Source organism: Embiotoca jacksoni, unplaced genomic scaffold (genome assembly GCF_022577435.1).
Source record: "Embiotoca jacksoni isolate LCO1_2020_lvr unplaced genomic scaffold, fEmbJac1.0.p SCAF_25, whole genome shotgun sequence".
In the NCBI taxonomy this organism is placed as follows: domain Eukaryota; kingdom Metazoa; phylum Chordata; class Actinopteri; family Embiotocidae; genus Embiotoca; species Embiotoca jacksoni.
Window position 1 is genome coordinate 4345005 of NW_027185376.1, and position 144179 is coordinate 4489183.

The window sequence follows — 144179 nt, forward strand, 5'->3', positions numbered from 1 at the left end:
AATGTAAAGTTAATAAAATATTTTCCACAAGTTATTTTGGTGTTGTTAGCTAAAGTTACTCCTTATTCGTTTTCTGGCGGTATATCTGAAAATCTTCCAGTCATTAATTAGATATCAGGCCTCAAAAAGATGTGTTTTTGTGGCGTGTCTGTTTGATTGACAGGCCTGTGGTGCAGTCAGGTTTCCACGATAGTTGGGCGGGACACAGCGTCCGCGTCTTTCCATTAAGATTGAGTCAGATCGCTCCTCCCCAACTCATCCATATATTGTCACCTCTGGCTCCAAACTGCTCTGAACTAGCAATAGCCCCGCCCCCCTTCGGAAAGTGCCAAGGAAGATGGAAAAAAAATGCAGTAATCTATCATGAGCGTTAACCAGGACTGCAGTTACCTTGTTTTCACATGGGAGCCCATTGATCATACTAAAATAAATTATCGAGAGAAAAGGTTTTCAGGGCTTTTTAAAAGGTACCGTGGGGAGTTTAAGACCTGTGAATGCACTGTGAAGTACGTTTTGTTTTTATATATATGCACATGCAGTTCCTCTGTTCCAGTGCCAAAATCACCAACAGCATCGTGGACCCAAGGTATGAAAGACTCCTTTCTTCTGATGTTGGACGTAAAACATTTTGAGTTCAAACATCTTGGAAAAATTGGCTTTGCGATTGTTTTATGAGAAAAAAACAGCGTGCTTTCATCATGTTGGTTAAACCCTAAGAATGCACACAATACTTTTAGTGAGTAACAATGAACTCCACAGGGTACCTTTAAAACTTGAAAAAGAAAAAAAAACCTTTTGCCACTCTTTAGCGTGTCTTCATTACTGTTTTTTTTGAGGAAATTTGAGGAAGAGCTACGCGCAAAAATCTGAAGCAGGTAAAGAGATTTTGATACGCATTAAAATCCACTTAGCTCATGTAATGTTAGCCACATGCAAGTTAGTCCCCACAGTCACAGTTGGACCAATTTCATGCTCCTGTGGTTTAACAAAGTAGGGAAATGGTTTATCATCTGCATAAAAAAGAAATAAATAAATAAATAATTTAAAAAAAAACAGTGAGATGTGTGTGATTAGAAAATTCACAGCAATCCAAGTCCCCACCTGTTTTATACCTCCGCTGTACGCTCCAGTAAGAAAAGGGCCGTGACGCAGAAGAACAGTGACGCTGCGTGAAAATAAATTAACTGTCATGTACTTATGTTAATTAATTAGCAAACCGGTACGTGCAGCACGCAGCACAATCAACCTGCCTCAGTCCCACAATGGCGCCGGTCGTGTAGTGGTCAGGAGAGTCCTGCTATGTTGTGATGAAAAGGTCATCCTGTCGCAGCCTCTGCGGGCGCCCGTCACACCGAAATGGAAACGTCTCCGTGCGACGTGACAATTAATCTGACAGCTTTTAGCAAGCTAAATGCATCATATGTTGGCGCGTCCGTTCAGAGGGGCTCTCTCCTCGCCGTCGTCTATCTTCATCCCGATTCCTCCCTTTTTTTTGTGCGCGTTTCACCCGGGACGGAGGTGCGACACTGTTCACCTCACTTTCAAAGCCAATTATTTCGTTCATCAGAATGTAACGAACATGAGCTATTTTATTTATTTATTTTTTTTTAATTTATTTGATTTATTTGGGCTGGCCCCTTGTCACCGACTGAATTAATTCAACGCGGAGGCCAACGTTTTCCTCAAGACTCCTCTTTCACGGAACTTAATTGGAAGCGTAAATGCTTTGTAAGATGGCACGAGAGCACGCTGTCAGGAAACTGTCAGACTCAAGTTCAGCACTCGTGTTCGCGTGCGCGTCTGCGTGTCTGCCCGGTTCGGCTATTTGACTGTCTGCAAGTGTCCGAACCTTTGACCTGCCAATTCATTCTTTTGTTTACCTCTCTTGACAAGACATCAGACTGAGTATTACTCGGAGAGTAAGGAAACACAGTGAGTGAATACAGAATGCCTATAATTGGGTCTTATTTCACCACCAGACAGCCCGGAGGAGAGCGCTTTGGTTTGCATGAGAATTAAAATGACTGTTGACTTTTTTTTATTTATTTTTTTGATGAGAATGACTTTGACTATTCAACTTCAGTCCACATACAGAAAGAGGGCAAATGAACAAAGAGACAAACAACCAAATGCAGTCCCCAGGGGCCTCGCTGAAAGCGTATTGGCTTCCCAAAGAGAATATTAATAAGTGTTTGGGATGACTGTTATTTAAGTCCTGTACAAAGCAGTGAAAAGTGCTTGAATGTAAAGATACATGAATGGAAATATTCTTCTTTTTATATAACCTTACAGAGAAAATACTGGGGGGTTATGTGCGAACAGTCTGGCAGAAAAATGATAAATAATGATAAGCTTTATGTGTTGCATCTTTAATACAAGAAATGCAGCTCAAAGTGCTTTACAGCAAGAAAATGACACGCAGTGTTTCACATAAAAACAAATATAAAGGTATATATGATATATATATAATAAAATGCATAAAATTAAACGGAAGACAACAAATACTCGATATTATACTAGAAATACTAGAAAATGTTATCTTGCTCGTTTAAGTGGACTCCACTGATTTTGTATTGCACTTATAGCACTTTTTAGTCTCACAATAAACAGTTAGGAAATAACACATCCGTCTCACTTGTCAAAACCTACTCAACCAATGTACGCTTGCGCCGGGATTTGAATGGGCTATGCTATGCCAGTTGTGGCTGATGTAGCTTCCAGCTTCCACAATCTGTCAAGCAGAGATGAGGAGAAGGCTAAAGAGGCCTGTTTTTAGCCCCGACCATCAGACTTCCTATTAAGCTACAAAAGACTTCATTACAACGTTTTGTCGCATGCAGTTCTCCCCACAACCTGCATGTAAACTGACTGACGTCAAATATTTAGTACCCTCTATTTTTTTTATTTTTTTTAAAGAGAAAAAGCATAAGCACTTTTATAACGTGTTTTGACACTATGTTTTAGTTATTGCAGATAATAAACTAAGACAAACATACTGTGACCTGATATCTGCTCCAATGCGTGAAGATAAGTAAGCGTACTTGGTTCAGTTGATTTGCAGTTAAACATAGGTGGTATATAAAATACGACCTTCTGAATGTCAGGTTTTAACGCGACATAAAAATGGATCTTGCATTTGCAGTGTAATACAAACGTTAAACTGAAGATATATCCCCCGAGATTTGTATTAATCATCATTATTTAATAGTACCACTGCCAAGTTCCGCATAAAAGGCTTTACTCTATTTACCTGACTTAAGGAAAAGATTATGGATTATGAATTAAGAGCTTATGTTTCCAAATGCTGATATCTCAGTTCGATGGAAGTGTTTCCTGGTGAACAAATGAAACTCAAAAAGTCCAATTTAAACCCTGTAATGGTTCTAACATCTGTTTTATGACGCTCATTTCAATGTATACAGTAAATCAAGCCATAAATGTAAATAAACCTTCCTTTCTTGTTATAAAACGAACATCTTCTTGTTATAATGAGTTGCTTTTATCATGAGACTATAAGCACTGGATCTCATAAGCCCCAGCTGAAGGTTAGACAGAAGAACAAAGATAGTAGAACATGGTGTTCCATAAAGAATAATGCAGCTCTCAAATTTCACTTTGCGTCTCTCTCTGATAGAGTCGACAAAGTCCTTTGTAAAGTCCGCATACTAATGACACTCCCATTAAATATTACACTGCTCTGAGAGGGAGAGCGCAGCTTCTTTGTGTGCAAGCTCTGAAAGGGAGGAAAAACTTTTCTTTTTTTCTTTCTCTTCCTGTTTTGAGCTGTATTTCATTTAAACCTGAATGTGCCTCGCGGAAGTTACCAGATATGTTGGCGGCTTGTCTTGATTGTTCGTTGTAATTTTTGGAATCTCTTAAACTTGACGTGGTTTTTCTGGTGATGACAGAATATTGTACACCAACTTGTTATCGCAGCAAAGCGTGTAATACGCCCGCCGGCCCACTAGAGGATACCGTATCAGTGTCACATTTTTTTGCCTCGCCCAGGCGGGAAAAGGAAGGTGCCTTAAGTTTAGGCAACAAAATGTTGAGGATAGGTAAGGAAAAGATTATGATGTGGGTTAAGATGAGTAATTACAAGTAAGTAACGTTATGTACGTCAGTTAAGTTACGTGAAATACGTACGAACGGGCTGATCCCACAAGCGTGTTCTCTTCCCGCTCAGGCAAAGCAAAACACTGACACGATATCCTCTCATGGACTGACGAGTGTATTACACGCTTTGCCACAATACAATGCTGCGTACAGTCCTTAAGATTTCAGTTTAGCTTAATTTTGGCAATATCCGGGGTTGCCTTGGTAACACCAAGTACGGTTTAATGCCGCAGGAAAAGAACAGCGACTTTGTGAGAAATGTGACATAATAGCAGCTGACGAATCTGTCTGCAGTGTAGCCAAACTGTTGGCTGTGACTTGTTTTCCACATAACATCAGGACACATAGGAGTCAGTTACCTTGCTGGGAACATGAAGAAATTCCCATGTCATTTTTTTTTTTTGTAGACACATTTTCGTTGGACAATTGTTGTCATGGCTCATTATAAAACCTATATTAAATTGTCTTTGACAGTTTCACAATAAAACCACACCACATTTCACCAGTTTTAATGAGGAGCCGTCACAATAGGAAATGTTGGGTTTGCATTGGCAATGATTGAATACAGATCTGACATTGCTGCAGGGGAGTAAACTGTAAACTATGAGGCTCATATTAATAAGAAAGCCAATTGTTGGCTTACATGCATGCACTGTTTCCTGTCAATCCCATGCGTATGTGAAGTCTCTTTGTTTACTATACGGGAATGGCAGAGCCCACCATTAAAAATGAAAACTAGAGACACAATTGTTGAATGTAAATACTCTGAAAGGCTACTGCAGAGGGGAAAAAAAAACTGAGACCATTTCTGTCAGATTTTTATAAAGTAATTTAAAATTATAGCTGTAAGGCAAATAAGACCCATTTCTCTTTATTAAATAAAGTAAACCTTCTACAGTGGGTCTTAAAACTTAAATGGTTTCTCTTAGAGGGCACTAAAGCCAAGTGTAAATGTCCAAGACTCATACATAAGGATTCTCTGCAGGGTGACTGTTATTCATGTCAGTAAGCAAGCCTTTTTGTCCCAATAGGCTCATGTGGGTCAGTCAGCTTGGACAGGGTTCAAACCACTGACAGGGACAAAGGGAAGAATGAAAATGAAGGTGCCACATAAACACACAGGAGATGCATTCAATTGAGTCTGATACCTAAAATGCATTGGTTGACATTTTACTAGGTGACCTGGCCCGCACGAGCACATTTCCAACCTTTAAAATATGCATAATGGTAAAAAAAAGAAAAAAAAAAAAAAAAAAAAAAGGCCTTTCCGGTAACGATTTTATAAACCCATATTCCATTGGTGATATTAGCAGACACAGGCAATGCAAAAAAAGGCTTTCAACTATATTTTCATTTTGAATTATTTGATATAATCCTTCCACCTCAAGCTCTAGATTTGTAAATGTAACCCATTTATTATAATGAGCATTAAATCCCCTTACAGTTATGTGTGCACACTCCATTTATTTTTGATTAAAATATCCCGCACAATTTCTGCGTACTCCTTGACAAAATGGTAATTAAAGAATACAAATCCTCCTATTGCTGTAATAAAGGAAATTAATTCAGGCCAAAGTTTCTTTTTTTTGTTTTGTATTGCCACAGGATCCTGTGATGTGGACCTCCGCTGCGTGTGGGGGGAGGGGATAAGCATCCTACAACTACATAATAGAAAATTCATCCCATTTAACACAAAAGGTCAGAAAGGAAGTAGAAATAAAGTTATATTTTCTTCTTGAATTAGAAGGCATCTTGTAATTTATTACCGAAAGGGGGCTTGCGCACATTGGTCCATAATAATTTCCTATCACAAGAGGCGGCTTTATAACTGACTCGCAAGGAAATTCAAAACTTTCTTGTCAGTGTGGCTGCATGTTGCACACTTCCTATAAATTATGTACAAACACGTATTGATTAATGTATCTCGAGAGGAACCACGGGGCCCAAAAGCCCCAATGTTTTGAGCTCTGTCTCTGATTGGGTGTTCATGGCCAGAGGCGATGTGTGGTCCTCTCACTGTACTATACTAATCGGGGCTTCATTCTAGGCAATAAATTGTGTTTAATTTTTTTTATCTTCATGTCTTATTAATTTATGAAACTAGCGATTGCAAATACTCAGAGATTCTTTTTCTGTCTTCCGCCTTGCTGATGATCCACAAAGAGCCCCATTATGTCCAAAGGTTGATATGATTGACATTTCTTGTTTCAGATATTCATGAAGGTCATTAACCTTGCGTGTCTCTCTCTGATGCAACATCACAGAGCAGAAAACCTGTGCAACACAATAAACACACACAGCATACCCGGTGTATCCGGTCACATGTATAAATCATGTTGACGTACATTCTTTAATTACCTGAATGTTTTCCGCAGGGGGCATTCAAAGTTATGCAGCATTAAACTGGAACAAAGGAGGATCTTAAGCCAAATGACTGTTAATAACATCATGTCAATAACTATGTCATGCATTTGTCATAGTTTATTATAGAGTGTGGTATCGGATTAGAGGGAATTATGCTGGCTGGGGTTTAATTGCATCATTTTCTTTGTCACCTCTCATCTGCCCACGTGTTGGAACCCACATCAAGCTATTTCCAATCCACTTCTTAAATCAGACCTGTGCATCTCTCTGAATCACCTCATTGACAGTGATTTAGGTCATGAGCGCCCTCGGGCATCGATAATTACGGTGGCCACATGTCCTGCGCAGCAACACGCTGGCCGTCACGTTTGTTTTACGTGTGCGGTGACCGATGTGCCGCGACACCGCTGACATATCACACCGAAATTAAATAGAAAAAAAAAAAAAAGTAGCGCAGTACGTCGTGTTGCAGAAGCCACTTAACAAGCTCTGACGGCTCAATGAAAGAAGAGATAAACACACTGAGCGATAAAGGTGCTAGAGTTTGCTTCAAGGGAAAGTTTGATCACTGTTCCTGGACACCCGATGTATTCTTTAGGGACCATGAAGCCTTTTACACTGTGCCTTCCGAAGGCTTGGATGTGATCTGGAAAGTGAATTAAATTAGACAGTGCTTAAGGTGGAAACAGTGCACCAACCGCAGTTATGATGAATGAATGGTGACAGTTGTCTCCAGTGCTGTGTGTTACATGAACCTGTACTGAATTTTGTGTGACAACTGCAGTCAGACACTAATGCATCAATAACACGTTATTACTTTCCTGTCTGGCACAATCAGCAATAACCTACATTTCTCAGGTGTATTTGTTTAAGAAATGAGAGAGAGGGAGGGAGAGTGGGCATTTGCAGGAAATCGTGAATCCAAAATGGCAATAAAGTGTTACCTGTTTGGGCTCTCAGCCTTAAAAAGAGTCAAGAATCAATCCATGCAGTGTCTCCCTCGGTATCCAACCCAAACGATACGCACCAAGCAACCCGAGCACCATGAACGGTCCTGATACGGTTGTTGCAGCTGCAACGCTCAGTTCAGTACCATGGACAGAGACGAGTATCCGAAATCACTCTCAGAAAGAAATCACCCACTCATTCCCCCTCTCTATTTAGTATATACAGCATAAAAGGTTCCCTATAGTTCACCCAGCGCTCATCATTTTGTGTCAGAAATAAAAGGTGGCTAAACAGGAAGTGTAGGTAATAGGGAGGGTTTTAAATAGGGAATGATTTTAGTGATACAGTCTACTTTATATTTGCCATTTCGTTGCCCAAACACAATATCAATGAGGCTCATTATCGGCTATCTTAAATTGTGGACTCAAATTATCCAAATACTTCAGTGCAGAATTGGTGTGCACTATCTAAGAGCTAATTACCATCAGGCAGTTTGCAGATAGAAACCAGGGCGAATAAATAAATAAATTTAAAAAAAAACAACAACTGTGAGATAATGGATGACCTGAGTGTTGTTATATATGTGATTCCAGTTTCAAGGAAACACATAGTTTATGTCTTCTTTTTTTTCAATTATTTGTTGTCTAATCCTTAGATTGGTGCAGTCGTTTCAGGCAGCAGACGTGTGGAAAGCGAAAAGAGAGAGAGCAGGAATGACATGCAGTAAAGGCCCGGCCGTCCAACAATCGATCCGGGGGACCCACCGCATTTGTGTCCAAGTGGTATGTGCCCTAACCACTCTATACTTACCACTTCAATGCTTATTCTTAAATCCATCCACGTAGCTGAATCGTATAGAGACTATGGCAGTTGCAAACAATCTGTTCACTATTCAACAGATCATACTGTATTGTAGATTTTATAGTGTTGTTTGGGATGCCTACTAGGAACTGTTACTCTCTCATATTTATCACACTAAAACTAGCCTGCAAGGCAAAAAAAAAAGAAGAAGCACACAATCCACGGGCTGTAACAGATATATTTAGTTTGTGTTAGTTTTGTAATCTTACAAAATTAACAAGACCAATATTTGCGTTGACAATGGAGTCATTTGTCGTGCTTTACTCCTTTAGTTTCAGCACCATAGCTGTGTGTTGGTAACACTATGACGGTGCTGTTTGTATTTCATTTAGATTCAGAGTTTCAGATCCTTGGACAGTGGCGGTATCTTTGCTTGGCTTCAGTGTTGTACGTTTCCCTTTGTTTCAGCACCATGGACAGTGCTGAGCGCTGTTCTACTGGTGCTACGTTTCCCAGTTTCAGTTACACAGCCAAGACTGGATGATATTAAAAATAGAATTGGGTCTCCGTAACATCATACACAGTAATTGTATAAGGTACTAAACTAATTGTCTTAGTGTGCTGTTTCTCAGTTGGTATCGTATGTTTTACTCCATTGTTTTCCTTTGTGCAGTACATCGAAGGAACATGGTGTTCATCGACAGCCCTTTTAATAATCCAACCTATAGCGTATATCCGTACATAAAACATATAAAAACAGACATTATTAAACATAAACAGTATGTAAATGAAACGCAGCTGCCGTTGTTTGTTCTACACGAGACAATACTGTTTGACTTTGAGCAGCATGGACAGCCCTGGGTGATGCTATTAGTATAATTCTCTTGCTGTCTTGTGTTGTTGCATGTCCTCTATGTACCACATTGTGTTCCGGCACTACGAACGCAGCTGGTCTGTATTCGCCAAGATTTCAGCACCACGGACAGCGCCGCGTGCCATTACGAGTGCGATGCAGTTTTTTTCTCTCTCTCTCTCTCTCTCTCTCTCTCTCTCTCAAACGTGCTCCCCTTTGCACATCCAGTTGACCAACCGCCCCCCCATCCCCCTACCCTTACCCCCCCCATCCCGCCCCAGTGCTGCCAGAACCCGCACGCCTCTCCCTTCATATCCTCAGAAGAGAATAGAGCCATGCTTGTGTACACGAGCGCATGCTTCTCGCGCTGAATGAAACCGAAGCGTGCCCGCGCCGCGCCGCGCCGCGCCGCGCCGCCCGACACCGAGAGAGGAGCGCTGCATCTTTAAAACAGAAAAAAAAGAAAAAGGAAAAAGAAAAACACACAACCAGCTCAGTCATAACTGTGGGGATGATAAGGACTACCTCTTTTTACTTTTTGGAGAGAGCCAAGCCGTTAGGAGAGCATTCAGCATCAGCTGTTCAACACTGGTCTCTCATTGCTGGAAGTCGGGGCTGAATCAGTCACATGACAGAACTGGAGGCAGAGATCTAGAGAAAAGGCACAGCATTTCGGCTCGCACCGCCATACTGTATTTTGAGCCATATCACATTTTTATTGCAACATTTTACTCCCGCTCGGTGAGTACATTTTCAATGGCTTTTTTGTAAGCATTTTTTTGTCTTTTTAATTGCCCCCCTTTTTTTTTTTTTGTTTTTCCTCCTTTTGCTGGTGTTTGAATTGAGCGTTGACATGGTGGTTTTGAGCGTTTTTCACATCCCAGGCTTCAAGTTTTTAGCATGCAGTTATTCTGATCGAGAGTGCCAACGAGGGTAAACGGGTGCGTTATCGGTCTTGAGAAAAATACACCCCCCCCCCCCCGCCCCCCCCCCCGGAAAAAAAAAAAAAAAAAAAAAGCCTTTACTTGCTCGCAGTTTTGTTTCGGGGGTCGAAACCAAAGCAGGTTTTGTCGGTGTTGAGATTTTTCACACATTTATTGGTGGTTTTGAAACATTTTTGTTTTTTTTGTTTCTGTCGACTTTTGCTGTTGCTATGCTTTGGTTTGCATTTTGCAGTGTTGTTTGTTGCCTTCGAGTTTTGTGATTTTGATGTGTCGGTGAATCTCACCGATCGAGCCCCTTGCTTTTACTTTGCTCCTCTTTTCTTTCCCCCAAAAAAAAAAAAAAAAAAAAAAAAAAAAAAAGGGAATCATTTTTAAAGCCCGATGACGTTTTAACGTGCTACTTTTCTTGCAGCCGAGCTCACAGGTTTGTTGTTTTTTTTCTGTTTCTCTCTTTTTCACGATTTCGTTATACTACTTTTGCTGGTGGCAGTGTCAAAGTATTTTTGGATGTTATTTTTTTTTGACTAGATGATGCTGGGTGGACGAGGGGAGTTTTGATTCTTGGGGGAGTTCAATGCGTTTTTGTTTCCGATTTCGACGAGGATGCACAGACATTTTCCCTCTTGCAGGTATATAAATATGAGTGGATAAGTGTTCTGTATGTGCAATAAAGAATGAGGTGACAGAAATATGCACCTGTGGCTGACGTGTTATTTTGTAAGGCTGGCTAAATCGCTCATTAGTGAAGGCTTTTCCTTATCAATGTTACCTGAAGGTTACCTGATGTGATCGATGTGTCCGTATCATGCCTCGTTAAGATCAACAATTCAAGAACGACGATTGGAAATCACACGCAGGTCGTTTGATCACAATTCTTTTTTTTTTTTTTCTTTTTTTTTTTTTTTTTTCTTTTTTTCTTTTCTTCTCTTTGCTTTGAGTTCAACAATCTTCAAGCCGTCCAAGCTGAGGAATAAATGTAAGTAGCTACATTCAGGTTCTCTGGGAAGGATGCACTGTAACGACTGTAATGATCTCCCACCGACAAAGTATCCCCAACTTCATCCATAAATCGACCCGCAGGGGCAGAAATAACAATTTCCTTTCAACTGCATACCGAGCTGGGAAGATAATTAGGTTACAGTTTGTCAGGGGCAAATATCGTAGTACACTTAAGTGCCCTCCTTATTGCTGGACAAACTCGAGTCGGCTTTTCGCAGGCCCTTTGGATGCATAAATACTCTTGGATTTATCAAATCTGATTTTGCAGGAAACCGAACAGAGCGACTGACATCACTGAAAGAGGCTGAGAGACTGAATTAATCCTTCAAGAGGCAGGTTTAAACTACAGATTAGCAGTGATGGGCAAGAAATGCAAACACGAGTAAATAGATATCATGTATAGTCTATGGCCTGCAACCATGTTACTGGAATTTATTAGCTGTGGGTTGTTTTTTTTCCCTGTGGGTTGTTTTTGTTTCCAGCCAACGAAACACTGCTGTCTGTTCACGAACCTTCGTCAACTTTAGTCTTTGTGGAGAGATGAGTAAAAAAAAAAAAAAGTACTCCAGCAGAAATCCACAATCCTACTTGACTTATTCCTGGACTGATCTAAATAATTTCTCTGTTAGCTTAAGTTCTGGCTTTGGTATTCGCTTCCCATTGTAAGAAAGGAGTTCTTGCATGTGCAACCAGATCCCATCAAAGTCTTTCATTTTCAACCATGTGCATTGAACAGATTTTGTCAGCGTAATACTGTCGGGCTATCAAACCCGTGAGAGCGGACCATTGAGTCTGACTGTTAAATCCCAGCGTCATTAAACAGGCTGCCACGTGTAAATCACAGTCAGAACATTTTAATGTGGAGTTATTGATAAATACTGAAAGCAGTGCGTGAGCTCTCATTTTTATTAACTGATTAGAGCAATTAAGACAAAACATTTCATCATGTATTGAAAAGCTGTCACGTATCAGTTTCTACACTCGCTGTAAAAAGCATATATATATATATATATATATAGATGTATGTATATATAGATATAGATATAGATATAGAGAGCCATGGGGAGGGTTTTTAATGGCTTTCAATTTGTGAGACGATTTCGAAACGGTATGAGTCTGGGGGGGGAGGAGGCAGCGTTTGGCTGCATGTGTCAGGCTGCTCCGAGATCTGTCACCGAACAGGTTTAAACCAGAGACTATACGGCTGAGAAATTGACACGGAGTCTTGTCAGTTATCGCTAAAAGGGGATTTACAATTCCAATGCGAGACTCAGATTCCAATCCAAGTAGTCAGCGTTTCATCGATTTGATTCGATTTGATTCTTCAAAAATATCTGCAGATCTAAAAAAATTAAAAAAAATTAAAAAAAAGAAGAAGAAATTTAGAGGTTTTGTCGTGAACGGTGAAACACGTTTGAGTCGCTGACGTCGAAAGCACGGCGTTCGTTTTCAAAAAAAAAAAAAACCCTTTCGTTTTAGCGCTTTTCCGCCCGTCGACATTATATTTGCAGCAACTTCTTCAAAGCGAGACTTTTCCACGTGTTTACCTCTGCGGAACGATACGCAAACATTTGCTAAATTTAAATTCAAGCTTTCCCCCTCCACCCCCCCACCCCCATCACCTTTTTTTTTTTGTTTCTCCTCCTCCTCGCCGCGCTGCGTAAACAGCAGTCGTTTGGCAGCGTTTTCAAAAAAAAGCGACTCCTTCGGCGACGTACCTTCTGGTGCTCGCGTACACTTTCACCCGTTCAAAAATCAATCCACCCGTGATGGCTCTCAAACCTCAAATCACTGCATCGCCGCTCATCCGCGTGTCTTCACGCCCCCTCGTCAAAAAAAAAAAAGAAAAAAAAAGGGGGGGGGGTTCCTGACGCGGCGCGAGCTGCCGGACATCTCTCCCGCTAAGCGTTATGATAGCTTCTGTTACGTCCTGCGGTGTTGTGTCTCTCCTCCGGGCAGGTTTTTTGTTTTTTTTTGTTTTTTTTTGTTCTGTTATCTGGGCCGAGCCAGAGCTCGCGCGGGAGACTCGCGGAGAAGGTACGTTCAAGCTGGTGCGTGGATGTATTTCTCCGCGACCATGAATAAAACATCACGCGGTGCGCCGGTTGTGTGTGTGTGTGCGCGCTAAGCATGTGCTTGTAACTTCCAGGAGGCGTGTGCGTCCGCCAAGCGTGCTTGCAGGTGTGAATGTGACTGTTGTTGTTGTTGTTGTTGTTGTCGCTGCTGCTGCTTTCACTGGTGTTTATCGATTCGACTGCAGTTCGGGTTTCACACGCGGGACAGACGGACGCCTAAGTAATAAGTTGTGAATCGAATCTTCGAAATAGATAACTGTAATTGCGATGGGATGTGTAAGAAGCGCAGATACGGTTCCTGTTATATCTTAAACCAACTTTAGTCTGCCACTTGTGTCCGTTTTACATCCTTTTCAATATAAATAAGACCTATTAAAGCGAACAAAAACATAGAAAAGAACCCAAATTTAGAATTTGTACACGTGTTTCCGGGAATATTTAGTCGTTGTTGTTGTTTTTTTGTTTAATCTCAGTGAAGATGTCGGCGGGTGAGCCTAAAGCTGCTTTTAAATTGTATGAGAAGCAGCGGTGGAGCTTTGACGGGGTTTTCTTCTTCCATACAAGCGCTCGACTTGAAGAAGCGAAAGGCCTCGATGCGAATGCCCTCCCGTGACCTCACGTCAGCTGAATGTTCGGTCGCTGCAAAGTCAACCTAAAGTTGCGAAGGTCTCGATTCATCTCCCGCGGATTTCTATAATCCATCACTCACATGGTCCTCGTGAAGGTTTTTTATAGCTGCTTTTATGCATTTATACGCATTTAAATCATTCCAGAAAATGAGGATGATGAAAATAGTTCTTTTGCTTCGGTAACAATAAATCTGAGAAATAGTTTGTAAATTGCTGCATTGATAACGTGTCAGACCATCTGAAAATCAGGTTAAACATTCTTGGTTAGTAACTGATACTCTGAGTACTCTGTGTTACTTCGTGATGTTCTTTTTAGGGCACTATCAAATAAAAACACGGCTACTCTTTTTTTTTTTAACCCAGAAAACACTGTGAGTAGGTGAGGGGGCTGCCCCAAATAGTGGCTGTATCCCTCCACCGAAGAAGAAAGGACGCTCTTTGTGCCGTCTGAGAAGCAAAATCTAGGCCAAGAAAGTTTGCAAAGCGCCCTTTGCCGCTTCTGAAGCTCCATTTTTTTTTTTCATAAGCGCGGCGTTTATAAAGGCGACTCGCAGGAGCGTTTCGCTATTTTTTTTTTAGAGCTTCTTTCATCTAGCCTCGGACAGCCTTCGCCCTGTATGTATACGACCTGGAGTACCACGCTGGAAGAAAAAAAAAAAAAAACACAGGTGGGTGAGCGGGGGGGAGGAGGGGGGGGGCGTTTACGTCGCGTTTTATTTTCACGTCGATGAGGTATTCTCTTCCTGCGCCCCACTCTTTAACAGATAAACTGCTTACCTTTTTGCACGACTCGTTCTGCTGAAGCGACTGTTAAGTGCTTTACTGTCCTTTTCTGAGCTGTTAATTTGATAAGTGAGGAGATCTCGCAGTTCGTATTCTGGGCAATTAAACCCACATCTGAAGAATAGGGTCAGGCTGAATGACTTTCCAGTGTCTATTATGGGAACCATTTGAGTTATAGTGCGTCACCGACATGAGACTTCTTGCACCGACATGCCGAGACCTGATTGTAATTTTTTTTTGAATCTCAAGAAGAAAGTTTTCGTTATATTTCATTAACGTGTCGTCTTTGGTCGTTGTAACTCAACGAGATGCTAATGAGGACAAGTCAGATGAATGTTCTTTTCTTTGACCTTCGGTTCAGTATAAAAAAAAACAAAAAAACATGACAGACTGAGACTTAGCTCGTGTGCATGTGTTTGTGTAAAAGGAGCGATTCGCAGCAATCAATGCGGTTTAAAAATGGCCGATTAGGCAACAATTACTTCTGTTTTTTCCTTAACGAGAGCAAACTAATTCCCAGAGGAATTACTTTTCCTGTTTCTCGGGGGAAATAAGGTTCATTCAGTCTGATTAGAGGTAACTAACTAAAGAAAATGTCCCAAACTCCACACGTCACTTAACCACTTTCTGCAAGATCTGCTTACAAAAAAAGAAAGAAAAAAAAAAAAGGACAATCTCGACTTTTTTACGACTTCGTCATCTCGGTGTGCAGTTATCGATCCAGCCAACCTGATAGCTTCGGGGCCACATCTGCGTCAGGTGGAGTTAATATATTCAACGCAATCACACTGTCAAATTACATTCAGCGGCAGCATCACAAGGGATCCAAACATTCCAAATTAGTTTCCAGATTCAGCGTTGCTGCTCCTGATATACATTGTTTTTTTTTCCCCGAGTGGAAATAAATCAAAATTCATATCATGCAGTTTTTTTTTTTTTTTCTGCAGCAGCATCTACCCCCCACCTGCACCTACATAATTAAGCTGTAATTTTAGAAAATGGTGACTCTCGTTGTGAGACACAAGCTTGTTTCATCGCGCTGAACTTATTGGCGTATTAAACGCATGCTTTTCACATCCGTCTGCCAAACATCGTCATTAAAGTTTCATCTTCACGGAAGCAAGATTACCGAGCTAAAAGATAATTCGCCTGTTTTTCAGCTGGTGCCTGTCTGTCTTTTTTCTGAAACTGATGGAAAGTCTCGGCTCGGCTTTATATACAGAATTATGGAAATATGGCTGAAATGTCTTGGCAGAATGCGACATATAACATACCCCGAATATGAAAATCACAAATGCACGGACTCTGATAGACAGCAGAAGAAAGAAAACAGCGGGCAATTCAAGCTTTTCTGCAAGCTCGTCCCATTTATGACCTTCAAAACCAGCCTCAATAGTAAGATTCTTCTGTCTCTCTTTTATGACTTGTGTCCATTTATTTCAACTCCACTTAGCATGAAACGTCATCTCCAACACTAATAACCTGCCTCCCCCCCCCCCCCGATAGTACGAGCCATGCCGTGTTAGGATGAGTAGAAGGAAACTAAAGTGATGCCATGTGAAAAGGCGAGCTGATCAAATATTTAGAAAAGCACTGAGCTCCTTCCCTCCAGGATGAAGAACCGTCGTTTCCACAAGTTAAACAGTGTAAAATAAGCATGAAACACAGCAGGGCAAATAATAGGAGGAAACCCCCAACAAACAAAGGGCACCATGAAAGCACTAAAAGCAACATTAACATAGTAATAACAGAGCAGAAGGTTTTACAGGTCAATTTGTAGAGATTAAAATCTGATTGCATAATAAGGGACGGATAGTACTTGGTTGCCAAAGGCAACATGTTAGGCTTACTTAATTAATTTGAAATTAAGATGCAAAAGCGAGCACTCCCAGCAATTTAGAAATGACCGGGGCAAGAAGATAATGAGTGCAGGAACATCATGGAAGGGAAACATGGAAGTGGTGAGATCATTTTTGTTTGCCACTGTTTTAGTAATTCAGCATTTCTCAATGCAATTCATTCAAAGCACTGCTGGTTGTGCAGAGTGTGTTGGTAGGAGTGACAGTCAGAAAGCTGTCTGTACCTGTCTCTCCTCACTGAACCTGAACTCGACGACTTAATTCGTGCTTCTCCGCCACCTATCTGATACGTCTAAGTGGCGATGTGATGTTTGCTGAGTCTGAGAACAAAATTGGAAATAAAAACGGGGCAGAGGAGTGGCGCCAAGCCATCCAAAAAAAAAAAAAAAGCAGGCGTCGGAGGCCTCCAGATGCTGCAGAGACGCAGCGAAGCAGATAATGTCCAGCCTGGATTACCTCAGGGAGCCCGATTACAGTGGAGAGTCCTCATCCGGGCCGGGGTCCAAGCTGGTCCTGCAGGGATCAGCTGTTTCTCGCACTCCTCCCGCTGGCCTCAGCTGTCTCTCACCTGCTTTGCGACCAGTCGTGGATGTATTGACACACCGAACGCCTCTGCATGAAGTCTCTGCGTGCACGATGCAGGATACCGTGGCGCAATCTTGCAAAAACACTTTTAAAAAGTGATGAGGACCTGCCGTGTTTGCAAGCTTTATTGACTGATCTGTATGAAGACACTTTTTTTTTATTATCGTGTAACGTGGCTGAAGAGTACAGGCCCGGGGACCGAGAAGACAGGGTTGATATGTCCATAAAGAGACTCAAAATTACCATATATGTACCAAATATATGTAAATAACCAAAAAAGACAGAAATTGCCACAAAAAAGGACAAATGACTACAAAGTTGTTGTTTTTTTTGTTTTGTTTTTTATATATAAACCCACAAAATCACTGCAATGAGATGCAAAACCACCCCAGAGACACAACACAACCAAAAAAAAAGCAGGCTCAAAATGACAAACAACTGCACTAAGGCGCAAAATAATCATTTTAGAAGGAGATGCAAACCAACTACAAGCAGACACAAAACGGCCAAAAAAAAAAAAGAGACAAAATAAGAAGACATGAAACAACCGCAAAAGGCCCGAACCAGCCACAAAGCAACACAAAAGGGTTGTGCAGCTCCTTCAGTCTGGGTGTCCTCATCCTGTGCTGGAGGGGCTGCGGGGGGGGGGGGGGGGGGGGGGGGGGGCTCTTACATACCCAGGGGCATACTGGCAAGGGAGGGAGGGAGGGAGGGAGTTTGAAACAGGAGGCAGAGGTTTAAAATCTTTGAAGTTTATATCCAGAAATAGAGTCACATCACGTCTGCACACACATTTATGTTTACCAACTAGGACAGCCTGTGATCACTTTATATGAAAAGGGATGCCAAAGGGTGGAGGGAAAGTAAAATCATGTCGGCCTGCTTCGTCCGGACTGAGTGCAGTTTGGACATCAACCGTTACGTTTCAGTTCGCTCCTGTGGCGGCGGAGCTGCATCCGACAGCGGACCCCGACTTCGCCGACAGGTTACATATCGAAGGGGTGTGAGTTTACCGCTGCGGTGCAGTGCGTTTGAGAGGATGTGGTCTGATGAGTCAGCTGTATTTAGACGTCATTGCGCAAAGTTTAACACAGGAAATGAAGGACTTTTCAGACGCTTTCACTTTTTTTTTTTTTGGCGCTTTTATTGAGTTGCTTTGCAAAAGTATTCTACGGGCAACAATACAATTTGAAAAGTGTTTTGCAAGATTATGAAAACAAACAATGACACCTTGCTTCCATAAATAATCAGACCACTTTCTTACGCGCTCTAATCTGATTTCAGGTTCATCCTGTTTAAGTGTTCAAGGCTCTTCTCATCGGTGGAATGTACAGAGACTGACATCAATCCAGATTCTGAATCGTAAACTAAGGCAATACTGCAGTATTAAATCTGCAAAAAAGAGATCTGTACAAAGAGAATCAGATATATACGACAGTTATGCAAAAAAAAAAAAAAAAAAAAAGGGCTGTAAAAGTACTTGGATATGATATCCTTTATATATCCTGTACTCAGTAATGGAGAGGAAGCCTGCAGAAATTCTCCCAAATAGATATTGAGATATAAACTGCAACGGAGAAGAAGAGAAAAAAGAAAACGAGAGATATTTCAACATAGGGGCATCTTTGACTCACAGGCTCGCAGGGATCGCGACCTCAATTTTCAGCGTCCGCCACTAGGAAAGCACAGGTGCACTCAAGGAGAGACGGCTAGCTAGCCAGCTAGCTATGGCCATCGAATTTGTGTACTCCGACGAGGGCAAAAACAAAGTCCACCGAGCAAAACCTTTTTATGTTTCTCTCGACAAGCGGCCCAGTCAGGGGCGGCGGCGGAGGGGGGGGTCGGGGGGGGGGGGATTGCCGATCTGATGGCCGAAATGTATTCCGCTCCACAGTCAAAGTTTGATTGAGGCTGACAGGGAACCCTTAACCGACCGCGGCATGTGCAAAGACTTAGGGCTTCTTTTTTTTTTGTATTTTTTTTTTTGTATTTTTTTGTATTTTTTTTACTCTGAGGGATCCACACAGTTATTTCAGTGTTTCTTTATGCAGAACTTTTTTTTTACAAACTCCAAGAAGCGAAAGGTAGAAAGTAGAGCGGGCGATTTTCTTTTATTCACGACACTGAATTACTGTCTCGGTTCGCGCTTGGTCGGCACGGGACGAGGAACGAGGCCCCGCCTCCGCGCGCCGTTTAATCCCGGCCGTGCGTTTGCGCCCGCGGTTACGCTTTTAGGGTCGAGATTAAGAAACGTCAAACGTCCGTCTGATCACGCTCGCGCTCGAAGGCCCTCTGAGCTAAATCTGAGATAAAAAAATAAATAAATTTTTTTTTTAAAAAAGGACAAAAACATCTGTCTTTTCTAAAAAAAAAACGTAACCGCTGGCTTTAAGGTTAAAAATAGCGCTCCTGTCGTTTAATTCCCCACTTAGCCACAAAAACAACAGCAATCTCCTCCGGCAACATGAATGGCTTGTTGACATCTCGCAGCGAGCCGCAGTCCATCAGGTGGCGTTGTGTAAATAAGGCTTTCATTCTTCATATTGATTTTTTTTTTCCCCTCCAGGTTTTGACATCGGAAGGGAAATCGAGGAGCCGTGTTGCCGTGTGTGTTCTCTGCGACACCTGCAGCTATTATCAACCTTTCGTTTCTGTTTTCATCCGTTCGCTCACATGATAACCACGAGCCCGTAGTCATTATTTTGATTATTGGATTATTTGCCTTGTTGGAAATGGAAGTAAAATCTTCAGACACGTCGCGTATTGCTGGATGTAAATATAACTCAGGAATTCCCTTACGTCCATAAGAATAATGTGGTTCTGGGTTTGTTTATCTCCAGTTTTAAGGTCTCGTTGTTGTTTACAGTGTTGCAGCTTATATATGAAAAAAAAACACAAAAAAAACCGAATAGCACATTTAAAGCACCGGTTTGTGTCCACGTGACCCGTAAACCAGCAGTTTTAGATTCCCGTAACCCGTCGTCGTTACGACTGTAGGTTATAACTAAGTCTTTTGAAAGGTAATTTGGTTTATTTTAATCAAAGTTCGACACTTAAAGTGGTCAAATTATCCAACAATTCCCAATAAAGAAACCAAACACCGAACAATGTCCTCAATTAACGTGTAATTCCGTGCAGCATAATGTCTTTTTCTTGTTCGACTTCAACATTTGGAAACCGCCGACATAAACAACAAAAGTGTCTGTTGATTTATTTATCAGCAGGGCCAGACAAAGCCACACCAGTGAGGGCTGTTATATCTCATTTTCTTTTTTTTCCCCCTCTCCGTCTCTTTCTAATTCCAAACAGGAAAAAAAAAAAAAAAATAGTTTTGGTGTGTACGTGTTTAAAACAAAGCAATAAATTTAATGGAGTTTTGTAGAAAAAAAAAAAAAAAAAAAAAAAAAGAAAGAAAGAGAGAGAGAAAATAGCAGAGCGGGAAAAGAAATAGCCGAGCTTGAGGCTCGCAGTTCCAGCAAGGAAACGCACGGCAGGTAGCGTGAAGGCAGATTGTCTCTGGCAGCCGCCATGCAGCCAGGAAGCAGCGCAGAGGGAAAATAGGGGGTGAAGGTCTCGGGCCCCTGAAGCATGTAGCCTGCTTTGCCCGGTCGGTAATCCAGCCCAGTCCATCAGCATGGGTTTGTGTGTGTGTGTGTGTGTGTGTGTGTGTGTGTGTGTGTGTGTGTGTGTGTGTGTGTGTGTGTGTGTGTGTGTGTGTGTGCGTGTGTGTGCGTGTGTGTGTTTGTGTTTTGAAGGGATAGCTCAACTCCCATATCAGCACTTCTAAAGCATACGTTTGTTTAATTGGTGCAAAATGGGCAAACGGAGATATTGTGTGGTGGATAATCATTTTGTTTTTTTTTAATTGCTAATTATGAGCAGGACTATTTCTTGGCGGGCACGGCGGCTTTATGCTAGGAAACTTATACATTTAAGTGGGAAAGTTACGTTCTCCGAGCGGGAAAATACACCTGAACGCCTCTCAGACTTATCCCACATGGGAAGTCGGACGTTATTGTGAGAGTAAGTTTTGACGTCTCTCGATATAACAGGGAAAGGAAGAAATATACTTGCTCCGAAAATAAGGTGGAGTCGCCAGACTTGGTCAGCTTAGCCCACCCGGCTGCCTAACTGCACGAAAACCGTTCTTATTTGCCAGACTACTATGGATGCATCAGTCTTTTTAAGTTCTGTAAGAGAACCAGTTGAGCTCGTTTTACACTAAAAATCGACAATATGGCCTTTTTTTTTTTTTTTTTTTTTTTTTGCCCTTCTTTCCCACAACTGTTTAAAACTGTTGCGACTGTGCAGATAACTAAAATATAAGAAGAAGCTTTCTGTTTACGTTGTTTCATCTCATTTCCTTTTATCATTCTTTTCGAGCCATTGGGGGGAACTGACTGCAAGGAAAATCCATTTCTGTCAGTCTCCGACGAGTCAGTGGATGACAGTGAAAACGTTTGTCGGGGCTGGATGTGAAGTCTTTGCCTGCCAGGGGAGCTCGAAACAGCTCTGTAATGCAGGTAGAGCCTCGGTCTCTGTATGCAGCGCAACACTCGGAACAAGTTGAATGAACTTGGGACATCTGCTTGGGTTTCTACTTATTTTAGTATACCCTAAAAGACACCTGTCAGTGACATCATCGGGGAATACAAACATAATTAAGTAATCAAGCAGACCCATTACATATGTAAATGACATTAATTGCAGACATGGGTTTGAAATATTCATTCAAATTAGTCACATCATTTAGGCAGGGATCTCTTCCCAGCGAGTGTAATCATTGAACTAATTAGGTCAGTCAATGCAAGTTGAAACAATTTGAAAAGCAATTTCAGTTTCCAATTAATTCTTGACTAAGAGAATGAAAGTAATATAAGATGCGAACGTGTGAGGCGATCGCAGAAGATGGGAGATACGCCCCCCCCCCCCCCCCCCCCCCTTCAAAATATCAGCATCTCGAGCGGACCGACGACGACGACCACCGAAAGACTGGGAAGAATTACAGAGCGAAAGTTGAACCCGGGCTGTTATTATTCTTCAAGGTTTATGGGTCAGGATGCGTGTTTGCCGAGCTGACAGCCTGTATGGATTTTGGAAGTGTCTCCGGAACACTATTCAGTGCTGCAGAGCTGAATGGTGCGAGATGAAAGCCGGGCACTCTTTCACCTTTTCTGATACAAAACAAACCACTTTGGAGAGTTCATAACCAGGGAGAGAGGGTTCATGCCTTGTTCAAAAACCGCACTACGCTCCCACTCAGCTGAACACTTCGGTTCAAACGTCCGAGTTTGGTGCCGTGGTGACATTTGGATTTGACTCTGGAGCAGGACGATTAAGACAGATTTCTATTGCAGAAAACGGACACCATGACCACAGTGGCTGCGTCTAAATTTGAAACGTGTTACGACCTTTAGAGCATCAGGTGACTGTCAGCCGAACTGCTCCTGTCAGACAGCCATGAGGTGGTGACCATAACAAGCCACGGTGAGGCGGCGTACACAGGGCTCTCATTAAAACAACACTTAGTATTTCAAAAGTTTGGAGAGGTTGTCTTGATTGTTGCCTTTTCAAAAACACAGCAGCAAAACTAATAACAGTGTGTTTATTTGCTTTAACATCGACCGCAATCGGTATCAAGTCTCTCTAAATATTTTACCCACCTACAGGAGTAACTTGGTGTTTCTTCTCAACCCAGAAACCATTATGTTACATTGGTGTAGGAGACGAGAGGCTTCTACAGTCGTTTTCAGGGGAAGTTTAAATTCCAGCTACCAAATGAAACCCTTTTTTTTTTTTCCCCCTGTCTTTCCACAGGTACAAAAATCCACCCGGCGTTAATATTGAAACTATCGGAGCAGCCTTTAACCAGTTAGCATTTTACCACCTCATATTGTATGTTGCGCGACAGACAAAAAAAAAATCACAGCTAAGATTGAAGCTGTGAGCAAAAGTCGGTCAGAGCCGGGTTTGGAGAAGGCGTGAATCTCCAACCAGCACCCGTAGTCGTATTTTCAAGTTTTCGCCAGCTGGTGAGGATGCTAACTTGTCGCCAAAAGACACGCAGCCTCTGTCTTTAATGATAATACAGTTGTATCATTTATGCAGCCAGTGTGACTATTTTACCCTTTCACGTTTTTTTTTTTTTTTTTTTTTTTTTTTTTTTTACTTTTAAAAGAAAGCAGCTGTAAAGATTTAAAATTCAGCCGGAGAGAAGCTCCTGAGTCTAACACTAACATATAATTATCCAATTAGCTCCAGCTAAATTTGCTACACAGTCATTTCAGCCATCAAAATTGACAAGAAATGAAAAGCCGGCTCTTGAATTGAATTGAAGATCCATTGTTTCCAACAACACCAGAAATATTCCACCATGACCGTGTGCACATCTGAATTAGAAAGCTTGTCTTTCACTCGACATGATCTCAAAATAAGAATACTGACAACGTCCTTCAGTAAAAATATAAACTACAACTTTAACATATTGTTAAATTTGCCAAACAGATTTTGTGCAGCTTGTATTTGTAATATATTTATATATACATATTTATATATCTATATATATATAGATATATAAATATCCAAACAAAGACGTGACAGGTGATGAGACGATGTGATGGCGACGCGTCCTCGGAGTTCTCCTGCATTTCTTCTTCCCTTTTATTTCCTCACCTTCACACACACACATTATCCTCTCTCTCACTTTCCAACAGCGTTACCTCACTCCTCCATCAGAGATCTCACCAGAAGCCTCCAGAAAGACACATGCTTTGTCCGTTCACTCAGTAATTACATTCCACTGCCAGGTCTTTGCAGGCTGATTATTTAGCTGTCTGTCTCCTTCACTTTATCTACTGCCAGGCCACTTTTTCCCTTTTAGATGCGATTCAAGAGCTCCTCAGATAAGACTCACATCCAGGAACATCATCCCGACTGTGTTGAACAATAACAAGAGTTCAAAGGGATTGACTTTCCAGATTTGAGTTTATTTTAGGTCCCATTCATGAAGGAAAAAAAACACTAATCACTTTATCAGAAATGACAGAAAGAAAAAAAATCCTCCGTGTCTAACTGCATTATACAGAACAAATTTATTACAGGATTTCAATATGGGAAGAATCTAAACCGTAACATATGGAAGCTGCTTTTTGCTGATCTCAGGCCATTAATCAAATTAAATCTCCCGTACAATCACAACACCAATGTTTTTGTTTCTGTTTACTGTGAAAACATAAAGTTAGTTCTCAGAGAAACTGGAACAATCGCCTTTGGTGTCGCTTATCTTTTCCTTACTCCCTATTTTATATCAGAGCATCACCAGCTGTTACGGCAGATGGGCAAAGCAGCAACCAATTTAACTCCATCCATTTCTATACAAGCACACAGGAAACTCTCTCTCTCTCTCTCTCTCTCTCTCTCTCTGTCTCTCTCTGTCTCTCTGTCTCTCTCTGTCCTTCTCTGCCTGTCTCGCTCACTCTCTGGCCTCCGCCGTCTCATCTAAGATGATTTCCCCCCTCTTTTTTTTTTTTTCATTGTGTGGAGGGCGTAGCCTTCGGTTAGATTTTGACACACAAACATCAGCCATGAAACAATAGTGAAATGTAACTGGCTGCATGCACTTCGAATACTCGTACTTTACTTTTCATGCTATGTTATACTTCTCCTTTATGGGGCATTCGTAATCCACTACAATTATTTGAATTGTGAATTGGGCTCTGGTTAGTTGAGATGCAATTTGTTATCATTCTATAATTTTTTTGTTTAGAAACCAAACAACCAATTAATGAGTTAAGAAAATAATGAGCAGATTAATCCATAATAAAGTAATCATTAGTTGCACTCTAAAAATAAATCAACCTCAGTTAAATCCAGTACTTTGGCAATGAGTACCTTTGCTTTTAATACATTTTTAGTACTTACTTTTAATTGTAACAGTATTTCTTCTGTGTTGTTTTGCTTTTACTTAATTAAAAATTCTGAACCCTTCCCCCACTAACTGAGATTGTTAGCAAGCAAAGAGGAAAGCGGAGCAGTGAGTCGCTACAGGAGGCTGAAAGCGGCTGAAGATGCTATTAAACCAAGGTGTTGCGACAAGAGTTAGAAAAGTTGAAGGTTACGCTCTAGTGATTCTCAAATTGCCCACATGAATGTTTAAAGAGCACACTATTGTGCCTCTGAAATCTTTTCTTTTGACTCTTTTATGCATATTCTACCAAAGCAAGTGTGGGTGTTAAACATCCAACTGCACAAGCAACGACTACCAAACAGCTGCATCAGACGGCTAGTGTCTTGTTACTTACCGAAGAAGTCCCCATATACACTCACCGAGCCCTTCATTAGGAGCAGCCACGCTGGGTGGAGCCTCCCAAAACTGCCTCAATTCTTGGTGGCATGGAGTCTAGAAGATGTTGTAAACATTCTTTGAGATTGTGTTCCATATTGACATTAATCACATGATTTTTTTTTTGTGCAAATTTCTCATCCTCACATTCTTACTGTTAATCTCCAATTACACCCATAGACTGTATAAAAAAAAATTTAAAAAGTGGATATAGCTCCCGGGTCTGAAAAATGAGGCCAATGCAGAAGTGCCCGCAATACCACCGAGCGCCACTAGATGTTGGCTCTCAAAAAGCCATCTGAAAATAATCCCGTCATTAATTTATAAAATAAGCTTCAAAAAGATGTGTTTTGGGGGGGGGGGGGGGGGCGTGTCTGTTTGATTGACAGGCCTGTGGTGCAGTTGGGTTACGGCTATCGGTGGACCGTTCAACCAGCGGGTGACGTCACCGCTGGTTGCCGCTTGGTTACACCGCATACCAAAGGAGTTCTATTGGGTCCAGATCTTGGTGACCGGGGAGGGCCACCGAAGTCCCCTCAGCTCATCGTCATGTTTTACAAAACCAGTTTGAGGTGACTTTCACTTTGTGACATGGCGCGTCATCCTGCTGGAAGCAGTCATTAAAAGGATGGTAAATTGCGGCCATAAACGGATGCACGTGGTCCTCGAAAATACTCCATTCATACCATCACATATTGGTATTAAGGGGCGCAAATGGTGCAGAGAAAACATCCCCCACGCCATTACACCAGCAGCAGGCTCCTGTTGTCACAAAGCAGGTTGGATCAAGTCATTCACGTTGCTGAAGCCGATCGAGATTCTCCAACCCAGGTCACTTTTTCTTTTTTTTTTCCAATCTTCAGCTGTCCAGTTTTGATGAGCCTGTGCCCGTTGCAGCGTCAGATCTGCTCCGTTCTGACAGGAGTGCGATCAGAGTTGGCCTTCTGCCGTTGTAGCAGGTTTTAAAGTGAAAATTGATTGATATATGTGTGATAAATGCGCACTTGTAAAAGCCATTCAGGTACTTCATTTATCATTCAGATTCTTATGTGACTGAAATGACCACAAGTCATCTGACAAGTGTCAGATTGGATCTGTCATCAGGGCTGCACTCTGTTTTGGTGCACTCTCAGAGCGCAGACAAAGCGTGGAATTTATGGGATTTGACTTTCTTGCTGAGAGTTGGATGAGAAGATTGATACGGCTTTCATGTCTGTACGCTCCATATGGTATTAAGCTACTGCAACCAGATGTTATCTTAGCTTAGCATAAAGAAGGGGCTTGTAGTTGCCCGACTCCTGCTGCCTTCATATTGAACTCGCGAGCTTGTGGTTATAATATGGGAATTCATGTGGACAATAGGCCCGCCGTTCAGGTGGGTAAATCCTGAGAACATAGTTGCTAGGCAACAGCAACATGGACGCCAAAAAAAACTCCTCAGTGTCGAAAGGGATGACGACAGGAAAAGCCAACATTTTCTTCAGACGTTAAATAACGAACAATTATGCAAAAAAAATAACTTAAGTGGCCGCCAATAGTTAAAAACGTAAGCTAACACTTCATGACTCGTAAACTTGTATAGCTTTGCGAAAATTATGAAGTCCAAAGTTGTGATACTTCAAGAAGGGAGCGTTCAAAGGGACTCTTCGTGTGAACACAGCACAGATGACCCAATTTGAGAAATGTGCTAATTAATGTTAAATGTTATTTTTCACCAGCTTCAACAAAGTCTCACACATTACCTCCCATGAAACCACAATGTTTGGTTGTTACACTTTTGTGCACATTAAAATAAATGGAAAATGGCATGATGTGTTAATTAATGAGCTTTAGAAGTACTGGTTCATTTTGATCTGTCCAAGTTATCTATTTTCCACCGTCTTTATGCGAAGCTAAGCAAACAGTCTCTGGTCATTAGTGGATGAGGGTTTTTTCCTAAAATGTTGAGAGGAAGATGAAAAGGTTTAAAACACAACCTACAGCAGATTAGTTCCAGTAAGAAGTACAAGGTAAAAAAAAACAACACATTTATTTTTGCTGTGACAGGAGTGCAGTGAAGTGAAAAAAAAAATCATAACGCAAATGAGACAGTTAGTGGGGGGAAGGTTGAAAAGAAGGACTCTTTTCACATTTTCTTTTGTGACCAATTCTGATATGATGTGGTCATAAAAAAATCAACTGAAATGGCCCTTAAATCTATGGGTTTTCAGGCTGGAGAGCGCTGTGAAGGTACAATTCAGTTCAACTGGAGGGCAATTAATTTTTTTTTCTGAGTGGCGTGTTGCTACTAAATAGACACTTTCACCCAGGGCGGTGTGATGTTGCCAAGAGCTGGTCCAACATGTGCCAGAGGGGTCGCTGGGATTGGCCTTGACTTCCAGACAACTAGACCTGAACCTCTCAGCCTCAAACATTAAATCAAATATGTATTTGGACCGCTCTGCCATAGCGATCTTTCTTGATAATTTTTTAATTTGTTTGCTTTTTTAAAAGCATTTTTTTATTCCCTTTGAGTTAGTCGAGCTTTAGAGAACTTCAAAATAAAATGTCAAGTAAATACATAAAATATGTTATGGTTATGTTGTGCCGAGAGAATTCACTTTTTGTTTTAAACTTTATTTCTTACACTTGCTGCACAAATATGCAGATTAAATAATTGAAAACTGTGGTGCGCAGCATACTTCAGGAGCTTTTTGTACATTCTTTTGCAGGCTGATGATTCTTTACCAACGTGCGCGGATTTATGGCAGCCAGTGGACAGACGGATCTGGCAGCACAACACCTGAAAACAGCAACCTTTGCAGCAAGATATTGTATGTCACGATTCATAGAATTAAAGAGGAATCCCATTAAAAAAAAGTATAACAATGTACATAGGCTTAAATACATTTTTCAGATCAGGCTGAATTACGGTTAATGTCCTCAGGAATTATGGTTTCCACATCTTGCATTGGTACCTGCTGGAAAAACTGACTGAAAAACCGTCAGCCCTTGACCTCACATATGTAGCGTCGTATGCGCACTCATGCATATGTAGCATCCCCCCTAGCTTCCCAAAAATAGACAAAAATGGGTTTTCATTGTGTACTGATGCATATTTTTTACAGTCCTGATCAGATGTGGCAATCCTGCAGCCCACATTTGTAACCAGTGCAATATCTCACGTCAACAAAACCATCTCCTTAGCGAGGTGGAAAATGCAAAACACTCTCAAGCAGTGCTGAATCACAGCTCTCTCATATGGGAAATCAACACATTAAAAGCAACAGAAATACTCCATGTAAACTCTCAAGATGTTTTTTTTTTTTTTTTTCCATGGCCTTGTTGTGCTTTCAAGTCTCGTCTCCTGCTTTGGATCTTTGCCAGTGTCATAGTAACGTGTCGGGATGTGTCATCGTCTCATCCAGGCGACACTCTTCAGAGGAATATGTTAAAGGATTCCTTTCTTGTACAGGACTGGTGGATGGCTTTGTGGACACACACACACACACACACACACACACACACACACACACACACACACCCCATCAGAAGTCTGTTTATTTTTAGACAGCCCTAGAGCTGATTGTATTTTGACTGATTTAATAAGTATCGAGAAATTTGGAGAAACTTTGTGGGGTGAGAGACATCAACCTGGAAAGGTCAGCAGAAATAAGTGGAGTAGGCGGGAAACTTAACCTTTCCCGCAGTTGACTGACAGAGAGACTGAAGTGGCTTGATTGCAGCCATTGTGTACTCTTGTGTTTGATGATAATTACATATCCTGTTGTTTGCTCATATCCATAAATATTTCATGAGCTCCTATCACAGATTTAGAAAGACAGGAAGGTTTTCGCTGTCCTGCAGTAGAAAATGACTGTAACAGAGCTCCGAGGGGGGTGTTGCTATGGTTATACAATACTAATAGCTTCTTTTTTTAGTGCACGCTTTTCTTTTTTTGAAGCTTTCTGACAATGACACTTTCCTAAACTTGTATAAATGTTGTTGAACGTTCTCTGCTGTACGTCGAGTCAGGTTCAAGTCAGGTTTTAAGTCGGGTTCGGTTTTATTTCATGCTTTAAACCACTGACTTTTCCTCATGTCTGGTTATATGTGATCTGGAGCAGATACAAAAATGGGAGTGTTTTAAAGGAATAAACCACTTTGACAAATAGATCTTTACCACTCTCATGTCTGTGCTTTAAAAAACAATTAAAAGGCAGGGGCCGTTTAGCTTAGCTTAGCTTAGCTCGGCATAAAGCCTTGAGGAGGAGGCAAACAGCTGGCATGAACTGGCCTGCTACTCATATTTCTTTATCGGTTCACAACAAAGATGTGAAAATGACAAGTCTGAAGGAATGAAATGCTGCATTTATTACTCGGTGATCAACAGTCGGATGCAATGACTTCCTGGAGCCATCTTTTGTTTGGCTGCCAAGACTCCTGGAAGACGAAGAAGACCTCCTCATTTAACTCATTCATGAGCAGTGAACACACCGCACACACCGGGGGAAGAAGTTGAGGGCTAGGTGCCATGCTCAAAGGCATTTTAGCCACGGGTTTTTCCTTGCTGGTACAAGGAAACGAGCCGACGACCCTTTGGTCCTAAACTTCACAACCTTCAGGCCACAGATGGTGAAAAAAGTTGCAGTAAAAACCCCAACTTGTCAATTTTACATTTTGGTTTGAGTACAATTGAGAGAAACGAGGTAATTAGTGAGCTTTAAGGGTGCAGGGAGGTGGATTTTGGACAGCCAGATTAGCTGTTTCCCCTCATTCTGGACTTAATGCTAAACTAAAAAGCTAATCAACTTGTGCCTATAGCTCTTGCCTCTAGTGTTGTCAACCCTCTCATGTAAATCAAATGAACTAACATTTTAACGTATTTGTGACACTACCAATGTTGGAAACGCCAATGTCTAAAGACATTTCCTGATGTGAGAACATTTTCAGTCACCCTTTATATACTGATTCCTCGAAGAAGAGAAAGTCTGAAATCTCTGAATTGATAATGTAATCAACGATGTCAAAATGTCACATTTTGGTTGCATGGGGTGTTACGTACTGTAAACAGGGGCGTCGGAGTGAAGGGAAATGTGGCACTGACAACCCAGGGCCCCAATGACGGGAGGGCCCTTGAAAACCCTGGAATGGAAAGTGAAATGTCAAATCAAATATGGTGAGAATTGGGCAGAATGAAGTCACGTGTTATTATTTCTTCTTTGAATGTAGTATTAACAGTTAATGAGTGACTAAAAAAATGTCTAAAGACGTGTCGACATGGATCTAGGGAGGAAGGGGGCCCACAGAGACTGCTTATGTATGGAGCCCGGGAGAATTTTGGGTGCACCCCTGACTATAAACCAACACAACAATTCTTTCATACAAACAGACACGCAGATGCAGCTTTTCATTGACAAAATACCACTACTAGCTACAGCTGTCAATGTTTTCACATCAACAAAACTCTCAATGTTGAGTGTCAGTAAACAAAGTGTGAGAGGGGATTACGCAGTCAAATGTGAAAAACGAATGGAACCGCTTTGCCCTTTGCCCTTTTAAGCAGGCCTCGGCCTCGTTTTCCTTCGCTGTGTTTTCCGATCAACTCGTGAAAAATCTAAACTGTACAAGAATCCATGTTGCAGCCACAGAAAATGACTGCAGTGTAATTTTGCTTTCATCAAGTGTCGTTATGATGTCATTTTCGGTGGCATTATCATGCGTTCCCACAGCGTGTGCCGCTGTACCATTAACACAGGACAATAGTGCCACTTCACTAAAACACTGAACCGCAGACCGGCCGCAGCAGCAGCAGCAGCAGCAGCAGCAGCAGCATCGCTTTCTGCCTCGTCTGCTGTTGTTCAAAGAGAATTCTTTACGCCAGCAACTAGAGATTTGTGTCCGCTATATACACTGCATAGTAAACACGACCCAGCGGCACAAAACCAGCACATTTCAGCACTCGTCATAGTTAGCAGCATAAGGATGAAGAATGTGGCATCTGGAGACACAGTTGGGTGTTGATGAACATATCCCCTTCGGACAATTGCGGAAAAAATTCAGCTGAACATTGAGATTCTCTTAGTTTCTGATGCACTGTACAGAACAATAGATATATATTTTTTATTTTTTTTGTCAAAACACCCCTGTGAAGAAGCGATTTCATCGTAATCCACTTCAAATTAAAACCGCGGGTTCAGTTGTTCGGTATTGTTCACCATCACCCTCACTGGTGTACAGTTTCTCTTTAAAGGAAAACCTGGTGTTTCCAAGTTGCGTATTTACAACAAGCCCCTTAATGAGCCGCGAGCACAAAGAAAAAAAAATTCAGTTTCATACGACGGTAATTATCTCTGCTACAAGGCATGACGTGTGTTTACCGCAAATACTCAAACAAGCCCTGTTCACAGTGTCTTGTTTTGTATTTTTTGTGACGACATTTTTACAATTATTTAGTAATGAACCCATGTATTGTCATAGAAAACTGCATACGGTCTGACATTATGCTTTTGATAATACCATGCTACAGCTCGCATTTGTGTACTTAGGCTTTTAACGCTGCATTATGTATGCTTATGTGCTTACTATATCCCAGATTTGAGCCATCCTGTTCATAAACATGCACTGGACATGTTGTTTGCATGACTACAAACAGTTTAGAGATAGAAGTAAGCGGAGTCTTGACCCTAAGGGGTTAAAAAAAAAAAGCCCACACATGTACAGACCAGCAGGCTCTCACCATCCTGTTTCAGTGCAAGCTGGATGTAATCCAAAGCTTCTGTTACAAGAAGCCATTATGTGCAAATTCAAAAACGAGAACAGAAGCACATAGAAACGCAATTTTTGAAAAGCTTGAGCTGCAAACAAGGTTGACGGGGGGGATCTAAAATATAACTGGATATCACATTAGACCGAAACCACACCTCCTTAATCCCTGTCCCTAATTGGCTGGTGGCTTTTGGCAACATAAAAGGTAAGTAAGAGGCTTTTTGTGGTTTTCAAACCTCTCAACAAGCTGCGGCAATAAGGGCTGCGTGATTTAACAACAGCTTCCTCTGCAGGCTTCCGTTCACTCCAGAGAGAAGTTAAATCTCCGATCAGGACTCGGTGGACCCATTTAGAGTATCAGAAAATCATTTTCTTGGATTACTTTTAAAAACATTTTAGAAAAAGGAAGACAAATTACTTAAGAGGCCATATGCCGTATGTTAGGCCGGAGGGTGAATAGGTGCTACAACAATAGTCTGCTGCTTACAACTCTGTTACAACTCGCACAACTGTCATAAAATCAATACCCTGGCAATTTTCCAGCAGGCCTGCGGGCCCAGTCCGAGGGACCGGGACACGACCAGGAAACGGGACGTCACATGCAGAAAGGAGTGTGAGCGGGTCTCCTTCGTCCAGTTGTGGCCCCTTTGGGGATAAAAACAGACCATTTCCCACCTGACGTCTGAAGAAGCAATTTAGATGAACAGCAAAATGTTTTCTATCTCACATCAGGAAGTCAGGTGAAATGTGTCTTTATGTTATTTTTTTTTGTTACATCTTAACTGTGCCTCAGCCTCTCCTATGACCCTGTGGCGGTGGACAACATGTTGCTCGGCTGACGAGCTCGTACCCCCCCCCCCCTCAAGAAACCTATTGCTGGCGCTCTGTTGCAGCCATTTGAGTAGGCTCCTGTAATCTGCTTGTATGTTTCCAGTGAACACCTTACATATGCCTCAGACAGTCCGGTTTCACTGCCAGTCGTAGGAAAATATTCCAAAACTGTACTTGTGGTGTTAGCCAGGAATTTACAGACGCAAAACCCCCTGTTTTTCTTTCACTTTAGCACCAACACCATGTCAAAACTTGTCCAATCAACCACTAACGACCCAATTTCAGCAAAACGAATCACATTTCCATCAACCTCAGCTGTTTTCAGGGCTAATTAGCAAACGTTAGCAACAACAAGTGCAACTAACATGGAGAACATGTTAACGCTTTACCGGCTAAACGTGGCATTTTCACTGTGAGCACCGCGCGCCGCATTTAGCTCAAAAGTGAAGCTTCATAGAGTCGCTGGAGTTGTCTCCATTGGTGGGACGGTCTCTGCAAAGCTGTGCCGTGTAGTCGAAACCCACAGAATTTTAATGTGAACTTTATTCAAGATCCCAAAGATATCAATATGTCGGGGTGAATTATGGGGAAAATGTGCATAAAAACATGAATATACCTGTATTATCAACCTGTGCAGTCAAAATAACAAATTTTACTCAGCGTAAACAACATATACCTCTAATCGGGTGCTGGAACAAGATGATCCAGATGGTATATTTTGAATTATTTTGGACTCTCCGGGTGTGAAATTCGATGATTCGTCAGCCACCCATGTCGACCTTTAACCTCTCTATTAGTAACACACAGATATAAAGATTTAAGCAAACGGAAAGTTGCAGTATGGACCAGAGTGTCATCAGCGTTAAACACTGTTTTACTGCATTGACCTATTCGAGGTGTTAATTTCACAACATAGCTGCCAGGTATTCTTTCAATGTGAGAAAAATTACCTGCCCAATACAAAGTGGACTAAAGTAAACTATTTACGGTAAAAGAAAAATAGTTTTTTTTTTTAGTTTTTTTTTTACGATTATTCAAGTTATTCTGAAAGTGACATTTAAGTGCTTTTCATCAGGGCCCTTTCTCTTTCATCGCCTGTCTACTACACCCAATATACTTTCATCAATATGCTCCCGGGTGAGTCATTAGTAGGGGGGGGGGGGGCAGTGGGGGAGGGGAGAGGAGGGGAGTTATTGCCTGTCTTCTGCATATTAATGTCGTCTCTGTTATTAAAATGTTCCTACCCGAGATTCACCATTACCGAGCGGGTTCAGCGGGATACTCCGGCAAACTACTTCAGCGAAAAGCACTCGCTGTGTTTGATTTCGCTGCTTCATGAGCAAAAACAGAAACATTTAAATTGATTGAAAGGTTTGTATTATCAGTGAGGGTTGCAGACGTGCAGCCCAAATCGCTGCTCATACCTGACTTTTATTTTTGGAATGACTGGGATGTAATCTGAAGTGACAGTAGAGTCAAAAAGGTGCTTAAACACGTAGATATTATTTTTACAGCAACACGCTCTGGTTTTTGTACCTCCTCGCAATTTGTTTTGGACAGTCTCGGTCTGTGCCTTCACAAACTTTAACCCCACGAAAGCATTTTCCCCAAAGTGCCTGTCATGTTATATCTGTTTTTGTCGCTGTCTTGACAAACCCACTGCCTGTCCACCAGGTAAGCCTGAATCAGACGTTACTGTTGACAAAGTCAGATTTTGCTGCTCTGTGCATCAGAATCTGACGAAGTGCAATCCACGTTCTCATTAGAAAGGATCGTATTTTTGTCACAGGAAAGGAGAAGTCTCTTCTCAGCTGCACTTTCTGCGTGCTGTCACTGTGCTGCTGCTGTCATGAGTGATAGACTTGAAAATGTGTGTCATGTTGCCAAGGACTTCTTATGACGAACTTGGAAGACAGACAGCAACCAAAACCCTTTCCAAGCCAGTGAGCAATGAAAGATGAGCTGTACTTTAAAACTATGGGGCCACATAAACAACCTGAAGCTGTTTTTATTCAATACTTTAACATTATTATTTCCCTACTCCCCACTACTAATTTTGTTTTTTTTTATGTCTTCCAGATTTCCTGTTTTCATTTGACTTGCTGCTGTTCAATTTCATTTCTAGTATGTCTTTAAGGGAGAAAAAAAAAAAAAAAACTCTGATAGACTCATTATGTCACCTGCTGAAGACCAAACAACAGACAGACAAAGCTAGTGACGAGCAGCTAAACATTTAGCCGCTAAAACGCCAGAAATCTCGCTCAGGAGCCGGTGGAGACCAAAATGGGGCTAAAAGCAGATGAAATATTGAACGTAGATTCAGCAAATAACTAGAAACATGACTCCAGATGAATACCAATGCTGCACCATGTGTAGTGGACATATAACAAAGCTACTTTTGCTTTTTGAGTACACCAAAATATTTGCATTTTATTTCTATATTTTTGGCCAAGAAAATAAAGCAGTTAATCCACTTTTAATCTATTTTTTTTCTCCCTGCAATTTAAAGTGTTGACGAGCAGTTGGAATTCATTTAAAAATTGGAAATTTGTATTGTGACGCTCCTCCTTCTGTCTCGGAGGCGGTCCTCGCCTATCGTAGAGGGCAACTGGCTGAAAGCAGGAGGGTCGTCAGCTGATGCACATCACCCGGGCCTATAAAAGCTGCCCATGTGTTCACTCTGTGTATCTCTTCCATCTGTGGGGCATCAACCTTCTTTTTGTGGTTTCACCTTCAACAACCCTCACAGTATGTATGACACGCATCTATTCACTGCTGGCGTCGCAGATATTGCTGACTTCCACGCGCCATTGTTGTTTTGTACTAGTGCATTTTTCAATGAATGGATTCAAGCGAATCACTTGCCTCTTTACTTGTGAAACGTCAGGGAGTAACCTGGTGGCACTGTTCGGTTTAGAGTCGCCTTTGGATGTGGTACTTTCTTCGTACTGCGTGTTTTCCCATCAATAGAGTTTTTCTGAACTGCGGAGCCGGACCATCATTAAAGCCATCGTTTGCGACGGTGCTGTTCGCGTGTTTTCGTCCATCGCGCCGTTAATTTCTTCCGACAAACTTTTCAAATACAATTTAGCTTTATGTTCAGTAGTTTATCATTAAAAAAAAGTATATATACATTAAATGGCCGAGAACAACATCTTGTCAATAACACTGTATGTTGCGTGCTCCCGTCTAAGAGGCGGACCAAAAATGCTGCAGTCAGACGGCGCTGTTAGTATAGATGTAATGTAAGGGAGTGAAGGAGGGGTGCAGTGCAGTCGGTGTCAGTGATTTAGCGTGAGAAGGAGCAGAGGTGATAGAGAGAAAAACATCAGGCCCCGTCTGTGCTGTACTCGGAGCTCCTCGGAGAGATGTGAGGCGGTAAACATTAAGCCGCCTGCAGCTCTGTCATACACATTATTGGGTTAGCTAAGGAAACCCGGGCTTTAATCCTCCTCAACTCTGCAAGGCAAAGCAGGCAATCAGCGCGCTGTGATTATCACATGACGTTGTGTTTATTCAAGTAAATTTCATAACTTTGCAGCCCAGGCAAATAAAAAAAATAATAAAAAAAGCACGTGATGAGTGGGAATCTGATTTTTTTTTTTTTTTTTATTGGGGGGGAGTGTGTGTGTGCGGGGGGGGGGGGGGGGGGGGGGTGATTCATTTTACGCTGATTATACGGCATTGCAAACACTGTGGCAAAAAGAAAGGGAACCACATGAGAGGCCACATTATTGTGTAATACTTGTTGTAACTCCACCAGCACCACAAATTAACAGGATTCACCCTTCCTTGAAAAAGCTGTTTATCTATGTATTCTAAAGTCTCTGGGGGTCGGTGTAGCCGGGGCAGAAAACGTCCCATCTGCCACCCATACACTCCCCCACCCCCTCCTCCCCCCCTTACCTGCCCCCCCCTCCTTCCTCCCCCCTCACTCCCCTCTGCTCTTTGATCATTTCGTGACCTCCCTTCCGCCCTTCCCCACCGCCGCTGTTTATTCACATGACGATTCATCCGGCACTCCGTCTGCATTAATAACACAATCTGACAGATATTGTAGAAGGCTGAGTACGAGGTGTCACTCACAGCAACAAACAAGTGAGGAAATGGATGATGTGATAAGGCGTGAGTGGGAGATGGAGAGAGAGAGAGAGAGAGATGGGGAGAGATAGAGAGAGAGAGAGAGAGAGAGAGAGAGAGGAGGATCAAAGGTTTAGCAGTTCACTTCACCTCAAGTTATTTTAGTATTTGACAGATACAGAGCCACTAATCCACATGGATAAGATTTCATGTGTCACCATTTTTCACCAGTGAGTGATTCTTTTTTTTATTTTTTATTTTTTTAAATTTACTGATATTTTGGGGGAGAAGAATCATTTTAAGTCATTTCTGCTCCCTCTGAAATATGGAGATGGATTTCATTTTCAGAATGACAAATAGTTGTCACGTCGACGGATGACAGTCGTGTCAGCTGAAATTATTATTATTTTTTTATTTTTTTTAAACAGCCCCGGTGGTGTTTCCATTTAAAGGTGGCTCATCGCCCTCAGAGCGACGGTCTCCTCATAAGAACTTATGCCATTTGAGTGTTTGAGTTCATGTGTTGTCTTAAGAGGATGTGAGCGTTCATCCTCAGCTAGCACGTGATTATGTGGTCTGGCTTTTGCGCAGCGCTTTTAAGGCTTACATGTCATCCAGCGTGGTGCTAAAGGATCTGAGGGTTCTCGGTTATTTCAAGTGCTTTAAATCCCTATTTTATATTTAATTAGGATTTGGAAAACACAAACGATACTTTGCTTAGATTAAAAAAAAAAAAAAAAAAAATCTCAGATGTGATTTTTTTTTTTTTTTTTTTTAAAGCCTTTTTTCTTTTTTAGCAACAACTTCCTTTTTCATGACAGCAATCACTCCGAGAAGTGGAGGAGTCCCCCTCCCCTCGCATGATTGATGTCTTATTTTGAAAAGTAACCCTTCACATATGCACATGATAATACCTCTCTCGGATCTGTGCCGCTGAGCTGGTACTTTTTTTTTTTTTTTATATGTCTATTTTTAAACGTTGTTTGTTTTGACTCATGCAAGTGAAGTTTCTGGAGCTTGTCTGCATCAAGCCATGTGGTGCGTATATTTTATCTTATCACTCTTAAGAGGAGAGGCGTTGAGGGCAGCAGACAGACTCCACGAGTCTCTTCCGCGACACAAAAGACGGCATGCGCTGTCAAACTGTCAAAACTTATACTTATACTTCAAGGATCGTGATCGGCTTGTCGTGTGAGGCTCTCCATCGCTTTCATGTCTGCCGTGTTTGCGTACGAGCGTGTAGCGCGTGATTGACCGTATGTGCTCTGTATGAGTGACTGTATGAGTCTCTGTATGCACAATGTTAGTGTATTTCATTTTGAGCATACAGTACATGCATGTCTGTGTGTGTGTGTGTGTGTGTGTGTGTATTCTTTACGTCTCCCTCCTTTTCACAAACCTCACACTGAAGTCGGCGGCTCTTGCACTGCGCATCAGTAGACCTGATAAATGGAAATATGACAGGCCACGGAGAGAAAAGAAACTGCTACACTCCATGAAGCACTACGACGGCTTCATCGCCCAGGGAGGCCCCTCAAAGGTTCCCCCCGGGCTCTGAGTAGCAAATGTCTTAAAAATCTGCACCCGTGCCTTTTAGTTCCTCGTTGGGGGTAATTGAGCTGTGCTTTGTCTGTTTGAGAATAGGTAGAATTAAAGGCAATTACCGGCTTCAGTTGTGTTTGCATTGCCCATTCGGAAGAGACATTAAAAAATAGTCAGCAAGGTATCGGCCCCTTCGTCGAGCTCATCTCATTGTTCTTCTTAATACTGAAATATTTAGACACGAAGTGAACTCCGTAAAGACGACGGCCGTCAGCAAATGTTGAGACTGTTTTAATTGTACTTTATGGTTATTCTACAAACGCTGTGCAATTAAAAGGAAAGGAATTGAGAGGGCGTGAGTTAGTGACTGTCTACAGATGGAAGGGGTGGGAGCCATATTTAATGGAGTCACCACATGCAGCTAGCAATTAAATATGGCTGTTGAAGAGTTCCTTTCCCTCTCTGAGACGTGTAAAAAAAAATGTTTTATCTTAATGAGGTTATGTTTTCGGTGTGGTTGCCTGTTCGCTTTATTCGTTGGCAGGATTACATAAACTACTGGGCTCGATTTTCAGGAAACGTGGTGGAAGGGTGCAGCATTTAGCCAAGGAAGAGCTCAAGGAATTTCCAAAACACGGAGCGTATCCACAAATTGTTTTCCACTTTCATTGTCACTGGAAAATAAGGAATTTGGTCGACTAAAACATCTTAAAATCCAGTAGATGGTTCAATAGTGGAAAAAAAAAAAACATTGGCCATCCCATAAATACGATGAATCCATATCACATTCCACATTCACAGTTACCAGTAATCCTCTGAGATTCACATGTACTGACTCAAACTTAATGCACAGAGCAATTCTGGAAATGGATCCAGACGTATAGAGTGGTTGCAGTTGCAGATTTGCATATAGAAGAGTTGACTATTGGTCTTGGCAGAGGTCTGCACTCCCCAAGTGCCCATAGGTTTTTTTTTTTTTTTTTTTTTATTGTCTTCTGCAAGACGCTGCCCATTCTTTGTATTGAAATCCATAGCATGCATTATTGGGGAGAATATGAAATGTGTCATATTCTCAGTAACGGTGACGTGGCTCTTTTGGGACTCCTGGGCTATTGAGATTCAGCCCTTAAATGCAGGACTTGCCAAGTCTCCTTTGATTTTTTTTTTGGGGGGGGGGAACTGTGCCCTTCACTACAAGAGCCCTTCAGTCCAAAAGGCTACTTTGATATGCACATTTTAAACTGAGAGAGATCAATTGAATTGAACACCTGGCGGGCTAAGCTTTTGTCTGGATTTCCTTTGTGCTCGCAGAGAAATGACAAAGTCATGTTTGATTTACACATTCCTCTATATTTCACCAATTTATAAAACTAAAGAGCAAATTATTGTCTTGTGGAAACCATCAATATACAAACATTTGACTTTCTCTATTAAACATCATCATGTCATCTCTTTCTATGTGGATCATATGTATTTCTTTATAAAGATATATAAAGAAATATGGATGAATGGAGGGCAGGATTGTAACTGGAATGAAAGTTGTACAGGAGGACAATCTTATTGTCTGAGTCTTTGCTCTGATAAAGAACAGTTTCGCCGGAGTGAACAGCAATTTTTTTTTATCTATAATTTCTTTTTTAGATGAAACCACATTTGTGGCCACTTTAAAGTCAGGTTTAGTTTATTTATTTGGTTTCTTACACCCTCAAGTTGGATAAGAAAAAAAACCTTCAGAAAACTCTGTAATGTATTTCCTGCCAGTACTTCCTTCTGTGTACAATAGCTTCATTGGGACCAGTATTAATTTCTGTATGGGATTCACAGGAAAAGTAAGCATACAACCACTGGACTTTAGGTAAAAGACAAATCCTGTGTACATTTCACAAAATGCAGAAGACAACGGGCCTCGTGCAGGAATCACTGGATTTCTTGTTTATATTTGGCATGTATGAGTGATTGAAGAGAATCTGTGGCATTAAACAAATTTCTTCATATTTAGATGCATAAGTGATCGAGTACTGTCATTAAAGTTATGTAATAGTCTGCCTTTATACAAATGGAAAAAAAAACACTTGTATGACTTGACAATAATTTGGGAAATTAAATATAAATTAAAGTATTTTCAAATAAATCAAATGTTAGGACAAATTATGGACTGTATCAGTGTTATGTGTATCATGGCTTGAAATGTTTACTTTGAGGATTGACATTTCTTTCTTTTCTTATTTCTTTTTCGTTCTTATTCCTTTTACTACCCCGATTGTCGCTGCTAAACGTGTTGTTTTTGTCAGCTGATTTCCAACAGCAGGTTCACAAATAGAGCAGAGCAGGAAGCTGTATATTGAATTCAGAGGCATTAGTTATGCCAATATTGAAATCTCGGCAAAGGTTGCTAAATCACAGCTTGCTAAATCTCACTTCAAACGAGCGATCCTCACAGAAAAAAAAGGCAAAAATGGTTTTCGATAAAAATGTGGAAATGTTCCCGTGTCAGGCCAATAGTTTGATGATGACTTATTTATTATAATGTTGTTCTATGCAGTGAATTCTCTCCACCTGTGGTTTGTTTAGTTTAGTTTTCAGCACATGCGGTACTTAAATTGTGTGTTTCATTTAGCTACTCACGCTGTGTTTTCACCCCAAAGGTCAAGTGGAAATCCGGGACGCGTAATAAAGAAATATACTTGCTCTGTCTTCCACTATTGCCAAATTGACCTGTTAGAAATTTTAAGAAATATATCACCACTCACCATTTAGACTGTTACAGAACACATTTTATTATCTGTACTATCAACGACACGCACAGATAAAGCAAAGTGCCGTTAAAAAGTCCTTATAACACCTGAAGTGATTTGCTTGTGAGCTGCTTAAAGGATACATCCAATGTAAGTAAGCAGGGGAAAATATTGATTTACCATATGCAGAAAGAGAAACTGTTGGAAGCCCATAAGAATATTTCTCCAAAGACGAAACGCTCAATGTCGTTTCTTTCTCCATTCTTTCTGCACGGGGCATCAAACGGGTAAGATGGATCTGCCGTAAGCTCCACAATGACTGGGATGAACCTCCAAGATCACCAATAATTCTCCAATTTACCTTAATGTCTGTCTTCAACCTCTAATGGTGTGTTCATTTGACTGATTGGCTCTCTGGCAGTTGTAATTACCAAATGTCTTCAGCCAGGGGCTTTTGTATTTCACACGGGCGAGGGACAGACTTTGTCTCAATTAGCTCTCCGTTTTATCTCCTCACCCTTTTCTTTCCACCTCACACCTCAGCGCCACTGACAAGGATGTTTGTACCTGCTATACACAGCGGCGCTATCAGTGCAATCCTTGGCATGACTTTGAAGATTAGTCACCGAGCCATGAAGAAGCTTTTTGAAGTGTTGGGGATTCTTTTGAAGTGTGCGATGCCTCGTCAACGCGTTACACAAAGTTTCGGCTACCTTTGAACATTTTAGCCCCGCAATAAGAGGAGGGAGCCGTTCCAGATATAAACATAACATGATGGAGATTTGTATAATCAAAGTCAATCTGAGGGGGTATCTCAAACTCATATCTTCACTGTGCATATCCTACAGGTCCCTTCACACGCAACTGTCAATGCTATTTTCAGTGATTAGCATCTCCTTCTTCTAGTTGAGGAATATTTATTCTTGTCATGTGGGGAGCGATGAATGACTAGAATAAACTTTGCATCCATTTTGCACTTGGCAGGCAGAGTGATTATGAATAAAAATGAAATTGACATTGGAAACAGCAAAGAGGTGGGAAAAAAAAACTGCCCATTGAAGCCTGATGGCCACATAAAGGAAAGCCATGGCCAAAATGTTCTTAGCCAAACTCTCCACGTCGAGGCTGAGTTTCCCTGGCTGCTTAACTCAAAATGAAATTAATGAATTTACGGTGACTTGACTGAGTGTGTTGCTTGCGGTGCGAACGTATGGTCAGGCCAGCTGCACTTCACAGCAGACGGGTGAGCAGGACTTTGCCTCTCGGTGCCATCCAAGCCATCGCACCCTGCCACAACAACAGCAGAAATATGTGCACGCAAAATCTGGGGAGGGGTGACATGCAGGCATCCTCCAGTGAAACGGTTTCGGCGCCAGGCGGAGCTACAGGCAAGGGCAGCTGGTGCCGGACAAGGCCTCTGCTGACATAGGTCGCGGCAAGACTACAGATGGCCGACCAGACACCGCGCTCAACGCCACCAGAGAGGAGGCGATGCCAAGTATATCCCCCCCTGTAACCTCTTGGAGTTTGACTGAAGAACAGAGCACATTACGGTGCATTCATATGCAGAGCCCACAATGAGAGAAAAGTGCATCGAATGTGAAAAATTGGCTTGTTTCGATGACATCATGAAGATAATGTTCCTGCTTTTCTCAACAGTAATTCCATAAACGAAACCTGCAAATTTTAAGGTCATTTAAATTCCACTGAGCTGTTGCCAAGCCTTTGAAGCCAAAAAAAATTGCCTGTCATCCTTTTACAATACAGGCTATTGAGCATGGCGCGGCCCACAGGGGTGGCCATAAATAAGAAATATCCTTCTGCAAACTGTTAATTGTAGGGAGCTGAGAACGAGATTAAATGAAGTGCTGCCCTTCTCTGACAAAACACACTTGCTGATTCGGCTACATGGCTGCCTGAGATACGAGCGCCCGGGCTGCAGTTTGTGTTTTCATTACAGTCAAACATTTTTAAAGTGTAGATTAATGCTCCTAATGAAGAGTTGGAACTTTGTTTTACCTCTCCTGCAGAGGAGTTGTTAACAAATGCTAATTTGCTCCCATTAAAAATTTGTCCCGGCTGCAGCTGCAACTTGGAGCTCTAATGATGACACATCCAGATTTAATGAGGAGAGCAGAACGGTCAAACGGCCAGATATGTTACATCCACCAAATCAAATCATACCTTTACAATATTTCAGCAGGTTTAAATACTTTGTTTTACATATGTAATTTTGCATTGTTATCCGTTTGCCTTTATGGATGTTGATATGGTATACTGATGGAATATAATGCAATTGTACATGAAGATTTTCATGTACAAACCAAGCGGCAACCAGCAGTGACGTCGCCCGTTGGTTTGTGAACGGCCGTTATGAAGCCTCCAGTTCAGACTTTGGCCGGCGCCATTTTGCTAGACCCGAGCGGTCTGGAGCCGGCGTTGGCCATATTTGGGCGAGCCGGGGAGGAGCGAGCGGTGGATCTGGTCGGATTGGAACTCCGGCGATACTAAGTCCCGCCCACCGATAGCCGTAACGTGACTGCACCACAGGCCTGTCAATCAAACAGACATGCTCCCCCTCCAAAACACAGCTTTTTTTTTAAAGTTTATTTCCAAATAATGACGGGGTTGTTTTCAGATGGACAGCCAGAAAACGAATAAGAAGGAGCGACTTTAGCTAACAGCACCAAAATGATTCATGGAGAGATTTTATTAACTGAGAATTTAGTGAGAGAAGTTGAATGTCCATGGAGCCGGAGGCTTTTTGGAGGCAATGTCTGCTGGCACTCTGTGGCATTGCAGCTCAAGGCACTTCCGCATCGGCCTCATTTTTCAGAGCTGGAAGCCACGCTCACTTTTATATCCAGTCTGTGGTACAAAATAATGACCAAGTATCACCCACAGAAGAATCCCAGCTCTAGATGCTGGAGTCAGTAGTTCAGTCTTGATAGTTTTAATTAAATCTGAGTGTACCCAAAGGAGATGAAAAAGCGAAATACAGTCTTTCTTTAAGAAAGTTAGGACTTCAGTCCACAGACAGCCTTGTCGTGTTTGCAGTCCTTTCACTATTCTTTCATTAAAAACGGCAACAATTAACATATTTACACTGACAACGGATCACCTGGTGGTCACCTTTAAGTCATGAACCCACAGAGGATTGTTAATCGACTGCAGTTTGTCCCCTAGGCTCTGCTGAACTTTATGTCATCCTCCCAGTTGCAGCTTTTATGACCCGCAACATCTCTTGTTTTGGTTCGCGCTCACCTCTCTTGCCGTGTTGGTTTTGGCTGCGGCAGACAGATGTTACCCGTGAAAAGGCTTCTAAAAATCTATGTTACCTGCTCAGCATCAGCAGACACAAAGTTAGCGACTAAATGCTAAACAGAGTGGAGTATTTAGCAGCTGAATATCCAGATATTTTCCTCAGTATTTAGTATAGACCAAAAAAACAAGTAAAAGGAGAATGAACATACATCCATTAGGAGACAGAGACACAGATGTCCAAATGTATGCTTGTGTATAAACCATCTGCTGAATATATATATATATATATATTTATTATCACCTTCAAAGTAGTTCTGGTAAATACATGTGATAAGTAGTTTACAGCTTGTTTCCACTTTGCTTAAGTGAACAAATGTGTCTCAACAGTTGCAAACTAGTTACAGTTTTGATTGCAATAGTTGTGTATGACACTGTTATAAGCAGTAATAAGTGACTGTATCTTAAATCTGTTTATAATACTTATAATAGGGTGTTGTGTCCGACTAAAAATAAAGTATTGTGCAGCTAAAATGATTTCAGTTGTCGAAAAAACGAGCAAATGCAATTGGTATGAAAGTTTAAAAGTGAGAGTGAATTTAGATCGCATGGAAACGGGTTAGAGCAAAAAAGTTCATCTGAAGTTTATTTACAGTTTATTCCCAGGAAAACATACTTAAGGATGCGCTGGTGCTTTTCCATTTGTCTCTTGTGAGCCTTCATTTACACTCCACCACATCTGAAGGATAATCATTTGCATTCAAAAAAATCTGATGAGTGCCAGAGCCCACAATACAAGTATTTAGACGTGGTACCACCTGACCTTCATATTTATTTCTTTTGTTATGCTGCCACTGGTACAAAAAGTGAAGGATTGTAACACTGCCGAAGAGTCTTGATGTTGATTTTTTGATTTGTTTGGTTGCCCATTCTGAGGAGACAGTGATATCCAACTGCATTGTGGATAGAAAGCTTTTTTAAATAGCCTGCGGAGCTGCGTTCCATCGCGAGGAGGATGCTTTTCAAAACAGTCATGCAGAGTGGGTTTTATATCACCCTGGCGCTAACCTTACCAATCAAATTGGATTAAGAGCAGACAGAGATTGATCTATTCTGCGCCTGACAGCTCGCTGTGTTTGACCAGATTAGTTTCAACTCTGTGCAGCTGTATACTAACATAGAAAGAAATGAAATCCTGTCATTGCAGTTGAAGTGTTACCCTGTCTGTCACAAACAGCAGACCCCCCCCCTCCCCCCTCCCCCCGGACAATAAGAAATTCCACTTATACATCATCCGATGTCGGCTGTGCCCCGGCACACAGGGAGTTTTCTCCCTTTGCAAATTACCCAGCTTCCCGGTGCAGGTGACTGAGGGCCAACTGAGAAATGACTCCATTTGCATGTTCGTTAATTGTATCATTGCTCCAGGCTTTCTAATAGTCAATGAATTTTCCAAGAACAGAGTTTGGAGGGAATAAAAAATGGTTAGAGCTGCAAAGCATATAGCCTACTATTTGTACTGGAATGAGGTTTGCTGCAGGTAAGAGGAAAAGGCCCCGCTGTGAAAGGCTGGGGTATTGAAGTTAGATAAGATGTATGAGCTACACAGTCTTTCTTCCAAGACCATACCTACCCAAGTAAAATAGGTATTCTCAAGCATATATGAATACCATGTTTTTTAAATGAAGCACGTCAAAGTTGTTAAAAGTGCCTCGAGCAACAGAACCCAATTAATTAGCACCAGTCAAGGCAAAATAGGGGAAAGGTTAGCCACAGAAAGATGGAGTTTATGTGGCTATACAGGTTTATTTTCACCTCTTGGATGATTTTCAACTCAAAAACATGATAAGTTACATGACTGAACTGTCATCGTTAATTAAAGAGCTGTCCATGTCCATGTTGGTGATGAATGGATGGATGAATGGAGAAAAAGTTGTTGTGCTAGTTTGGACTGATGCTATCAGGCTTATGACCTGAAATCACATTCATGTTTTTGGCCACTTAAAACAGTAAGCAGTAAACACAAAATTCGGAAGATAAGAAAGCGATCATGTCAGCCAACAGTTGCCTATATCGCTGCACATTTGCAGACTCCGAGTAACATTAGCAATTTACTCGTAGTTTTGGTCACCACCAACTCCGAAATCCAAATTTTGGTGTTGCATCTAACTGTTTTCTTTAGGTTAAGGATAACATCATTCATCCGTCCATCCATCCATCCATCCAACCATCCAACCATCCATTATCTATACCCGCTTTATCCTGAACAGGGTCACGGGGGGGGCTGAATCCTATCCCAGCTCACTTTGGGCGCAGGGTACACCCTGGACTATCACAGCCAGTCTTTCACAGACCGCATCATTCATTAAACAAATAATAATAATTTCAGTGCAGTACAACAAGCTGGAAACCGAGCACCAACGTATTATCAGCTTTAAGTTGTTCTGGCTATCAAGTTGTCGTCTGTTTACACAACTACCAGATAACGAGTTCCAATAGCATTTTTTTGGAGTTGTTTCTCTGATGATGTCCAACTTCCACTCTTCTTTTTTAGCTCTCCACCAACTCCTAAAGGAAATACTTCCTTGTGTTCGGCATGCTACTCGTGAACCGTGTCTTGCCTGCTGTTTTGGTGCTGGGAAAATGGAGTTTTCCTGACAACAGCACGTGGTGTAACGGGAAAAAAAACAGCTCAAAGCATTAAGAGTGAACCAAAACAGCCTCGTCAAACCAAAACAATAAGCTGAAAAAAACTAAAGTGCTCATTGAAGCTGATGAAAACTGCAAAATCAGCCAAAAATTCTCTGCCAATTTGAATTCTTTCACTTCTTACATGGTCATGTGATCAAGTGAGCCACTTTTAGAATTGTCGAGGTCTGATTCAATATTTTAATAGTGTGTGAATTAAACACGATTGTCTAAGAACTTTCAAACAAAGAAGTCCATTCATATTCGAGAGCTGACTGTAAGTGCCTTAAGAGATTTCACCCTCTTGCTCTGTGCAACTATTGTTCAGAGAAGAAAAAGAAGGGAAAAAAAATCCCTGAATAATGACTAGTGATTGTCATAAATAGAGAGGTGGTGTAAATGTCCCATTGACCAAAATGTATTTAGCATTTACAGCACTTCAAACAACCTTGGCTGGCAAAATTAGAGTTGTTCCTCCTCCTCCTCCTCCTTTTTATAGACGCTCGTTGCCGTCACTGTCTTCCCGAGTTGAATTCCAGTCCTGCACTGTGAGCCTTGACTCATAAAGCCAAAGGGCAGCCGCTGATTGAAAATGTGGGGGGAAATTAGGTTTATGTCTCTCTATCTTGGAGACGAGAGTCATATTTCACGATGCAGGTGGAAAAGGCGAATGTCCCGCATGACATTTAATTTGTTTATGGCCTCTATTAAATCCAATTTCCGCCACTGTTCTTTTACCGTCAAATCAGAAAAAATAAATAAAAATGTGACTGCAGTTTGTCTTTGTGGAGCAGAATAGTTTCAGCCTCCGACAACAGTTCACAAAAGTGCACAAATTTATGGCCGGCTGCACGGCTGAGATGTTCCACGGCTGACGATACAAATAGAGGCATTGATTTACAAATAGAAGGGGATTTATTTTATTTCTTTCTCAGTTGTTGCCATTGCTTTCACAGGCAGACAGACACATTCTGAGACAAGATATAAATGGAAAGAAACCATGAGGCAATTATTTGCACCTTGCAGTAAGTGGCAGCAACACCATTGGAAAAAGGTGTATCGGGTTACCTTTCCTCTGTTCTGTTTCAGTGAGCAGCTTCTCCAGCCTTTCCTCAGGCCCGTCGAGCTGCCTTGGCAACAATCAGAGCGGAGTGGCTGAAGCTTGGCGAAGAGAAATGTACAGTGGTGGAGTGGTAGGAAATTACAAAAGGAATCAATTCAATGAGTTCCCTCCCTCCATGGAAAAATGTCTATAAATCAGGCAGGTGGCCAGAGCTAAACAACAACCTTTTAAAGAGGCTGTCTACCAAGGCACAGTGCATTACAGAGCCAGGGAGAGCTCAGGAATATGGCTACTTCTGCACTTAATCCTTTTCTTTCTTAACCCAACACTGTCCACAGCACGACCTTGGTGCTTCTTTTTTTTTTCCACTGACCTCACCCATATTTCTTTATTATTGTCAAGAGATCAGGATTCGGTGTTGTTACACATTAAAAGGCAAAGCATGCCAGGGTTTGTTTTTTTTAATGCCAGAACAGCAACGTGTTTAACTCCAAAAGGAGACATCCACCCTTTTGAAAAATGTGACACCTATTTTGACACGAGCACGTTGGCGGCATGAAAGCGGAAATGAAGACTTATCTGTCTTCTGCTCCTAACTTACAAAAAGCAGTACTGTAGAAGCTATAATCATTTTTTAAAGAGTGGGTTTTGAGGCACCAGGTCATCATTTTTTTTTTACTCTAAAAGCAGTTTACAGACTGCGTTTCCAGGACAAAACTCTTTGAGATTTTTTTTTTTTTTCCCGACAACAAATGTCAAATCCCCCTAAAACAATTATTTTTTGCCAATTACATTCCCAGCACCTATCACTTCCTGTGCCGTCGTTCCATGTTTCTCCTCATGACACTATCACCTCACGGGATGAGAAGCTTAATGGAGATTGTAAATATCCTTAAAGGCAAGGTCAGCAGGAAAAAAAAAAACACTGATGGAATAAATTATTGTCCTGCTCCAACGAAAACAACATGAAGTATAACATTAAGGAGCGGTGAAACAGCTCCATGACCAGTGCCCAACTCTTGATTTATCTGACAAGAGAGGCAATCTGAGGCCTCTACCGCTGATTTGTCATGTCCCCCGTGACCCGTCCACCGACATCAATGTGGGACGGGTGTCGGACCCGGGGTTCAAACTACCGTTAGGCGGTCATTGTGGAGCTCATTTGTGTTAGCGCATGCGTGTCGGTACGCCGGCACCGCATTCATTTTCCGTGTCTGCTGCTGATAAATGTCACGGCCACTTGAGGGATGGCGAGCAGCGGTTTATTCCCACGTGTCGAAACAATGCACCGATGCAGCACTGACAACATGAATTGTCATGCATCTGTCGTGGATGATGATACTCAAGGAAATAGCTTTAGAGTTTCGTTGACGTAATGCTAGTTAGTATGATCTCAGACTCCGGTTTTAATGGCTGCCTGACAGAGAATATATCCTCTGTAAACATCACGTGGCTGCTGTGGTTTCCAGAGTAACTGGGCAGCTTCCTTCTGAAGGTTCAGAAGAAGCAACCTTACAACAGAGTGTAGTCATTATTCGGTTTGTGAATTAAATCTTCTCGCTGTGTTTACGACATAATCTTACGCCATATAATTTGTTGAACAAACCCATTATAGTGCAGCACTTCACAATAAAACGTCATTTTGTAATTGTGAAGAGACTGAGGCCACACAATGTCGAAGTGGGTGAGCTGGAGGAATCCACAGCCTCTTGCAATTGAAAATTATGCTGGATAAAGGGGGAAGAAAAAGAAAAGGACTGCTGGTGAGAAAACGTGTGTGTGAGTGTACGCACGATATTCCAACAACATCAGCGTTACCTTGGTTACTAATCCTATTTACCGAGGATTGGATCCATTATTCAGGTTCTTCGTCTCAAAGCTGAATAGTTGTTATCACCGTGTGTCAGGGACAGACTCGGAGCAGGAAAATATTGAATATTCAATGTTTCTCTTTACAATATTTCACAGTATTTAATGCAGTAAGTGTAATCCATTCTGGAATATAAACTGTAATGAAAACCTGGATTTTTACCGTCGTAAAAATGAAATCGTGGCCTGGAATTGTGAAGAATATCAAAGGAAAAGCAACGAGAAACATGTGGGACATACAGTATCTGTGTATCTATCTATTTATCTGCTACACAATAACTGTAATTAAATATGCAACTATAACCGTGCATCCTTTCCACGGGGTAGACATCATTTCGCTGATCCTGCGGCTAATCATCTTCCATAGAAACAAACATTGAAACGATGAAAAGGTCACTTAGAAATAATTGCTCGGGAGGCCTACAAAAGCTGAGGCTAATGTACACTGATAACTTGACGGCACAAAAATGTCGGAATAAAACTGCAACATGAATTACAGCCTACGCATTCTGTGATCAGTGAAACGGCACACAAAGCATTAGGGACGCAACAATATGGGTATTGAGATAGCAAAGCTTTCCCACTGACAGCTCCTGTTTGTGGTTCCTCACAAAGCAGAGAAAACCACTGCGACATTCATATTGTTGCTCCTTCTAATGCTCCACTCAGCCATCAGTGGGAGCGTTTCAACCATGCACAACGTGGCTTAGGTAAGCAGCTGACTGGCCAGTGACCTTTACTCGATATTAGTCGCGTACCGAAGAGTCAACCTTCAACAACAAAAGCCTCCGTCAACAAAAAAAAAAAAAAAGTGTATTTAAATTGATTGATTTACATTTCATTAGAAAAAGTGCTAACCTTATGTTTCATGGAGCCCCAAAGTGTTCAACATGAAATAAATAAATTCAAACATCTGAGGTGAATAATCATATAAATAGCTGACAGTGAAATTTAAGTAGCTGTTGAAACTTATCTCATTAACATGAAAGAAAATGTATCCTTCTTAATTTAGGCTAACACGTGTCATTCTTATTGAATTGTAACATTTTATATTTCAAAATTTCCTAATCAGAAGTCTGTTTTTATTATATTTATTTATTTTTTATTTTTTATTTTTTTTGTCACGTCACATTATATTTCATAATGTCACTTTTCATGATAGTGGACTTGTCACCTGCCAATCAATCACATGCCGCCAGCTTCAGGCGGAGTAACGGGCCGCATTCATTCTTAGCAGCAGGTTGCTTGTTAACCAGCGAGCTCCCGTCGCTAAAGGAACCAAAGAAGAAGGCTGTGTGTTTTTCCTCTTCAGAGTTGTGTCTTTGCCTGAGAAACATAATTAAAATAACACGCTGCCAATTTTACCCTGAATGTATTCAGCTAAGCTAAGAAGCATGTGTAGCCTTGCTGTCTTTAAAGGTAATAAAAAAAAAAAAAACTAAGATCAGCAAACTGCCTCATGCAGAATTACCACAGACTGCACATATAAGAGATAAATAAAGGGAATTACTTTGGAATTTTGCCGTGCTATATTGAAGCGAACTGTCCTGTTTTCTACACGTTTATGTAGAGTTGTGATATTAAAGTTGTTTTTTTATTCCAGAAAGAGGCATAGCTCTGAAAAGCAAGAACAATGTACATTTACAGGTTGGTGTCAAGTCCACTGTCATGAAATGAAATTTGAATGTGTATTAATAATTCCTGAAATGAATTTGTCAATTGTGTCATTCTAGTGTTTCTAATTTATTCACATGATTACATGTTTTCTAATCTCGTGATGTATCAATTTAATATTGCACACTTTGGGACTTTCTTTTAGGAGCGGAATTAGCCGGAGTTGGCCTGTCCGACCTCTAAAGCTCTTCCCCTCCTCCCCCCTCTGTCTGTGTCCCAGGAGGGCAACTGGAGGAGAATGACTGGTAAAATCCAGACCAGCAACGTGACCAACAAGAATGACCCTCGTTCCCTCAACTCCAGAGTCTTTATCGGCAACCTCAACACAGCCATCGTCAAGAAGACCGACATAGAGGTCATCTTCGCCAAGTACGGCAAGATAGTGGGTTGCTCCGTGCACAAGGGTTACGCCTTCGTCCAGTACATCAGCGAAAGGAACGCCCGAGCGGCTGTGGCGGGAGAGAATTCCCGCATTATCGCTGGACAACCTCTTGGTGAGTGTTCATTTTCTTTGCCCCCCCCCCCCCCCCCCCCCCCCTCCCATCCGAGATATTTTCCGTAGCGCTCGCACTGCAGATGTCATTAGGAACTTATGAAGGGCCAGTAAGATACCGTCTATACTGCACTTCACAAAAAACTTTCCCCTTGAAATACAAAATGTTTTCGTTAAGCTTGATCTTTGCTGGAGGGATGGATTGTCTCTCTCGGGAACAAAAAAATGCCTCGGGCATCTCTCAGACTTTTGGTTTAGACCCTCGGTTGGCTCTTAAATGCTGAAGTGTCAGTGTTTGTTGTCATGCTGTTTTGGAGAAAATCCCCACTGAATCCGTTAACTGATCCATTTGTGGATGTATGCGCAGTTTGATTTTAACATTTACAGAGCAGCAACTTGCAAAAAGCGTCAAAGTTCTTGTGACATACTATTTAGAGCAGAGCAGAATGTGTTAAGTGGCTTGAGATGCAGCTACAATATGCTGTGCGAGCACTGATTCTCCACCGTGCGTGCACTTTGTAGTGGGTTGGTTTTGCGGAGGTTGACTGTGAAAAGTTTTGGTATTCACATCTTGTTTTGCTCGTGGCTGGGAGGCAAAATATTTCAGAGATTGGAAAATGTGAGTCACGAGGTAACTTTCCAGACAATTTGAATTAATTTAGCCAAGCATTGTCAAAAACTCCTTGTGCAGACTTGTGTGACTCCCAGAAGCAAACAAAGCTACCATTTAAGTGTGAATGTGGAGTTAGCTTTGTCTGTGAAGGCCGTTGTCTCTGCCTTATCTTGTTAAAACATCTTTGTGAAGCCTTGGAATGAATTGCAAAGATACAACAGGGAATATTCCTCGACACTACAGCTATAAAACATAATTTTAAAAGGATCGTGACTGGATAGTACAACCCACTCTCAATCCCAGGGCATTAAATACTGCAGTACATATAAGAGATATGCTCAAAGTGCCTTGGGTTTACGAACCAATACCTACTTGGGTCAGGAAAAGATCAGGGTTTGGTTTTAAAATATATAATTTATGTAAGTAACAAATGTTATTTCCAGCCTGGTATCCTGCCAAAGCATGTAATTGTCTGGTAGTCCCCTGGAAGACATCGTGTCAATGTGACTTTTTGCCTCCATATACATGTATATCCTTCGGGGACCAGGGTTTGAGTACGTGAGAAAACAACATGGACTTCTTTAAAGATATCTTTTCCAAACCATGACCAAGTGGTTTTTGGTACCTAAACTAAAGGCACCTTACTTTTCCACGCCTAGGCGAGGTAAAACACGGCACTGACATGGTATCCCACTCTGGACCCGCAAGTATATAACGATCCAGCCACCCAGTTATTGGATTTTTTTTTTATTTTTTTTTTTGTCCGCACACCTAACAAATAAGATGTTCCCTCTGAAATGAGATTTTATTATTGAAGCTTTCTAAAAATATAGCAAAAATTAAGATATTTTGCATCTTACAATTTATCCATCACGATAAAACATCAAGATCAAGTAATGATGATCTCTCTTTGTCTGATTAATGGGAGCTAATGTGTTTTTGCTCTTGAAGTCGTTCATTAGATTGATATTTGGTATAATGGATGTCGTAATCAGTGAATAAGCAGAAAAACACACCATTTATTAAAAACCCTTTCGCAACTACGTTAGTCACCAGGCAGTCAAAAACCATCATTGAGCACTTTACCATATCCATAATAAGAATGCCAGTGTTTTTATTTGTGACTCCGCAAATGGTTTTGACTCTCTTCATGTGCGATTGCTTGTTTTTTGGTCGAGAAAGCAAACATAATCGAAAGTATTTTCATTACTCCAGAGATCATTTCACACCGACCCCGAAGCAAGGCAATCCAGCCCTCGCCACTATCGCTCAATCTACAAGTCATGTGGCGGGTGTGGGACTGGGAGATACTTCCCTTAATTGACAATTAAGGCCACCCTCAGTCCTCATCCTCCCAAGCTGATGCTTTTTTATATTAACATGGCAGAGAAATGAATCAGTCACATAATGATGTAGAGTTGAGGAATGACCTCCGCGAAGGCGGAGGCTTCCTGTTTGAAAACGTTTCATTAACGTGTTATTACCTGCGAGCTGATTTCACGTCAGTTTTGAGAGGGAAGCCGCCGGTGCCTGTGTTTACCGTGATCGCCCGGCTCAAGTATAAAAAGATGCAAAACCCGTTGTTGAGGAGGGACATTTGAAAAGCATGCTTTTCGCAAGGCAGTGGCCACTGGAAAAGAGGTCAGTGGAATAATCAAATCATACTCCGGCTGCACAGATCCCTTCAGTTTCTCAGACACACTGGTGAAGACTAATCTGTGTACTCAATGGTACACAAGGATCAAAGGTCATAGCCTGCCGCCACCACTGGAGATGAGACTGTCACTGTTTGCGTGTGCGCGTGTGCGCGGCGCGCGCGTGTGGTGTGTGTGTGTGTGTGTGTGTGTGTTGTGTGTGTGTGTGTGTGTGGATGTAAAACAGCTGATGAACGAATGCAAATTTTTTTTTTATAATAACACAGCTGGCAGCACCTTCCTCCCCTTTCTGCTGAATGAAAAATGGATGCCCCATTACCCAATCAAATATGAATATGAGTTCATGAGATCATATCTAGGATCTCTGGGAGCACTGCAATTATTGCTAAATAACAGTACGTGTGATGCTACTCTGAAAGGCAGGCTGCATCTCAATTCGATCCAGAGTTACGAGCACAAAGAATAATTTCCTAAAAGCACTTCACATGAGCAAAGATGAATATTCAGAAAGTCAGAGCAGACGTGAACAATTTTGCGTCATTGTCTGCCTTTCCATGGAAATGAAACACTTAAAATGTGTCTCAATAAACAGGCAATGATGTGTGTCAATCAATGATAGAGCTCTGTAATTTTCCTGCTAATATAAAAAGTAGAAACTTACGAAAAAAGCACATTATTTGTCCAAATATGAAATATTGACTGTTGTCATGGAAATGTCTCACTATCCTCAATAAATATTTTGAATATTTATCAGCTGAATAGCATTTCAACGTCCTGTGTGTGGGACTATAGTGTCAGTCAACACCAAACACTCAAAGATCTATTTTTGCTTTCTGGCATCTAGTTAACAAGTAATTACAATATTACAGGACACTGAACTAAAGACAAACTACATGACAACATCAATCAAACAATTTGTGAATGACACTGTAACTCAAAGGAGGAGCAGCATTTTTCCTCACACACTTTAGTTGTTGTTGTTGTTGTTTTTACTGAAGAAGCATCTGTGCTTTTCAAAATTAGTTTTAATATTTGTGACCATAAGTAGGTCTTAATGGAACACTCGTTTTAATTTACAGTAAAAATCCAGTAAAACATTTTAAAATGTGGCTTTAACATGCATATAACGGAGTCGGAGTATATATCTTTTATTTTGCTTTTATGCCTTTTACAAGGTGCCGAAACGCTGAAGACCATGCTGTTGTTGTTATGTAGTATTCTGTTTTAGCAGTTATCATACAAGAACTCGTGTTCCTGTTACCGACTACTGAGGGAAATATCTGGCCCACGAGGTTGCAATAATGCCGCACCAGCTAGCTGCATCTTTCTTCCGTTTGGTGCTGGACAGGTAGTTTTACAGTGGTTTTCACTAAATACAGGAGCCTGAAAACAACTCCGATGAGCTTGTGGTCTGAACAAAAACAGTAAAGTCGTGGTCCATAAATTAGTAAGTCAACTAATTAAATGTGCCATAAAACCAAGGGAAACTGCAGAGGTAATATTAATTGTCAGTATTAGTGACCCCCCTATTCGCATTACCAAAAGATATCTCATCTGCTGTTAATATAAAAAATACTGATTACAGCAGTTTTTTTGTGTACTCATTGTTCAATATATTGAAATCCTGCTCAAAATGATTGAATTGTATTGGACTCAAGGTGCTCTCCATGGTGCTGAAACCTTCAAATCCTTTTTGTTTCTTCCAGCCCCAGAACTCGTTTGAATTTCTCTACAATCACAAAAGAATCACTTACAACCGCATGAGGATTAAGATCATCTGAAGTCAGCTGCTCTACTGCGACATCAAGGGCACACTAAGTGCAAAAATCTGTGCGTTTCACTTGTTGTTGTTGTTGTTGTTGTGCGTTCCCTTCCCTCTAGCTAAAAGCTGAGTGGGGGAGTTCCTCGCGACACGGTGACATGATGATTGCTGGCATCCATGAACCCTCAAATGCATCTGTGCCGTTTCCTTCTTCTCCCACTGAGATCCATGTGCCGTCTCTCGATGGCCGCGCTCTTCAGCGGACGCGGCGGGGTGTCGTGATGACAACGAGTGACAGATTTGTTTTGCCCTGAGCTGTCCCAGCATTCCCTGGTGCCTCCAGATCCTGTGGATGCTGTGCTCCCTAATCCATAAGGCACACCGAAAATAACCTTTCCTTCTTAACATTTACTGCCATGTATTGCAGTTGAAATGAAACCAAAGTTTTGGGAACTTTTCAGAGGTTTTATGAAAAGCTCATTGTGTAATTGTTTGTGATGCATATCACTCTTGCCCTTTATGCCGAAAGATGAATATCTATCTTTTTCTCGTTATTCTCATCTACGGAGGTGGTTGTTTCAACTGTGTCCTGAGGTGGCACAGTGTGCTTGTGTGTGTGTGTGTGTGTGTGTGTGTGTGTGTGTGTGTGTGTGTGTGTGTGTGTGTGTGTGTGTGTGTGTGTGTCTGTCTGCCTGCCTGGAGGCAGCAGATGCCCGTGATTGCAGGTGACGATTGAAGCCCTGATGGAAAAGAACAATGAAAGAATAACATCCTATATTTTTCTAAGAGAGGCCACGTAGGAAGATGCAAGCTGCTGTGCAACCTGGGAGCAGAGGAGAAGAGGAGATGGGCAGAGAGAGGTTGATAGCAGAGAGAGGCCAAACTAACAACATCTCAGGAGAGTCTGTCCGGCAGCGAGTACACCTGATAATCTTTCTTCCGTTGACTCCTGTTTGGAGGAGCCTGACCCTCCCTGAAGAGATCTGCATTACCTTCCACCTGGAAGTTTCATGGTGAAGGTCCATCCCATTACAATATTAATGACCACAGTGAAGGATAATGTGTGATGGATCACCAATCATACTGCCTCCAAATGGCATTGGCAAGAGTTAGGCACATAAATAATAAAGTGATTTAGATGCAAAATCCATCCTAAGCGGATTACAAAGGCAGTGGCACTGCAATCAATCGTCATTTTGAGCCAACATGATGCATAGCAAGCAGCACGGGACACAGAAAGTAAACTACTCTGGGAAGGAGAGGAATGAGCATGGACAGGTAGAAGGCGAGTGTGCATGGAGTACCGCTTAACACGTGGCCAAGTAATTGTATGGATCCACTTGAATGTCGGATTTTACTTTCTTTTTTTTTTACTCCTGTAGATAATTGGCAAATTAAAGGTGATGTTGTCGTGGAATATTTAAAGTACACGTATAACAGATTTCACTTCTCTCAAAGTCCCGTTTACAATTTACAATTCTGGGCTGTCCCATACGCTGTGTTCACGGTGAGAGAAGTCCATTGATTGCCGGTTCAGAGCTTCTCGAATAAAAGATGGAACAAGTGACAAAATTCTCACGGTGGGTCTGAAATTTAGGACCAAAGTTTCAGAATGCGCCTGCTGCCGTGACCCCCATTTACACGCCAACCCATTTATATACGGCGTGATGCAGGATCCACTGACGGTCGAACTAAAAATATTTTTCCTTGAAAGTCACTCTGCAAAATCAGCATAACTAACGAGAGTCTAAAAGCCTTTTCGTGTTTACTGCTGATTGGCAAACGATAGCATGCGAACATTTATGTTGTTAGTTTGCCATGCTGACATGCTAAGCAAAGATTGCCAGAGATAATGAACGTCGTAGTCGCTTATCGTTGGCTTGTTGGCATGTGTCGCAGTCTCACAGAATAGTTAGCGTGGTTGTACAGTCGGTCTTGTTTATTTCTATTGACGTCGTTGCGCTGCAACTCAGCAAGCATTCATCGTAAGACCTCACATGGCTCAAAACTGATATCTTGCAGAGAGATTTTTGTGAGCGTATGGGTCATCTTAAATTCAAAATTTGGTGTCGGTTCCCCCAATTAAAAGTGTGAAGGTTTTTTCTCCCCATTTAGTGCAGAGATTCAAAGAAACTCACACAGACAAAATATGGAGGCACACGAGGCTATAAAGCCAATTACAACTCGTCCACTTAATACATGGGACTCCTTGAATTCACTGAATATGACGGGCTTAGCGTTGTAAGTGAATATCCTGGGGGGGGGGGGGGGGGGGGGGGGGGTTTCCTTCTTTAATGTCTATCCAAACCGATCCTTCTTGCGTCTTCTCCACCTGGCTGCTGTAATTCTCTCCATCGTTCACCATTAGTATTCACAGGCTTCGCTCATGGCTTTTGAAATTTGCATAGATAATTCCAACTATGTCTACAATAACTGCACAGCTCACTAACTTTATTTTTGCGAGCCAGGTTTGGACGCAGTCATGAGTGAGAGGCCCCCGCGGGCATTGCAGTATGCAACGAGATGGGCCAAATTCCTCCTGATCCACTGGACTGAGGCTTGCCAAAGCTATCCCCCATAAGGCCCTCTCTGTATCTTTCATGTCCCAGTGTTTGCTTCTGAGGCTGTAAGAATATTCGCCGGGTCTGAGCGCGTGCGGATGTGAGGCCCTGCAGTGTGTATGATCGCAGATGGAAAAAGCGTTTGAAAAATCCAGCTTTCCGTAAAAGGGGCTTTTAATGCGGGCAGAAACACTTCACGCAAATATGTAATATCAACATGAAATCTATTTTCGTTCTCCGAGTCTCCCTCTCCGTACCTTCCCGTGCCCTTGTGGATGATTAGAATGCGCCCCGGCCGTCCGTCTCCTCCCTCATTAATCACGCTCCGAGAGACCGGGGCCGGACGTTCGATGCACAGTTGGCCTGACCCGCCGCTCAACAAAAGCATCCATAACAGCAGGCACAACAGAGCGGCAAGCGGGCACACAGTCACGCGGGTGACACGGACAGTACGGGATTTATCTGAGCCGTAATGGTTTCGGAATATAAGAACATGTTTCTTTTGTGGAAACGACACTGAAGAAATGTAAAAGTTTGTCATTGTGCGCTTAATAGGCTTTATAATAAAGCCACCCGGGGAACGAGGGAAATCACATTTCCCCCAGCTGCCAGGATCCCTTTCTCTCTGTCCCTTTCTCTATCCCTTTCTCCCTTTCATACATACTGACAAATGCTTTAGTGGGGCTTGAGCCACAGTGTGGACAAAGTGAGATGGATTACAGTGTGGATTTTGGCAGGGGAAACTGCAGCTAATTCTCTGATTAGAAACCTGGGTTCAGAAGGCAGAGAAACACGGAGCTGTGAATCAGAGCACGGGGCTCAGTGGGCTCCAGCAAGCTGTGTTTGTGTCTCTGCGTGTGGGCATACTGTGTGTGTGTGTGTGTGTGTGTGTGTGTGTGTGTGTGTGTGTGTGTGTGTGTGTGTGTGTGTGTGTGTGTGTGTGTGTGTGTGTGTGTGTGCGTGTGTGTGTGTGTGGTGTGTATGCCCATACGTACGAGTTAGAAACCGGGCTTGTTTTCATTGTTTTCTGTATGTTCAGCCTGCAGGTGTCTATATGTTAATTATGATATCATTAAGTTATATATGATCGCTTTTAAATCATGGATACGAGAAAAGTGACTTCTTTTCACATTTAGGTCATTTAGCAACAGGCTACTTAATATAGTGTTATATGTCATCATGAATTGTGATCAGTCGTGAGCTGGCATGTTTTGGATTTTCGTACCACGCCACGTTTGTCAAAGTGACTCTCAAACAAGCAAAATGCTCAAAAAAAAAATATTCAGTAGATTGTAAATTTTTCCCATTTGTGAATTACGCTATCAAAAGCCACGCAAAGGCTAACACTTCATAGCAGTTGATGTTATTGTTCGGTCAACGTTGCGTTCGTCACTGTCACTAGCTGTCCAATCACAGTGAAGGAGGGGCGGGACAAACGTGCTTAACCACCGACGCCAGTCGCTGATTGGCCCCGCCCTTCAGAGCGGCCGTACAAACGCTAATAGTTCCCAGACTGTATTGAAAAAATGTGTATGGGCTGAAAAGGAAACACACATATATGCGCAACATATACACATATGTGGATGACCTTTTTTTTTTTTTTTGCAATGCATTATAAGGGTCACACGTGTGTCATACTGATGTTAAGTTGATTTGTTTATTTCATTCGGTACAAAAAAAATAATAACAAACGCATACAACATATAGAATAACATATTCTGTGTTTGCCAAAAAGCAAAGAAATATTTGACATATTTGTTATTTTGAACGTGAAATATTTCCTTATGAAAAGCAATAGCATTGCATTAGGCCTAAAGTAGGTCCAGGTTACCAGCTCGGTACTTTTCTACACGAGGGATTTTATTAAGGTCAAAAGAAAAAACGGTCGGGGGGTGGGGGGGAAACTAATACCAGCAATGACACAAGTGTTAAGTGTTTGTATTAATTCTGGAGAGAAACACTGCACCCGCCGCCGGCCACGCGAGGATCCGAGGCGTGACGTTGATGTTGACACGAGCAGGGTGAAGACACATCCATTTTCATTTCTGTCTTCATATTTTCCAGCTGACCTACCAGCCACCTTCAATTCGGAGGCTACACTTCTTTTGTTTTTAGCTGACTGAGGATTCCTGGAGCTTCTGCGCTCTTCTAGTTCAATGGACCTTAGATGGGGGGCCACGTCCGAGATGAGCTGCACTGGCAGTAGGAAAAACAATTAACTTCAAACTTAACAAGCATCCTGGAATGTGTTCATTAATATTACATCCATCTTAAGAGAAAAAAAAAAAAAAAAAAAAGGGGGAAGACAACAAGGGAGAGCAGCTTTGGACTGATGAAGAAGACCAGAGGTGGATAATTGTTCTCCATGCATAATCAAAACCACTTGTGCAGAGTTCAGGGTCACAATCAGGGCAGGGGGATGCAGACAGGATGGGCTTGAATGAATCCCCCCCCACCCCCCCCAAAAAAAAAAAAAAAAAAAAAAAAAAAATAGTATCTTACAGTAGACATGCATGTTGGTTGGGATTAGATAACATATTTGGAATAAGCACATTAACTGAAGAAGCTTGTCCTCACCGACTTTATCTGTGAGAGCCTCAGCGACGTGTATCGAGAGTAATGAGCTTTTTGTGCGGGATTAGTGTTCTTACCGGCGCTCCGCTCGTGCATGCTGAGAGATAATACTTCAAAAAGCAAGCTGTGCGTTCGCGAGCAGGTGCGCGGGTCCCGCAATGACAGAGACCACTGCGGCGCACCGGCTAAACAGACACGACTCTCGTAACACGCTCTGACACCGGCCGCCGCTGGCGAACGGGAAGATCCGCCCTTTAACGCTTCATAATAATTGATCCGGTCAGTCATGTCCGTCTCTTAATTCATGCCGTAATCGTCCACGCGCACCTCGGGCTCAGCGAGAGGGATTTGGAAAAAAAAAAAGCAAGAAAAAAAAAAAAGAAAAAGAAAAGAGGAATCCGGGCGTTGAAAGGTGACGTATTGTGCGAGTAATGGTTCGTGACTTGCGATTACACGTGCGATAATTACTGCGACCCGGAGCGTTTTCTGCAGACCCGCCGCCCCCCCCCCCCCCCCCCCCCCCCAATGCTCCGCGGTGCAAACCCCCCCTACGACTCTCCCCTGCTTTAGTGCATGGATTAAGAATCACTGTGACAGACTCACTGGGGACTTCACCCTCCCCACCCACCCACCCCCCTTCTTGAATGAAGATGGACAGTATAAACAAAATAACATTAAAAAAAAAAACAACACAAAAAAAACAACCACCCTAACCTCGCCTCGAGCAATATCCTGCTCTCTCATGTGTTCCCTTCTCCTCTCACGTTTCCTGATTTGACTTAGCATCTATTCTCCCTCCCATCCCCTCGACCTCTCGCGGTAGTTTTTGCCTCCACTCTTTCCCCTCATTCTTTCATCCTAACCGCGCCCGGGAAGATGAGCGCTCGTCGTGACTCACGGCGTCCGGTTGCTCCTCGTCGGAGTTCTTTCCTCCACAGCTTGGAGGACGGGGACTCGCCGGGCCCCCCCCCCCTCGGGCCGCTCAACCGTCCGGCAAAAGGTCGCGCCGAGCGTCGACGGCATTTAACTAACTGTACCACAGTTTTATTGCGGTCAACACTTTGCTGCAGCCAGGAGAGAAAAAAAAAAAAAAAACAACAACCCTCTCTGACTCCATCCAGTTACAGGCCATTACCATCCCGGGGTACTTGGAGCACTGTTTAGAGCAGCGGTGCATGACAAAACTGGCCACTTGGCCTTCTTAGACCTCGAACCTGTGCTATTTTTGGGTGGAGGGAGAGCAGCGAAGAAGGATTACGCCGCAACTGAGAGGGTACAGATTTGTTCCCTGACAGAAGAGACACCCAAAAAAGTTGAATATTCAGCGATTAAGCAAAAAAAAAAAAAAAAAAAAAACATCTGTGACATTTTTGCAGCCCCCTTTTTTCTTTTTTGCACTTATCTCAAAGCTGAAACGTCTTTTCTCAAACTCGGCTTCTTTGCCTTTATCAGTGCTTCCTCCCTCTGTGACTGGTATAGATTTAATTAGGGAAATCAGTGAGGAATAATTACTTCTACCTGAATTGACCTTTTTCGTAAGTAAAAAAAAAAAAAATGTAAAAAGTGTCCTGAATGTTTTGCATAATCGCTGCAGATTTGACGAAGACGCTGAAACTCAACTTTGGATACGAGTTCGGTGTCTTTTTTTTTCTTTTTTTTTTTTGGAGAAAGCGAAGACGTTAATCGGGGCGCACCGTCCTGAGCTGACAGGATGACCCAAACTTCTGTCGTCATCTGTTGAGAGAGAGGAGGAATAACGCACAGATGCTCGCTGTGCGTCTCCGGGGGGGGGGGGGAAATAAACGATACGTGCGAGGGCGGGGGAGGCTTTCGATGGACGGCAGCTGGTTTGAAGAGCAGTCCTGACCTTGACAACTCCTTGCAGCTCCGTTCGCACGTCCTCATTAGCCCCGTGGCCTTGGCGGAGGATGTAGGACGTGGTAAACAAGTTGCAGAACAATAATTATTGTGTAAAAGCAGAAACAGGAGTCACGTATGTGCCAGAAGAGGAAAATTACAAGGAGATAATGAAGGAGGAGGGGGCGGTCAGAGTGACGTCAACGTTGTCCTTTTCACCGACGTAAAAGGATTTTCAAATTGGAAAAGTGTTTCCAAAAGTGTTTGTTTTCCGCTGCTGCTGCTGCTGCTGCTGCTGGACAGAAGAATCAGCGTGTTTATCGAGTGTGTTAAATAGAGAACAGGAAAAACACGTTTAAAAAAAAAAAAAAAAAAATCTGGGTAGAATAACCAAAGCTGCAGATATTTTTTGGGGCGGGGTGAGGTGTTCCGCATGCCGAGGTCATTTCCTGTCAGAGCACGCCGCCTTGTCTAAATTCCTGCACTACCCGAGTAAGAGTCCTTAACATGCAAGAGCACTTATCCGTCAGCGCACTAAGGAGAAAGAAGTACGTCATCTGGAAACACGGCATCGGTTTGCAGGTTACGGAACACAAATATTTCTAAGTGGGCCTTTGGAGCTGATGAGTTCTGGGACTCCAGCTGTAAAAGTGTGCGTCTACCTGTGTGACAGAATTATTAACGAGCTCTGTGGGGCCGCCTTCATTACTTTGAGTTGCGGGAGCCGTCCTGTCACATGAAATTTGAGCCCCGGCCGAGACGAGCTCTTGTTATAACAAAAGGGGAGATTCATCAGAGCGTTAATTTGGTTTGAGCTGATGGGTCAAGACAGCGTCAGTCTCATCTCCTCGCGTGTGGAGGACACGGAGCTTCACTGAAAGTGTCTGGGGAAAAAAAAAAAAAAAAAAAAAGAAGAAGGCGCTTTTTCACTCCGCGGTCACGCAGCGCCACGCGGTGGGCGCACGGCGGTTATTGCCGCTCGTGTCTGACATCACGACGCATTCAAACGCCTCGCACGTTTTACGTGCCCTGTGTTTCTGCTCTCGTTCCTGAAATGTCATTTCACTGAGTGGATTCATTGAGTTGGAATTAGTTTCCTAAGTTACCTTTTTGTGAGAGGGGGGAATGGTCATGGGGTTTAACCTCAATGTGCTCAGGAGTCACTCGTTCAAATTTGCAAATATGGATTTTTGCCTTCAGATTTGATGCACGTCAAAATTGCAGGCCTGTTCATGAGGGCATAACTGATGTAGAAAGACATTTGCGTACACGTGTATGTTATAATCGGTTGAAATATGTGATGGACATTCGTGTATTTCATGTCCAGTCGCACTTTAACTCTATTTATGGGATGACATTATCAGCTCCGACCTGTTGTTATGCCAAAGGCGCAAAACAACGGTGGTGTTATTACAATAATTAGTGTGTCACTTTCCTATTTAGATCAATAAATCATATTTTGAATCACAATAATGTCACCCATATTAATGTCTACCGTCTTATCGTAAAACGTCGCTTTAATATCTCGTGTTTACTATTTTTTTTTTAAGTAGTAGAAGAACATTTATTAGATAGTTAATCATGTAGTTGCAAGCAGATATTTATACATGTCTCTTAATGGACTATTATTATATATCATTTTCTATAATGAAAACTGTCGTCCACTCACGAGTCGGCGCAGAAAGACTTGTAGTTTTTAATGAAAACCTTATCAAACACTGTGTTGGAAACTAGCAGTGTTCTGTTTGGATTTTTAATGTTGCGCTTCATCAAAACATTATTAGTTATTTAATGCAAATCTATTTTACCATTGATGCTCATGTTTTACAAAGCTCACCTCGTGGTTTTTACATCATGGTTTCAGATTTATTTTTTTTTTTTTCTGTCCCTCTTTTAGTCTCCTTTTCAGTTTGGGTGGATGTGCTCCCTGTTTTATTTTGAAATTCTCCCTTATCCTGTCCTTGTGTGTTTCTCTTCCCTTTTTGAGTATTCTCACCTGTTTCCACTTTGTCATGTCTCTGCACTGCCTGCTCCCACTTCACCATCAGCCCCTCTATTTATAAACCTCCTCCTTCACTCTCTCTCAGTTGGTCGTTTCCGTATTCCTGTGTGTTTCGGCTTTTTGTTCCCCGTGATGTTGTCTGCGTTTGGACGCTGCTCCGACCATCTGCTTGTTTGCCTGTCTTGTTTTTTTTTTGTTTTTTTTTAATCTGGAACCTTTTGTTCCAGCTCCCTGAGTTTAATTTGTTCTACTTTTGGACCTGGAACCATTTGTTAGCATTAAAACTCTCCTTTGGTTTAACCTTAGTTTTAGTCACTTCGGGAGAGTGGGTTTGAGAGGAGATTTGAGGTCAGAATTATTTAGCCCGTTGGTTAAAATAAAATATGTAAAGACCAAAGTAATAAAAGAAAACCATGCCCTCACTTATAACTGAAATGATGAACTCATCAACAATGAAACATATCAGTTATATCAACGTTTAAGTATTCACATAATGATAAACTGACCAATTGTGGCTCATTTTCATCTCAACTGTTCTTGCCGTTTCCTCAAAAGCAGACAGGAAGAGATTCCTGAGTATTTCAGCTACAGATCGGTCTTTTCTCTCAAGGATCTGACAAGAAATTGTCTGTTTATCAAAGTATAATCCATTTTCTTCTCGAAATCCATAAATGCACAATTTTTTTGTTGGTTTTGTTTTTATATGTAAAAAGGTGCTTTTCATTTGAATTTTGCTCTATAACTATATTAAGGAGCTTGTTTTTCTTGTATGATGCAATTCATACACTGTACATGTCACATGACGTGTGTGTAAGACGGTATATTGTATTGTACACAGGGGTCGACATAAGAATCTACCATTATGCTTTATGTTGTTGGTGTCTTTAATTGTAAATAAGTACCTGTCAAGAAAAAGAACTAATGATGCTGTAGAGTCGTATCACGGTAAAAAGTCAACAGTCACACCTAAACTCACACACACACGCACACACACACACACACACACACACACACACACACACACACACACACAAACACATTGTTTTGGTTGTAAAAAGTCCAAAAGTCTGATTTTTGCTGCTGTGTCCAGTTTTGACTCTTTTCATGCAACCAAGAGGTTTTGTGCACGTTTCTGTGCTGAAAATATCTTGTTAAATTTTGTTTAAAAATATGTTCAAATAAGTCACAGTTGGGTAGTATTGACAACAGATGTGTTGACAACAGATGCGTTCACAACAGTGTTAACGGTGAGGCTTCTGAGACGGTGCCTTACAGATGTGGAGCACTTCCATCTCATAAAGGTCTTTGCTAAAAAGCCAACCTGACAATCTGCCATTTGTCATCCTTGGGACATTGATCGCTGTCTTCTTTTACAAGTGCCGCTCTCCAACTCGTGGCAGAGGAGAATTTACAGCCTTGTTAATCTCAGATGCAGGAGTGTAGAATAAGAAATGAAGTGAAATCCATCAGCCATCGCTCCCCCTCCCCCTCCCCCCCCTCCCCCCCTCCCCCCTTTTCTTCCCCTCTTTGGTTAAAATCATTCAGTGGGAAATGGTTCAGTCGGTTGAGGCTCCATTACATCCAGGAGACATTATTGTCTCTGTATTGGATTTTTCTAACCTCCGCCACCCTGTGTGGTTTGTATTATCTCCGCTGACTGGGTGAACGGTCGCGGCGCTGATAGCGTCAGAGCTGAATTAGATTTGGCAGCCTTTAATGCTTGTATGAATACCAATTGCGACTAGTTCAACATTTGAATACTTCTTAATGTGATTCTTTGCACTCTGCTGACCCGACAGATGGAGAGAGAGAGAGAGAGAGAGAGAGAGAGAGAGAGAGAGAGAGAGCGGTGGGGGGGGGGGGCAAAAATGAGTGGGTGAGCAAATGAGGGAGGGGTAACGGGAGGAAGGAGGAAGCAGGAGGGAGGGGATCATGGAGATTAAGGCCTAAATAAAAACCAAATGAGGTCTTACTTGAGAGGATGTGGGTTGGATAGATATAAATCGTGTGCAGTGTAGATTACTCAAAGCGTGATTAAATGAAGGTACACGAGGGGATGTGTTAAACCTGTTTGCAGTAGAAAAGCTTGAGAAAATAATCCCCAAATTTAGTGGAAAAAAAGTGAATGTTTGTATTTATTTTTTTTTAATTCAAGGACCAACATCGACTACAGTCGATATTACCGAAACACTTTGCTACAAACTGGATTCATTGGGCCATTTTAATTGTTTTTTATTTTTTTTGAGATGTTGATCTGTCAGGTGGAACTTTTAATTTAATGGTTACTTCTTTCACTCCACTGCAAGAAGCTCTTGGTTTTTAGTTTGAATGCATCGCTTGCATTATTTTGGATTTCTCTCATTTGGTGTAGTTAAATTTAAAACAGCGAGACCAAACGTGTCTTAACCTCCACCTGTAGTGTTTCTTTTCTGACTACAGTAGCCTGGAATCCGTTTTTTTTTTTTTTTACTACCTTTGTTCCAAAATTCCAGGATAGACTCCAGCCACCATATGGTCCTAAATAGAGTAGGCAATACTGTAAATGGGTGGATGAGTGAATAATATTTGTTTATTTTCAATTTTAGAAAAACGAGATGATTTCAAAATATAATATAATATAATCCACACAGAATTATACCGTTCATGTGATAACTTTACAAAACACATGAGTGTCCCATGTTTTCCAGATTGGACACGTGTGATCACATGTATGACGCATGTTTACCTGCAACATATGATAACGTGGGGAAAGCGTGTGGAAAAGTTCTCACATGGGCTTTACGCGTTACACCATGAAAATGGTCAGGGTAAATACAAACACAAATAATGATCTCCTTAAGATGAAAATTACTACAAAACATCAGGTGAAAAAAAAAGGCATGCTGGGATTGTCTCCTTCAGCCTCCTCAGAACCTGACGAAGCAGGAAAGTAAAATAAATACATTACTGATTCGTTAATAAAAAAAATTAGACTAAAGGCAGTTTATATTGTTCCTGTGATTTTAGACGGCAAAGCACTCGCGTACAAACGTTCAGTAGATGGATATCTCCTTAACGTGGAAGTTATAGTAAAGCATGAGTTGAATGAGCCCGCTGACACTGATCACTTTAAGGCAAAGTATCCACAGCAGGTTTATTTAGATGTAAAACTTAATCTGCCGGATAGGAAAATGCACGCATGCACATAAAAAACCCTCGAGGCTGCTTTCATCAGATCCGTTTCAAAAGCGGCAGCGAGTTGTTTATATATGACATCGTTCCTGCTGTCTGTCTCTCTCGTGATCAGCTGAAGGAAAAACCCACAAAAAGCCATTGAAGCACAGAAGGACAATCGGTTTTTAGCTTTGAGGTCGATGTTCCCTTTTGAAATCTCTCAGCTGGAAGCAGCTGTCGTGCTGCTTGCTCTCCACTAGAGTGTGCAATATTCTTTCGGATTTGTGTGGCAGTCAGCATCTCCAACCGGAGGGAAGCTCCCGTTGAAAACTTGTTGAGATGTTTCCTGCAGTTTTTTTGTTTGTTTGTTTGTTTTTGGCTTGGAGAGGACACGTATTCACTTACCGTGTGTAGGACGGGGGTGTCTGTTTTGGCCCTCGTAAAGCTCACAGCGTTGGTTTAGAAATATATCTCGCTGCCCGTAATCCTCCATTTGTCCTCGGGCCTTAATTAAGCCTTATTCTGCCTGCATAAACTGGGAGAAGGAAAGTGAGGATGCTTTGAAATATAGCACTTTTAACAAGATACTTATGTAGCCACGTTTTTATTCTGTATGTTCGTAATGTTTTTCTTTGTATTTTGTGATACCTGAAGCATAATACGGCTTTGAATCCAAACAAAAGGAGTCTTTCAAGGCTTTGTAAGCGTAGCATTAGCGAAGAGAGATAATTTGCTGTCACAGACCGCCAAGCAGTTGCAGCAGTTGACACACTAGATACGTTTGCTATTACTCAGCGCCAAAAGCGGTGCCTGTCTAATGAGCTAAGAGGGGCTGTAAGTCACGAGCCAATGAGATGTGATGGCTTGAACAGATTTATATCCATCAAGTAGAAAATCTCCCCCCCCCCCCCCCCCGTGGGCTTCCTCCCGCTTCCCCTTCGTCTCATCCATAAATGAGGGTCATTTGTTAACAGGCTGCTGTGTGTTTCAAACGCCGGCCGAGATTGTCTGAGAATGCACAGCACTTCAGATTAGGTTGATGCATGTTCGTATTCTGCCGAGCCCTTGGTATCTTAAAAAGAGGTAATGATGTGTTAAATGCTTTGAAGACTTTACGAGCTTCCAAGAAACAGGAGGGGGTTATTTTTCTCCTGCACCAAATCGCCACATCCAAATTTCAATGGTTGATAATTTCATCAATCTTTCCCCTGATACACGGAAAACTTCCCCCACCTGTTATGAAATTAGTTTAACTGGATTTAGTGGGTTAGAGCGAAAGGAAATAACAGTGGCTGTAATTTAATACAAGCAGAGACGGATAGTCACTGTGGAATTTTGGCAGCACTGCGGCCCCTTTGGGAAGATGTGAAATATTAAGGTTTTATCTTTTATCAAACAAAAATATTGAGGATTAAAGAATATCATATTTTAGACAATTGTCCCCAAAACTGCAAACTTGCAATAGCCAACAGTGACGTATTTACACATCCAGCAGAGAGGGAGCAGCATTGATATTTATTTGTCGGCATGTTTCTGGCCACATGATGAATATTCACTCCCCCGGTGCCATCTTTGGTCTCCACTAGATCCTAGATGTGACTCTGTAGCTGATAAATGATCCACACTGTCCAGTTGAAAACGAGAGCAAGAGCCGAGTGGAAGACCAAAACAATTAGCTGAAAGAGACTAAAAATGTGGAGCTGAAGTCAACTCCAGAATTGGATAGGTCCAGCTCTTGATCAACGACATTCAAGCAAACCTTTAGGCTGCCAATTAAAGCTCCTTTAATAGCCTTATGGAAATCATAGAAGTTTTTTTGTTTTTTTTTTAACCCCCTAAAGTCCTCTGAGGCTGTTTTGTAAAATTTCCAGCTGAAAGAAAATACCCAGATTCAGCAAAACTGTGAGGCCAAAATTAACAAGAATGGACTCTATGGAGAATTTTGAAATGCGATAAGTCTTCTTATCCTTGACACCAGGCCAAAGTGAGATTGGAAAACTCCAGGAAAAATGTTTACTTCTACTGATGGAACTGAAGCTGTTTGAAAAAAATTCTCAACTCCAACTCTACCAAATTTTACACAATGGAAATAAAGCACCACCAATGCTACATCTATTTTAGTTGTAGTGACCTTATGCGACCTCCTGCACTTGATGTGCCGCAGTTGGCGACCTTTAAAAAAATGGAGGCGTCTACATTTTTCTAACAGATACTGATCCCGATACAGGGATCTCCAGGGTAAAAGGGGTTTAGCATCTTTACTTTATTTTCACGTTGAGTATTGTTATTCAAATTGAAATGACATTTTATATTCCTTTCCAAAAATAAACAGCTAAAAATGTACATTAAATTAGGATTTTTGTTTTGCTCAAAGATTTAAACTTTGTGATGCCCATTAGAAAAAGCCCTGCGTCTGGTAGGAGTTTAAAAAGAAAATGAGTTGGAGAATTAAGTCACAAAGTGAAGCAAAGAAATAGTATTAATTTGTGAAACTAAAAACGTCTTCATACTTCCTGTTGCGTGAGGCAGCATGCTGTATTAATCCATCACGGACAGCAGATGTCCCCGTTACACCTTAAATACAGATTCATCTCGTCGCTGGTTGCTGTTGAATGCAACATGCTTGTGCGTTCATTTTTCTTTTTCTTCTTCTCATCCACGTAAATAGATTTTTAAATATAAATGGGAAATGTTTACTGTGAAAAAGGTTTTCAGAGAGCCTAAAGTCCGTGTTTACAACAGTTGACTTTGACCTACAGCCCAGTGCGGGAGCGAGGATCATATCCTCTGTATTGATTTTTTTTTTTTGATTTGGCTATCTTTTTTTTTTTTTTTTTTTTTTTTTGCAAAAATCCACTTTGAGGGATTTTCATCTTTCCCTAGTTTCAAAGTAAAAACATAAAGAAGCCCATTTGTCATGCTGGAGCATGTGAGAGCAGCAGCAGTTTCAGAGGAAAGCAATATTGATTGAATCCCTGCTACTTCCATACGGTTGGCTTTCAGAGTTGTTTGTTCCCCCCCTCACAATTCATCTTGGGCCCAAAAAAAAACCCCAAAAAACCTATTGTTATTCAACCCACACAATAATAATGTAATATAGTGGAATAAATCGCACAAAATCAACACCCATTCTGCTTCCTTACCCTCGTCTCCTTAGCAACACAACCCCCCCCCTCCCCTTTGCAAGTAAGATCAGATGCACCTTTTCTCAAGTGTGCCCAGAGATTGTGGAGGGAGTGGAATATTATTGTTATGCCAATGTCACCGCGTATGCACGCGCGTGAGATAATAATCAGACGGAGTACGACAGCAGAGAGTGGGTGAGCTGCTCGATAAAACCTCCTCGTGTTAATTCAGAAAGGATGTACAGTGTCAGTGGTGGAGAGAGAAGGAACACGTCACGATGAAGGTCACGGACAGGACCGGATTTCTGGGTTTGGTAGAAAACGGCGTGTGGAAGAAAAAATATATCACCAGATGAAAGCCTTTTTTTTTTTATTTTGAAGAATTAGTAGAAGTAGGAGAAATATTTGGAGGATGTAGCGCCAACTCATTTCGCATCTTCAAGGCGTGCTAACAATATGGGTGATAATGTCAGCCTGTTGTCTTTCCACCAGTTGGGTCCCGATTGAAATATCTCAGCTATGGATTTTGCCATGAACATTTTCCCAGACACATATGGTTTCCCAGAAGATGAAACCTACAAGTGATCAATTGGCTTCTTCCTACTTTGTGCCAATAGCAGATGTCTTTTTTTTTTTTCTTTTTTTTTTTAGGAAAAATGTCTTGACGACCATCAAATGGATGAAAAATTGGTGCACGGATTCATGTTCCCCTCAGAATGAATTGTAAAGCCGGAGACGTACTTGGAGTGCGCCGGCATGAGCGTTTCTTAGTGCGCGTCCCGGAGAGACAAATATTCTTGTTGGAATAGCTAGCGGGACGTCGGTGCCATTTTAGAAGTCGTTGCGGAACCGATAACAATAAATCGAAAAACATGCCCCGAGGCTGTTTCGTCCGTTCAAAACAGAAAATGTTGGAAAAAAAATCGAGTGGGGACGGCTCTGATGGAAAATCTGGAAGTTCTTAAATAAATCCTTTAGTTTTCTGGTGGAGCCCTCTAGTGGCATGCGCTAGGAACGCGCAAAATACATCGGCAAGTACTGTATGCGAATAATTACGTTGATGATGCAGCTGGTTGTCTACACGAACGCGAACGTTTATCTGCGCTCCACGATCAGGTCAAAATCTATATGCACCCTAAACTTTGTTTTCTGACCAAATACCTGAAAAACGAATTATATTTTCGCCAGCTCGGCGTTGTATTTACTGTTGATTAGTTAATGTTAGCAATGCTTACACCCCAAACTAAGGTGGCCAACATGGTAACCACACCTGCTAAACATCAGCATTTTTCCTTGTCCATGTTGCCATGCTTTGGTTAGCTTTTCGCTTACATCATCGTCATGACTACAGTCGCCGCCAGGCCTCTGGACTCTTACCTTCGACGGACATACCTATCTAGAGTGACTTAAAAAGAGCATGCTAGATTGAAACTTACTCTTAGAACATTTTCTGATTTCAAATCTTTCAAATATCAGTACGCCTGACATTTTGGGGGGGGAAACACCTAATACCAAAACTCCTGCTTGAAACATTTTACGGTAAAAAATACCACTTTGTGAAACCTGCGATACATTTTAGTCTTACAAAAAGGCTCACACGATCAACCTATAGATCTGTATGGTATCTGTTTTTAATATGCTTCAAGTTGTCACAAAATTTATCATGAGATTGGCTCTTTTTTTTTTTTTTTAAATAAGATGTAATTCATAATTTTTGAATTGGTTGGCTTGACATGGCTGTTTTTCTTCTCTTTTTTTTCTGTTTTTTTTTTTTTTACAATAAACAGATACAAACCAAGTAACCAATAATAAAGCTTGAACAATGAATGCTTCTTTAAAAAAAAAAAAAAAAAAAAAAAAAAAAAAAACGTATTTTAAAAGGTTTTCAAAAGTTGTTGTTTTTTTTCAAAAGAATAGAAAAATATGGTTTCTTGCTGGTAAATGTAAACTTATGAATATAAGCATTTGATCAATGTAATAAATTTTTTTTTTTTTTTTTAAATCACTCAGAAAACGGAACCAATTCCTCAGTCAATCCAAACAGAAGGATTTATTTCCTTTAACGAAACGAACTGGGCAGATTTAATCAATGTCAACAGCTGTTTTCTAAATTTCTGCTTGTTTTTTTTTAGTCGGTTTGTGATTGGCACTGCCCCTTGAAGCGTGTGGTGCGTGCGTGTGCGTGTGGATGAGACGCACGCTGTAGCCCGCCCCCCCCCCCTCCCCCCTCCTCCCCCCGTGTCGGAGCATGGTACGGTCCTCGCTCAAGAAGTGCCTCCAATCCTCCGTCTGAAGGGCTAATTTCTTTCTCGTCCGGTCGAAAAGTAGCGCTGCCACGCCGAAGTCCTTTTGACGCCTTTCTCCGTCTCCTCTCGCGTCCCGAACGAGCGCCAAGCTGGATCCGTACATAATGACCATGTACAAGAGGAAGCGTCGCAACCACCGATGTGAGTTTGAACAGCCTCCGCTTGGAGGCTTCGCGTTACGCCGAGGACATTTTCTTTATGCCCGCGTCGCTGTATGTGCTTTGCATAAAATCCAAGTTGCAAAAATTGCGAGCCGTGAACAGCGCGCGAAAAAAAAAAAAAAAAAGACGCACGCGGATCGCTTTGAGACCCAGAAATGAAGTTATTGTTATTTTTGCATGAAATGTGGTTTTTACGCAGACACTTTTAGGAGGTTAAATATTTCTCTGTATGCGTTTATTTATATATATATACACATACATGTTGTATTTGTATTGTTAATGGTTAAGTAATGGGAAACCAAGTCACCTGCTGCGCGCTGGTAGATTTTTTTTTTTTGTTCTTTTTTTTTTTTTTTCCATCAAGATATTACTTTGAAAAGGCATCCTCGCTCCTGCTCCGTTGTCTCAGTGTAATATATTCATTCTGCTGAAGTTAACATACATTATCATGAAATGTGTTGACGTATCAGGGCCACGGGGTCGCTATTTATCATGCAAACAGACAGCTGGCTTCAGGTCACATACAATCATCTATTTTCTTTCTTTCTTTATTTTTATTAGAAGTGTAAACTGCAACAAAACACCAGCGATGCCTTTGTATGTGGAACTTGTCCTGCTGGCACTTTGCATATTCACAGATTGGGATCTGTTATGAATACACAGTATGATCTGCTGTAATTACTGCATGCATGAGGTGAGGTCGGATAATATCTTGGGCTGGTGTACAGTATGAAGTCTTTATCTCGTGTGACTGAGCTCTGCTTGTGAACATAGAGTTGGGGAATTATCATTTTCAAAGCAAAAATGAAAATAATTGCTCTTAAATTGGGAGAATTTGCTGCTTTTCTTCATGTTACGTGACCATAAAGTGAATATGTTTTATTTATGAACTGTGGCTTTGATTGGAAAATGTCTGTGTGGTTTAAAGGGAACTATGAATGTGAGAAATTGTGATTTTTTTTTTTTTTTTTTTTTTTTTTTTTTCTTGTCTATAGACCAATATATGATACGAATGAGTCGGAGAATAATTGGGAGATTAAATGATGATGAAAATAATCTTCAGTGTGCAGCCTTATGAGAGTACGATGGTGTTGTACAGGCTGGAGAATCCAATTCTAAAGTCTGCGTGCTCTGATATTCAAAGCGTTAAATTAAAATGCCAACGAGCTAAATTGGAAAGATATCTTAACAAGTGAGACGTGTAAAAGCAGTGGTTCGCTAAAAACCACTTGGCACCTCTTGGTGGGTCAGTATTCCACAAGTGCATCCCACGACTTCCCCTCCTCGACATCCGTGGAGCGGATTTTAAAGTGCTGTTTCTTTTTCTTTTTTTCTGTGCTCGGTGTGCTCTGATTAGGGGAAAAAAAGAAGAGGACTTGAATGTTTTTCTCTTCAACAAAAAATAAAAATGTAATATATATATATATATATATATATATATATACATACCTGCCTATTGTGCACTGCGATAGGCTAGAAATAGATCCCGCCGTTGTGGATGCGCAGCTCGTATGTACGTGGAGCACAGAAAGTGTCGAGAGACAGCGCAGGCAAAGAAATCCAGGAGCTTCTTAGCTAAATGAGCGAGGGGGAGACGGCAAAAGAGCGCGAGTGTGTGCGTGGGCTCGTATTGTTGAGATTTTATTTGAGATTTTTTTTTTTCTTTAAGAGGTTGTTCTGAACTTCATCTGCCATCTATTAGGCCTGCGAGAGACTGCGAGAGAGGGGCTGTTGGGTATGTGACCCACAGAAGTGAGAATGTTTATCTGCTTTATTTCACTTCCATCTATGCAGACAGAAAAAAAACAACCAAAAAAAAACAACCAGATGTTCCACAAAACGGTCATTAGCGCTCCCAACATCGGGAGAGGCGGCAACCTCTAATTACTCAATACCTGCCGCGTCATCACAATCTTCTCTGCAAGACATTTCAATGGGTTGAAGGGTGAGCTGCACTGTCGAGCGCTGCTGGATCAAACACAGACTGAAGGGCTGCTGTGTCTGATGAATGAAAATGTGTTCCTTGAAAGGATGTTCTGCTTCTTTTTGCCAATCAATTAGTGGAGGATTTCTTTTTCTTTTTTTTCCCCGGCAACATACTGCAGATTCAGCAGCAATGAGAATGTGGGTGACATGTAACTGTGAAGAGGGAGGTTGAACTTTTGGGATGAGTTAGTTTGAGATTGTAGCTATTCAGTTTTTAATTTCTTGGCACTGGAAGATCAAATTTTGAAATATGCCCTGGAATAGTCCATCTAAAAGCTTTTTAAAAAAATTTTTTTTTATAAACGGCGACTATGTATTGATGATGTAATGATTATGTAAAGGTCGCTGTGCAGTGAGACCTGTTGGGAAATTTGTAAATTTTCTTAAATAGCGTGCATTGTTTATGCTGTTTTCTATTGTTTTTAATATGATTAGTAAAAAGAAAACCTCTCTTTCTTGTGTGTGTGTGTGTGTGTGTGTGTGTGTGTGTGTGCGCGCGCGTTTGTGAGTCTTTGCAGGAGTATTTTAGCACCAGAACTTGAGTTGGAGTCCATAAATATTTAAGATCTTGCAGCCCAGGAATCTTTGGAGATCAGATGGTGGGCTCCAGCCCTGTGAGCCGCAAAGATTTTGTTTTTCTGCAAATGTGTGTGTTTCTGTATGTCCTCGTTTGTGTACATCGCACGATGAAAACTCGGGAGAAAACGCCGAGGCATGAAACGTGGAATTGAAAAGCGATCGTACGAAGAAACTTGTCGTGATTTAAAAAGCTGCTACGGTGTTACGTCGTGGCCGCGTGTGTTTGTGCCGTCTTGCTGCTGATAGGGGAAAGATGCGGGGGTGGGTGGGGTGGGGGGGGGGCAGTGCTGTCACGTCATCTGTCAGATGTCCTCCACGTATCTCGAGCCATGTTTTCACAGGCAGTTGTGTATGTGTGTGTGTGTGTGAGAGAGAGTTTTTCTGCCTTCCAGACTCTACTTCTTTTCAGCTTAGCTCCATTTTTTTTTTTTTTTTTGCCCAGAATTTCAGTTTGCGTGTCCGTGGGAAGGAATACAAATCATGCGCAACACAATCCTTTTTGGTGGGAGCCGTTTCGATTCCGCTGCTCCTGAATAAATCAAGAGCAATTACGGAATAACATTTGTTCCAGATACTTAAGCTGCTACCTAAGATGCAGTTGCCACAGTTTTTTTTGTTTTTTTTTAAAATTCACCGGCTCTGCCTTCCACTCTTGGTTTTTTTTTCCTTCCGTGGACGAGCAGTCGCATCCCACTGCACTATCTGCTCTGGATTTGATCGTATCTGTCAGAAAGGGGGACCTAATGAGACCTCCTCCATCGATGATGAAATAATGTGACAGAGATGTCACAAGGCGCAGCTCCTCTCTCTCCCCCCCCCCCCCGCCCTCCTCCACTCCCCACACACGCGCGCGCTGGCATCCGCACATGCAACGACAAGTGTTGGTGCACATATAAAACCACATGTAAAAATGACCCCCGCCCCGGGTGCGATAAGCTTTTCGAAGGAGGGGGAAATGTTGCAAAGGCGGTTTTGTCCTTATTGTGAAGAAGCAGATTATTTAGAGCCAGAGGGTGTTTTGGGTGAACGCCGCGCATTGAATGCTGGATCTAACATGCACAGTCGACAGACGCGACTTCAGCCCGTGTGTGAAACCGGTCTGACGAAGAGGGGGAAATTAATGTCCGTCAAGTGTCATGGCAGGCACACGGAAATAATTACAGGAATCGTAACGTGTCACTCCCCCGCGCTTCACGCGACACCCGGCTCTCTCGCATCCACTCACGTCATCCACCCTACATGTGCAGGATAAGGACACACATGTAGGCCTGACAATTTCCCCTCGATCAGCCATTCCTCTTTATGTCCTGGTCAGAATGAAATATAAATGTCCAAGTGGCATTTCTGAGGCCGCATGATGCCATTCAACAACTCGGAGGCTTCTGCTCCTCGGGTTAACACTGAAGAGCCCGAACAGGGTTTATTGTTGGTTTTTTTTAGGAACAAAGAAAGTCCAATAGCGATAACCTGATTATTTATGGCCGTCGTGGATGCTTCTCAGAGGATAGAAAAAAAAAAACCTCACTCTAAATGATTGTGTGTTTGTTTTAATGCCTCGCTCCCCACCGCCGAGCTCGACACGTCCGGCGGCCCGGATCGGTCGCTTTTTTAATTAATTGATTAATTTAAAAAAAAAAAAAAAAAAAAATTTTTTTTTTTTTTGAAGTGCATCATTGTTGACTCGCGCGAGGCAGCTCACTGGGTTTACAGGTCACACAGAGGGATGTGATCTCAAACTCAATGCCGTGCTTTTATCCGTTCTGCCGGTGCCTGAAGGGGCCGGGGGGGGGGGGGAGGTGGGAGGGAGGGGGGAGTGAAGGGGAGGGTGTGGGGGGGTTATGAGCTGATCCCCTTGGACTTGGGTCCATGCAGCCGCTCACACACACAGAGAGAGAGAGAGAGAGAGAGAGGCCGGGCGGCAGACTGAAAGTCGACACTGTTGAGTGTTCAACAAAGGGAGAGATGCTCCCTTTTGTCACGCGGTTGTTCACCGAGCTGCTGTCGTCATATACGCAGTAAAAATCTGCGTTACAAAGCGGGAGGATGGAACGGCGCCTTGTCATCACTGTCAAACCGAGAGAGAGGATGCGTGATGGAAATCCATACAACACAGGGAAAGAATTGAAAACCGTGTTATTACTTGTTGGTAAACTAAATATTCACCGGCTGCCGTCTCGGAAGTCGAGACGGACAATGGAGTGTTTCTGAAACAATCGATCAGTTGGTAAACTGGCTGAAAATTTTTTTTCCCAGCAACAATTTTGCCAATGAGCTCGTCTTTTATTTAGTCGTTAGTGTGTTTGTGTGGGACCAAACACCGAGAGTGAATCCATTTGCAAAATTGAAAGCCACAGGAAGCGGTTCACTTTGAAATTCTGTGCGCGGCTGTCGTGTGATGCGAAGTTTACACTCTTCACGCGATTATATCTGCCGACAGGGAAACAAGCGGGTTGTTTTTGGAGAAAGAACATTTGCTGCTCACAAAACACGGCACCGGTGTTTTGCAGCTCGTGTCACCTTGAACGCTGAAGGTTCAGCCTTTATATGCTGACGTGAATGGATAGAAGGGACTCTTGAATTTTTACTTGGCAAAACATGATGAAGAGCTGAATCACCTCATTGACAAAGACATCACGTTGAGGGTGCAGATAGGAGTGCAGCACATTTGTTTATAATGCTCCGTCTATAAGATATATAAAAAAAATGAAAGATGCCCAGAAGGATCTCGCGGAATTTTTTTTGTTCGTTTTATCCGACCAGCAGGTCGAAGATGGAGACATGCTTGCGAGCAAGTCAACTCAACGTGATGCCGCTCCGCTCCGCATCATGGGACGCGCCTCATACTCCATGATCACTTGACATATACATCCTTCCAATTTGGCAGTCTTATTTAATTTGACTACTTAATTTCCACCTCAGCATCCACCTGCTGTTAATCCCACCCTGTGGGGAGTGATGAGGCCAAAGCCAAGACACCAAACAATGAATACGAGTTTCAAGTGTGAGTTGTCTGAACTAAAAATGTATTTATTTTCCTGTCGAAACTTCGAAAACGAAACTTTAATCTTGTTGTATGTGAGAGGCGGGAAAATATTTAGCGATTAATTGAGCCGTGCAAATAGTTGCAGTTTTCTGTCAATTAACTTGAAAAAAGGACAAATTATTTCGGGCCTGAGGTAACTTTTATGTCACAAAATAAGTACATATGATGATATTGTGATATAAACTCAGATGTCTGGATAAAATCACAAGACATTCACGTCTGTTTTTGGCAAATTCAGCAAAACAAATACACGATAAATCAAAGTGTTTCATCACAATGATTCCGATTGCCAGTTTCATAGTAATAATTCCCAGTCTACTGGTTCAGAGCACTGATGTTACTGGGGACGATAACCTGTAAAGACATCCTGCCTCCATCTCATTTCTTTGTCACAAGTGTTAATAACCACATTTGATGGACCGTTGCAAAAGAAAAAAAGTGTTCATATATACAGTGTATACATATCAATTTATCGATATCAGAATTTGTTGTTGTTCCGTCCCATTAGTGTCAGCGTCGGGCCCAAAAATGACGAGAATTCAATATTCCCATTAGGCAGTTCTGGTCATTCATTCGCAACCACCACCACTACCTCGGTTCAAATAGAGAAAAAAACAATGTTATATCATCTAATGGTACGTGAGAGTCAGCTGATTCAAATGACCCATGTATTTTATTCTAGCTGATGCAAAACGAATACACCTTGTCAACCGCAATTTGGAATTGAAACAGAGAAATGGAGCGAGCCCCATCACTTCATCTTGAACTTTGTTTCCCGGTTCTCCTGAATAGCCCCGTTTGATGTTTGATCTTCAAAGGTTCCTCGAACAGCACCTTTGATATGCAGATAGTCCCTCGGTCTCCTCGCCACTCTTTTTTCTTTTTCTCCCCTGTAATTAGGCAACACCCGTCCACAATGTTCGCCCCGCTGAGACTCTCTCCTGTTGCTGAGAGGTGTCAGTAAACAAGCTTGTTTTTTTTGTTTTTTTTCCTACCGGCGTCTAAAATGTCCCCGGCATTGATAGTGTGTGTGTGTGGTGGGGGGGATGGTTCTTCGGGTTTTGAAGGCACCGCAGCGCCTTGTGACCTTGAGTGACGGCTCCACAGGCACAGAGAGGTAAGGACAAGGCTATTGTCTGAGAACTAAGCGACTAAAATGTGATGTCTGATTCACGACGGAGCTGCGAGACCTTTGTCGGGATCAGAATCTGTCGGGGCTCGGCAAGGATCCGCTGTCACGCCATGTTTCATTCCAATTCACTCGAGATTTTTGCCGAAATTTGCTCGATTAAGTTGTCGGTCCGGAGCGCTGGCCCTCGTTGGTCCTTGGAAATATTTCACTCGCAGCAAAGGTGAAAGGCGTATTTTGCGGTTTTATGATGCCCCGCGTGAGCCGGGGCCTCGCCAGCAGGTCGCGATCTACGGAATCGAGTGTTAGACGCGGCGGTTTCTTCATCGCAGGCCTCCCTGCCTTCCTCTCACAGCCTCGGCCGGCTTTCGCGATTCCGAGCGAGGGGGCTTCGCGTCGAAAGGCCGCCGGGCCGGATCCGGGCGCGCGAGAGGTGAATTCGCCAGATCCCGTCCCCTTCTTTCTTGCGCGTCCGTCACCTGCTTCGATTCAGCTCCTTCACGCTCGTCTTTTGTCTTTGCTCATGTCTTTCCTGCCGGGGAACAATTTGCATGATTAGTTACTTTGTTCAATTAATTAAGTCGTTGGGGAGATAGGCGCCGGAGTTTGTCGTTCCGTGAGGAGATGATCGGCAGCTCCCACCGCGTCCGCGCTCGCTCATTCTTCCTCTTTCCTCGCCTCTCGCGTTTATAATGCTTATCTCATTAAATAGACAGTCGGCGTTTTGGAGGAAGAGGAGAGAGTGAAATGAAAGAGAAGGAAAAAGTGACAAACGTGATGTAGAACCGTCAGGCCGGGTCTGTGGGGATTTTTTTTTTTTTTGCCCTCTCTGTTTTTGGAAAAAGAAAAGAAGCTATTTCTCATTCCGTGAAGGTCCTTGCCGATATGCCTGTAATGGAGTTTATTGCAGTCAATCACCTGTGCTGCTACATCTGCAATATGACTCAAAAGGAGACACCAAAGCGTTTTAAGTAATCAAGAGGAGAAAAGGCTCTTTGTGCCTCGATGGCAGCGGGGTGTTAGACTGGAGACAGACCCTATAAATGTAATGTCCCACATTTTGAGTCTGAGGACAAAACAGAATGACGAATGAAGAATAAAGTAATTTTTCTTTTTTTTTTTTTTTCTGCCAGAGAATGTCTATAATCTCTAAATCTTCTTAAAAGTGTAATCTTTAGCTTGTCATTACACCCAGCAGAGCCTTAAGCTCAATTATTGCTTTAAAACAAAATGTATCCTGGGAGAAGTCGTTGACTTCTTCTCTCGTGTTTTTACACAAGTTTAAACCATTAACTTTAGTATCAAAGATCCGGTGTTTTCTAATGCAGCTGTAATCATTTGCGCTAATGACTGCACTGGCAGACTTTCATGCAAAGTTAAGCCTTTGAAGTGTTACAACTCGGGCATGGGTACCGAACTTTGATACTTTTACGTCAACGACTGAACTGGTCCGGTAGTGTCTAAAAAAAAAAAAAAAAAAAAAAAGCCTTGCCACTCAGTACCAAATTTCGATACCTACGCTACATCCACACTGACGGGCTTTTGTTTATAAATGCATCCTTGCCTAATTCTACATTTGCCTTTGCTATGTGGATCAAATCACTCAACTTGTGTAGAATAAATCTTACTTTAGAACATCTTATTTCCCTCTTTTGAAACAACGTTTTGGCCATTCACCTGTCGTGAGTTGTGTGCACTGCAGTAACAGGAGGTTTTCTACACGAAGCGTGCAAGCTAGAATCTACTGATGGCCTGCGAGGCGTTTCGGGAACATCTGTTAAACTGTGGGGCTTTTAGAGGACATCTGTTCATTGTAGCGGCAGAAAATGACCTGGGTTGCACTCCCCCCCTCCCCCTCTCCACAATGCATGCAAACTAAAGAGCCGCACTGAAACGTGGCAAGCAACTAACATTGTCTATGCAGCAAATGAAGAGTTGTACTTCGTTCTGGATGCCCACTTTGCAACTGCACGTTCTTATGGCTGAAAGGACCAATTCGTATGCCTAAAGCGTTGTCTCAAACATGTCATTTCTTGTCCACAAAAAACAAGCAGCTCTACAATAACAATAAGTAAATGTTGTGTTTGGGAGGATCCATACGGTATGTCTTTCAGGAAAAGACTCTGTCCTCAGTCTCTGTATGCGGCCCCACACATATAATAATCAGCTGTTGTTTCCTCAATTATAGCCTTCTGTGTTGCAGGTGTCCACACGGGTCATTCGCAACCACGGAAACCGACAAAATCAGCTGCAATTTGGTTGCTGGGTTTTTCTGCAGCCGCTGAAAGGAGATTTTGCTTAAATGCAAGGTAGTTTGACATGTAAATGACTGTTTTTTTTGGCAATGAAATGGGTGTAATTCAGAATGAGGATATGAGTCACTCTAAGCGGTGTTTGGTTGAAGGAGCTTGCACCAAACTACTGCTTGTGATGTTACTATGCCTGTATTTTAAATGAGTATTCCAGTTTGAATGTTGAATCTTGGTTCTGATTGTATTGATGAATGTGGCTTCCCATATGTTTAGACAATAGTCTTAATCACCATATTTGAAAGAAAAGCCTGTGCAAAATGAGATATTGAAAGCTGAGTGATTCAGTTGTCAGAATTCCAACAGCGCAGAGTTACGGCTGACGAGAACCGTGTGCTGCAAAAGGATGAGATTCTTCGGTCATCCGTCAATCTTCCAGCACTCTGTCGGCACTAATACAAAGAGGTTTGTTGGCTCACTGTGACACAATCTGTCCGTCTCTTCCTCATGCTGACCTTGCGCTGACCCCTGCTACCCGTGACTGTTAGCGCTCCTCTAAAGCCTCAAGCTATTTCCTCTCCCTTTGTCTGAGAGAGGAACAGAGAGCGTAGACGGTCTCTTTCAGGGGAGAAAAAAAAAACAACACAACGTGCGAGAGAGACGGAAAGACTGCGCTCGGATTTCTTGTGGCTTCAACGGGACCGGCAGAGTTTTGTGCTTACTCCAGTAGTTCATTCATTTTCCTCTCAAGAATATAAGGGCGTCTTCTTCTCCCATGCGTCCTCGCATGACTCACTCTCTCCTACTGGTTTTGGAAGTCTTGTCAATTTTCAGAGCAGTACACTCTCATTTCCAGTGATTCCCTGGCAATATGTTGCCATATGAATCAGTTTATATAGCCTTGGCGTATTCAAAGCCTTCGACTTCCATGGCTCTGCTGTTATTCATCCCCCTGCTAATGAAAGGAGGGGGAGAAATAAGACTTGCAAATCTTTCGTTGGCGGCACAGGTGTCAAATAGAAAAAAAGGCCCCACAGGTGATACTCAGCAGCGAAATGTCTCATAATGAGCTTCCTGAGTGTGCGTGAAAGAAATATGGGATGTTAGAGGGTGATGAATGGCGAGCAGGGGTTAGATATCGTCTTGTGTGTGAGAGTTCACGCAAGGAAAGAGTGTATTTGTGTGGGGGGGGGGCGGGGGAGGCTGTCGAGGGATCGGGTGAGTCCGAGGGCAGAGCAGGGAGGCACAAGCAGGACCAGTCTGAGGGAGACAGAGATGTAAGGCAAATGAGACCAATAAACCACACGGGTAGCTTCCTCCAGGGAGTCACGGATCCTCGTTTTCTTGACAGAGGAACACAGGTCTGTCGTCAGCGATTACTTATGCCCCGTGCCTCTGTCTTTCCACTGCAGTTTTACCTCCACAACCTTGTTTCTCCCCCCAATTTCTCAGCCAACAATAATGTTGAATCTTAAATATTTATTCACACCTGGGTTCTGCTTGATTCAGTATCGACAGACAGACAGACAGACAACCACCTTCTCTGAGAGATAGCAAATAGGAGGCATGCTCAAACACATAAATAATGGTAAGGCTGCAAAATTCAAATTGCATCATACGTACATTCACACAGCTGCAAGGTCGAGCCATTTTTGTTGTCGTTTTATTTACTGCCCAGACCGAGAAGAGCAACAGACCTTAAAAAAAAAAAGCCTTTCAGCACCACGGACAGCTCCCCCCACCGTCCTCTGCTCTGACCCAGCTGGAGATTGAACGCAAACAAGCCAATCGTACAAACCAGTGGGAAAGAAAAAGACTAAGTGACAAACATTAAATGAAGTTTTGGTCCTTGACCCAGTGAACATCTCATTCTTACCAAAAAGGACTTTTTAGAGCTGCCACACACCCTAATTGTTCTGCTTGAAGTGGCATCAAAGAGGATCTTTAACAGCATGGATTACAATTAGTTCCTCTCAGGCCCACTTCACACTAACCAAAGCGGGGACAGTTTGAAAACATGTCAGTTTGCCACACACTTAAGACTCGACGCAGAGAAGACCTGCTGAAGTAGTATTAATCAGTTTTTCTGAAGGAGGAAAAACATTATTATGTAAAACTACTTAATACCTTTGACCTTAACAATTTCGACAAAGCAGAAGTTAATAGCATTTTTGTAGACTTTTTTCTGAGAAATATCTGTATAATCAAGTTCTCTTTTAAATTAGTGTGATGAATCCAAACAACAATAAATTGTTTGACAGATCTAACCACCATAGATATCCGTAATGTCTTCATCAAGGAAAAATGTTCAAAACATTTCACAATCTTCAACGTGTTCCACAGTGTTTTATGCCAGAGGTGGCTCACCTCACTGGCATCAAAATTGTAATACACTTTTATGAAATAAAAGATTTGAAAAATAGCTTTTGCATTTTATTTATGACTAGTGTTTAGGTCATCATATACAAATTAGATTATAAGAAAATAGGACGTATCTTGACTCACTGAAGAATCTGGCCATCACCTGGGTATAATATTTTTTTAGCCTAAATAGACTTGGTAACTATTGATTAATCTGACCGTCATTTTCTCGATCATTTCATCTTTAAAATGTCTGACTCGCCGAACGCCATCATAGTTGTCCAAAGCCTAATCTCCATAGGTCGTTTTATTGCCCCACCAAGAGTCCAAAATAAAAAGATCTTGCTTTTTTTTTTTTTCATGCAAAACAGACAATTTATTCATATTTACCAGCAATGTTTGGCGTTGACCAGTTAAAAGCGACTTAAAGGTTTTATCGATTGTCACGATGTCTGCAGATTTAATTCGTCGGTTGGTTTTTCCACGAGTTTGTGATCGACTAATCGTTTGGAGCTCTAAGCCTCGTCAAGTTTTAGCGTGCCGAACATGTGGTGTTGATGTCTGCTATGGACTCAACTTGTGAACCACACGTATCCTTACAGCTTCAGTCAAAATGGACCTAAGCTGCCACGCTTCCTCGCAGAGGCAATACCCGCCAGGTTTAGTTAGAATGTTAGGACAGAGCAGAGAGGATTTGGCCGTCCTGTATATAAACCATACTGGATATAAACCACGGTTCACAAAGAAGAGGATCCATCTGAAATGTTCTTTTTTTATTTTTTTTTACATTGCTTGAGGTTTTGGATGGCAATTATATTTATTCAGGCTGCTGTGGGCTAATTAAAGGTTTAGTTCCCATACCGCCGTAAGTAAACCTTCAGGTTAATGAGCAGAACTGTAATTATCTCCTAAGTCTGCATCATGGTCAATTCCAACACAGTCGGCCAACTATGCACAAACACACACACACACACTTTCTCACTCGTTTGGTCATGCAGCTCGGCGTAAAAAGTCTGTGTTTTAGCATGTCTAAGTAGGTAGTATACAAACAGACCGGGGTTTAATCCTATTTCTCGTGAGAGCAGCCACTGCGAGGAGCAGGCAAGAGTTTGCCAGCAGCTTATTTTCCCCCCCAGTGCAATTCCACTCCTGGTGATCAGGGTGCTTCAACTTGTTTGGTGTTTTATTTATTTATTTGTTTTTTTTAAGTGGGGGGTTGAGCAGACGCATAAATTATTTAAGCAAATGCGTGTAGCTGTAAGGGACAAAATGACAGTGAGAACATGGCTGCCTGCAAACAGAAACAATTTGTCAGAAGTCTCCTTGAAAGTGATCTAGTCTTGTACGAGTCACCGAGCCGCTCGCCGTGTGACTTGGATTTATTCTCTCAAGGGCACCTCTGTGATATTGTTCTCGGCCTTAAACTTCCATCCTGCCTGTTGCAAAATGGCCTTTCTAGCACCTCGTCGCTCATAAGCATGCAGATGCTTGCAAATGTTTGTGTGATATCAAAGGACAATGTTAAAAAAACAGATGATGGGATTTTTTTTTTTTATTCTGCCTTTGGTAAAAGAAAAACGCAGAAAGTATTTTTCTCACATTTTGCCTCCAGTGATCCATTTCATTCAGCTTCGCTTAAGTTGTTTGTTCATTTTTAATAGGAAAACAATTTGTACTGCTGGCCTCAGATAAATATGAGAGCTACTTTTTTTTTATACTAAACCTCAGTTGAAGGTGTTCTTATACTCTACCCATCCTCAGGAATAACAGCCTCATCACTGCATCCATAAAGTTGCTGGACTTTTTCCCTCGCCTTTCCAGTGTTTTACTTTGGTGCAGATTTTGCCCAACTGGCTTCACTCCCAGAAGCCACTCAGAATGTCCACAAAACGTGAAGACCTTGCAGCACCCTTGGCAAAGCACAGATAGCGATTGGAAAAATTCTGCATCGCTGGCTGGCTGGGTCACAAAACTCCAAAACTGATGGAAGCATTTTTTTTTCTTTTTTAAAACAAAGAACGAACAGCCGGCTATAAATCAAAGGGGCACAAAATATCCAGCTTTTGTGTGAGCTTTTCTTTTATATATTCTTTGTCATTGTTTTTATGTTTTTCAAGGATTTTCTCCCGCTTTGCAACAAGACTTTCATTTTGTAATCTTTTCAGTGTACGGTAGCGAGGTCTCCAGTCTTGCCTTTAGAGAATTGGCTCCCCCAGTGTACCTCGACTTGAGTGAATATGTCCTGCAGTTCTGCAGCTTTGTGTGTTGCTTTTTTTTTTTTTAAATGAAAAGCTCAGTTTTGCAGTGGAAATAGCACAGAGCTTCCCAAGAGCTTAAACATATATTTGACTCTGTCTACAATGATGTAGTACTTTTCACCCTCCCTTGTGCTCGGGCTCTGCTTTGAACTATGTGTAGCACCATCAGGTGAGGATTTTTTTTCAGAAGAGAAGTTGTTTTGCTTTCATTGGCACAGTTTTGGGGGTTTTAAATTAGGTTACACTGCAGAGCAGTAAACACTGGCGTTGAAGAATTCCTATGATGCTGCTCACTGTATTGTAATATTCATGTATTCACACAGGAAGTTAGTTGGTAATGCTTTATTAACCTCCCTCTTTAGCATTTACAAGCACTTAATGAATAGTTTATCACCCACTGGAATGTACTGTAGTTGTAAATCCGCAGAAGTATATTTAAATATTCATGAATGTATTTGTATAAAAATTTAAAAAGAAAATGGCTGATACATCCATATCTGGTGTAGAAACAGAAAATAAAGATCGATAACACAATATTATATTATCCCATTATATGTATTTTTCACACATAAACAAATATTTCCAGTTGGAGAATATTTATTAACTACTAAGCTCAGAAATAGTTTCACTGTCTTCATGGCCGTCGTTAACAGCTCTAGCTTGCAATGTCGGTGCAAGTGAAAAATAATGAATGGATTCACCCCAGTGATTCAGATCCATTTGAAATTTTAATGGTTTCTTCCTTGGTCCATGCTGCCATCTTCCAACAGTTTTCATGAAAATTGGAGAGGCAGTTTTCCCCGCAATCCTGCTGACAAACAAAACACTGTTCATCGTAGACGATCATGACTGACAAACGATTTTTTTTTTCTGCGTGTGTTTTTCAGACATAAATATGGCGGGCGAGCCCAAGCCGTACAGGCCTAAAGCGGGCAACAAACGGCCGCTCTCAGCTGTTTACAGGTAAGACTTGCCCTCCTTCTAGCATCCTCCTTCACATGCAGAGGTGCAGCTCCTGTCACAAATATGAACCATCTTCCACATGCTGCTGCTCCCGCTGATGTAAATGTGCAGTAATATTTGGAATGTGAGGACTCCTATTATATTCTTTTTTTTTTTCCCTTTTGAACCTTGAATTTCTAATTGAGTTTTTAATCCTCCCCACATCTCCGTGGCTTGGCTGGCATTTATTCAGCACAAGCCTGTAAAGCTGAAAGGAGATGCTGTTGTATAAGCTTCATTAAGCATGACCCTGATTTTCTGCCCCGTACACATCTCCTGGTCACAAACGGATCAAAGCAGCGCTTGTTTACTGCAGTCTAATGTGACGGAGGTCTAGACATGTTTTTCTATTCACTGGGACACTTTTCGCCGCGTTCTTGATAGTTTTTCCATTGGCAAAGTTTATATTGCCACTAATTTGCTCCTTTCTGAATTGTTGGTTTGTTTCATTACGCGTCTTATTCGACTAATTTATTAGTTTGTGCATTGTGTTTTTATAAAAACCCTCATTTGCATTTTATAGCTGCAGCTGAAAACAGCCAGGATGTAATATGGTAATTATGGAACAGGAACAGGAGAGGCACAAAAAAAAAAAACCTCAGCACAACACTATTCCAAATTGAAATAGTAATACATTAATCCTAATTAAAATTCCTGTGGGAATAGCAGCATTTCAAAACAGCTCCATCTTTGGGCCTCTCCTCTGCATATTTGTTTTCCTTTCCTCACTCTGAATTCTAAATCAGTTGCCATCCCGAGCGTGTAGCATCGATTCTCCTCTCTGGGGTCTGGGCAAAGATTTTCTTTCATTCTCCGGCTGTATCTGAACTCTGAAACTTTTTTTTGTTGATCTGTGGTCTTTGCGTGCCAGCGTGGCTTAGGCTTGCCGCTTAACCTGCGATGAGCTTTGGGCATAAACTGGAGCGTGTCCATTCAAGTCAAAACAGCTCGAGTTTGATCTGCTTACTTTTGACAGATCTAAACTGGCTCCTCTCAATATAATCCATCCCTTTCTTTATCTCTTGTCTCCCCGTCTCCTTCCTTTCTGTCTCCCTCATAGTGGTTATGAATTTGATTACGAGTACTACAGGGATGATTTCTACAGCAGGTACGTCTCACTCACGTTTCTTCTCATTTTTGTATCGTTAGGTTATTGAAGGCAACTATTTAGCACGAGCTGAGCCTCACCCACCTCAGTTACTGTGGCAACCTCTTTGTGTTATAGCTAGACATATATGTAAAAGTATGTACAGTAATAACAGTGGCAGATTTATCACTTAAAATTCCAGAAATTTCTGGAAAAATGACAGCTTTCACAAGCAAATGTTTTCAGGTGTTGGCCAACATGCTCGCTAACTGTTTGTTTTGAAATGAGAATATTTTATCGGGAGTCTTTAATGTACAGTAGCTACGCCTGGCAGCGAAACCAATACCGTGGTTAAATTAGTGAAATATCACATTACAAGTCAAGTTAGCGTCTTTGATGTTCCACGTTGAAAAAAAACAACACGGCATTATTCTTCTGTTGCAGTATATGTAGTGGTGGTTAGTGCTCGTATTATAAATATGAGAAATCAAAGTATTTTGTTCTCATTTGTTTAGCGGTAAATGTTGCACACTTGCTCGCTTTTGAAAAATGATGTTAATTTTATGACAAGAGAAAAGAGTTGTGGACAAGGAACGACTTGTTGGTCAACCTCGGCAGGTTTTCTGGACTCTAAACTTCCTTAAATCCAATAAATGTCGGCACCGAGTTGCTAAATTTTAGCCTAAACTGACTCCAGGTCCATTTTCCACACAGCGGGGAAATAAATATAGTCGAGATCCAGTGGACATACTGCGTGTGAACTGGTTGCAACCCCTGTAGTTAGGTTAATAATCTTCTCCCTGTTCCTGGAAGCAGTGTTGCTTAACAACTATAGCAATTTCTTAAAGATGCTTTTAATTTTTTTGTTTTGTTTTCGAAAATGTGATGATAAATCGAGTGATTTCATGGTTAGAATTTTCCATGAAGGTAGTTGCTCATAATTTCTCTGTGAAAGAGCTCTCCTGTCGCCGCATCCTCCTGACTAACTGTGCTCGGTGAGCGCGGGAGTAAAGCAACACGTCTCGTCGACCAACCAGCGGCCAGACGAGCTGAATGAGCTGTAAATGTGCCTGAATGATCAATCGCTTATCCCCATTGTTTGTCCTTAAGTTACAAACAAACGAAGTGATGTTAAAGTTAAATTTAACTTTTGATGTTTTAATTTATAGTAAAAAAAAACAGAGTTTACCTGAGTGAGCTGATTCCAGCCTTCGGATCCCCTCTATTGGGAGTCTGCTCAACAAAAAGGGATTTAAATCGGAGGAAGATTAAGATGCGTACTGATGTGTTGATTACAGCTTGAAGATATGGAACTGAAGAAATTAGAGTAGTTCATTAGAGCAGATAAAACACTGTTTAATAATCTTCCTGCTCTTGTGTTTTACAGTTTTGTAAAGCAAAAAAAAAATAGACTCCCCCCCCCCCCCCCCCTCCTCTATGCCCCCTCTTCCATACTCTTTAAATGCAGAGTATTGTTCTTACTACAGCCCCGTGCACGCCACTTCAACACTGTGATAATGATGTGCTGTGATAATAATTGCCGTACCATGACTGGACAATGTGAGTTCATGGTAGCGATTCAGCAGATAATCAGTAGAAAAGGCAGAGATCGGCTCATCCTCATTAAAAGTCCCGCTTGTCATATTTAATTCCGTAACCTTCCCAACCTGAAATAGTCAACTCGTCAAAATGGCCGAGCGGATCAAGCGTGCGACTCCAACGTGCTGATGAAGGAACACGTGTTATCTCGCTCATTTATCCGCCAGTGATCAGAGCGCTTATCTGCGGAGACTTTTTAGTTTTTTCATTTTCTAAATGTCAAACTTGTTGAAAGCTGTGACAGTCGAGTGTCACCGAGAACAGCCGAAGCTGACGCATTCATTTGACATTCAGCACCCTCTTGTTTTCATCCTCTTCACTTTAAAAGGATATGTGAAGGGATTCTTTTTTTCACTCAATGGCCCGCATGGCCGTACAGAAAGGGGGATATTGGTAAATTTGAAGTGTGAAGTCTGCGTTTTGTTTTTATTCGTGCCATTTGAGAGGAAAAACAAAAACAAGAGAAGTCTATCATAAGATACAACACCGGGAACAAAGAAGAGACTTTAGAGAGGGGTGACAGTGAGATAAACTGAAAAACCTTTTACCGCCGGTGGATAGACATTTCCTGAATGTACGGTCTCCAATAAAAGACAGTGACTTATTGAGAAAGTGTAGGAACTGACGTGTAATATTATAGGCTTTTTTTTCTTTTTTTTTTTTCTTTTCTTTGAGGCTTTTCGACTACCATGGCAGAGTGGCCCCCCCACCCAGAGCCGTGATCCCCCTGAAACGCTCCAGGGTGATCGCTCCCTCCTCCCGCCGCGGGAAGACCTCCTTCCCCATCAAAACATCCTCCTCTTCCTCCTCCTCATCCTCCAGACCTCCCACATCCTCCGCCACCGGGGTCAAACGTACGTACAATAAAGGTGCTTTTTTTTACTGGTTTTGTGTCCAAACCAGATGAGTCAGATTTGGACTTGATTCATATTTTTTTTTTTTTTTCCCAAGAGAACACAGCCTAATTACGCTCGTGGCATTCAGTCCTTTTTCAAAAACTGAAGGCTTAATGCAAATCTCGAAAGCGTGGCTCCGAGAAAAGAAAGAGGCGGCGTATAATTCCGCTGTGCTACTTGCGCAACGCCACTATAAAAAGCTTTTTAATTCACTCCAGCAGCTCCGAACAAGCCCCGCTGCAATGTAGCTGCGAAACACTAAATCGCAAACACAAATATAATCCGAGCCTTTCGGAGCAGCTACCCATTCAGCAAACAGTGCTATTCCTGTCACCCAGCATCCAGCTGGATCACATTTTGCTCCTCTGATTAACTGCTGATGCATTATAACACCCTAAATGTAATTAATGAGAGATTGGGGGCATCTCTGTGGAGCTGTGGTCAGCTGTGTTTTCCTAAACGTTCGTCTCTATCCGCAGCCTTTATAATTGGTTACGCCGTTTGTTGCATTGTTGCCTGTCTCGGCCAGTGTTATCAGCGCGAGCAGCTTGGTAAGGTCTGTCAGGAAGACCCAGCTGCAGTTTGGTATTACAGAGAAAGGGGGAGGAAAAAGAAACCCATCTCCCACCGTCTTTTTGGACAGACTCAATGAATTCTCTTCTCTGTCTATAATCGGAGCGGCTGTATGTTTGGGAGACTAATTTGCTCCTGCCAGGACCATGAAAAATCACTGTTTGTATTGACTTTGGCCTGGATAGATTGGACAGCAAAATAAGGTTAGTTTGTCCTAATAACAGGGCGGGTTCATGTGGGCAGTTTGAAGAAGTTGGGCTGCACAAGTGAGGGGGGGGGGGGGAGCAGCCGTCAGATGCATGGATCATTAGGATGGGTACATTTCTGTTTTTCACATTAAACCATCTGACAAACTAAGGTCACTGTCAGTTCATGTATTTTAACTTTTGACTCACTAAGTCCATTAAAGAAAGACTGTAAATGTCAAATCAAATGTTAAGTTGCAGTTTTAAAGCTTTATTAGGAATTGGACACAGTCTGTTTAAGACATCAGAACCTGAGTTCAGAACGTTTCGCGACCTCTGCCCTGCGCACCTTTGCAATTTCACCGTGGACTTGAGCAGAGAGCGTGTTATGGATACACTTGAAACGCTTTAGAGAGCCTACAGCAATGAAGAAACCGAGCAAGGTGTTTTGAGTGGCATTCACGTTTCAAGAGGGGCACAACTTCTACTGTCCAAGATCGAAGAAGGCGCAACAGGTCAGGAGCAACCAGGTGGTTTTTTTTGGTTGGTTTTTTTTTCCAGCCTTAATTCGTACCCCAGTGTTCAGACTGTCAACATCGAGTTTTACGGTGATGTTTTGAGTCATCTGAGGGAAAATATTCTGAGCAGACGACGACACGCCTAGTCACGTAGCATTACTTCTTTCAACTCCTTTCTGTTCCCAAAAAATTTGACACAAACTTTGATGTGCTCTTTCTGCTCAGGTGTTAGGTCCACAGTGAAATTGCAAATCCATACTTACCATTGGTCACAAAGACGTCCGTAACTCGGGCGCTGATGTTGATCAAGAGACTCGACTTGGCTTACTTACTCAGGAAAGTTATTGCTGAAAACATACTGAATATCTTTGGGTTTTAAACAGTTGGTAGGAAAAAGCAGGACATTTGAGAATGTCACCACGAGATCTATGGACCTCTGCATTTTTTTGCTTTTTCACATTTTCTGACATTTTAAAGTCCAAATGATTCATCTTTCTTTCTGTTCTGTACATACACCTTTTAAAAGTAACACACTGTTGTCGAAGTGATATTGGAATCCTTAAACGGTGAGCATGGCTAGAATTGGCAAGTTTCTGTTTTCAAACTAGGAAAAGTTTGGCGTGAGGATTTAACCTCATACCACTGTACATCATTTAACAAACCTTAGCTCACAACCTGCATGTAGGTCTGTGTAGGAGTATAAACTGGGGAGCAGAAGGTAGTTTTATTGAATACTTCAAAATATGAGGTCAAATTTATCAATACCTCTGGGTGCTTATGATGAGCCATACAAAGCATGAAACACACAGTTTTCCAGCATTAAAAATAAAGAATTCGGACATTTGTATAAAAAAAAATGCATCATATGCGTTTTATAAAATAGTTACACTTGCAAAAAATAGCTCCCTGTTGTGTTCATATGTCCAAGTTGGTCACTTTTCAACAGCCACTAGAATCGGAGTGACATCAGCATCAATAGCCCCAAAACTCTTTGTCCAGCTTAATCTTCACAGACCAATGATTCAAGAGATCCTCACTATCCCCGAGATGAAATGTCTGCAGTTCATCACCATGTCCTAAAATTAGATCCATTACTCATTCCCTAAATCTTCCCTAATGCATATTAAATAACAATGGCGTTTTTTTTGCTTTTTTTCTCACCCTTTTCCCTTTAACCCGAGCTATCTAAAGATGCCACGTTGATGAAACGTCGTCGGATTACGGGTGTGTATGTTTTCTCTCTGCAGCTTATACGTCTGATAGCACAAAAGGAGAAAAGAAAAAAAAAAAAAAGGCCTGGAGGCCCCCCGATAAATTAGAAACTGTTCCACACTTTCTTATCATCAAAGGATGACGAGTAAGCTGCCCAGAGCCAGTTCAGATAATGTTGGAATAAGGAAGTGAGTGTGTACGGTGTGCCTATTCAGGGATGGTGGTTTGTGCAAAATGGGAGCAGATGATGCTGAGAAGGCGATTCAGACACTTCAGTGTGTTCCCCATCGAGATATGATTGTATATCCACAGTTTTTTTTACTCCCTCCAGAAAAGTAGATTTTCTGCTTGTCTGTAGATTTAGTGTTGACGGCTGCCTTACGCAACAACACGAGAGGAGGTCTCGGGATTTCCAAACACCCCATTACCTATGTATTGCCTTCGAAGTGGCATTGGCATGCGGCTTTTCTCCCTTTCCTCCATGGACACATTAATCATCCGGTTGCGTCTTTTTTTTTTTTTTTTTTTTTTTTTAAAGGAGTCGTGCATTGACAAATAACGTACAGTGTGCATTGGATCCAATTGGAGCAGCTGTCGTGTTGTTTTTCAGCACGAATTCTAGTGAAAGATTAAAATGCCCTTTTGGGGGGGGGATGTAGTTTACTGCAAGGTAATATGTCAGAAAAAAAAAAAGTTTATCACACACTGACATCTTCTCTAAATGCAGATGTTTATGTTTTATTCATTGGTTTAAATCACACGCGGGTAGCTCGTAGACATCGGAGGGGCTTTGCATTGTGATGCGGCGTGGGCGTAAATATACATCAAAGAAACGTAACTTAAAGAGCCACATGCGTACACGATAGCGGACGAGTACGGTTTTGATTTTGTGCGTGCGTCTTGCCTCTGATTTTACAGCCGAAGCTTTACAAGGGAAACTCGTGGGTTTGTTTACCGAGCGCTCATCCGTCGTCTCTCCAGCCCTGACAGAATCTGATAGCTGTCAAAGAGAATTTTATGTTTTCTTCTCAACTTCTGGTGTCTGTTCATCCCCTCCCCCCCCCCCTCCCCCCTCTCCCTCTCCCTCCCCCCTTCTCAAAAGATGGCACATTTCAGCTGCCGAGGGTTAAGGAATATGATTATTTTTTTTTTACTTTATGGTCTAAATTCTTTAATCTGCTCCGTTCGAGCTGCTCAGGAGTGTACACCCTCGTTTCAGCAACCGTGAGACTGACCAGATTGAATTAATGGTGACATCCTTCCAATATACTTTTTTTTTTTTTTTTTATCCCAGCAGCTGTTATTTGCCTATGGCATATCAAGGTTAGGACTCAAACTTTGACATGATACAACTACGCTTCATACACCCAAACCTTGGACATGTATCGTCGAGTGAACACGGAGACCTAAAGCAAAGCAGGAAGTGTAAAGCAATTATTCATGAGGCGGTAAATAGAAGCTGTGGGAGGGAAAATGGTGCCCTCTGTTTCTCATGCGGTTCTGTGTGTGAGGCAGTGATCAGGCAAGTGTGAGCTTATGACATGTAAAAAATGAAACAGAAGCATGTTGACATTTATTTATTCATTGTTGTTATTGTTTCAGTTGAGTTGAGTTTTTGCAGTTTTCCTTGGTATCGATCATTATTTATTTTAATTCTCACCTTCCTTTAACTACCTTGGATTAAAAGACCAAAACATGTATAAGTATTATTAATATACATGCAACTGGTTGTTCACATTATGACTGAAAAATGACATGCGGCAAAGTTACTTGTACGCGAATATCATAAATTGTGAATCAGCTGCAATTCCTTTCTCTTTTTTTTGCCTCAACTCATTTGAATATTTCACTGATGAGATCTGCAGTAATAAATACGAATGCAATTTTTATGAACTGTTTCATTAATGTAGATTGAAGTAAGGAAATATACTGACTAAAAACTGTTTCAAATTTTCTAATTATGAATATAATTGGGACCAGTAAAGTAAAGCGTCCCAGGAAATTCTTCATACTTAACTATCCATTGGCTATGTTGCTAAAAATAAATAGCAATGCTGTTTTATTAAACTAGTAAAAAATATTTTTTTCCCCATTTATACCTTAAGTCCTGGCTACTGGTCGCAGCAAGTGCATTTTAATACTGGACGTGTCAGATTTGTGCTCACTTCTTGAGGAGTGACTTTGACTTTGTTTCCAACCAGATCGCAATCTACATGGTAGATCAAAGGAGCTCTCGGAGGAAAAAGGTTGGAGACCCTTGATCTAAAAGCACAGATGCAAATGCATGCTGTTTTCTGTTGCTGATTTACTTTAAAAACCCACCAGTTGAATGTTTTTCATGCCAATTGGCAACAGTAGGAAATTATTGGTTTTCGATAGCTGTAACCAAATTTGCAATAACCAAGCAGATACTATCGTAAGACGTAAACAGTCTCTGTGCTGCATAGAATCTTCTACTGTCAACCGAAAGGTAGCTCACAGTTTGTTCAGATGTTGGCACTACTGAGTAATACTTGAGCAGCACTGCACAGCGTGGTGGGCGTAAGCTGTGCACTAATCTTCAAATTGAAAGCAGCAGGTCCACAGTTTTAGCTGCGTAACTTTTCACTTGGCGAGATAAAGACGTTCTCCCCCGAGGGGAGCGCCGAGTGATGTTGTGATATCCAAAAACTCTTATTAACAGATGACAGCGTTCCATGTGTGCATCATTAAAAGTGTGTGTACAAATGAAGTTAAGAGAAAAGCAAACCCAACGTAATGTGACGAGTATTCTCTCTGTATTTCTGTGCTTCAGCAGTGAAGACGGACCAGCTCCAGACTATCAAACGAGAGCTCACTCAGATCAAGATGAAGATCGACTCTTTGCTGGGACGCCTGGAGAAGATCGAAAAGCAGCAGAGAGTCGAATCTGGTGAGAAAACAAGACGGCAGAATCGGCGATGGAGGGGAAAAAGGACACACACCACTAAGGGAGGGAAATTAAGAGCACACGCTGGCCATAAGTCATCGTGACACTGTGGGAGATAAGAGAAGCAGAGCTCTCCGTCATAACAGCGGACAGGTGTCAACACCGCGCTGACTCGGTTTATATGAAAGGTCTTTATAGATGCCCTACACGACAGCACAGCCAGAGTGTGCAGCTCACTGTGAAGGTCATTTAGACTGCACGTTACAAAGTGCGTGTTACACATTTTATCAACAAGCGTGTTGGTTTATGAAAAACTCCGGAGCATTTTCCTCTTTTACCTCTGTGGCGGCTTAATGCCAAATAAATGACACCCACTCGGTTCTCCTCCAAGTACACTGCCGTGGTGTTCGTTAGAAGTGAACAAGAAAATGTATCGCAGAGGAAACACTGCTGGGTGGCTGTTTGTTGTAACAGAACCGTCTTGGGCTCTGAAATAGTCTTAAATCTTTATTACTTCACGTATTTGCTCTCTCACTTCTGTTTTGCATTTGAATATAACTTGGGATTTTCACTATCAATACTTTAAAAGGTAATTAGTACAATTTTGTAATCAATTCAAAAAGCAACAGGTTGTCAGAGCAGGGATGCCAGGATGATCTTTTTCCTTTGTTCCAGCAAAAACCCAGAATACCAGATAGAAATCTTTGCCAGCGCCAGACAGCAAGAAGATCTTATTGTCCAATGACTGAATCTTCGAAATGTTTCAGAGATGCAGAAAACAGGATTTAGTAGGTTTAATAGGTTTATTTACACTTAGGCTGCAGTCAAAGATGATTTCTTTTCGTGAATACAGCTCTACAATTCGTATCGATATTATGTAGTATTTAGAAATAAACTATCAAACGAAAACTGTAAGAAAATGAAAAAAGTTTGTGCTGTAGTATTAAGTAAAACACTGTCCTAAATCCAAATTTGATTTCAAAGTATAAGGAGCATAGAGCAGTCACATAGCCTTTTAACAACAACAACAAAATAATAGCATAGTAATAGTATATTTTTGTACTTTTATTACTAAAAGAAATGTGAATTTATTTATTTATTTGTACAAAAAAGTAATTCACTCATGGAGTCTAATGCTAATTTACCCAGTGTAGCAAGAATTGATGCTAACATATGTGTCAGCGTGAGTTTCACATCTAGCATAGCTTAATGGATCTGCTTCATAAACATAACTGATAGAAGAAGAGGACACTGGAGGGGTGTGATGGAAAGGCTGAGCACAATGAATGCACGGGCTCAAGTCGTGAGAACACCACTGCTAAGATACGGCAACATGGACGGCGTCTAGAAGCCACAGAGGCTAACAAAATTTGAAATCTAGCAGCTGGGTAACGTAATGCGGGAATTCCTGAACTCGAGGCGTCGCAACCGGAAACATCTCGAGTTCCGACGTTTTGGGGGACATTTGGACTCTTCTTGCGCAAACGCCGTGTACAGGTGGCAGTGTGTTCCTTGCGTGGTCGCCGGTTGCCGAGGACAAACTTTCTGTCCGCCTCAGTGTAAAGAGCAGCACGACCTCCTACCTGGCTGAGTTTTTACGTTGCTGCACAACTGGGAAAACAGAAAAGCCACGTATACTTTGCTCCGACTGTGTGCAATAAAGAGAACCACAGACTGTGATCGCTCTCTGTCCTCCTTTCTCTCCCAGAGGCTCAGAGGAAGTATGAGGACAACTGCGACTCCCTGCACGAGGAGTCCGTGTCAGAGACGGCAGAAAACTCCGGGGAGGAGGCCGGCGAGGGGGCGCTGGACGTGGAGGCGGGAGAGATGACCGATGGAGGCGAGGACGACTACGACGAGGAGGGCAGCCACCATCTGGTAAGAGAAACGTTTGACAGGGCTGACAGAGAGGGATAGAGCGAGCAAGGCACTTTGGGAGATCTCAAGTGGGCAGACAGTCTTCGCCTTCTGAAAGTTAATTTCCCAGAATTATTCATGGCCACAGATCTGAGAGAGTGGGGCTTCACATGAGTGAATGGTGAGGGCGCCTGGACTGACAGTATCTCCCTGTCGACCCTGGCCGAAACAGTGGAAGCGAGGCTCCTCACGGGCCCACACATATACACATACTTACAGGCTATAATTAAAGCAGCGGGCTTCGAGACTCATAGGAGAGCATTTAAGACCAGACTTCACATGAACTGGTGTCGATCCAACCACGAAGTGGTGGATGTAGAACAGCACAGACGATTTTCTCTGGCAAGGTCAGTGAAGAAGTAGCCAACAAAAGCTGATCTGTCAAGGAGATTCTGTCATCAGGATTTTTTTTTTAATGGGTAAAAAAATTTCAAATGCTCGGCATGCTCTCTATGAATTGCTTTTGTCCAACCAACCACCTAAAACTCTGAAGTTATTCAATTAAATAGAGAAAAGCAGAACATTTTCAGTTCAAGTTGTAACCAGAATATGATCATTAAAAACTGTTGAATGGTCTTTGTACGTGAAGCTTTTCGAGGCTGCTTATTTGAATGTTTTGACGAATTTTTGTAACTTTCAAATTCAATTTAGATTTTTGAGGAGTCAAATTAGCAAATTTGGTTTAAAGTCATTCGTTTAATTCTCCCATGATTTAAGAAACAATTGAACTCATAGATTAGAGACAAATTAATGAATAAAGTTGCATCTTTAGCAATTAATCTGTCTACAATTTGGGCTATAATATCACCTGACATTTTTGTAGTGCCCAAGTTGATGTCATCAAGTTTCTTCTTTTGCCCGAACAGCAGTCCAAAACCTAAAAATGTTCTTTCTGCTATAATTTTAAGAAAGATGAAGAAAAATGTACTTGTTATAAAAAAAACAGACTGCTGTCGGTTGAAAGCCCTTCGGACACAAAAAAAAACCTGGGTGTTGGCCTTACTTTTACTTTATCTTATTTTATTGTATCGAATGTGCATTTATTTTATACTGCTGTAACATAAGAATTTCCCTGAGGGATTAATAAAGTATATAACTATCTAGCTATCTATCTACTTTTTATTGAAGAATGTGTTTTTTCATCCTTCTACTGTACTTGTGCTTTGAATGTTAAAAAGTTAAATGTCACTGGTGCTTTTCAACTGAAAAATCAAATTACTGTCTTCTTCACACTTGTGTATTCAAATGGATGACCTTTTAACATGAAATAATATTGTAGTTTATAACAGTTATCTGCATGCTGAGGCCATCAAACATCCACAACGCATAAAGTATATCTTTCAAAAGTTGAAATTAAACTATCTCAACTAAGATCTTGAAGTTGCCAAGTTCAAGTTTGTCTGGATTTAGCTGTGGAGTGCTTTTGACCAGGTTTTCTTTATCATACCATATTATTTATTTTATTTTACTTTATTAATCCCCGAGGGGAAATTTCTTTGCTACAGCAGGGGGGGGGGGCTCTCAGGGGGGAGCTGCTGCAGCAGGCTGCCACTAGCGCGGCGCCAGGTAACCTGACCTGAGGTGCATGTTTTTGGATGATGGGAGGAAGCCGGAGAACCCGGAGAGAACCCACGCAAGCACAGGGAGAACATGCAAACTCCGCACAGAAAGGCCCAGGACCGGATTCGAACCCGGAACCTTTTTGCTGTGAGGCGACAATGCTAACCACTGCACCACCGTGCCGCCCAAATTAACCAGCTGAAGATGGCCATGCAATCCTTGATGAAAGCTTTGTGTCCTTACTAATGGAAGGAATTCTTTTTCAGAGGCACTGTGGAAGAGATTTATTTGTTTCCTGAAGGTCACATTGATCACAGTTTGCGATAATGCACCACAAAGACTGTTCCGCAGGTTAGCATGGTGGCCCTTGTCAAGCATATATCAGCAATGACCTTTAGAAAAGATTAAATACAGCCTGTGTGCACGATTGAAGCAGATACATCATATCTGTGACTTAAACTTCCTCGGTTTGCTCTCGTTTTCAGATAGAGAACCATGTATCGGATATCGACAACTGAGATCAGGTAAGGGCTTTAAATTTCTGTTTGATCTAAATGTCCGTTACAGCAGCTCTGGGGTTGGTCTACAAGGCTGCAAAAGGTTTTGGGGGCTCTTACAGCCTCATTATAGGCCTTCCGTGCCGTCCTCATTAAAAACCGAAGCCACTGAACTGTGTCTTGGGCATCTCCTAAGTCATAAGCTCCATGACATTTGGAAGACCAGCGTCACTGAAGGGCAGCGAATACCGAATTCGACAGAGGAAGCAATAATGGCTTTCCAATGGGCCAGAACTGCCCATAAACAACATTCGTCTAATTGAATTGTGAGGAAGGGAGCATGAACGGCGAGGCCTAAGGTAAAGAGTTTCCTGCCTCTCGGAGTGCGGGTAATGATGCAGCCATATCATCGGTTGGCATGGGGCTGGCTAGCGCTTCACATCAGGGGTCCTTGGCAGTGTTTATGAGTTGCAGACTGTTGACGTAACTTTGAGTAAAGCTCTGCAACAGTCCTTTCAGGCTGTTGGATGAGCAAAGGAAATCTCTGACCATGAGCCTATGTGCCTAATATTGATTTCATTTTTTTTTTTTTTTTTTGACATTTGAGGGAACTCTCGATTTAGTTTTGTAGTTTCAGTCCAGTTTTAGTTGACAAAAACTAAAGACATTTCCATTTTGTCTACTTCACTTTAGTAAAATTGTAAGCTTTATCCAAAAATCACTCCCTTACTCATCACTCACTGTATTATAGATACGCAGTAGTTATTTCTATGTATAGTAAATTAAGATTTGAGCTATCTAAAACATCTTGTCCATATTCATGGTCGCTGACAGGTTTAATGTCAGACACTGTTCATACTGTGGGTGTATTAGCTATATTCAACTGCAAATCTTTCCTAGTGGTCACTCGCGGTATTGCAGCAAAACAAAATCACCTGAGACCCAAAACCTATTTTCTCCAATAGACCACCATTATAAAAGAGACATTTGTAAAGCTATTTACAGAAAACCTCCAACTGCAAAAACAAATATACATATATTTTTTATAGTCTTCACATCATTGTTTTTTTTAATATTTGTAAAGGAGAGTTTGTATTTGCCTGTTAAAGTCCAAATGTAAAGTAAGTGGGGAGTGGGAGTGGGATGATAATACTCATTTGCAGTGGGCTGCAACAACACAAAAGCAAACACAAAAGCTCGAAACTTTTTTTGGCTGCAGGCGAGTGAGGGGGGCGCCATTTTAGTCCAATATCCAGTTCTTTCCAATAAATCTACAGTTGGTATAGAAAAACATCATCCGCCTTCTAAAACATCCACACTTTGTTGCTTCACAGCCCGAAATGAAAACAGAAAAATCTGAATTCTAACCAAAGCCTTACCAGGCAGATGGTGTCCCAATTCTATCCATCTCTTAAGAAACCACGTTACACTTGAGTTTTCCATTTCCTTTCCATATGTCTGCCTTTTTAAAATTCTATCAGTGGCCAATTCACAAAACCTCCTCACAGCACATACATTTAAAAACCTGAAAATCACACTTAAGGTTGTGGAGAATATCTGAATGTTTTGCTCGCAGGCCTACCAAGGATAGAAAATCACAGTGAGAAGAACCTCAATAAGTCATGTCCAGAGGGATTAGAGAGGCAGCTCCAGCGACCAGAAAATATTTCTGCACTTCCTAAGATATTTCTAAGGCCATTCAAAATGGACAAGCTTTAAAACTCAGCCTAATCCTCATCAGATTTACAGCATTATAAACAGTCCCCATGTTTGAGGAGGAGACGCAGTCCTATAATGTGTTTTCAGACGTTTTCTCCTTTATCACTTCAGGGTGAGGAAGCAGACACTCCTGATCGGTGGTATTAGAATTCATCATCACCTTCAAGAGACAGAAAAGGATCTCTGAGGGATCAAGACACCCATTCAGGACTGTAAGTTGTGTTCAAGAGATGCCGATTCACATTTAGATGCCCAACTGTGCAGCACAAATCAAATGCGATGTGCTCTCTAAAGAAAATGTATTTGAGACCCATTTAAATGCATTGGCCAGAGTTTACTTCAAGTGCGACTTATATTACATTGCAAGAAGCCGACAGAATCACACATTAATCCTGTTACTGCAAAGATAAAACTAGGGGGAAGGGAATAAGAGATTTTTTTTTTTTATTTATAAATTAAATTATGTTGATGGACGGTAACATGACATTGTTGATCAATTGTTGCTGCTTTTATGAAATGTGCTTGCGCTGTAATTTTACAAACTGTTTTTCAATGAATTTCTGGTTTAGCTCACATATCAAATGAATAAATGACAGTCAGAACAATCCGCGACCGCGGTATGATCTTCAGAAAATGGATGAAACATCGCTGCCGCCTGGTTCGGATTTGACTCATACATAAGCCAATAGCTGTGAGCATAACTTTTTCCAGCTTTATCCATTTATCAGACAAATGCCCTGTGGGGCTGTTCCATCATATATTCCAACTCCTGCCAAGTTTGAGAAGCAGAAAAGGCTTCCTGCAGTAGGGAGCCAGCACTGGCACAGGCCTCCTGCCAGGGAGCATCGCCCCAACGTCTCAGTGCACTCCTCCTGTGCAACCCAACATGGACCGCTGCTGTTCGGGAGCCAAGGCCTTTCTCCTTCTCCTTCACCAGCTCCTTCTTAATTCCGCAGTGATTTCAACCGTTTGTAGGCGAGGGAGCGAGGCAAGGTTTTTTTCTAAATGGTGGAGGCTGTAATATTTTAGATAATACATTGAGAGACTTTGATATTATCTAAGGAGGAGATCCGTGATTCAGAAGACTCAAATATCTGAATAGATATCGACTAAATTTAACATGACACAATGACCAATGCCGCATCTGCCCCGTGATGTGGATCCGCGCCAAAATTGAACTGGTCCTTACTTGGGCCATGCTACACCCTTCCACCAAATACCATGACAATTGGGTGGACAGTTTTTCTGTAATCCTTCTGACAAACAGACCAAAAAAAAAAAAAAAAAAACACACACCCACAACTTAAGCTCTTGGCAGAGATAATAAGCGTCAAGATTATTTTAACAAAATGCTCACAAAACTGTGGTCATATAAAGCTGAAATAGCCAGCAGTGGATGATTTGTGCATTCATTTGGTGCAGTTTTCTAACAATAGTAAAGATGATTTTGCCTGTTACATTGCTGCCATGTAGAGCTGCTACTCTGCAAAAAAAAAAAAAAAAAAAAAAAAAAATCAAATGCAGCTTGAGCTTCATCTGAGCAATTATAATTAACCTGATTATAAATAAATTGTTGCAAATTGAATTATGTCACAAGCAATTGGATGTCAGCATGTTCTGCTGTTAATTATTCAAATCATGTTTGCTGCAGTTTTTTTTCTTGTTTTTTTTCCCCCCACCATTCAGATTTAACCACTGCAAAGTTATTTCAAACAATGAGTTGCTAATGCCCTTTCAAGCTCGTCGAGAAGGAGGAAGGTGTTGACGACCAGGTGTCTCCACTGATTGCTGAGTAGCGCTAGTTTGGCTGAAGATGCATATAAACTGAGATTCTGTTAGCACTTCTGTCACAGTAGAAGCTTTCACACAGGTTTAATGGTGGTTTTTGAGAACGGGAGTTGTTGACAAGGAGGTGTTGCTCATTTATCAGCTTGACTACAAACTGAAAATTTGGTATTTCCACCAAATTAGGAAGTACTTCATGTTTGACTTGTTTTATGGTCTGTGCATTGAAGTGAATGATAAAGTACAAGCAGAATTATTTCAGTAATTGGAATTATCAGAAAGCTGAAACTAACTTCTTTCATTTTCAGTTTGGCATTATTATTTGGCTTCTGAAGCACCGGTGTGTGGCAAACATTTCGATTAACGGTTAACCAGTTAGCAGCTTACACACCTGGTTTGTGCTGGCTGTCAGCCCTCCTCCTCCTCAGCATGGTTTAAAAGGAGCAAATGGGGTTCTGTCACGAGTTTGTAAAAGTCTGTAGAATTTTAATTGTGTGAATCAGTGCTGATGGTAGTTTAATGGGTTGTTTCAGCCAAATTACAAAAAAAAAAGAAATGACAAAAAGCAATCCAACTCTTAACTGCTGAGGATTCTCATAAAATTGTGAGATATTTGTGGTTTTATTTTGACAGGCTTGGAGCTACGTCAGTGCAATCAAACAAAAATTGTATTTGTGTTGCTTGAAACAATAAAAGCTGCCAATTCAACAGCAAGCTTTCTTTTCACAGACAATATCTTAATTACTCTGGAAAATCATTTTGTTTTATTTGCTCTTGGGTGAAATAAGGGCTCTTACAAAAACTATGAACTCTTGATTAGTAACTTATTGATGTATAAGTTCAGCACATTTAACACTATAAACAAAAATACATTCGCCCCTATTGCGGCTCGTGGACGAACGCCTGGCTGATAAAACCAGACCAACTCTAAGTAGGGAAATGTTGTGATTTGGTTGAACTGATCCTTTAAACAACAAGAATTCTCAAAAGTAAAGGAAACGTCACCTCGCACAACTTCATGAACACACCACTCAATCCTGGCAGTACAGCCTAAAAAAAAAAAAAAAAAAAAAAAAAAAAATTCATAAAATAAAATTTTAAAAAAAGACTGTCCTGCAGCTCATTCAAAATAAAGTGTCTGGTGAATGATGATAATGTGTAATATTTAGCACTATTTTTGTACCCAGAAACATGTTTAAAGGAAATGGCTCTGCTACATGTTTCTTTTCTTTTTTTCTTTTTTTTTTTGCTGGTAGCCTGTTATTTAATGAGCAGTACGGTGATGTGTCAAATATTTTGCAAAAATTCACACAAAAGAAAAAAAAAAAAAAACATCATTGCTTTTATTTGTCGTAATTTATCTGGGTCACACTAAAACATCTCTGTCTCAACAGTCACTTTTTATTTGCCCTGTAAATAGTCCTCATCGTGTTTAATTTCAAATAGGTTTAAAATAACGCAGAAATAATATACTGACAGTTTGTTGGAATCATTGCAGGTTTAAACCAGAATCGCAGGACTTGTAGAGACGTGTAACTGACAACTGTTGTATAGAAATGTACATTTTTTTGTAAAGATATTTTTATCAAAAGGCATGTTTACTGTAACTTTGTATTTTCAGTTCATGTACAAAAAAAAAAATCCCCAATATATTCTAACTGTTGTAAGGCTAGAAAACTCATTGTCATTGTAGATAACTATTTGTGTTCTTATCAGTCGATTTAAAACAAAAAAAAACAAAAAAAATGTTTGTGTCATATATTCAAATGTTTCAATGATCAACGCTTTATTTTACAAATAAATATGAACTGAAGGACAAAGAAACCTTTTGAGTTTATTATCAAGTTCTGTGCAGAAATTACCGACGTGATCATTTCTAACAGATGGTTTCCAGCCGCGTGTAAATATTTGGTGCGTCGTTAAGAAGTGCCACTTAAAAATTCATTCTCTGAATTCATTACCATGCATCTTCCCTCTATGCAGACTGCTCATTTTAATTGTGATTTATGGTTGATTATGTCAGTGTCTGTGCCACGGTTGCTGTCAAAATGACACTTTAACAAGTTATACATTGTTTGAATACATGTCAAATTAGCGTCAGTCAGCAGAGAACTGGACACCGTAATGGCAGTTTGTCATCTTGTATTTGACTAATGGAACCATTCTTGCTGGATGCCAATTATTAACACTGTGAGCTTTTTATGGAGACGATTCAACAATGGCCGCATTTCTGGCAGGTCATTTCAACTCTGGCTGAGAGTCTCTCAGAGACTGTGCAAGCAAAGTCAAATTTATTTCTGACCTGAAAGTTCCTGAAGTTGAGATTTATTTATTTATTTTTTTGTATGAGGGTGAATTTGACATCAAATTAGCTAAAAAGCTCCTACTCAAAAGGAAACTGTACTACTTTTTCTTTTGCTAAATCATCACTGAAATTGTAAGTCAATTTAAACAGCTGTACAGGAAAACCCATACATCTCCAATCTGAAGGATTAAGTGTTCCTATTTAAGATGATTAAAGAAGCTACGTGAACCATTTTCAAACTGGTCCTTTTTTTTAGGGGAATAAAACTGAGCTTTTTGAACATTGATGGAAAATGAAAAGCCATTTAAATGGGTAAAACAATTCTACCATGAAGCAGTAAGGTTGAGGATGTATCGGCCTGTGTCGAAACATGGTTTTATTGGAAGCCTTTTCAAGAAGGTCAGAGGTCAGCTCCCCGCAGAAAAGAGACTCTGGAGCTGCTGGGGAATCACTATCCTGCCCGAGGCCACTTAAGCACGCCGTATGAGACTCAAACTCGTGTCCTCGAGTCTAGCAGTAGTCTCTGAGCTCATTACACTTGCCCTCCGGTTCTTGGGCTTCACTTGGGAATGCGCGACGTGATTTTAAGGCCGATTATGATTTGGCCTTTAAGATCTCAGAGTCGGCACTCTCAGCAGGGCAGCGTGGGCATTCGACTGACATCATCAGTGTAAAATGTCTCAGCTGGGATCAACATTTTTTTCTTTTTCTTTTTTTTGAGTAAACAACAAGGTCCACTATAAATTGTCTGTTCTTCTGCGAGACAGCCTTTTCACAGTTGGATAGGATTTTCAGTCCACATGGATTGTTTTGGTTTGATTATGTCTACTTCTGAAAAAAAAGAAAAAGCTTTTTTCTCCACCGTTTGTGTAGCTTGTTACGAGTCCGTCCATCCAATCTTTACAATAAAAATAACACTTGCAGCGAATAAAAAAATTTTTTTTTTTTAAATCTCCTTTTTATGCCTTGCAAAGGCTCTAAAACATAAAATCAACATCTGACGCAATAGAAACAAGAAATATATATATAAAAAATTAAAAAAAAAAAAAAAAAAAAAAAAAGCTTCTGGCATTAAAGCAAATCCTTTTGGAAAATGCGTGTTTGTAGTGACTTTAAAGATGGTAAAAGTTCAAGCAGCTTGAGCTCGGCAGGGTTTTTCCATCTGATTAGAGCTTCCTCTCTTGTTAGACTACAACACTAATGTCCTTGAAAGGTTTCGGCATGTCACTTCCACTCCGTTAGCAGCTCCATATAAAGGTGGTCGGGCACCGACAGATGGCCAATTTAAAGCCCTCCCATTTATCCACAGTAAAAGGTAATGCGGTGAGGTTAATGAGGGCCAACTTCAACGCCACACACAATTAGCCCTCAGCATCAAGTCCGCACCAACAGTGGTTGTCATGATTGCGCACAGCTGTTCCCGCTTAACCTATATATGAGAAAACTTTTCACCCCTGCTTAATGCACTGGAGTTTATTCATTTATACAGAAATGACTAAATCTTCTGGAGCAAAGAAAAAAAAAAAAAAACCGATGTCCAGCCTTGATAGTGAGCCTCAGGATGAAAGTGACTTCACAATTTGAATTCCACTTGAGCTGTTGTTATTGAATTTTTTACTTTCACAGCTGTAGAAAAATTTTTAAAAAAAAAATTGGTTAAAATTAATGGCAATGCTGCTGCTGGACAGTTGCCTGTAATGTTGTTTTGGAGGGGGCAAGCTTCTCTGGAAATGTGTGTGTGTGTGTATATAAATATATATATTTAATTTAAACAAATTTATTATTCAGTCTGGCCCACGACCATCAACAGGCATGTGTGTTTACAGCTGCTGACAGATTCAATTCACTCATTTTAATCTGTCTCTCTCCATTTGGGAAATAGATTATGTGATCAGTTCACTTTCAAGCTTCTTTTCAGAGATGGCCAACAGCCGCCGCATGGCTTACTGTGAAGAAAAATAAACATCATTTAGGGCAACGCCAAACGTGCAACATATTCAGAAGTACGTTAAGATGTAACATTTGGCTGATAACTCCATTTTAACAGCGTATTTAATTTTTTGTTGTTTTTATCCATATATGTTGTCTCTTAAATATGAAGAAATATATGTACAGTATGACCTCTAATACTGTATTCCATTTCAAAAGTTGGAGAGCTTTTTTTTTATTGCAAATATCCGCTTTCCCAGCTCACTGCACAGATCTTAATTAACATTTATATTATATTAGCTTAGGGGGGCATGATGAGCATATTTTCGAGGTTTGATTTGAAAAATATTTAAATGAATCTGCCTGTGTTGCCAGTAATATGTCAGGCTGCAAAAGCAGAATGAAGTGTCCCAATTTTCATCTCAGCGGAGGCTTTAATGAAATCAGGAGAATTTATGACGGAGGTGACGGATGAGGTGTCACAAAGTCGTTAGGTTCAGTTAGAGGGTAGCAAGATAACCTCGCCGGCGTTAAGCTCCTCAGGGGGGGATACATATCTCCCTTTCTGCCTCTTACAGATGTGTAACATTGGAGGATTTTTGGTGTATCATATGTTTCTCCTCATGGTTCAATTGGGTTCTTTTTGTCTTATTTTATAGGGAAAATCTGAGGATGTTTTAGGTCACGTTGATGCAGAAACCGAAAATTCGAAAGGGTTCACAAACTTTCAAACACCGCTGCAAAGAGATAACTCTTTCTTCCTAGATGATTTTTTTTCAGTGACGGATAACATAAATTGAATGACACAAGTGAAGGTAAGAGTTTTACTTCCTTTCAGTATGAAAAGACATGTACAACATGTAGATGAAGCGCTTTGGTGAATGAAAGAACATGAATGTCACTTTGTCTCCTTTCCAAACTGTTTTATTGCCGGTGCAATTTTAAGCCAATTGGACGATATTAAATTGATTTAGGAGCAGGGAAGAACAATCAGTCCAGCCAGCCCAAGATGCAAAAAGTCATCAGGCTCTTTAGATGAAATCAATCACGGGGTAATTTAAGATTGAAAACATGACAGGGTGAAGTATGGTGACGGTGGAGTGGAGAGCTGGTCGAACGGTGGAGGTTAATCCTCTTAAATCTGAGCCAGGAAAAGAGAAGATGCTCTATGTTTGGTTTTGGATTTGCTGCTTCAGCAGAAATTAAATGTCACACGAGAACTGAAAATCCAAAAGACAAAATGAGAAGCTGAAGTTTTATTGATCCTTTTGCAGAAAATGGAAGAGCGAGAGTAGACAACAAAAGACCGGGCAACTTTAAGAACATAAATCATAATTAACGCCAATATAAAGTCGAGGAGCAGACTTCGAGTAATGGGTATGCCTAGAAGGACAGTAATTAATCGCATGGATTAGTCAGATTACTTTGTTTACAAATTAGTGCTATAATCTCTGTGTTATGTTGAGTTCTTATGTGAATTCCACTCTGTGACAATATTTCAAGCTGTGGTTTTAAGTTTTGTAAAGCAGATATCCCATCAGCTTAAGAGTGGGCTGTGGCGTTTTGTTGGAAACAAACAAAAGTTATTTTTACATTCAGTGTTTAGATTCGTTTGGCAGATATATTTATCATGTGTTGAGTAAATTTCCCTCCTCCTTTAATGATGTAAAGCGATCTATTTTTAATACGCTAGATTGGCTACTATTTGCGTTTACTCGCCAGCAGTCTCCTTTTTCTCTTCCTTTGTCGGCGCATTGCTGTGATTGTCGGCGTATTCTTTTCAATAGCTTGAAACCAATAGATGGATGTGAATGGTGCTACTGGTGGTAAAAAAAAAAAACACTACATGGTGCCTTTAATTTTCTCTTTGCTGATGCAGTTTTCATTCGAGCAAAGATTATCTGGCTTCTTTCTGACGTTGTATGTTGCTTCAATATAAGAAAACTTTCTTGTCATGGTTTGGGGCTTTGAGATTGTCGGGTTTCACGGTTTACTTTGAAATCACCCACCTTTTGTGACTGTTGGTTTTACTTTCTGTCCTTCTGGGTGTTTTTCCCGCCAATTCTTGTGTTTGCCTGTTTCTCATTAGCGCATTAGCACTGTGATCGGTTCCCCTCCCCTTTAAGTCGGAAGGTTTTCATGCCTTCGGTCTCGTTTACTTTATTGTTGGGATAATCTGTTTATCCACTCCAATGTGTACATATTTCTGTATTCTTTGTGATTACTTTTGTAAAGCAGTAGTGATTAGTTTTGGGCCACTCGTTGGCACCAATTACACTCCTGATATATTGAAGTTATTGCGTAAGCATTTGTTTACACATGCAGCGTACAAGGAGCAACTTTTACTGAAGTTGTTTCTAACCATTCAATGAAAACCTCAATCGACTTCTGTGAAAAGATGTGTCTCTACGAGCAGGTCGATAAGTTTTTGTCTGTCGTTTTGTGCTGGACAAGTAGCATACAGTAGGTGTACAGGGTTTTTGTTCAAACTGAAGGATACTGCTGGTAAGAGTGTATTATAATGGAAAAATCTTTCAGCTTTATACCCAAAAAAAATGAATTAAGAGATTCTAGAAGTGGCGCCTTTCACATTGCATCCAATCGTTAGTATAGTGTATTAAAAGCACTTATTAGTGCGGCTTTAAACAGAGCACAATGGCAATATTGAATATGTTACTGTGTCTGTGTTTATAGTGGAATAAAAAATTAAAAATGCAAAATGTAGATCTACAAAAATTACGAATTCAAAAATGTAACTTAAATAAAATGGCAAACAGCCAACATTAAAAAAAAAATTAAAAAAAATGGAAAGAGGATGAAACGCATCTCCCCATGCAGTGGAAGATCTGACTGCTGGAAACAAGACGAGCAATCAAAGCGACTGTTGTTCTCTCACTGGGTCACAGTATGGGGATTTTTCCTCATTATTAATGCAGCTGTGCGAGCTGGCTTATCCCTTCAGTTCTGCACTAATTGCTATGAATCAATAAAACTTTAATCTGAAGGAAAATTTCTCCGTCGTATTCAGGTCACCGTGACCTTGGGAGCCCCTTACGCGCACGGGAGGCGAGAGACATTTATCTGTGTTTTATGCTTTCCGGAGGAACGCATTAGGAACACCGGCTTCGGCGAGAGAGGGGGCGAGGGAGACAGGCGGGCAGACAGCAGATAAAGGGAGAGGATACATTTTTGAGTGATCTCTTTTGAAGCGCCGTGATTTTTGCCGCATGCCTCAAGGTGTCACTTCGTAATTGAATCCCTTTCCTTTGTTCTGTGGCCGGGCCGCGGAAGCTGGAGGGCGGCCCGAGGGCGACGACGTGAGCACCCCCGGGGCCCGCAGGCCGCGGTTTCCGCCGCTGATAACAGCGTACATGCAGAGTATCACCACCTGATAACTCTCCGTGGAGACAGGCTCCTAATGGAAACAAGTTATCGTGCATCTCAATGGGGACATTATAACAGAGCGAATTGTCACATTATAATTATGAGCGGTGAATGGGAAGAAAGGGAACCCTTCAGGTTTTTGTGACTGAATCTGCTCCTGCGCCAATTATGCTCTCGAGAGGCCGCTGTCCATTCATGCACATCAACAAATTATTGTCATTTTAGTCCCAAATGTCATAATTATAATTCATTGACCAAACTATAAATAAAATTTAAAAAAAAACGTTTTTTAAAAGAGGCGTGGAAGGTAATGATGTGTTCCCAGAGAGAAGGATGACTGTGGATTGAACACTTAATTATTATGTGTTTATATAAGGGAGGTGGTGGGGAAAATATTGGGATCTTTTTCTCAAGTGAAAATAGCAATACCGTAGTGTAAAAGTAGCGAAAATAGTTTCAGAATTAATTAGATATTAGGCCTCAAAGAGATGTGTATATATGGGGGCGCGTCTGGTTTGATTGGGGTATAAGGAGGCGGGGCATTGTGTCCTCCTTAAAAAAAAATTTAAAAAAAAAGGTGAAACATACGTTATGCATCAAAATTTGCATGGCTTTTTCTCAGCATATTATATTCAGTATATCACACGTACCGAAACCTCAGATCATGAAGAAGTAATATTACAATCTCGTCTGCACCGCCAAGGTTAGTCATACGTATCCCGATGAATGATTCACCTCTTTACTGTACAGGTCCTGAATGTTCATCATACTTTTTTCCGACTCTTCCGGGATAAAAAGAGGAGAATAAAATGAGTTCTCCTTGATCCATTCTAGCCTCATTCCAAGGCCAAATTGGCTATTGATCTCCGTCTCTTTGTCTATTAAGGGAGAGCCTTGCATGCCAAAATTGGTCACCGCCGTGACGGCTGCCCATATCTCAATGCTGATTGATTCTGTGCAAGCTGTGGCTGGCCGAGCCAAACCAAGGTTGATGGGAGAGGGGATGAGGAGGATTGTCTGAGGTTACTGCCCGCCTGGCAGCCAATGCCCATGATCAGTAGAGCAGGACTCCTCGAAGGCCAATCTTTTTGCCTCGTTTCCTCGGCCCGATGTTACCCAAACCCTGCGTGCTTCTGCCATCAGTTGAAAAGGATACGGAGAGGAAGGTTATTCCATTCCATCGTTTGGAGGGACTTGATGCAATCAATGCTGCCACAGAGGAATGATTGAGCAGTCACTAAGGCAGCGTAAGGACTTAGGCTGTGGTATTGTATGAGAACACAGAAGAAAGGAAAATCCCCCTACTGTTGCTGTGATTGCTCTTTTCTCTGAAAGAGTTTTCATCTGTGGCTTTGACTGCTTTGAATAAGAGGCGATTGATTACTAGAAAATCCCTCTGAACCTAAAGCTGTTATTTTTTTTCGGGTTCAAATCTAACTATCAGAAGAGTTTGGACATGTGACTGCACGAACAGGGATTTTACATGAAACTTATTTTTTTTTTTTAAGTAGCGTGGGATCTGTAATGTCTGTGTGGTTGGAGTTGAAACGGGCTTGACATTTTTACCTCACGAGGATTGCAAGCTTTTTAGCCAGCTATTAGGCTACTCTTTAAATATGAGGCTGCAGTATAATGGGCAGTCCTCCAGCATTCACTCTCAAGTTACAATAGCAAACCTCTGATTATTAGTAATGAGAATAAACATCCTCTCATCCAGTTATGTGATTGTTATTTCATTAACTTCTCGCATACAGAACCATGGAATGGAATTAGCTGGTCTTTATTTGACATAGGCTACCTAATGATGCTGGATAACAACATCAAAGCTCAATTTCATTTCTGTATTAAAATGTGTTTTTTTTTTTTTTTCTTTCTGTCTGGTTAATGCAACGTGACTCAATCAATAAGTCTATTACAGAAAGTGCCTGCTCCATGTGACTTACTAGGCCCATTATATCTATTATAATGAAATACTTTAATCTTACATGCTATTATATTTCTACGGAACCTTGTGTTCCACTACATTTATAGTTTCTGACAGCTACAGCTGCTACTTAAATGCATCAAAGATAAAATTACAATCATATGAGGGGTCATTCTTCTACATAATGAGTATTTTTACTTTTGCTGCTTGAAGTACAAACTTCTGGACTTTTCACTAAAGCCTCCATTAATTTTGTTCCCACTTGGGAACGGCAGCTGCCATGTTGTCACCTTTTAAAAAGAATGATTCCGGTTTATGTCAAACTGGCATATTTCCCATTCTTGTGCTATGAACTTTGACCCACAAAGCCAGAATTGGCTCTGAGGGTCATGCTATCTTTGCCCCCTCCACCTACGTTGTAAAGAATCGGGGAAACGAGGAGTTACGGCAAACTGCTGGCCTGTTAACACATTTTCCCTGATTATAGAGTTTCTGTCTCTGGATACCTGGTGAATATAAAATCCAACAATCTGTCACATTTCAGCTCTGATTTGGTGACTCCCGAGGAAGAAATTTGGCTATTAATTCTCGTGGTAACTAGTCAGTTATCAGCAGATGGCTGTGGTTCAGGTGTGACGACCCCTCCACCTCGGCACCAGGTGTTTCTTATTCGTTTTGCAGGTGCTGAATTGAGGCTCGTCAGCAACAACAAGCTCCATCTGGAGCTCCGTCTTTAAATCCCACTCTTATTCTGTAGTCTTGTTCTCTGGAAGCAATTTTTTTTTTTACTTCCCCCAGCAGTTCTGATGATAGTTGTGGCATTTTATTGCGTCACATTAATATATATAATTTTTTTTGTATCTAATTGAATCCCACTTTTTGATGTAAAATATCTGACTCTTTTAGCCACCCTCTCTGTCTCCCATTCTTGTTGTAGTTGTTGAACCGGGCTGTCCACTATTCACATAGCTGGCCGTGTCGTGCTGAAGTATCCTTGTGCAAGACAAGAACCCCCAAGTTGCTCCGCAATACGACAGCTTAAGTCCTTGCAGGAAGCGGAGAGTGTGTGAATAGGTGAATGAGAGGCAAGAAGTGTAAAGCTCCTTGTGAACTGCAAAGCTAAGAGGGTGCTGTCTGAGAACTGAGCAGGTAGCACACAGTAGATTTGTGCTGCTGCTAGTGGAAACGACACAGATGAGAGTTTGAAGTCATTACATCAAAACAATATGCTAAAAGATACTAAAACATGTTTTAGGGATAAGGAGAACCCAGTCTTGTGATATTTGGTCAATGGTTCATCAGCCATTTTTTTTAAACTTAATTTCTTTCATATTCCTAAAAAAAAAATAATACAACTATTCATCAGTGCAACTTAAATCACATCTAAAGTGTGACGTTGTTCTGGAAAGTGTGATGTTGTGTTGGTTTCTATATGTTCTGTCACAACGATGAAACGTGTCTATTTTATGGGGGGAGAAAAACATATTTTTCTTTTCTAACTCCTCTCATCACAAGCCTTTTGAAAGAACGGCAGAGTTTTAAGAAAAAAAAAAAAAAAAAAAAAAAAAAAGCGTCTGTTAAAAGCTGTCATTGAAACGGAGTGAAGTGGGTAGATGTGACCCTTACAAAACACCGAGCAGGAAAGATGAACATTGAGCGTCAATAGCGTATTGGGGAATAACAAAACATGTTTGTACAGATCTATTTATCACCTTGAGGTAAAGATTAATTCAATTACCGGCTTTGACAGCATCTAATAAATTCTTGATTCACAATGTTTTAATTATTAAAGGACATGACTAAGTAACTGTTTTGAAAAGCTCTGCCAGCCCACACAACGTTCCTCATGTTCTCAGTTTTGCAGCAGGTCAATGAAAAAAAAACGTATGTCATTCAGTGATGGCGTGCCCGTCAAAGCAAATGGGCTGTTTTCTGAAATGTCAAATGAAACACTGCAACCTTTCGAAAGGTTAGGCATAACAAGGGAAGCCCCACAGTACAAACTCCCAATGTCTGGCAATCAGCGTGGCTGCAACACAAGATTAACCTGCCTGCAAACTGAAGGGCAGATAATAAAGACATCAGAGTGGGTGCCGATCATAAACTGAGTCAGAGGAGTCTTCATCATAACGACAATATTAACGTCTGCGCCAAAGTGTCAATAAATCATGAGTTACTCTGAAGGTGGCTGATGAATTTAAATGATATCTCCATGCATAATTTTATTTTCCCAAACAGCCGCTTGGAGTAATGTGGAGGACTTTAAGGGGAGGTGATAGAGTGAGCTCTGGAGAATCCAACAAACGGGAGGAGGGCTCCAGGAGATGGCCCGATCAATTCGAGTCCGTCGACGTGAAGTAGCTGCTTTCCTTTCCATGGAGAGAGATGTTTTTAAATGAGATGGGATGAATCCTCCGTAGCTGTAATTACTGAATACCGCAGGCCCCAAAAACTCACTTTACCTTCTTGATTTCAAAACAAACCCACCTGCAATCGCTTTGCGGTGTCGCGGGGCATAACGAGGTTCGCTTTCAACCTCCAACTCGGCGGTGCCGTGTTTGCAAAAAACACCGTGTGGAGAAATCAATTTGACAATATGGGTTTTAAATGGAGATGATCTCTATCTGGAAAAATGGGACGCGTTTATCCAAAGTGTGGGTGGGCAAAAGCTGGTGTCTGAAAACATTTTTTTTTTTTCTTAATTTAACAGCTACTTTAAAGCTGCACCATTCATTATTTTAGATATTAACATTGGGTCAAATAACTTCTTTATTTGTAATGAGAAAGGAGTCGGAACAACAGACTTGTAAATAAAAGCGGACGTAACGACCGGGTCCGAAAAATGAGGCTGTTTGATTGACAGGCCTGTGGAGCAGTCAGGTTACGTCTTTCAGTGGGCGGGACGTAGTATTGTCTGGATTCCGATCAGATCGAGGTCAGATCCACCTCTTGCTCCTCCCCAGCTCGTCCAAATATGGTCACTTCTGGCTCCAAACTGCTCGGACCTTGAGGCTTCATAACGTCCATTTACAGACCAGTGGGTGATGTGGCTGCGCTGCTTGGTCGTAACCCACAAATTACCATCAACCACATCTGCAAGTCTCTTCGTGGTGCCCCTTACTGCACTGTTTAAAAACCGAAACCGCGTCAGTTGGCAGCTGGTTTTTGCGGGAAAAAACAGAATCTCACAGAAACCTCCTTTTCACTAAATGCGCCCAGACAAACAGTAGACAGGAAAGTTGAGCTTACTGGAGACGAAAACGGAACTAAAAGTGGACTGAATGTTTAACGGATCAATGTTAGCTTCCAGAAACACAACTCTAAATGAATATTAATGTTTTGTTTCTGTTGGATATGTTTTGTTTGGTTGGGTTTTTTTTTTAAAGGCAAATAAGTGCAAAAATGTTCCCCACAACTTTATAAGCCGTCAGTGTTGTGTATACAGTTTGTACACTAGTCCCTAAAACACACAATATAAAAACATACGTGTTATATCATGTCTCCAGCAAACATTTCAGAAAACATCTCTGTTGCTCCCTGTGGGATATACAAAATGTTGATTATGTTATGTGGTTGTTGTTGTTTTTTTTACTCTTCTTTGCATGAAGGATTGATTTTCTGCCATCATTAAAGATCAAGTTTAACAGTATCGCCTCACTTGATCCAGCTGGAGAAAAACAAATCGATGTCAAGCAGTCGTCTTTGGATAATTTTCAGCAGTCTCAACAGATTCAGTTTGGTTGACCAGCATACCTGGAGTCATGTTTTCATTTTGAGTTATAATGAGGTTTTGTTTTTTTTTATTGGTATGCGGGCATTACTGCTGTTTTTATTACTTTTGAAAGTTTTTTTTATTTTTTTTATTTTCTCTTTAAAACTCCATATGCTCCTGTGCCAAGTGTTTTTACCTTGGATTTACTGTTTAGAGAAGTGACCCTATCCTTCACTTTATCACAAATAAAACACACTCCAAGAATGACATCATTCTTCAAATTTGGCACAAACATTCACTTTGACCTTTTACCAACCAAAATTGTATCAGTTAATTCATGAGTCAAGGTCCCTGTGACCTCACGCCCATCCCCTATCTTGATTGCGTTATCTCAAAAATGGCTGGAGGGAGTTTCTTTTAATTTGGCACAAATATACACTTGGACTCGCAGATCAATTGATAAGGGTTTGGTGGCCAAAGGTCAAAGGTCACTGTCCTCACAAGACACGTCTGTGGCCATATCTCAAGAATAAATTTGCCAATTATGACAAATATTTGAATGAGTCTGCACCGACATGGATGTAAACTGCAACTTGATTACTTAGCGGAGGCGTACAACTGTGTTCTTTGTTAATGAACATAACTATTCAGTACAATTTTTTTTTATTATTATTTCATACCCAAAGATTTAATTGTTTTTTAAAATGTTTCATTGTGCTCAAAATGGTTCCTAAATGTCCTGTTCATGAAGACATTACAGCACACTCGACTTTATCCCAAATCAAATCTATTGATCTCTACATATACGGTTGTGCGCCGTGAAAAGATGCTACATTGCAAATCACATGGCATACAAATGTGCCTACGAGATCGTTAATGGCACCGCAGATGTGACAAATTGAAAACGGAACACAGATGGGATTTCGCACACTTCATTACTTAGACTGCCTTCTGAGAGCAGAATTGTGAAAATACAGCGTGCGAGCATTGATGACTCTCGTACTGTACGGGCATAAACAACCTTCTGCTGTGGCTCTGAAGACCACAGATGGACCGCTGTGAGGCAGAGAGGCAGGACCGGAGCCTGCAGAGAAGCATCAGTTGAGCTTCTTTCTCTGATTGCAACACATTTACTGAAGAATTTACACAATTAAATACTGGTTCATCTGTGCTGTGAAGCCAACGGATTCAGTATTGGATGTCTTGCTGGGTCTTACATTTTAAGTGGAGCGTTAATCAATACCTACTGACTGCTGAAGAATGTCTTAGTAGGGTGTAAATTAAATGAATTAAATGTCAATATTGAGTCAAAAACTGTTGAAAAATTGTTAATTTATAGTGTAAGAAAATGTTTGTTTTTTTGTGCTTTTGTTGTTGTTGTTCTCAATTGTTACTAACAAATATATCTAAAACATGGGCCAGTATTTCACAGGGTCACATACTTCATCATGGTATGACCGTAATATTGAAGAGAGAATACAACAAAGAGAAAAAGGGTCTGCAATGTGAAATATTCATAAAAGCTTTCACACACTTTTTATTTTTTTTACCTGTCATTTACAAAATACACACAAAACACTCTGCTGTAATTCAAATACTTGAAATATCATGAGTCATATGAAAACTTTAAAACCCACTTTGTAATGAAACTTCCAGTACCTTTTTAAACCTTTTCAAACTTTTATTGTATACAACACAGAAAATGTATTTTTATTTCCTAATAATCAACGTCCATTTAATTATTGGTGTACTTCCTTTCTAACAAAACACATTTATTATTGAAAACTGAGCTGCTCAGTCAGAGTTTTGAAATTTCTGCTTGTAGTCACATTTCCACTGAGTGAGAAGCCGCCGTTAATAAGAAATTAAACAGAAAACTGCTTTCAGTTCCACAGCTTTTACCCTTCATACACTTATTATGCTTCTTATGTTCCCACAGGCCTCCTTTTTTTTTTTTTAATCAAAGTGTAACCCACAGGAATTTCATCTTTTTTGCAGCTCTGACCCTGAATTGACGGAAAGAGTACTTAAAATTGAATGCTAAATTTCTTCTTTATTTTCCCCTCTTTAACATTCAAACATGGTGCACATGTTTTACATACCGCATCATGTTTAGTGACTCCTGCTAAGTCCCACATTAAGGGGTTCAGGTCTGTCATTTTCCATGTGTCAATCATTATCCCGCTGACGTTGTTGGGATAATTAGACTTCTCCTTCAGGAAGTGGTTTTCCTGCTGGATCCAAGAGAATAAACCCTTTTGTGTGGACATGCAGCAGCCGCAGTGCCCTCAGCAGCTGCAGTTTGAAAATATGGTTGGTCGTCCCTTTTTATTCCGGTACGTAGCCACGAAGGCGACTGTTGAGGGTGAAAAGTGTCCCTTTTACACTCGCATTGTAGACTGGTAGGAGTTCACCAAGTACACGATTTGAAAGAGCCCTAGTCTCAGAGCCCTCTGTGACTCTCCAGTTGATGGAGAATCTCCGACAATCAAACATTCACAGCTTTTTGAATAAAGTCTCTCTGATATGTACTGAAGCACTGTCTTTCAGCTAAAGTGAGCACAATTACTTTTTTAAATTGTTTGGGCCATTCATTCTTTCAATACACTGCCGATTTAAAAAAAAAAATATCACTCACTGTAAGAGACACCTTTTACAAAAGAAACATTCATCTCACTTTCAGCTCATACATGATGCAAATTTAGCTGAATCTGCTCTAATCAATATCTTTTATACATATATATATATTTTTTTTTTAATATATATATATATATATATATAAAACAACAGACAGGTCTTTTCAAGAACCTTGTATTAACTACCTGCCAAGCACCAGCAGCTCGTGTCACACCTTAAACTGGCAGATAATTCCCTCAGGAGTTGGTGGAGGATCCCAAAACAGAGTTAGGAAGAATGAAAACGGATACCAATGAGCCTTAATCTTGCTCAATATATCCTCTGATGCGTAAATATATCAGTCCCCCATGTGGGTAGATGTTTTTTGTTTTTTTTTACCCCAATTTTTAGACACAAAGATGAATTAGATTGTGCACTCTGAGGGATCTGTAATACAGCTAACATATGGATATTGTTTTTATATATTGGTACATTCAGCCTAAATGCACATCTCCCATCTTTTATTGATATAAACCCCATCCTCTTTTCGTCCTGTTGATGGGAAGTATTGATCCCGAAACTTTTCTCCCTTACCCTTATCTGCTCCTTCTCCTTCAGACTCCCTCCCATTTTTTTTTTGTCTTGTGATGTATACCGCTGGGCACCTTCACTTTTAAGTGCACAGCCGCGTCCCTAAAATCCATTTCTTCGCAACACCTCTGGGCTACTTACCTACCTGGGGGTGAGGTGAGCCACTCTGTCACCATCCTCTCTCTCTCTCTGCTCGCAATGCAGTTGAAACACCCCCCCCCCGCCCCCCCCACCCCTCCTTATCTGCACGGTCTGAAGAGGCCTAAACACCAGGCAGGAAGACAGAATTTTTAAAATCTCACACATCGGGGCATTCATCCAACACAGATTTACCACTCGGTGAACAAGCGTCTGGCTTCATGCGGCACTTCTGTAACACAGTGATAGCGACATATGTGCTCAAAATCATTTCAGATAGAAGCCATAAACCGTTTAAGAGAGGAGATTCCTATTTTTAACATTTATTTCGGTGACACTTGGTTTCAAAGCAGCCAAGCAATCCTTTTCCAGGTACTGCCTGTCAGTCAGCTGTTCTGCGTAATATTGTACAACCTTCCCCTAGTTTTTCTATCGGTGAAGGCTGCAGATTTTATAGGTGGCTTTAACTGCTCATGCTTCTCTCCCATTTATTCCATACAAACAATACTGTCTCTTCTAATAAAGAAACCCTGAGTTACGCAGAGAGAGTTTATTTTCTGTTATTTCTAATGAAAAAACTTGTATCCAGCTGCAAATACAAAAGCTTTTGTGTCTCCAGACAAGTACTGTCCAGAGATTCATTAATAGAAGACACAATAGATTGTTATTGTTAAAGTTTAGAGCTGCTTCCGAGCGACAGTAGTTTACAGAGGCATTGTTTATTTAGTGCAGATTCAACCACTGCAGCAGCAGCTCAGCTACACTGTCCTTACATGGGCAATACAGTCGCCTCACATTTGCTGTTTGTTTTCTGCACTTTCCCTCTTGACAAATTATTATTAATATATAAATAATTAATTGAAAACCTTTCCTTTCCAATGATGCAATATTTATGATTTTAAAGAAACCGGTGTTTTCCAAACTGGGTTTTATGTTCTGGCCACTGGTTCAGTAAGTTATAACATTGCACTGATTTCTGAAGATGGTGACGACACTACAAATGGGTCCAACAGGAAAACAAAAATGAGTTTCAAACAGGCCGTAGACAAATAGTGTGGTTGTAAACAAGCTGAGAGCTTTGCCAGATTAGCTTTCACTTTATTTTTGTCCTCCGCGAAAGTGAGTACAACCACTGTGGTCCAATCATCGCTCCTTGTGGGACACCAGGGGTGAACTATGATTGAAATATCCCCTGACCGATACCAAATGGACACCTTTTGTTGCACATTATCCCTTCTTTTTTTTTCTCATTTGTTATGTTCACCTTAGAATAAAGACAAAATGCCCCCCAAAATACGACTAAAACATATTGCAAGTACACGTCCACGTTGAACCAGGAAGTTATAAATTATACTGGAAGTTACTAACAAACATTTTCAGGTCATCGTTATGATTCCAGCAACATATCTTTTGTAATGTTGTCCTGCATAAAAATGTCTGAATAATCAATAAAACAGAGATGCTGTCGATCTGTATCTGTTGCTCTTGTTTATCTAACTTTAAAAGGAGCAACATTGCCTCAATTAAAAATTAAATGCCCTGGAACTAACAATATTTTTGCAAATGCTGCAAAAATATCAGTGACTCAAATTCTCTCCACTTGTGTTGCATAAGTAATGATGATCCTTCTTGCGAGCAGATATGCAACCTAAGATTACCAATTCAATTTACAAACTTGGAGCTGCACCACCTCATCTCCACAATACACTTCAGTTGTGTTCCTGCCCCCTCAGTATCTCTTCTATGAGTGGCCACATCCCCAACAGCTCCTCCACCTCCTGGATGCCCAACAGTCCACCGACCCGCTCGCTCCGGTCCGGAAAGCGGGGTCTCCTTTACTTCCCACCGAGACCTCCTCTCATCAACAAGCACCCCACGTCCGTCCCTCTGCCTCCTCATCACAGACCTTTTCTCACTCATTGTCCTCCTCTGCTGGCCCTGAAAATGTTCCCAGGCTTGTTACGGAAATGTATGAATAACATTTTACTTGTCCCTGGCCTCCACACAGCTCCTCCATCATCCTTTAAGTAGTGGTTGCTCGTAAGTTTGGAATAAACTTCTACTCAAAATGCAAATTAAAAGATGTCTGTTTTCAATTTCTACTTATAAGCACTGCTGGTCAGTTAGAGATGATTTCAAGTCCGACTTCATCTGCTTGAAAGACTCTATAAAAACGAGACTTCGTAGAACAACACAAACAAGAGTTTTTTTATTGACTTTAATATAAATGGAAATGCAAACTGCAGACGTGGCAAAGAGTGATGGTTTTGAATTGTTAGAACAAATTGGTGGATTTTTTGTTTTTTCTTTATGCATTCAGGGAGCTTTTGCTAAACATGTATACTCTTCCCACTGACATGCTCATTTTGCCTGTAGTGCTACACTGTATATATGCACTGACAAGAGCCAACAGCTGGGACTCGCTGTGCTCAGGGGAAAATCTATGGCATTTGTTCAGAGAAAAAGGAACATCACTGCTTTTGTTTCCTGCCTGTAGGTTTTTGCAGATCATCTGGGAATCCAGCTCGCTGACCATGAGTTTTATTGAGCAGTAGCACCAATATGAACGCTGTGTTAAATTAAATTAAACCTGGACTAAACGGTAAACGGATTTGAAATAAAGATTTCTGGCCTGCAACTTGGAGTAGGTGACGAAAACGCTGCAGCCAACTTTGAAATTTGAGCGATGAGTGTTGTGTAAGAAAAAAAAACAGACTAGATAACATCTAGTGCACTGTCTTGTAAACTTGGTCTTACTTGTTTTTTAATCCTAAAATCTTTTTTTTTTTTCAGATGAAAACCTTTCCATGTTCATAATTTCAAATGCCAACATCTTGATAAAAAAAAAAAAAAAAAAAAAAAAAAAATGGGCTTAAGAACCTGTTTTAAAGCCCAAAGCATTTCTCTGATACCAAAATATATTACCAGCTTTAAAAAAAAAAAAAAAAAAAGGGATAGTTGAAGTTTGGAGGAAGGATTTATGAAGGTTTTAAAACTCTGTTAATCTGCCTATCAGGTCTGTGCGGATGTGGTTTGATCAGATTTGACTGATCTGACACTCTTTGACAATGAACAGCACTCTGTTTAAACCTTTTTGAAGGGAAAATGCAAAACCAAGGACAACATTTTTAAAACAGTTACCTATTTGGCAGAAATAACGTGTTAATGTGGAACCTCGTTGTTCAGTAAAAAACAAAATTGGCAAAGTTGATTTTCAAGGTTATTTAAAAACATTTAAAAGGCCTTTTATTTTGAAGACGGGCCAAATTATTTAATGTTGCAATTGCATTTTGCAGACAATGTTTTTGTTGTATTTTTGCTCTCGAGATATTTTGCATCACTTTGTCTGTGTATATGAGTGTGTGTGCTCACATGCGTGTGAAAAACAAAGAGACGGTGTGACAGAAATAAGTGGTTTTAGAGAGTCGTGTTTTCAGACGGTGACATGTGACGTAGGAGGAGGGGGGGTGAACAGATGTACTTTCTTCATGTGTCTGACAGGTGTAGCAGAAAACCTCCCCCCCTCCCCCCAACCTCCTCCCCTTCTCCACTTCAGTGACGAGCAGAGCATGCGTCCCCAGACTTCCTCCCTTCTCCTGTGCCTCAGACCGACCCACGGTTACCTGCAGGTGGAACCTCACTGGCGACTTCTGCAACGTTCCCGGGATCCTATTAAACAACAACAACAACAAAAAAAGACTCTGTGCTGTGTTCTCTCAAGTGTAAAGCTCATTTCATTCCCTACGAGCCAAACAGCTTGCAGTCGCTTGACGCTCTGCTGGTTCGTTGCAGATGGAAAATGCAGCTGCAGAGGCTCGGGTTTGTTTGTTTTGGCATTTGGTTGTGATCGAGATACAGTTTTGTGGCGGGGAGTTTGACTTGGCTGAGAGTTGAAGCTTTAACCTGTCAGCTCTTCGTGGGTCAGTCTCAGACCCACTTCCACAATTTGGGATTTTTGAATATTAAGAATTTGGAAAATTTGGAGAAATTTGGGACTCATCATTTCTGACTAAGCCTTGGTGTTTAGGTGCCCAGACTGGGTTCAACGTGGTTTGTTTTTCACATAATTCTTGTGTCTGCAAACACTCGAATGACCCCACCATGTAATTGACGGCTTATTGAACCTCACACATACCACTGAATGACTTTAAAAAAATATTGTAACCAAGCAGCAACCAACAGTGATGTCACCCATTGGTTTGTGAACTGCTGCTGTTCTGAAGTGTCGGAAACTGAAGCGGAAACCTAACTGCACCACTGGCCTGTCAATCAAACCGGACACGCCACCCCCCCAAAATACCACTTTTTGAGGCTTAATATCTAATAAATGATGGGATTAATTTCAGATGGACAACCAGAAAACAAATGAGGAGTGATTTTTTTTTTTTAGCAAATAACACCATTATGGCTTGTGGAAAAAATTGTATTTACTTTGTAGTTCATAAGTGAAGTTGAATGGGAGTTTATGGCAGCAAAAGGTTTTTGAGGCCAACCTTTGTATGTATGTATTGCAGTTTAAAACAGTTCCACATGGGCCTCACTTGTCAGACCTGGAAGCTACGTCCACTTCTATAGTCTATGATGGTAACCTTGATGTCTAAAAAGCTTTTACTTTTAAATCCCAGTCAGTCTGTCACATTACATTATGGACTCCCTGTTGTTATTTCGGAATCCTCCACCATTACTGTCGATGTGTGCTTTTTTTTCTGCCCATTTATTTTGACCCACTTGTGGCCTCATTTTCCCATCAGGTAGTTGTGTGTGTATACACATATATATATTTGTGCTAGAAGACATTACCCTATTTTCAGATTGTCTCCAGTCAGGGTTTTAATTGGCCTGGTTGGGTTTTGGAGAATAAAGCTTGCTTTACTTTGACTGACTTATTTATGTTTCGAAAGAAGGTAAAAGACCCAAATGTCAAACACTATTTTCCTGCAAATCAAAGTCTTCCCTGTCCCAAATGAGAACGGCACTGGGCTTTTATTCAAAGGATTAAACTGACCCAGAGTGCATGTTTTCTTCAGGACTAAAGGCGAGCTTCCATGTAAAAAATTTCCCCTCGGGGATTAATAAAGTAAATACCTACCTACCTACCTACCTACCTACCTACCTATGTAGCATGAATTTTAATTGAATTTCTGACAAAAACAGGGGAAAAAAACATGCAAATGATTATGTGTTACCATCCACTTGTGCACATTGAGATAACCATCTGGTGGTAGTAAGTCTGCAGTTGGATGCCATCAAAACTTTTACAGATGAAGTCTTTAAAAGTGTCTGGAAAATCACAAACTGTGGAAAATAATGTTTAAAACATTATGAAGATTTGTCCCTTTTTGCCTGCTACTATATTTCAGTCATGATTGATTTGCTGATTGTGTTTCCGTTGCACCTTGATGTAATTTGTTTTTCACACCACACCAGCCAAGAATAAATTTCAATTTCATGTTTCAACTTTTTATCAAAATTCTGGTGTTTCTAGCAAATTTAGGTGCATCAAAACGTGAATGTAAAGTTTGGCACCAAAAAACATTCATAATTGAATTTCTTCAATTCTAGACATCTCTGTTCTGGGATTAGGACGCAGCCTTATTAAAACACAAGCGGAGCTTTTTTCCGAAGGTTGCTGAGCGTTTTGCATTCACCGAAGAGGCTGCCCGGAACTACATCTAAAATCGATTTGGCATTTGTTTTGCTTGACTCTTGTTGCATCAAATTTGGTGGAGTTGCAGTAGAGAGTTTTAAGAACAGGTTCAATAACATCAGTGTCATTGACTCTAATTTACAGTTTTGATAAAGCTTTTTCAAACCCCATTTAAGCCCGGTGATGAGGAGAAAGAGAATCAACGTATTTTAAAATTCGGACTGTTTTTCAGCACACTGAAGATTCACCTTGACAACTCTTCTCTTTTCAAGCACTTTACAGTTAAAGGTACAAATTAGTATTTAATCAACTTAAAGCAGTAAATCTCAAAATCAGTTTTTAGTTCGTTGAATTTTGGCAACATTGAGTCTGAGTTCTTTTTCTCTGGCAAAGATCTTCCAGGCTCTGGGGATGGATCTGTTTTACCTTTTAAAAAAGTCCCTTTCTTCTGTGACCTTGCTGCAAAGACTTTGGTCTTTTATACATTTCTGGTGGAAGGAATTGCAGAATGCCAATCTTATACTACTGTGTTTCTAAGAATAAAGTAGGCAAGAATAAAAAAACAAAACAATGACGGACAATTCAGACCATTTTTTAATCACAGCTACTACTTAAATACTTTAATTAACTTGGCGAGGAGTCCTCTTAATCAAGACTTTTCAAAATGTACCCCAGGTGTCACAAGTGAACGTTTCAATGAAATTAAATCACGATTGCACCAAGAAACGTTTCCTTTTTCTTTTCTTTTTTTGTTTTATAAAAGAGGAATATATAAATTCAGTAGACCACATATAAAAGACAGTATTGGTCAGATATTCCAGTTCAAAGACGGAACAGGGGTCTGGTTCAGGATCTGTTCTCAGATTCCTGTCCACACTTTGAATCACACCATAAATCAGTAAATCTAATCTGACCTGCTCTTTTCCTCTTCCCTGATCAAAGAGATATCTCACATGAATAGCATTACGATGCCAGCCTTGTCACAGATGTTTCTGTGGCAGGGGTTTAATCACACCTTCAAAAAAAAGCCACAGACTTTCCATCAAACGGCAAATCACGCCGAGTGGGTGCAAGGAGCAGCCAAAAAAAATATTAAAAAAATCCCCGACTTCAACGCTGAAGATTGAAGCAAACTATACAGATTCACATTGAGATGAGTCTGCAGGCATGACAGCGTGAGGAGAATTTTCTGGTTGCTGTGAAGACTCAGTAAGATGTGGCCCCGCTGAACGAACTCTTAACTTTAATCATAATTTGAACCTTTTGAGTAACTACACATTAACGTATTCATATCTCAGGCTGAAGTGTGGGATTTTTTTTGTTTTAGCTCATTAGAGTTGCCTATTAGCCATGTCGAGATATGTCTTTTTTTAATTTTCATTATAACTAATGTTGTCATTTGAATGACATTTTGACCTTTCAAACTGCATGATTGTACCTATTTTAAATTCACATGGCTTTTTTTTTTTTTATTCTTTTTTTTTTTAAGGCAAAAGGGCTTTGATTTGAATAGCTCTCCGTGTTCACGTTTGACAGAGCAAATAAGACCAATTATTCAAAGGCATATCTCATTTGGAGATTAAAGCTGACGATGTACTGTGCCTCCTTGACACCTACGGGGGTTCATTTTTATATTTTGAAAAGTGGAAATTAGTGTAAATTGTCACCATCGTGGGCCTTTTTGAACACTGATGTCTGGCTTGCGACAACCGCTGCGATGCGACATGGCAGGGAAAAAGCAAATCTGCATAGGCAAACACGAGCAGACAACAAACACAGCACGCAAACACACACACACACACACACACACGTGCACATGCCGTGTCTTGCCTCTCTCTCTCTCGCACAAAGCAAACGCAGTGAGTCTTATTTCTGTCACAGGGAGAAGTGCAGGTGCTGGAACCTTTTGCTGCTCGTCCTGTCAGAGTGAAAAATCCAGCTGTGTGGTGGGAATGACATCCTGCAAATAGGCCTTCAGCTTCTTATTGGCATTCATCTTGCTGAACACTTCCCTCTTTCTGTGTCCTCCTCTCTCACACACACACACACACGTCTACAGATCCACTTCCCCACTTGTCACCATGCATATTGATAAACCCGTCCAGAGCACCATCTTGTGGACATTTCCGTCTCTGGCGCTTGTCTGAAAATGTCCCTTTTGATTAAATTCAATTCAGCTGCTGACAAATCGACTTCAGTTGAACATCTTCGGGGAGATTTAAAAAAAAAAAAAAAAAAAAAAAAAAAAAAAAAAAGACAATAAATGTAGCTGATGGAAATCAATTCTCTGGGCTCACTTTTAACTCTAAAATATTGCATCATTAGCATTGTCTGTCTCCAGCACGTGGCTCAGCGAGACAGGCTGAGCCAACGTCTTGTACAGATGATGGGTTTGAACTTCGAAAGTCAGATGAAAGGAATCAAATTCAACACAACAGCAGCACTCTGTGGTATTCTTTTTTTTCTTTTTTTTTTGCATGCCACAAACAAACACTCCCTCCTCATCTCACCCGCAAATCCAACGACCCCTCCACCAGCTCACGTCGAGTCATGTGCTGGCATGATATGTGTTTCCCCCGAGGGTGTGTTTGCAGTGCAGCCCCACAGCCTCGACTCGGGTCCAACCATCTGGATCACAGCGGGAAGCACCTGCTCGCAGCCTGACACCTTAACTGTGCATCTGCCACGCCGTCCTCGCCAACGTGCTTCCAACCGAAAAGCTTTTCCTACAAAATCTTTTTTTCCCCAAAAGGCAACAAACAAATGGATTTTTAAGGGCAAAATATGTGCTATTTGTTATGTTTTGAAGTTGTTATCACGTTTGAAATTGTGCTTCCTCTCTTTCTTTTTTTTTTTTTCAGACTGTTAAAGCTGCTCTAATTGTCACTTTTACATTAATGAAAACATCAAATTACTCTGCGTAATGTGAATCTTAGTGACAAAAACCACAGAGAATCATCATCCGACCTCTTTTTGTAACTTCGTGGCGATTTGGCATCTTTCAGCGCATTGTTTTGGTTTTGAGGCTTGCAACTTTCATGTTGTAGTTCGCTCTCACCACCATCAGGGTTTTTTTGGGGAGTATCAGGCAGCTATTTTTTGTTGTTGTTGTTGTCAAAAGAAGCTCCTGTAAACCAACTACAACTTGCTGATCATCATCAAATGAAACGCAGATAACTAGCTTTGTGAACAAAGTGGAGCATTCAGCAGCTTGGAGAGCCAAAACAAAGTTAAAAAAAAAAGAAAAAAGAGAAGGAATAGTGGATTTAGATTAATCAGAAGGACAAAAACATGAATCCAAATGAATGATAATGCTGCTGTGTTCATAGCCAACTGATTACGAACAACCTCGTCATGTCAACTTAAAAAAAAGTGAGAATATTTCAGTGTTTCTAGCTTGTTTCTGCTGCCCCCGAGTGGCCAACAGGTTGTTACTGCAGGTTTAAGCTTTTCTAAATATCTCCACTGGAACAAGACAAGCTATCGTCATTAAAAAAAAAAAAAAAAAAAAAAAAAAAAAAAAACATCACTCAAACATTTCCATTAAGTCATCGTCACCTTGAAAAATCTCATCCGTTCACTTATTTATGTCAACACCAGCCAAGCGTTGGTTTGTTTACCAGCCTTCACTCGTGCTTTCACCTTGCTCCGGATTTATTGACCAACTAACTCAAGTCAGAGGTCGCCATGGAGACAAGCAATCAGCATGGGCACGACCTCAGATGTCAAGTCGCTGGAGCGAGATTGCGGCAGCAGCATACTGATAACGGCCCGCCGCTCACAGGTGGAGCCAAAAAAACAAAAATAAAATCTATACTCCATCTTCAGGTGCCCCTCCTGGGGGGAGGTGTGTGTGTGGGGGGGGGGGGGGGGCAAAGAAATATGAGAAAGCAGTCCAACGCTGCAACACAACAATACGCAGCATCAGATGAGTCAAATTCATACAATATCGTCCATATCTCCCGTTCGTTGCAGGATGTTTTGTACGTTTGGAAACCGACTCCATGACATCAAATAATTGGTGCAAAAAAAAAAAATGTGATTTCAACATTTGCGAAGACAGTTGAAACGTTTTCACATTTTTAAAATGAGAACAGGAAGCAAAACTCTTTGAGGCAAAACATTTTCATCTTCGCAAACAGCAGTCACAATGATCTCCTTTGTGACTTCCTTTTCAATCATCAGAGGAAACAAACAAAAAAGGGTGAAAAACCTCAAACTGCAGAGGAAAACAATATTGAAAGAAGTTCTTTTGAAAAGTTCTTACTGCTGATTCAAAATGATGAAAAATGAATGAAATAAACAGTTGATGAACAGATGAGTCAGTCAATATTTGGCCATTTTATTTTGTTAATCAGTTAATCGTTCCAACATTATTCAACATTCATCAGTTCCATCTGCGCAAACGTGAGGCTTTGCTGCTTTTCATTATTATATATGACAGAGTCGGATTATAAAACACCACCTGGAGCATTCGACACTATTTTCAAACACTTTATTAATCCCTGAACTCATCGACAATAGACCTGACGGAGGATATCCGGATGTGTTGTTGTTTACAGCCCGTTTGGCAACTTAAGATGCAAGAAAGGAGTTAAAAGACGACCTCACGGAAAAGCTAAAACTGCGGTCATACGAGAATCGATTTGGTTCTGAGATTGCATTTGGGCCGGAGTGCTCCACCTGTTTTCCACACGGACCGCACGGCGCGACCAAAGTCTGCATCAAAGCTTATTGGTCAATACTACTCGGACTATAAACGGAAACCGGAAAGTTTCCGGTACCAAAATCATGTCTCTTCGCTGACTGACTCGGATATCTGCACAGGAATTCAGTTTATACAGATTAACATGAACGTCGTCAAGAAAATAATAAACTAATGTTTATTTTCAGTATTGATTAATTGGAAAAAAAAAAAATAAGTCCTTAAACATCTTGACACAAAATAACAATCCATCAATATAATTACAAATATTCTCTCTATCCTGAAATCTACAACTCTTGTCAGTTGATTTCTTTGCACTGAATCCTCTTTACATAAATCCTCTGCAGTCATTTTGACCTGAGACGACAGCATGAGTCGGAAGTCACCCGACTCGGTCGTCGGCGTTCGTCACGTTCCTTCTTTACGAGTCCGTCATAGGTGAGAGAAGAGCTGAGCAGCGTTGTCCACGTTCACGGATTCCTTCGGTGGCTCTCTGACAACCTAATGACACAGAACAACATACGTTGTTGTTATTATTAGAACCACGAAATGTTGAGACATGGGAGTGCAAAAATGTCCACAACCTCCTCCTCCTCTTCCTCCTCTTCCTCCTCTTCCTCCTCCTACCTGCGTTCGTTTCTTCGGTTCTGGAGCGACAGACTTCGAAACGCTCGTGACGTCCCTCTGGACTTCGGTGAAGATTTGATTTAGGCTCTCCACCTTCTCGTTTTTCACCGCGTTGATCTGTGAAGCCACAAAATTGCGCCGGAGCAGGTGCGACAAGACACGGCACGTGAGGGAGAATTCATAATGCATGTGCCCGAGAAATAAAAAAATAATAAAAAAACTGAAGGGGGAAGAGATGAAGAGAGATCTTACATGTTTGAGTGTTGTTGTGACGGGTTTCGCTTTGTTCTTGTTCTTCAGATGCTTGTTCGCTACTTGGAAAACATTCTTCTGTTTTTTCCCTTTTTGTTTATTCTTCGCCATAATACCTGAGGAGAAAACACCAATCAGCATGGATATGTTAATGAGGAGGTTTTAATAAAAATATATATATATATGTAAAGGCTTCAACCTTTATTTACTGGTTGGCTGTGTTTGTCTGCCGGTGTTTAGACAGATGTGGCGATTATTGACTTGCCTTCTCTGCAGCCACCTGATCAGCAACTAAAGCCTCAATTTATGATTATTTTCATTACCGATTAATTCATTTATATATATTTTTTTTATTGATCTGTTAGCCGTCTCGTCACCAATGATCAGATCGTGAGCGACAGAACGTTACTTGCAGGTTTTGATCGCAAAATAAATGTCTGAAAGTCCAGCGTGAGAAAAGCATCTGCCAAAAATAAATGCCATTCGACGGAAGTTATTGCAGCGATATTAATCGTGCAAGATTCAATTCCAATTACAAAAATTGGTCATCAAAAAAACAATGCTGTTATCTTTCAAGTTTCCTTCAGTTAATATGAGGGGGGTGGGGGGGAGATTTACTTTGATTACCTGATAGAATCACAACGAGTGCATCGGCACTTGAAAAGCGTTCTCTATTCATCTTCGCTGATAAAAGAGATGATGACAGACTTGTGCAAGAAGCAGCCACCGAAGACCACACCGGTGAACGGTCAGGTATGCATCTGAATGTTTGCTCGAGTGGACTTGACAACACAAAAAAAAAAAGAGCATCAGGCCTCTGTTATTTATTCGGGAGTGTTTTTCTTTTTTAATGGTTTTTAAAGGCTGTATTACAGGAAAGTGAGGTCATTTTTTTCTGAACTCGCCAGTCTGTTCTAGTTCTATTATTTGCCTTCCCATCACTTAGTAATTACTCCCCCATTACTGGTGATTAGTTGCTGTAAAACTTGTCGTGGTGTATATGTTTTGTGAAAGCACCGACAGTAAAAAGTAGATATTCCTTCCAACGATAAGTGCAATATTTTTTTTATTTTTTTTTAGTACAATGCTCGACACCATGTGTATTACATACATATTACATATTATAATTTTTATAATAATTATTGGCTTTATATCGCCTGTTTAGTCCTTTTTATTTCACTTTTGTTGCTGCTGTAACGACTGAATTTCAATAAAGGAAATTATTATTATTATTATAATAATTATTATACGTCACAGAGCCTTGAGATGCTTTATGTCCCTGCTATTAGCTGGATGTGAACAGATATTAATCCAAGACATTTAAATGAACTCTTAAATGTTACTCGGTGACTTTAGTTGACCTAAAGTTTGCCCAAAGGTCCAAACCTTTTGATCCAGATGTTTCTGCCTCACTGTTCGCGAGTTGTTTTTTTTTAATCATCATCAAGTAAGTTGATTAATTTTTTTTATTTTTTTTTTTACTAAGCGGCTCTATTTTAAACAAAACTGAGCCCAAAAGAAGCAGATTTTTAAAAGACGAGGATAAAATAGTTACGGACCTTATTTGAAGAGGCGATGTTGATATTCCACGCGTGCTGCTTCAAACGTCTCGTCTCTGTGACGTCACTCGCGTGCGACGCTACTACGCCAGCTGTCTTCAGGACTGACTGCGTTCAAGGTCTCCGTCTCTTGAAAGTGTCTTTTTTTTTTTTTTTTACTTCTGTCAAGAAAAAAACAACAAACTGGAACAAACTGACACTTTGCACAATGAAATGCTGCAGCATTTTAAAGGTTGTATTTTTTTTTTTTTTTTTTTTTTTACTTTGTAAAGACAACAAAAAAATAACAACAACAAACAACAGAGGGGAGTGCAACCACAAAAGAAGACACTCGCGTTAATATGTTAAATCAAAACACCTAATTTCACCATAACGTGTTGCTTCCCAACGCAAAACCAGCTGGAATCAACACAAAATTGTCTTATTTTGAAAGTCTACTTCCGGAATGATACTCAATTACTTTTCTTTTCTAAACGTATAGGGGCGCAAATTAGCCTAAAAAAAAAAAAAAAGATAAATTTGCAGTTTAAACTAAGATATTCTATACTAGCGACAAAAAAAATAAATAAAACAACCTCGAAGATAGTCTGTTTCCTGTTTGGATGTCTCCCTTTCAAAACAAAAGCACAAAACATTAACGCTGACCGAGTAAAGGTGAATAATTACGCACACAATAAGGTTAACACGTCTTTTTGCGGCAAAAAATACCCCCAACGTCCTAATACTGAAAGCCATGCCAGATGATTTTAACATTTTGGAAATTAAATCAAAGAGAAATTATCTGCAACCAAATGTATCTTTTTTTTTTATAATCTACAAAAATTCACATCACTGGAATAATGGAATTAAAAATGCCCATGTGCCCCCAAAAAAAATGCCCATGTTTTTTTGTTTTTTTTTTACCCATGACTCATTTCCATCACCCACATGGTGATGGAAAAAGGTGCACCGCCATGGTCTGTTGATGACCAGCCTGGTCGTCTCGTTGAGCAAACAGCAGGTGGCGCCATCACACCGCCGTTCATCTCGAGCCCGTGTGATTTATTTTTTTTCCTGAATTAAACAAACCTTATTCTGACATTGTACACTGTTGCTGCAGCGGCCACTAGGATGCAATCAAACGGTTTCTGGGGTATTTTTTTTGGAGCGAGATGGGCTTTTCGCTTTAATCATTAATGAGAGAATAAATTGACTCCTCACCTCCACACGAACTTATTTCTGTCTGAAAGACTTTTAATTTTGTTGTTTTTTGCCACATTTGTAAAAAAAAAATAAAAAAAAAATAAAAAAAAACATTATTTAAAATTAAATAATTTTCTTGCAATTTTTGTAACACATTATAACGGGCTTATTTGTCACTCATTTAGATTTATTTTTTTTATTTTTTTTCTTCATCAGTAAACAATACGTTGCTCACAGGAACCTGTTGTGCTGCATCGACAAATAATGCATAAAGTAGGCCCTCAGTTTTGTTTTTTTTGTTGCCAGACAACCTTCTTCTCCTGTCGGAAAAGTTCTTGTTCCAAAGACGCTTGTTATATTCGCATGTTTTCATTTGAAGTGTTCTTTTCATACAACAATTGACGTTATTATTGGGTTTTTTTTTAATATATATATTTGACTGTAACCGTTTGGAAGTATTGCATCGACCTCGCTCTATTCAATTCATTTTTTTTTTTAATTGTTTAGCGTATTACGCATTTTGTATTCTTGCTGACAAAAGGCACGTTATTCGGATGTGAAATTGCGCTCTTGAACACGTTAATTGCGACTCATCGTTGCTTGTCAGTGAAGGCTTTTCCACCGCAGAGAGAGGAGGAGGGGAAGGGGGGGGGAAGTGAGAGAGAGAGAGAGAGAGAGAGAGAGAAATAGATCCTCATTGATCCACAGTGTTGCAGCGTCGCAGGGCATCTAAACTCCTCCCGGTCAGTGCGCGGACATCCTGTGCGCCAACACCAGCCTTGACGGGCACCACCGCGCACAGGGAACCCTATATAAGCGCTGCAGCTGTCAGGTGGAGAGACACCGGCGCTGCTCTGCACTTCGGGAACGACTCTTCGCTATTTATTTTATTTTTTTTTAGAGGATTTACAGCTCTTCACAACTCAATAGAACCAAACTAACAATGTCTCACGCTTGGGGATACGCAGCGAATAACGGTGAGGCGCTCATTTGCACGTTATACGGTACTATAATGTAGAGGTGACATTACAAAGGGGGGGGGGGGGGATTTAAAAAAAAAAAAAAAAAAAAAAAAACAGTCAGTATGGAAGGACGGTGCAGAGATTTTTTTTTTTTTTGTTCTTTCTTTCTGCACATTGGGGCTTTTTATGCGCGTTTTCAAGCAACCCCACCTTCCCCAAAATGCGCCGTTTATTTCATGAATAAAAAATAAATAAAAACGTCTGCTTATAGACTAATATTCTATTAATCACAATATTATCATTATATAATTTCTAGGACCCGAGAAATGGGGGGACAACTTCCCTATTGCCAATGGACCCCGTCAGTCTCCCATTGACATCGTCCCCGGCAAGGCATCCTTCGACGGGGGGCTGAAGCCGCTCTGCCTGAAGTACGACCCCTCCACCTGCCTTGATATCCTCAACAACGGACATTCCTTCCAAGTGTCCTTCGTCGATGACACCGACAGCTCAAGTTAGTCTGATATTAATACTGCATGCGTACCGACGCTCAGTGCTGCCACGGCTCGAGGTCAAAGCTCCAGAATCTGATTGGGAAATTTAAATATTTTGTTTTTATTAACCTGGAGAAAAAAAAATATTTTCTTTTCGTTTAAAATTACCAGCAATGTTTGATATAATAGAGGAGCTGTAAGATTATTGGAGTCTCGGTTTGAGAACAAAGACAATGAAGCTCCTGGTGATGATTTACAGGATGCAGTAACCTGCAAAATGCCTGCATTGGTTTAATGCATAGCTAGTCTGCAGATATTTACTGCACCCGCTTAAGACCAGAACCATAATAATGTTGTGCTAATATTAATATAAACGCATGAGTCATGCCCCAGTTTCCTTATAGAGCTGCGGCATCAGTGAACACATCGCGCCTGCTGGTCTGGTTTTATTTTATTTTCAACATAAAGGAAACTTGCTGTTCCATGGTTTAATGAATAGGCTGCAAGAGTTCCATTCAAAAACCAAGCACAAAGCAAATTGAATTGGTAATGTAACCCCTGGCAAACCTTTCCCACGCCAGCTCTTTTCTGCTGGTGGTGAGGTCAAAAGCGCAAAAAAAAAATGAAGTTTACTGCACACAAACACCGGCTTGGTTAGCTATTAATGTGCCAAGGATGCGTGGGAATGAGTTACCATACAAAAAGAAACTTATTTTATTCCCTTGTAGTAAAAACAGCAGGTTTTTTGTTTTTTTTTCATTTCTCTCAGATTAGATTATAATTCTGAAAGAAACCAGAAAAGAAACGCTTCTTTTATGGATTCCTGACTGGTCACTCGGTTGCCCTTTAGCTGATCGGATGTAGGACGATGAAGAATATGGTTACATAATCTTCACAGTCACAAGAATTACTTCTTCTAATGGACACGCAAAGTAATGAATAGACAAAAGCCTCTTTTCTCTGAGTTACGGCCCTTTTAGTTTTCCTTGGACGTTCACTGCACTTATTTTTCCACCTTGCCCTTCCAAATAAAGAGCATGCTGTCTGCATGACATGATCATTCATCATGTGGGCTCTATGGAAATTATGACTGCTTCTTTTTCCTTCTTTTTTTGAACCTGAAAGTAATGTAAAACAAAAAGAAATTTCTTCTCATCATGTGAGGCCAACGACTGAGAACGTTCCACCACAAATAGAACAACATACAGGATTACCTGCTGCTGTTTCTACTACTTTGCATGCTCCAAATAGATGCATTATGTAACATTGGAAGGAGGCTGATGTTAACAATACCTGGACATTGTTTGGGACCGAATGTTTGACCTGGCACAACAGGAACTCGGTCTATTTCCATGAAATAGGAAGTGTGACACGGTAACAATGTGTGTGTGTGTGTGTTTCACATCTTGTTGTATTTTCTGCTCGGGAAGATATTTCCCTTTTGAGTATTTTCTTGCAGGTAGGACAGGCCGCGACATTTTGTAACACTGCTGCACAGTCAAAGAAAGCAATCATGGTCTGAATGCAGCTCTGCCCGCATTCAGTGTTGGTTAAGCTGTTGAGAGATTTTGTTTTTCTGTTTTGTTTCTTTTTGTGCAGCTCTGACAGATGGACCAATCTCCGGGATCTACAGGCTCAAGCAGTTTCATTTCCACTGGGGAGCCTCTGATGACAAAGGCTCTGAGCACACTGTGGCCGGGACCAAATATCCTGCTGAGGTGGGGACACTCTGGATGACAGTGATTGTCGTGAAAGACAGCTACTGCGTAGTCCGTGACAGATTGAGGTTGACATACCGTGACAAGCAGAAGACGGCAAATTAGAGTTGTTGTAGGTTGTTAAAATTTCTCTGGAGCAAATCTATTCTGAAATATACATCTCAGTGATTGGGCAGCCCGTCCTCGTAGCTAAAATGACAACAGCAGTCCGGGGTAGAAGTTTGTTGTATTTACGTTTTGACCTGAGACCTCTAGTGGCCGTAGTAATTATTGCGAGCGCAAGTCAGTAAATCGCTGTTTATATCCCTCGTGAAATCAAATGTCAAAAATGACTTATTCTAACTCAAGTTTTGTATTCAACGTACATCAAATATGTACCGTAACTTAGGCTACGTAACCAACATGTTATGTTAACCCAAATCGCAACCGAAACCTAACCAAGAAGTTTTGCTGCTTAATGATTGTCACCATGACAACGAAGGTCTGGATCACCTAACGCTCTCCGACGATCAAGTTTTATATTCTGCCGTTTAGGTGTGAGGACACATTGGTCCTATAGAGGGCGCTTTAAACGTTCCCAGGTTTTTTGGGGGGGAAGTTGGTGGAAATCGTGCTGTTGTGTCATTTCGGTGTTCGTGAACTTGTTGGCTTGAACCGTAATGAACGGAGGAAAGACCTGCTTGTGTCATGCTAAAGATAGGCTCAATCATTTCATTATTTTCAAGATTTGTTGTGTTTTGCCAGAAAAGTTAGCATTTTTGCTTTTCCGTTGTTTTTTATTTGAATTCTAATTCAATCAACGCAATTGAACCTGAAGTACAAATGTGCGCAACTATACGTGCTAATTCTCCCTCAATAAAATTTTTATATCGCCTTTTTCAAAATTTTAGGTCGTTCATGCCTGACTTGTGTTTTTAGTCTTTAACTTCACCGAAAAGCATTCTTGAAGCAAAAATGTATAAATGACTCTTCAATCTACTTTTATTACTATCATTAGATAAAACGAATCGAACTAAAGTCCACCTGTCAAATTAGAAATTATAGGATATCCATGGCTCTAAAAGTGGATCAAAGAAAATTTGTATTTATTTATTTATTTATTTTTTTTATGTATTTATTTCCAGCTCCACCTGGTGCACTGGAACACCAAATATCCGAGCTTCGGTGAAGCCGCCAGCAAGCCTGACGGGCTCGCCGTCGTTGGAGTTTTCCTGCAGGTGAGCAGCAACGGTTGAAGCATATTTTCAGCATAACATCAAAACACTAAATATAATTAACCTTTGACGCTGTGGGTATTATTGTTCTTCAGATTGGTGATAAAAGTGCCAGTCTCCAGAAGATTCTCGACGCATTCAGTGGCATCAAGTCCAAAGTACGTATCCTTGACGACCACGTTTTCTTAAAGTCCCTTCTTTGGAAACGCTGTTTGTTTAACTTTGATCTTCCCTTTTGTGCGTTGTTTTCAGGGCAAGCAGACCTCCTTCGCAAACTTCGACCCCTCTACTCTGCTCCCCGCTTGCCTCGACTACTGGACCTACGACGGCTCCCTGACCACGCCCCCTCTGCTGGAGAGCGTCTCCTGGATCGTCTGCAAACAGCCAATCAGCGTCAGCGCCGAGCAGGTAATGTCTGCAGCAGGCACCGAGCCCATTCAGCCGTTGCAGCAGAGGAGAGCTGGCTGCGTGCCCGAGGTCTAGAATAGCCCTGTCTGCAAATCCTCTCTTTACCAGTGATCTAAGTCAAGGGCTTAATTGTTCAGATTAACCGCGCAGCTGAAACGAAGAAGAAGGAAACCGACCGTATTGGGAGGAAAGGCAATACAGCAGCCGAGTTCACGATTAAAAATAAACAAAAAAAACACCAAGAGAACGAAGACAGACGAGAGTTCACACGGATGCTGGTTGTTTTACCACATTGTCTTTGAGTCAGTGTGTGGGGGGGTAACAGGAAGTATTCACCCCACACATGTCTCACTTTGTCATCTGATGAAGAGACGTGGTTATAGTTAAGTAAACATCTTACCTGCATCCTAAAATTAAACCCAGCACAGAGGAATATGTAATTTATAAGCAGCCATTAATCTAAACTAACAGTCCTTTGTGGTTGGAGTCTTCAAATTTACCGCTGCCCGGTTAAATGTTTATTTCATGGCAGAGGAGTTGGTGTCTCGATGGTAAACATGCGAGTCATGTGGACATAACCTTTAGGCTCGCTGTCATATAAGTCCGGTCCCGCAGATAATGAATAAAGTAAATTACTTAACGGTTATTAATCGGCTATTTGTGTGAGGGTGCGCCCACCAGCTCCAATTATTTAAGTGAAAAGTAACTCGCGGCGTACGTCACACTAATGTGTCTGAGCAGTTTCGTTACCATGAAACGGACCTTTTAGCGAGAGCTAATGACAAATCCCCTGAAACAAGTCATGTGACAGCCGCCCGCAGCCGCCGACACGTTCATCGTCAAGGAGTCGTTTTTCGGACGTACTCTTATCGGCTTCAAAAAAAAAAAAAAAAAAAAAAATGAGGCCGATACCGCTCTCCGATCGTCAATCTTCTCATGTGATTTAAAACCCGGCGAGCAGGTTGTGTTTTGTGAGTGACAGCGACAGGAGGCCTGACGTAACCGCCGCCGACCGTCTTCTCCCTTTTCACAGATGGCCAAATTCCGCAGCCTGCTCTTCTCCGCCGAGGGCGAGCCCGAGTGCTGCATGGTGGACAACTACCGCCCTCCCCAGCCGCTCAAGGGCCGCTCCGTCCGCGCTTCCTTCAAGTAATAACGCCCCGACCCCGCCCGACCCTGCGACCCCTCTTTTGCCCTTCATGCCCTGTTGCCCCCCCCACCCCACCCTCCCTTTTATAGTCAGAGACCCAGAGTTACCTCTCTCGCAGTGAGCCACAAAAGCACACATATCTCTCTCTCTCTCTCTCTCTCTCTGTCTCTCCGTCCTGCTTTTAAAAAAAGAAATTTGAAAAAAATTCCTGTGGCCCCGTTGCTGTCAGTGCTGTCGGTGGGCTCCGCGTCTCCCCTTTCCACGTTGTGTTTATAAGCCAGCAAAAGACGCCCTGTCGTAGTTTATTTCAAAAGACAAACACGTCACGGTGGACGCTGCGGTATGTTTACCCGGATTCTCCGTCTGGCGTCGGTGTTGTCGGGGCGGGGAGGGCCTCGCGTCTCCCTTTGTGACGTCCGACGAGCAGCACGAGAAGGAAAAAGACGAAGACGTATCGGAGTCAAAATGGTGCTCTCGAGCTGGCAGGCAGCAAGCTCGTTGCAGCGGGCAGGGGGAGGATGAATTTATTTCACCATCTGTGAGGAGGGCAAGTTCCAAATGAAAGACACACACACACACACACACACACACACACACACACACACTGACATAGGACACTCCTGCAGCCAGTCTGTCTGTAATCTCTGACCGACTGCCAGCCTCGGCATCACAGCAGCTTAATGAAACGCTCCAGCCGCCTCCATCACAACCGATTGAGTCAGAAAATCCCCCCCTGGCACACACACACACACACACACACACACACACACACACACACACACACACACACACACACACACACACACAGTGCTGCACGCACAGTCTCATGCAGACATGATGCCTATAGGCACTGACCTGCTTAAAGATTTCAATTGTACAACATTGTAAAGCAACAAAGGGTGACTGCTGCTAACGCTAGCGACCGAACACCATCACAGTGACTTATATTTCTGTTTTTAAAACCTAATCTTCAAATCTTTCATGTGCGTGTCAACCCACATTGTCTTTTTAAGATTATTACGGATTATGTCTTCTTTTTTGTTTGTTTTTAAATCACAGTTTATGCAAATTAAGTCTTATGTGATTCCCGAATTATGTTTTGTTACCTAAAGCTCTTGTTGCTCTTGATGCCCTCATAATACAGCAATAGAAAATGATAAAAAATTAAGTGTGTAATGTGTAAAAAAACAACAACAACAACAACAACAAAAAATCCCTCCATGTGTTTTTTTTAAAGAATGCTAATGCTTAAAACGCACAGTCGTCCTGTGGGCGATGCCATAGTGGCGAACGCACAAAGCCAAGAAAGAAACTACCCTGCCGAGGAAACCAAGAAGGAAAAGAACCTGCCAACATATAAGATTATAGGGTCATCCTGGTGTCAGGCCCGGTATAGTTAAGACACGGTGAGGTCATGAAGACCTCTAGGTTTAGCTCTGTTTGCATTTCTGAAACATTAAAGATGTTTAATGACTGAGATGAATTTCCAGAGAGATTGTAATTCATATTGGTTTAGAAAAAAACATAAACAACAACAAAAAAAGCCTTATGCCAATCACCATTAGGGCCGTCCCAGGAGTGTGTTGTTGTCATTGTATTTTGGAAGTGGACGTTTTACTGGTTTAATAAATCTATTTTATGACAAACATTTGCCTTCTGTTTTGTGTGTTTACTCTTGTTTTGCTTCTCGTGCAGCGTAGTTCTGTATATTACGTAATTATCAGACCAAAGTCTTCTTTGGCATGCAGACAGTCAGCTGTTGTAAAGTGACCCCACTTTCCTTTCAGATCCATCTGGGATCAGTGTTGCACAATTAAAAATGAAACGCGGTTAAAAAAAAAAACCAAAAAAAACCCGAATGCAAGATTTCTGCTTTTTTGCATTGCTATTTTCTAAATATTTCCATTTTTTTCCGGCCGCTTTGTTGTGTATTTCATTCGTTTGAAGGTTTTAAAACCAAATTTAAAAAAAAATTTGCTTTCTGCACAATACAACTTTACGATCTTGAGCTAACATAACAGCTGCACTGTAGTGTGCGTGCAGTTGAGGTGCAGGCAGGTGAGATTACAGATAATGTCGAAGGTAGGGCAATGCATCTTTAGCCTACTCCAAAGATAGAGAGACACTTTACACTCTAGATACTGAAAGTTGTGGTTCAAGTGCTTGGAAAATCGCTGATGTCATTCACAGCCAGCATAAAAAAAAAGAGAGCTAAATTTTAATCAAACTACCTCTGTACCTTTGCACATATTTATGAGTGCTAACACCCACAGCAGTGTCTGTAGGTGAGAGTGTGCAACATGCAGTGTTGGGTGAAGTACTTGGATCCTGTTTTAAAGGAGTAGTTGGACAATACTTCATAACTTTCTTGCCAAGAGAGGGTCAACAACACTCTGGTCTGTGTCAGCTTAGCATAAAGATGAACCTAGTTACCCTGGCTGCGTCCAAATGGAACAAAATACTTCTCACGCTTCATAATTAACACCTTAAATCTTGTTTCTTAAGTATTTTTAATAAATAAAAGTGTACAAAATGAGTGAAAAGTGTAAA

The 144179-nt window shown here is 41.2% G+C and overlaps 3 protein-coding genes across 15 annotated transcripts; 2 read left to right on the top strand and 1 right to left on the bottom strand.

Annotated features, from left to right (window-relative positions):
• Positions 1 to 9479: 9479 nt before the first annotated feature.
• LOC138204433 (RNA-binding Raly-like protein) lies at positions 9480 to 107650 on the top strand. 12 transcript variants are annotated; one of them, XM_069159695.1, is made up of 11 exons: positions 9480 to 9823; positions 52008 to 52281; positions 88542 to 88617; positions 89717 to 89764; positions 92039 to 92211; positions 94706 to 94738; positions 96928 to 96972; positions 97521 to 97637; positions 99343 to 99512; positions 101597 to 101635; positions 103439 to 107650. In XM_069159695.1, exons 2-10 carry the CDS (start codon positions 52026 to 52028, stop codon positions 101627 to 101629), a joined length of 951 nt encoding a protein of 316 aa, XP_069015796.1. In that variant the 5' UTR covers positions 9480 to 9823; positions 52008 to 52025; the 3' UTR covers positions 101630 to 101635; positions 103439 to 107650. The 12 variants fall into 12 exon arrangements, with proteins under 12 accessions (XP_069015796.1, XP_069015791.1, XP_069015798.1 ...); XM_069159690.1 differs by having other exon boundaries at positions 9483 to 9823; positions 92018 to 92211; XM_069159694.1 differs by having other exon boundaries at positions 9484 to 9823; positions 92018 to 92196.
• Positions 107651 to 131676: 24026 nt separating this feature from the next.
• On the bottom strand, positions 131677 to 134726 carry LOC138204436 (ribosomal biogenesis factor-like). 2 transcript variants are annotated; one of them, XM_069159705.1, is made up of 4 exons: positions 134502 to 134726; positions 132943 to 133058; positions 132691 to 132807; positions 131677 to 132564 (listed from the first exon to the last, which is right to left on the bottom strand). In XM_069159705.1, exons 2-4 carry the CDS (start codon positions 133051 to 133053, stop codon positions 132496 to 132498), a joined length of 297 nt encoding a protein of 98 aa, XP_069015806.1. In that variant the 5' UTR covers positions 133054 to 133058; positions 134502 to 134726; the 3' UTR covers positions 131677 to 132495. The 2 variants fall into 2 exon arrangements, with proteins under 2 accessions (XP_069015806.1, XP_069015805.1); XM_069159704.1 differs by lacking the exon at positions 134502 to 134726 and adding an exon at positions 133570 to 134462.
• Positions 134727 to 136412: 1686 nt separating this feature from the next.
• Positions 136413 to 143277, top strand: LOC138204435 (carbonic anhydrase 1). The gene is made up of 7 exons (XM_069159703.1): positions 136413 to 136660; positions 136962 to 137159; positions 138739 to 138857; positions 139982 to 140074; positions 140167 to 140229; positions 140324 to 140479; positions 141513 to 143277. Exons 1-7 carry the CDS (start codon positions 136627 to 136629, stop codon positions 141630 to 141632), a joined length of 783 nt encoding a protein of 260 aa, XP_069015804.1. The 5' UTR covers positions 136413 to 136626; the 3' UTR covers positions 141633 to 143277.
• The last annotated feature ends 902 nt before the right edge of the window (positions 143278 to 144179 follow it).

Excerpts from the sequence above, each read along its gene's own strand:
- LOC138204436 (XM_069159704.1), bottom strand. The coding sequence starts at position 133,621 with ATGAATAGAGAACGCTTTTCAAGTGCCGATGCACTCGTTGTGATTCTA. Across the intron at positions 133,059-133,569 it reads ACTCGTTGTGATTCTATCAG|GTATTATGGCGAAGAATAAA; the intron begins GTAATCAAAGTA and ends TTTTCTCCTCAG. Across the intron at positions 132,808-132,942 it reads TCACAACAACACTCAAACAT|ATCAACGCGGTGAAAAACGA; the intron begins GTAAGATCTCTC and ends GTGGCTTCACAG.
- LOC138204435 (XM_069159703.1), top strand. The coding sequence starts at position 136,627 with ATGTCTCACGCTTGGGGATACGCAGCGAATAACG. Across the intron at positions 140,075-140,166 it reads TCGTTGGAGTTTTCCTGCAG|ATTGGTGATAAAAGTGCCAG; the intron begins GTGAGCAGCAAC and ends ATTGTTCTTCAG. Across the intron at positions 140,480-141,512 it reads TCAGCGTCAGCGCCGAGCAG|ATGGCCAAATTCCGCAGCCT; the intron begins GTAATGTCTGCA and ends CCCTTTTCACAG.
- LOC138204433 (XM_069159690.1), top strand. The coding sequence starts at position 52,026 with ATGACTGGTAAAATCCAGACCAGCAACGTGACCAACAAGAATGACCCT. Across the intron at positions 92,212-94,705 it reads CAAACGTACGTACAATAAAG|ATGCCACGTTGATGAAACGT; the intron begins GTGCTTTTTTTT and ends AGCTATCTAAAG. Across the intron at positions 97,638-99,342 it reads GCAGCAGAGAGTCGAATCTG|AGGCTCAGAGGAAGTATGAG; the intron begins GTGAGAAAACAA and ends TTTCTCTCCCAG.